The 144,179-nt window shown below is 45.8% G+C and overlaps 2 protein-coding genes and 1 non-coding gene across 3 annotated transcripts in view; 1 reads left to right on the top strand and 2 right to left on the bottom strand.

The window, feature by feature from the left end:
* Positions 1–44,084: 44,084 nt before the first annotated feature.
* On the bottom strand, positions 44,085–44,201 carry LOC140729867 (5S ribosomal RNA). Its single transcript, XR_012099410.1, has one exon. It is a non-coding gene; the product is annotated as a 5S ribosomal RNA (ribosomal RNA).
* Positions 44,202–49,828: 5,627 nt separating this feature from the next.
* On the top strand, positions 49,829–138,379 carry ttc33 (tetratricopeptide repeat domain 33). Its single transcript, XM_073047987.1, has 5 exons — positions 49,829–49,957; positions 52,669–52,887; positions 91,873–91,954; positions 99,744–99,875; positions 137,690–138,379. The coding sequence occupies exons 2-5, from the start codon at positions 52,670–52,672 to the stop codon at positions 137,999–138,001; spliced, it is 744 nt and encodes a 247-aa protein (XP_072904088.1). The 5' UTR covers positions 49,829–49,957; position 52,669; the 3' UTR covers positions 138,002–138,379.
* A 3,815-nt stretch (positions 138,380–142,194) lies between these two features.
* Positions 142,195–144,179, bottom strand: part of LOC140728900 (prostaglandin E2 receptor EP4 subtype-like) — a 19,736-nt gene continuing 17,751 nt past the window's right edge. The window contains exon 2 of the mRNA XM_073047986.1: positions 142,195–143,168. Within this exon, the coding sequence (XP_072904087.1) occupies positions 142,707–143,168 (462 nt within the window). The 3' untranslated portion in view covers positions 142,195–142,706. The remainder of the gene's footprint in view (positions 143,169–144,179) is intronic.

Here is a 144,179-nt window from a genome sequence, read left to right as displayed (position 1 = left end):
TATTCCATCTGCCACTTCTCTGCCCACTCTCCTGGTCTGTCCAAGTCCTCCTGTAGACTCCCTGCTTCCTCAACATGACCTGCCTCTCAACCTATCACAATCAGAATCAGGTTTATCGTCGTGAAATTTGTTAATTTAGCAGCAGCAGTTCATTGCAATACATAATCTAGAAGAAGAAAAATAAATAAACAAGTAAATCAATTTCAGTATACGTATATTGAATAGATTAAAATTGTGCAGAAAAAGAAATACTGTATATTAAAAAAGAGTGAGGTAGTGTCCAAGGGTTCAATGTCCATTTAGGAATTGGATGGCGGAGGGGAAGAAGCTGTTCCTGAATCACTGAGTGTGTGCCTTCAGGCTTCTGTACCTCCTACCTGATGGTAACAATGAGAAAAAGGCATGCCCTGGGTGCTGGAGGTCCTTAATAATAGATGCTGCCTTTCTGAGACACTGTTACCTGAAGATGTTCTGGGTATTTTATAGGCTAGTACCCAAGATGGAGCTGACTAGATTTACAGCCCTCTGCAGCTTTCGGTCCTGTTCAGTAGCCCCTCCATGTCAGACAGTGATGCAGCCTGTCAGAATGCTCTCCATGGTACAGATATAGAAGTTTTTGAGTGTATTTGTTGACATACCAAATCTCTTCAAACTCCTAATAAAGGATAGTCACTGTCTTGCCTTCTTTACCACTGCATCGATATGTTGGGACCAGGTTAGATCCTCAGAGACCTTGACATCCAGGAACTTAAAGCTGCTCACTCTCTCCACTTCTGATCTCTCTATGAGGATTGGTATGTGTTCCTTCATCTTACCCTTCCTGAAGTCCACAATCAGCTCTTTCGTTTTACTGACGTTGAGTGCCAGGTTGTTGCTGCAGCACCATTCCACTAGTTGGTATATCTCACTTCTGTACGCCCTCTCGTCACCACCTGACATTCTCCCAACAATGGTTGGATCATCAGCAAATTTATAGATGGTATCTGAGCTATGCCTAGCCACACAGTCAGGGGTATAGAGAGAGTAGAGCAGTGGGCTAAGCACACACCCCTGAGGTGCACCAGTGATGATCATCAGCAAGGAGGATATGTTATCACCAATCCGCACAGATTGTCGTCTTCCAGTTAGGAAGTTGAGGATCCAGTTGCAGAGGGAGGTACAGAGGCCCAGGTTCTGTAACTTCTCAATCAGGATTGTGGGAATGATGGTGTTAAATGCTGATCTACAGTTGATGAACAGCATCCTGACGTAGGTGCTTGTGTTGTCCAGGTGGTCTAAAGCCGTGTGGAGAGCCATTGAGATTGTGTCTGCCGTTGACCTATTGTGGCGTTAGGCAAATTGCAATGGGTCCAGGTCCTTGCTGAGGCAGGAGTTCAGTCTCGTCATGACCAACCTCTCAAAGCATTTCATCACTGTCGATGTGAGTGCTACTGGGCGATAGTCATTAAGGCAGCTCACGTTATTCTTCTTAGGCACTGGTATGATTGTTGCCTTTGTGAAGCAAGTGGGAACTTCTGCCTGTAGCAGTGAGAGGTTGAAAATGTCCTTGAATACACCCACCAGTTGGTTGGCACAGGTTTTCAGAGCCATACCAGGTACTCCATCTGGACCTTCTGCCTTGTGAGGTTCACCTTCTTTAAAGACAGCCTAACATCAGCCTCTGAGACAGAGATCACAGGGTCACTGGGTGCTGCAGGGATCTTCACAGCTGTGGTAATATTCTCCCTTTTAAAGCGGGTATAGAAGACATTGAGTTCATCTTTTAGTGAAGCAGATCTTTGTATCATCTGCTAACTTGGTCACAAAGCCATCAATTCCATCATCCAAATCATTGACATATAATGTATAAAGAAACAGTCCCAGCACCGACCCCTGTAGAACACCTCTGGTCACTGGCAGCCAACCCAAAAATGCCCTCTTTATTTCCACGCTTTGTCTCCTGCCAATCAGCCAATCTTCTATCCATTCTAGTACCTTTCCTGTGGTACCATGGGATCTTATCTTGTTCAGCAGCCTCATGTGCGGTACCTTGTCAAAGGCCTTCTGAAACTCCAAATAAACAACATCCACTGACTCTCCTTTGTCTATCCTGCCTGTTATTTCCTCAAAGAATTCCAACAGATTTCTCAGGCAAGATTTTTCCTTGAAGAAACCATGCTGACTTTGTCCTGTTTTATCATGTGCCTCCAAGTACTCTGAGACCTCATCCTTAATAATCCAACATCTTCCCAGCCACTGAGGTCAGACTGACTGGCCTATAATATCCTTTCTTCTGCCTCTTTTCCTTCTTGAAGTGTGGAATTACATTTACAATTTACAAGAATCAATATCAGAATCTTGGGAAATTTCATCTTTCCTTTCCTAATGGCTTTTTACTTTCTGTTGGTACTTAAAAGCTTCCCAATCCTCTACCTTCCCACTAATTTGAGCTGTATGATATGCCCTCTCTTTGGTTTTTATGCTGTCTTTGACTTCTTGTTAGCTATGGTTATATCATTCTCTCTTTAGAATACTTCTTCATTTTTGGGATGTATCTGACCTGCACCTTTCAAATTGCTCCCAGAAACTCCAGCCATTGCTGTTCTACCGTCACCCCTGCTAGTGTCCCCTTCCAGTCAACTTTGGCCATCTCCTCCCTCAGGCCTCTGTACATCACTATTGTTGTTTGTCCTTCGGAGTCGAAGACAACCATGACTTCTGTCAGGTGGAGGGTTTGTGACTGTGGGTCCGGAGGTGACTGGTGAGGCCAATCCGGGCCCTGAAAGCTCGCCCACATGTGGGACACATGAGGGTAGGTGCTGCAATGGAAGTGGAGGTAGCTCGAGTCTTGCGCGTGGCGCATTTCCTCTGAGCCTCTGCAGTGCGTCTGATTTCTGCTGCATACGCTCCTTTAGTGGTCCTGCTCCACCAGGTTGGGCGGTCTAGAGCAAGCGATTCCCAGCTACTGGGATTGATGTTGAGGTCTTTGAGGGACACTTTGAGGCAGTCTTTGAAACGTTTCTTCTGCACTCCAACTGAGCGCTTGCCCTGGCTCAGCTCTCCATACAGCAGCTGTTTTGGTAGTCGACTGTCAGACATCCTGACGACATGGCCAGCCCATCTGGCTTGGGCTTTCTGTAGAAGGGTGTAGACACTGTGGGTGCTAGCCTGCTCTAGGACCTCCGTGTCTGGGACTTTGTCCTGCCATCGTACGTGGAGAGGTCTGCGGAGGCAGCTCAAGTGGAAGTGGTTGAGCTGTTTAGCGTGTCTGCTGTAGACAGTCCAGGTCTCGCTGGCATAGAGGAGGGTGGTGAGAACCACTGCTTGGTAGACCTTCAGCTTGGTGGTAAGGCTGAGTCCTCTCCACTCCCATACATTCTAACAGAGTCTCCCAAAGGCGGCACTGGCTTTGGCAATTCTGTTGCTGATCTCTGCATCTATGTTCACCGCTCGTGATAGAGTACTGCCCAGATAAGTAAAGCTGTCGACTGCCAGTAGCCTCTGCCCCTTTACTGTGATGTGTGGTTCCTGGTAGGGCTTTCCGGGTGCGGTCTGGTACATAACTTCAGTCTTTTTGGTGCTGATTGTAAGTCCGAAGTTGTCACAGGCTCGTGAGAAGCAGTCCATTTTTCGCTGCATCTTCTGCTCTGTGCTGGAGTTGAGGGCGCAATCATCAGCGAATAAGAGGTCTCTGATGACGGTCTCCTTCACCTTTGTACAGACTGTAGACGCCGGAGGTTGAATAGCCCACTGCCAGTCCTGTATCTGATGTGTATACCATCCTGACAATCGCAGAAGGCATCATTCAGCATAGCAGAGAAGACCATGCTAAAGAGTGTAGGGGCGAGAACGTATCCTTGCTTCACACCGTTCGTCACTGGGAAGGCTTCTGACTCATCACCATCATCCAGAACTTTCACCATCATGCCATCGTGGAACTGCCGAACAATCGTGATGAACCTGCTAGGGCAGCCAAACTTCTCCATTATCTTTCATAAGCCATCTCTGCTGACCGTATCAAATGCCTTGGTCAGATCGACGAAGGTCATAAAGAGGTCGCTGTGCTGCTCTTGACATTTTTCCTGGAGTTGGCGTGCAGCAAATATCATGTCGACAGTTCCACGCTCTGCACGGAAGCCACACTGGCTTTCTGGGAGGAGACCTTGCTCAAGGTGTTGGAGAAGACAATTAAGCAGGATGCGAGCCAAGATCTTCCCAGCTATGGACAGGAGGGAGATGCCTCGGTGATTGTCACAAGACCGGCGGTTGCCTTTCCTCTTGTAGATGTGGACTATACTGGCATCTTTCAACTGTTGCGGGACCTTTCCTTCGTTCCACATAGACTGGAAGAGCTCAGTCAGCTTCTGCATCATGAATGGGCCTTCTGCTTTGTAGACTTCAGCAGGGATTGCATCTGATCCTGGTGCTTTGCTACAAGAAAGTTGCCTGATGGCTTTTCTGACTTCTTCTTCTGTGGGGAGGTTGTCAAGGTCCAGGTTGATCTCCACCCGAGGTAGGCGAGCAATGGCCTCATCATTGATTTCGGCAGGGCGGTTGAGGACCTGGTTGAAGTGTTCAGCCCATCTCTCCAAAATCTGCTTTTTCTCTGTCAGCAGCCGAGTCCCATCTGCACTGAGGAGGGGGGAGGAGCCAGAGGACTGAGGTTCATACATAGCCTTCAAAGCATCGTAGAAACGCTTGGTGTCATGACTGTCTGCGTAGCCCTGGATCTCATCGGCCTTATTGCTGAACCAGACATCCTGCATCTCACGAAGTTTCTTCTGCACTTTCCGTCTTGCACTGGCGAAGGCATCTATCTTTGCTTGTGATGTGGGATCGTTCTGGTGCGCTCTGAACAGTTGGTGTTTCTCTGACAACAGTGCCTGTATCTCCTCATCGCTCTCATCGAACCAGTCTTGATGTCTACGGATTGCTGGTCCGAGGTATTCGAGAGCGGTCGAGTATACTGCATCTCTGAAAGCCGTCCACTGCTCTTCAATGCTGGTGTGGTCATCCTGGGGTGTGTCAAGCAGCCTGCTATCTAGGTCTTCACGAAATTCTTCTGCAACTACGCTGCTCTTCAGCTTGGAGACATTGAGCCTCTTTGCAGTCTTCTGACCTTGGGGTCTTCTCACAGGCAGGATGCGAAGTTTAAACTTGGACACTACGAGTCGATGATCCGTCCGGCAGTCGGCACCACACATGGCCTTTGTCATTCTCACGTCTTGCCAGTCCCTCTTTCTGGTGATGACATAGTCCATCAGATGCCAGTGCCTAGAGCGTGGATGCATCCAAGATGTCTTGTTACAGGTAGGGAGGTGGAATAGGGTGTTGGTGATGACAAGGTCATGTGTAGCACATGTCTTGAGGAGCAGCAGGCCATTGCTGTTACACTTGCCAATACCATGTCTTCCAAGAATCCCTTCCCAGGTCTGGTAATCTGTCCCCACTCTGGCGTTAAAGTCCTCGAGGACAATAAGCTTCTCTGACTGTGGGACTGCTGCTATGAGGGCGTCAAGTTCTTCATAGAACTTATCTGTGATGTCATCTGGGTTGGTCATCGTTGGGGCATATGCGCTGATCAGCGTTGCACTCCTCTTATTGCCAAGTGGGAGCCGAAGCATCATCAGGCGATCGTTGATGCCCTCTGGAAGCTTGGCAAGTTTACGAGCGAGGTGGGATCGGATGTCAAATCCAACGCCAGCCTCTCGTCGTTCAGTGCTGCTGCGACCGCTCCAGAAGAAGGTGTACTCACCACCATGTTCTGTAAGCTGGCCCTTGTCTGCATTGAGTGCTACAATGTCCATGTTATAGCGGGCTAGTTCTTTGGCGACCAGTGCTGTTCTTCTTTCTGGCCTGACAGCCTTGGTGATGTCAAGCAGAGTTCGCACGTTCCACGTGCTAAAGTTGAGCACCTTCCCTTTCGTCTTCTTTGTAGTTCGACCGCTGAGTGGGATCCCCGCCAGCCGCGGTGTGCTGGCCAGGGTAAGATGAAGCAGGCTATGTTTGAGGCACCTTTTCTAGCCCCTTCCTCCATGGAGGTGAGCAGAGCGATTGCTAAAGAGGACTGCTCAGACACCCAGGGGGCTGCCGAGCTCCACTGCTGCTTCATTCCAGCGGAGAACGACCCAATTCCCTGGGCCGCCTGTTTGCAGGTTTGTGACTACAGCTTCCAGTGTATTCACACCTGCTGCTTCACCACTCGCCCATCGCCACAGGACTTGAAGTTTTTTAGCAGAAACACCAGCCATTGCTGTTCTACCATCACCCCTGCTAGTGTCCCTACCATCACCCCTGCTAGTGCCCCTACCATCACCCCGCTAGTGCCCCTACCATCACCCCTGCTAGTGCCCCTACCATCACCCCGCTAGTGCCCCTACCATCACCCCTGCTAGTGCCTCTACCATCACCCCTGCTAGTGCCCCTACCATCACCCCGCTAGTGCCCCTACCATCACCCCTGCTAGTGCCCCTACCATCACCCCTGCTAGTGTCCCCTTCCAGTCAACTTTGGCCATCTCCTCCCTCAGGCCTCTGCACACCACTATAGTACTGATACATCTGTCTTTATCCTCTCCTTCTGACACTGGTCCTTGTTCCATGCCGACTCTGCCCAACCCTGTCACCCTTTTCGAGGTGTCCGGTAATTACATCCATCATTTCACACTCCAGCGTTTCCGCCATCACTGATGGTGGTTGGTGGTCCCGGTTCTTCTCTCTCTCTCCTTTCTTCGACAGTTACCTCCATCCATGAACACCTAAACTTACAGATTGCTGATAATACAGAGACAGGTGGAGGGGCAGGGAGTTTGCAGGAGGACTTGGACAGGTTGGGAGGATGGGTAAAGAAGTGGTAGATGGAATGCAGTGTTGGGATGTGGACGGTCATGGTAGAAGGAATAAAAGCGTAAACTATTTTCTAAATGGGGAGAAAATTCAAAATCAGAGATGCAAAGGGTCTTGGGAATCCTCGTGCAGAATTCCCTAAAGGTTAACTTGCAGGTGAAGTTGGTGGTGAGATGGCAAAAGCGATGTTAGCATTCATTTCGGGAGGACTAGAATATAAAAGCAAGGATGTGACGCTGAGGGTTTATAAGGCATGGGTCAGATGCCACTTGGGGTATTGTGCACAGTTCGGGGCCCATTATCTAAGAGAAGATGTGCTGACATTGGAGAGAGTCCAGAGAATATTCACGAGAATGATTCTGAGAATGAAAGGGTTAACATATATTACCATGCAGAGGAAAATAATACTTAATAAATAATACTGAAAACACGAGCTGTGGTGTGAGCCCGTACTGTAGGTTGTGGAATTGTCAAGAGGGGCCGGATGGACCCAAACGCAGGACGCAGGCACTGAAGTACTTGGGGGAGGGCAGGATGGGGATGCCATGGCACTTAAGGGTAGCTGGGGTTCAGGCAGATAGAGTTCAGGCAGGGGGAGCAGAGCGGCTCCCGAAGTCCAGGCAGGCAGAGTGGAGCAGCCCCCGGGGTTCGGGTTCAGGCAGACAGACAAGTCCCCGGGGTTCAGGCAGGCGGGTAGACAGGTCCCCAGGTTCAGGCAGACAGACAGGTCCCCGGGTTCAGGCAGGCGGGTAGACAGGTCCCCGTGGTTCAGGTGGGTAGACAGGTCCCCGGGGTTCAGGCAGGCGGGCAGGTCTAGGTGGCGATAGGCTAGCGGAGAGCCCTCCCTGGGCGGGCTGCATGTATCCCGGGTAGGGGCGCCTCCCAGGCGGAAACACCGGAGGCCTGGGCACGACGTGGACCCCTAGGAGGGTGCGGGCACTATCCCAGAGTTCGGGCGGAAGAGAAAGAGGGGGCAGAACCCCCGCTGGGCCACGGCCCATCAGCCGGAACCACCCGACGGAGGCAAGGGATAGGAACAGGCAGAACCACTGCCGGGTCACGGCCCATCGGCCGGAACCACCCGACGGAGGCAAGGGACAGGAACAGGCAGAACCACTGCCGGGCCACGGCCCATCGGCCGGAACCACCCGACGGAGGCAAGGGATAGGAACAGGCAGAACCACTGCCGGGTCACGGCCCATCGGCCGGAACCACCCGACGGAGGCAAGGGATAGGAACAGGCAGAACCACTGCCGGGCCACGGCCCATCGGCCGGAACCACCCGACGGAGGCAAGGGATAGGAACAGGCAGAACCACTGCCGGGCCACGGCCCATCGGCCGGAACCACCCGACGGAGGCAAGGGATAGGAACAGGCAGAACCACTGCCGGGCCACGGCCCATCGGCCGGAACCACCCGACGGAGGCAAGGGATAGGAACAGGCAGAACCACTGCCGGGCCACGGCCCATCGGCCGGAACCACCCGACGGAGGCAAGGGATAGGAACAGGCAGAACCACTGCCGGGTCACGGCCCATCGGCCGGAACCGCCCGACGGAGGCAAGGGATAGGAACAGGCAGAACCCCCGCCGGGCCGAGGCAGGTCTGCCAGACGTGCCCGACAGGGGCAAGGGGTAGGAACGGGCATAGGTCCAGGTCGACCAACACAACAGCCATGACAACGGGAAAATTCGGAAACGGCCGGCAGACAGTGCGACTGCGCGAAACACAAAACCGAGCGGAGAAGCAGGACCAGCGCATGGGAAGAAAGGTGGGGGAACGGACCAACCTGGCAGTACTGGTACGGGCAGAGAAGCATGATGAAGAATAGGTCTGAGCCCGGGCGGGATAACAGAATGCAGAGACGAGTTTGGAGCCGGCGGAGAAACAGAACAAAACAACCAATCGCCTGGTCCCAGTCCCAAGGCCTCTTATAAACACCTGCAGCTCAATGAGTTACAGGTGTGTCTTCTTGAACCAGGAGAGTCCTAACTAGATCACGGGTGACGGGAGGGACAACAGCAGGACCCGGAGTCCGGAGCCCCCGGACCGGATCAAAACCCAGAACACAGTTCCGGATCGGACCCTGACAGGAATCAGTTCAGACTTGAGGTGCGTGAAGTTATCCACACTCTCTGAGGAGCCTCAAGGACTCCCACCACCCAGGCCGTGCTCTCTCCTCACTGCTGCCATCAGCAAGAAGGTACCCACAGCACCAGGTTCAGGAGCAGTTATTGCCCCTCAACCATCAGGAAGGAGATGCAGGAGCCACAGGACCCACAGCACCAGGTTCAGGAGCAGTTATTACCCCTCAACCATCAGGAAGGAGATGCAGGAGCCACAGGACCCACAGCACCAGGTTCAGGAGCAGTTATTACCCCTCAACCATCACGGAGGAGGTTCAGGAGCCTCAGGACCCACAGCACCAGGTTCAGGAGCAGTTATTGCCCCTCAACCATCACGGAGGAGGTTCAGGAGCCTCAGGACCCACAGCACCAGGTTCAGGAGCAGTTATTACCCCTCAACCATCAGCCTCCTGGACCAGAGGGGAAAACTTCACTCAACTTCATTACCATCACTGAACTGTTCCCAGAACCTAAGGATTCCCTTTCAAGGACTCTTCATCTCATGTTCTCGGTATTTATTGCTTAATAATATTCTATTTGCCGAGTTTGTTGTGTTTTGCACTCTGATTAAATGCCCAAGTTGGTGCGATCTTTTATCGATTTTATTATTGATTCTGTCAGGTCTTGGACTCATTCTATTTCTGGTGTTTCCACAACCGTTGGTCTCATCTTCCGGACCCTGTACCTTGTTACTTCATGCTCTTGTTATTTATTCCTAGTTTATTTATATTTGCATTTACACAGTTTGTTGTCTTCTATGTTCCTGCTCTTTCATTGATGCTGTTCACAGTTAGTATTCTATAGATTTGCTGAGCGTGCCCGCAGGAAAAGAATCTCAGGGTTATACATGTGAACTTTGATAATAAATTTACTCAGAACTCTGCGCTGGAGAGGGGCGGAGTTCCAGCGTTTACCCTCAGAGAAAGCATGAATCCGGCCGGCCCACCGCTCTGCGGGGATAGGCCGACACAACGTCGCCCCACCCTCTGCGCGTTACGTCACATGGATTGGTCACCGCCCACCGGCCGCTGAGCGATGGAAGCGTCACTTCCGGCGCAGGCGACGGACCGGCGGAAGATGGCGACGGAAAAGCAGAAGGCGGAGGGCGGGCGGGTGAAGATCGGACATTATCGGCTTGGCGACACACTGGGTGTCGGCACCTTCGGCAAGGTGAAGGGTGAGTGCGGCGCCAGAGGCGTTCGCGCGTTTCGGAACCTGCGGCACCGCTTCCGCAGCGCAGGCTGCGCCTCAACATCACAGCCCCTTCCCTCAGACACTGCCCCGCCTCCTCAGACTGTGTCCCCCCTCCTTCAGACTAGTCCTTGCCCCAATCGGTCAAGCTCCGTCCTCTCATGCTCGATCCCTCCCTGCAGATAAGGTCCCACCTCCCAAGCCAGGCAACGCCCTCTCGTACCCGATTCCCTCTCCTTCAGACCAATTCCTACCCCTCATACCAGGCCCACCACGTCAGACTAGATCCCTCTCCCTTAGTCAGGCACCACCCCCGCACACAAGATCTCCCTGCACATCCACCTCAGCCCCCTGTGCATAGCTGCCACATTCCTTTGCCTAAGCCCTACCCTCTCCCAACACCATATCTGGGCTCATTCCCCCTGCCCTCAGTGCAAAAACTTCCCTCCCTTATCTCAAACCACCATCATCCCCACAACTCTCCCGTCATACCAGATCGGCGCCATCTTCCCCTATTCCCTTCCCATGTCCTGTTACCCACAACCCACACCTCACCTAATTGCCCTCACAACAACCCTTGCCCATTTTCCTTCACCCCATCTCTCACCCCGACCTCAGAGCTAATCTTACACAGGCAGCCCATGCTCTCACAGAATCGTACCTCTTCCTTCTTAGAGACCCTGCCTCCGCACGCATCCTCGCCCTGTTGCACCCTCCACCAGTTCTGTGAGTGCGCCTCGCTCTCTTGCAGTGGGGATGCACGAGCTGACACAGCACAAGGTGGCGGTGAAGATCCTAAACCGCCAGAAGATCCGCAGCCTGGATGTTGTTGGCAAAATCCGACGTGAGATCCAGAACCTCAAACTCTTCAGACACCCACACATCATCAAACTGTAAGTTTTGGGGGTGTATCTGGGGTTGAAGACTGACTGGGAGAGGAGTATGGTTGTGGGGGGGGGGAAGATCAAGTGAAGTTTATTGTCATTTAACTACATACATGTATACCATCAAATGAGACAATTTCTGCAACCCAGGGTGTAAAACATAGTACACATAACTCAAAATAGCAGTAAAGTATGGACAAAATCTACAAATGAATTACACATAAGTAAACAAAGTAAAGTACATCAATTAAATATTGTCAAGTATGGAACAGATTAACCAGTGACACTTTGAATGTGATGTGGCAGGGAGTTCAGAGTCAAAATGGCCTGAGGGAAGGAAGCGTTTCCTATCCTGGCCATTATTGTTTTTATGCATGGGAGTCTCCTGTCCAAAGGTAGAAAATCAAAGAGAATGCTGGATGAATGGGTGGTTATTTGCAGTTGTCGGGGATATGAGAGGCTGGGGTTGTGCACAGCTCAGGAGAGGGCACATGTGGAGCTATAGTTTTATTTTGAGCTGTTTAACGTTTATTTTTAAGCCTGTTTTTTTGTTTTTTTTATTGTTTTTGTTTCAGCCTGCAGGATGTTGGTGTTCAAAGTCAATTTGTTATCAAAGTACATATATGTCACTATATACAACCCTGAGATTTATTTTCCTGTGGGCAGACTCAATAAACCTATAAGATAACATTTATAACAGTCAGTGTAAGACCACACCAACTTGACCATTTAACCAGTGTGCCAAAGACAACAAACTGTACAACTAAAAGAAGCAAAAGAATAATTAAGCAATAAATAATGAGGTCATGAGATGAAGAGTCCTTGAAAGTGAATCCATAGGCTGTGGGAACAGTTTGGTGATGAGGCAAGTGAAGTTATCCCTTTTGGTTTAGGAGCCTGATGGTTGAGGGCTAATAACTATTCCTGAACCTGGTGGTGTGAGTCCTGAGGCTCCTGAACCACCTTCCCAATGGCAGCAGTGAAAGATCTGGATGGTGTGGGTCCCTGATGGTGGATACTGCTTTCCTGTGACAACTTTCATGCAGATGTGCTTAACGGTTGAGAGAGCATTCTCGTGATGGACTGGTCTGTATCCGCTACTATTTGTAGGATTTTTCTTTCAAGGGCATCGGTGTTTCCATACCAGGCTGTGATGCACCAGTCAGGATACTGTCTTGTGCATCTATAGAAGTTTTAGATGTCATGCTGAATCTTCGCAAACTCTTAACGAAGTAGAGGCACTGCCATGCTTTCTTTATAATTGCTCTTGCTGGGCTCGGCACAGGTCCTCTGACCCTCTGATGAGGATTGGCTCATAGACCTCTGGTCTCCTTCCACTGAAGTCTGTAATCAGATCCTTGGACTTGCTGACATTGGGTAAGAGATGGTTGTTATGACACCACTCAGCCAGATTTTTACTCTCCTTCCTGTATGCTGAGTCATCACCACCATTGACTCTGCCAATAACAATATTGCTGCTGTGCTTAGACACAAAGTCAAAAGTGTAAAGTGAGTCAAGCAGAAGGCTCAGAACACAGCTTTGTGGTGTACTTCTACTGATGGAGATCGTGGAGATGTTGTTGCCAATCCGAGCTGACTTGTCGAGCCCGTGGGCGGTGGGCGTCGCTGAGCCCGTAGGTCATTCGTGTGACTGTGGGTGGCAACAGTGCTCGGTGATGAGTGGTTTGGGTGAGTTGGACATACCTGGCGATTACAAGGTTACTGAGGAGGTTTCAGCAGCTCTGCTGATTCAGGAGGTGTCTGGGAGTTCTGTGTGTATCGAGCCTCTGTAGCTAGTGAAGTGGATGGTTTGGATGTGAGATGCTGCTGGCAATATGACTGAAGGTTTTGGGAGAATGATTCCCTCACTCCCTGGAACAGCTTGTATGTCTGACAAGGAGCTTGTCAGCACGTGGTATGTGAGGAGGCTGTCGGCTGTCTCCTCCCACCCAGCCCACAGTGTAATCTCTGTCAATCGTTGGGGGTGAGACATGTTCACTCACCTGTTCACCATTCACCTTCCAGGTATCAAGTGATCAGTACTCCAACGGACATATTCATGGTGATGGAATATGTGTCAGGTGGAGAGCTCTTCGATTACATCTGTAAGAACGGCAAGGTGAGATTAGCCTGTGAGTGTAAGAGGAGCTGGGTTTGAGGGGTAGAAGTGGCTGGGGGGGGGGGGGGCGGACACGGCCGAGGGTCTCCGCTTGCGAGGGGGCAGACGCGGCCAGCGGTCTCTGCTCGGGGGCAGACACGACTGAGGGATCTCCGCTCGGGAGGGGGCAGATGCGGCCGAGGGTCTCCGCCCAGGGTGCAGATGCGGCCGAGGTATCTCTGCTCGGGGGGGGGGGGGGGGTGGCGGGTGCAGACAGACGTGGCTGAATGACACAGCAGATGGGGTCTGGAAGCTGTTTGTTCCCTGGGCCAAGCAGCTGCTTTTTAGACTGTAAGACCCTTAAGATACAGGAGCAGAATTAGGCCATGTGGTCCATCAAGCCTGCTCAATCATGGCTGATCCATTTTTCCTCAGTGTTCCCCCGTTTGTCTTCGTGCCCTGACCAATCAAGAATCTTTCAACCTTTGCCTTAAATATGCATAAAGATTTAGACTCCACAGCTGCCTGTGGCAGAGAATTTCACAGATTCACCACTCTGTAGCTAAAGAAATTCCTCCTCATCTCCGTTCTAAAAGGACACCCCTCTTTTCTGAAGTCGTGTCCTCTGTTCTTAGACTCTCAAACAAAGGAAATATCTTCTCCACGTCCACTCTATCACTCTTTTACCATTTGATAGTTTTCAATGAGGTCACCCTTCATTCTTCTGAATTCCAGTGAATACAGACTCAATGCCATCAAACGCTCATAATAAGGTGTTCAAACCTGGAATAATTTTCGTGAATCTCCTTTAAACTCTCACCAGTTTTTGCACATCCTTTCTAAGATAAGGAACCTAAGCTGACAGTACTGGTGAGGCCTCACCACTGCTTTATAAGGTGTCAATGTTACATCCTTGCTTCTGTATTCCAGTCCTCTCGAAATGAGTGCTGACATTGCGTTTGCCTTCCTCATCCTGTACAAGAACTCCCAAGTTCCTTTGCACCTCAGTTTTTTTTTGTATTTAGAAAATAATCAACCCTCTCATTTCTTCTACCAAAGTGCATGACCGTACACTTCCCAACACTGTATTCCATCTGCCATTTCTTTGCCCATTCTCTTAATCTAAGTCATTCTGTAGCCTCTCTGTTTCCTCAAAACTACCTGCTCTTCCACCTATCATCATATTGTCTACAAACTTTGCAACAAAGCCATCAATTTGGAGCAAGAAGGCTGCAAGTGATTGGCTGATTTTTTGGAGTGAAGAGAGTGTTTTACTACTCGGGGTAAAAGAGAGGTGAGACTGCGCAGGCGCGTGACGTCAGCCAGTAGAGCATGAAAGGTTTAAAAAGAAGACTGCCCTATCCAGTGGACAGCGTTGGAGCGGGCAACGGAGTGAGGGGCTTTGGCTTAACGGGCTTAGGTGGTAACGGGACAAGGCGAGGTAGGTTTAACTGTGTTAATTGCAGAAAGGAAGTAGTATATGTGTGAGGCCAGTTTTCTGTGTTCGGTAGTCAGATGTGGGAGATCCTGGAGTCTCCCAGCCTCCCAGAGAACCACATCTGCACCCAGTGTGTCAAACTGCAGCTCCTGAGGGACTGGAGATGCAGCTCGATGACCTTCACCTGGTCAAGGAGAGCGAGGAGGTGATAGAAAGGTGGTCACACCAGCGCCATGGGAGACAGACAAGTGAGTCACAGTTAGGAGGGGGAAGGGGAAGAGTTAGGTACTAGAGAGTACCCCTGTGGCTATACCCCTTGACAATAAGTACTCCTGTTTGAGTACTGTTGGGGGGACAGCCTACCTGTGGGAAGCAACAGTTGCCATGCCTCTGACACAGAGTCTGGCCCTGTGGCTTGGAACGGTAAGGAAAGGAAGAGGAAGCCAGCAGTGATAGGGGACTCTATAGTTCATGGGTCAGACAGGCGATTCTGTGGACGCAGGAAAGAAACAAGGATGGTAGTTTGCCTCCCTGGTCCCAGTGTCGGGATGTTTTGGATCGCGTCCAAGATATCCTGCGGTGGGAGGGAGAACAGCCAGAGGTCGTGGTACATATTGGTACCAATGACATGGGTAGGAAAAGGGAAGAGGTCCTGAAAAAAGGCTACAGGGAGTTAGGAAGAAAGTTGAGAAGCAGGACCGCAAAGGTAGTAATCTCAGGATTACTGCCTGTGCCACGCGACAGTGAGTATAGGAATAGAATGAGGTGAGGGATAAATGCGTGGCTGAGGGATTGGAGCAGTGGGCAGGAATGCAAGTTTCTGGATCATTGGGATCTCTTTTGGGGCAGGTGTGACCTGGACAAAAAGGATGAGTTGCACTTGAATCCCAAGGGGACCAATATCCTGGTGGGGAGGTTTGCTAAGGCTACTGGGGAGAGTTTAAACTAGAATTGTTGGGGGGTGGCAACTGAATTGAAGTGACTGGGGAAGAGGAGGTTGGCTCACAAATAGAGAAAGCTTGTAGACAGTGCAAGAGGGAGGATAGGCAGGTGTTAGAGAAGGGACGCACTCAGACTGAAGGGTTGAGATGTGTCTGTTTTAACTCGAGTATTGTAAACAAGGCGGATGAGTTTAGAGCGTGGATCAGTACTTGGAGTTATGATGTTGTGGCCATTATAGAGACTGTGATGGCTCAGGGACAGGAATGGTTATTTCAAGTGCCAGGTTTTAGATGTTTCAGAAAGGACAGGGAGGGAGGCAAAAAAGGTGGGGGCATAGCATTGTTGATCAGGGATAGTGTCACAGCTGCAGAAAAGGTGGATGCCATGGAGGGATTGTCTATGGAGTCTCTGTGGGTGGAGGTTAGGAACAGGAAGGGGTCAATAACTTTACTGGGTGTTTTTTATAGGCTGCCCAATAGTAACAGGGATATCAAGGATAAGATAGGGAAACAGATCCTGGAAAGGTGTAATAATAACAGAGTTGTCGTGATGGGAGATTTTAATTTCCCAAATATTGATTGGCATCTCCCTAGAGCAAAGGGTTTAGATGGTGTGGAGTTTGTTTGATGTGTTCAGGAAGGTTTCTTGTCGGAATATGTAGATAAGCCTACAAGAGGAGAGGCTGTACTTGATTTGGTATTGGGAAATGAACCTGGTCAGGTGTCAGATCTCTCAGTGGGAGAGCATTTTGGAGATAGTGATCATAATTCTGTCTCCTTTACAATAGCACTGGAGAGAGATAGGAACAGATAAGTTAGGCATTTAATTGGAGTAAAGGGAATTATGAGGCTATCAGGCAGGAAATTGGAGGTTTAAATTGGAAACAGATGTTCTGAGGGAAAATTACGGAAGAAATGTGGCAAATATTCAGGGGATATTTATGTGGAGTTCTGTATAGGTACGTTCCAATGAGACAGAGGAGTTATGGTAGGGTACAGGAACCGTGGTGTACAAATGCTGTAACAAGTCTAGTCAAGAAGAAAAGAAAAGCTTACAAAAGGTTCAGAGAGCTAGGTAATGTTAGAGATCTAGAAGATTATAAGGCTAATAGGAAAGGAGTTTAAGAAGGAAATTAGGAGAGCCAGAAGGGGCCATGAGAAGGCCTTGGCGGGCAGGATTAAGGAAAACCCCAAAGCATTCTACAAGTATGTGAAGAGCAAGAGAATAAGACGTGAAAGAATTGGACCTATCAAGTGTGTCAGTGGGAGAGTATGTATGGAACCAGAGGAAATAGCAGAGTTACTTAATGAATACTTCAGTATTCACTATGGAAAAGAAACATTGTGATTGTAGTGATGACTTGCAGCAGACTGCAAAGCTTGGGTATGTAGATATTAAGAAAGGATGTGCTGGAACTTTTGGAAAGCATGAAGTTGGATAAGTTGCCGGGACCAGATGAGATGTACCCCAGGCTACTGTGGGAGGCTGGGGAGGAGATTGCTGAGCCTCTGGCAATAATCTTTGCATCATCAATGGGATGGGAGAGGTTCCAGAGGACTGGAGGGTTGCAGATGTTGTTCCTTTATTCAAGAAAGGGAGTAGAGATAGCCCAGGAAATTATAGACCAGTGAGTCTTCCCTCAGTGGTTGGTAAGTTGATGGCGAAGATCCTGAGAGGCAGGATTTATGAACATTTGGAGAGCTATAATATGATTAGGAGTAGTCAGCATGGCTTTGTCAAGGGCAGGTGAAGTGGTTCAGTTTGGTAGGTCAAATATGATGGCAGAATATAGTATTAATGATAAGACTCTTGGCAGTGTGGAGAATCAGAGGGATCTTGGAGTCCAAGTCCATTGGACACTCAAAGCAGCTGCTCAGGTTGACTCTGTGGTTAAGAAGACGTACGGTGTATTGGCCTTCATCAATCGTGGAATTGAATTTAGTAGCTGAGAGGTAATGTTGCAGCTATATAGGACCCTGGTCAGGCCCCACCTGGAGTACTGTGCTCGGTTCTGGTCACCTCACTACAGGAAGGATGTGGAAGCCATAGAAAGGGTGCAGAGGAGATTTACAAGGATGTTGCCTGGATTGGGGAGCATGCTTTATGAGAATAGGTTGAGTGAACTCGGCCTTTTCTCCTTGGAGCGACGGAGGATGAGAGATGACCTGATAGAGGTGTATAAGATGCTGAGAGGCATTGATCGTGTGGATAGACAGAGGCTTCTTCCCAGGGCTGAAATGGACACAAGAGGACACAGGTTTAAGATGCTGGGGAGTAGGTACAGAGAAGATGTTGGGGATAAGTTTTTTACTCAGAGAGTGGTGACTGCGTGGAATGGGCTGTCAGCAACGGTGTTGGAGGTGGGTACAATAGGGCCTTTTAAGAGATTTTTTAGATAAGTACATGGAGCTTAGAAAAATAGAGGGCTATAGGTAAGCCTAGTAATTTCTACGGTAGGGACACGTTTGGCACAACTTTGTGGGCTGAAGGGCCTGTATTGTGCTGTAGGTTTTCTATATTTCTAATTCCATCATCCAAATCATTGCCATATAATGCTAAAAGAATCGGTCCCAACACAGAACCCTGTGGAACACTACGAGTTACCAGCAGCTAGCCAGAAAAGGCTCTCCCTTTCTTTGCCTCCTGTTAATCAACCTCTGCTTTATCCATGCTAGGATCTTTCCTGTAATACCATGGACCTGTAACTTGTCAAACAACCTCATGTGGGGCACCTTTTCAGAGGCCTTCTGAAAATCTAAGTACACAATTTCAAGCAATTCTCCTTTGTCTATCCTGCTTGTTATTTCTTCAATGAATTCCAACAGATTTGTCAGGCAAGATTTTCCCATGAAGAAACCATGCTGACTACGGCCTATTTTATCATGTGCCTCCAAGTACCTCGAAACCACATCCTTAACAATCAACTCCAACATTTTCCCAACCACTGAGGTCAGACTAATTGGCCTATAATTTCCTTTCTTTTGCCTCTCTCTCTTCTTGAAGAGTGGAGTGACATTTACAATTTTCCATTCTTCCAGAACCATTCCAGAATCTGGTGATTCTTGAAAGATCATTACTAATACCTCCAAATCTTCTGCCCCCTCTTTCAGAACCCTGGGGTATAATCCATCTGGTCCAGGTGACTAATCTACCTTCAAACCTTTCAGTTTCCCAAGAACCTTGTCTCTAGTTATGGTAACTTCAGAGAAATCATGACCCCTGACACTTGGAACTTCCGTTATACTGCTCATGTCTTTCACAGTGAAGACTGATGCAAAATACTTATTCAGTTCATCCGTCTTTTCCTTGTGTCCAGTATTACCTCTTCCCGCATCGTTTTCCAGTGATCCAATATCCACTCTGGCCTCTTGTTTTCTACCTGAAGAAACTTTGGGTATTGGCTAGCATACTTTCAAATTCAGTCTTTACCTTCTTAATGACTTTTTTAGTTGCCTTCAGTTGGTTTTTAAAAGCTTCTCAATCCTCTAACTTCCCACAATTTTTTTCCCCAATCTACCTGCATGTTGAAATCCCCCATGACTATTGTAATATTGCCCTTTTGGCATGCATTTTCTATCTCGTGTTGTAATATGTAGACCACATCTTTACTACTGTTTATGGGTCTGCATACATCTCCCATCAGGGTCTTTTTACCCTTGCAGTTCCTTAGCTCTATCCACAATGATTCAACACCTTCCAACCCTATGTCATCTCTTCCTAATAACTTGATTTCATTTTTCCTGGCAGAGCCACACCACACCCCCTGCCTTCCTGCCTGTCCTTGCAATACAATGTGTATCCTTGGACATTTAAGACCTAGCTGTAATCTTCTTTCAGCCATGATTCAGTGATATCAACAACATCATACATGCCAATCTGTAACTGTGCTACAAGTTCATCTACCTTGTTCCATATACTGCACATGTTCAAATATAACATCTTCAGTCCTGTGTTCACCCTTTTTGATTTTGTCCACTCTTTACATTTGAATTCATCCCGTTGACTGCAGTGTTGCCCTATCATCAGCCTCTTCTTGCTAGAGATCTCACTACACATTGCTTTTGTTTGTAAACTGGACTTCAACTCTGCCCAAATCAGCAGACCCCAAATGGGGTTAGGGTTTGAATCCCAAAGAGAGACAGAGAGTGGAGTTCCATGGTAGCTTAGCAATTAGTGCAGTGCTTTTACAGCTCAGGGCATTGGAATTTGCAGTTCAATTCTGACGTTCTCTGTAAGAAAGTTTGTATGTTATCCCTGTAAGCACATGGGTTTCCTCAGAGTGCTCCAGCTTCCTCCCACAGTCCAAATTTGTACCGGTTAGTGGGTTAATTGGTCTCTAACTTATCCTGCGATTAGATAATTCTTAGTAAAAGTTTTTCCAAGTATGTTAAAAATAAACAAGAAGTGAGAGTAGATATGGGACTGCTAGAAAGTGAAGCGGAATAGGGGGCCGGATCTGTGCTGTATCTCTAAATAAGGAAATAGATTTAAAAATCGGCATGTTGCAACTCAGGTCAAGGCTCACAGTGCTAGATGTGGAAGGTAGAGATTGTGATGAGTTAGCAGTATTGAACGTAAGAGAGTTTGGACTCAGGCTGCTAGATCGCAGACGTGCTCACATCCTCGCACTGATCTGCACCTCGAGCTGGAACTGGCAGCAGTGGACAGGTGTTGTGGTTTCAGCGGCAGCTGATAACCAGGGGCTCCTTGTGCATCTTCCACTCGCCCCTCCGCGGGATAGCAGCCTGACCTCGCTGTCCGCGGTGACCATGTCTATGGGGGAGCAATTCCCCCTCCCCATCCCTCATCATCTGTGGGACTCCCAGTAATATCCCCCTTTGTTTGAGGGGTGCCCCTATCCATTACTGTCTGTGGCACTCCCTGGTGATATCATTCACCATCTTTGTGATACCTGTTACCCCCACCCCACTCATCTCTCACTGTTTATGGGCAAAATGACATATTTCACTGTCTATGGGACTCCCTGGTGATGACATAGATTTACAGAGTAATACAGCGCAGAAACAGGCCCTTCAGCCGAACTGCTCCATGCTGACCACCGCATCTCACTGCTAGTCCCAGATACCTGTAACCCTCCAAGCCCTCCCCTCCCCTCCATGTACCTGTCCAAATGCCTTTTCGATATTGTAACTGTTGAATGGCAGCTCATTCCAGGTACTCATTCCCCTCTGTGTAAAGAAGTGCCCTCTCAGGTCTCCTTTAGATCTCTCCTGTCAGCATGAATCAGTGCCCTCTGGTTTTGTACTCCCCAACCCTTGGGAAAAGACTGACTGTTCACCTTCTCCATAGTCCTCATGATTTTATAAACTAATGTGAGGTTACCCCTCGTTCTCCAGTGCTCCAAGGAATAAAGATCTAGTGTGGCCAACGTCTCCTTGGAACTCAGGCCCTCTAGTCTAGGCAGCATCCTCATAAATCGCTTTTACATCCTCTCTGGCTTGAAAATTACTTTTCTATATGTACTTAGTAATAAGTTTACTTTGAGCTTTAGGGTACTCAGCAGAGAAACAGGCCATTTGGCCCATCTGGTACCAGCTGACCATGGCATTTCCCTGCTAGTCCCAGTTACCCATGTTCGGCCCGTAACCCTCCAAGCTCCTCTCCTGCACATGCCTCTTTTTGTAGTTGTAGCCACCTTAACCACATCCTCTGGCAGCTCATTGGAGGAGCTCACTACCCTCTGAATGATGAAGCAATCGCTCAGGTCTCTTTCACATCTCTCCTCTCTTATACCCACATCCTTTGCCTCGCCATCTGTGTGACTGAGCTGAGATGCTGGTTCCGGGTGTTGAGGGGGGTGGGATTAGGGCGAAATGGGGGCTGAGGGTGGGGCCGCTTGCTGACACTACCGGTGTGGTGCCACCCACAGCTGGACGAAAAGGAGAGCCGACGCCTCTTCCAGCAGATCATTTCAGCGGTGGACTACTGCCACCGGCACATGGTGGTACACCGGGACCTGAAGCCGGAGAACGTACTGCTGGATGCACAGATGAACGCCAAAATTGCTGACTTTGGTAAGGGCCCCTTCGTGACCTGTGCTTATGTGCCCTCTGCACTTTGGGTGTTTACTCACTGGAATTTAGAAGAATGTTGATCATTGAAACCTAGAGAGTGTGGACATAGCGTTTAGCAGAATGCTTTACAGCATGGTGGCGTAATGGTTAGCATGCCTTACAGCACCAGCAATTGTGATCAGGGTTCAATTCCCACTGCTGTCTGTAAGGACTCTGTATGCTTTCCTTGTAATGTGTGGGTTTCCTCCCACGATCCCAAGGTGTACGGGTTAGGGTTAGTAGGTTGTAGGTATGCTATGTATGGACACCTGCAGGCTGCGCCCAGTGTTGACTGTTAACGCAAACAGTGGATTTCACTGTATATTTGATGTTCTAATGACAAATAAAGATCATCTTTAATCTTTGCTAATGCTGGGAGAGTCTAGGACCAGAGGACATAGTCTCTGAATACAATGGCATCCCTTTAGAACAGAGATGAGGAGGAATTTCTTTAGCCTGAAGGTGGTAAATCTGTGGAATACATTGCCACGGGAGCCTTTAAAAGCCAAGTCATTGAGTATATTTAAAGCTGAGGTTAGTAAGGGTGTCAGATGTTACAGTGAGAACGCAGGAGAATGGGGTTGAGATGGTCTCTCTCCTCCTCACCAGCACACCCACAGGAATTGTGTTATGGTCTGTTCCCCCACTCCCCCCTCGCCCACACACCCACAGGGCTCCTGTGTTATGGTCTGTTTCCCCCCCTCACCCACACACCCACCCACAGGGCTCATGTGTTATGGTCTCTCTCCCCCCTTCACCTGGGCCATGCCCTCGGTGACATACACTCATTGGGACTCAGGAACAGGTTCTACTCCTCCATCATCTGATTTCTGAACAGCCCATGAACACTACCACGTTATTTCTTTTTATTTTACACTATATTTTATTTTGTAATTTATAATAATTTTGTCTTTGTACTGTACTACTGCTGTAAAACAGAATTGCGTTCAGCTTCAGTCACCACATTATAGGAAGGATGTGAAAGCTTTAGAGAGGGTGCAGAGAATTACCAGGATTCTGCCTGGACTAAAGAGCGTGGCTTATGAGGATAACTTGAGTGAGCTGGGGCTTTTCTGTTTAGAACGAAGGAGAATGAATGGTGACTTGATAGAGGCAGAGAGAGAATGGACAGCCAAAGATTTTTCCCGGAGCGAAAACACAGGAGGCATAATTTAAAAGTGATTGGAGGAAAACATGGGGGAGGGTGTTGGGGTGGTTTTTCTTTTATCACTGAGTGTAGCGGGTGCGTGGAATGCCTTGCCTGGGAAGGTTGCAAAGGCATACATTAGGGACACTTAAGAACCTTTCAGATGGATGATAGAAAAATGCAGGGATATGTAGGAGTTAGATCAGCGGTTCCCAACCTTTTGTATGCCATGGGCTCTTACCATTAACCGAGGGGGGCAGTGGACCCTAGGTTGAGGAACCCTGGGTTAGATTGATCTCAGAGAGTACGTTAAAAGGTAGGAACAACATCATGGGCTGAAGGGCCTGTACCGTATGACTGTAAATGACTCGGGAATAGCCTCTTACCCTCCACCATCAAATATCTACAGTTGTAAGAAAAAGTTTGTGAACCCTTTGCACTTACCTGGTTTTCTGTGTTCATTACTCATAACGTGTGATCTTCATCTAAGATCAATAAATTTCATGACGTCAGTGGTAGTAATTCTAATTCCATTCCTTTCTCTGGTCTCTTACCTCTCTCTTTTTATCTGCCTATCACCTTCCCTGGATCCTCCCCTCCTTACCTTTCTCCAATCGTCCGCTCTGCTCTCCGATCAGATTCCTTCCTTTCCAGCCCTTTACCTGTTTAACCTATCACCTAGCTATCCTCCTTCCCTCCTCCCCTACTCTCAGTGATAAAAGAAAAACTACCCCTAACATCCCCCCCAACCTTTCCTCCAATCATTTTTAAGTTAATGCTCCTCCATTTCTGCTGTGGGAAAAAGTCTTTTTATTCTGGTGTTTTCCCCCTTCCTTTCCAGTCCTGGGGAAAAGTATAGGCCTGAAGAGTTGACTGATTGTTCATTTCCATAGATGCTGCCTGACCTGCTGAGATCCTCCAGCTTTTTGTGTGTTGCTCTGGATTTCAGAATCTCTTGTAGTTAATTTTTAGTCAAAGCCAGGGTTTATTTCATTGATGTGTGCAATATGAGGTATTTCAGCAATACAGTGCAAAGACATTACATTAGACCATAAGACCACAAAATATAGGAGCAGAATTAGGCCATTTGGCCCATCGAGTCTGCTCCACCATTTCATCATGGCTGATCTATTTTTCCTCTCTGCCCCAATCTCCTGTTTTTTCCCTGTATCCGTTCATGCCCTGACTAATCAAGAATTTATCAACCTCTGCCTTAAATATACCCAATGACTTAGCTTCCATAGCCACCTGGGGCAATAAGTTCCACAGATTCACCACTCTCTGGCTAAAAAATTCCTCCTCAGCTCTGTTTTAAAAGGATACCCCTTTAGTCTGAGGCAGTGTCCTCTGGTCTTGGGTTCCCCCACTGTAGGAATCTTCCTCACCACATCTACTCTGCTGAGTCCTTTCAATATACCATGAGACCAGTAGACGTAGGATCTTCAATGAGGTCACCCTTTATTCTTCCGAATACCAGTGAGTACAGACCCAGAGCCATCAAATGCTCTTCATCTGACAAGCCATTCAATCCCAGAACCATTTTTGTGAACCCTCCAATGTCAACACATCCTTTCTAAGATAAGGGGCCCAAAACTGTTAACAATACTCCCAAGTGAGGCCTCAGCAGTGCTTTATAAATCCTCAACATTATACCCTTGCTTTTATATTCTAGTCCTCTTGAAATGAATGCAAACATTGCATTGGCTGTCCTTGCCACCAACTCAACCTGCAAACTAACCTTTAGGGAATCCTGCACAAGGACTCCAAAGTCCCTTTGCACCTCAAAGTTTTGAATTTTCTCTCCATTTAGAAAATAGACTACCCTTTTTTTGCTATCAAAGTGCTTTGCTCATTATCTTAATCTGTCTCAGTCCTTCTGTAGCCTCTCTACTTCCTCAAAACTACCTGCCCCTCCACCTATCTTTGTATCGTCTGCGAACCTTTTCAGACGATACAATGTGAAAAGATTCTGACTCAACACAGACTCCTGTGGAACACCACTAATCCCCGGCAGCCAACCAGAAAAGGCTTCCTTTGTTCCTACTCCTTGCTTCCTGCCAATCAATTTCTTGTAATACCGTGGCTCTTAACTTGTTAAGAAGCCTCGTGTTGCTGCTGAAAATCCAAGTACACGACATCCACCGAGTCTCCTTTGTCTATCCTGCTTGTTATTTCTTCAAAGAATTCCCACAGATTTGTCAGGTAAGATTTTACCTTGAGGAAACCATGCTGACTACGGCCTATTTTATCCCCAAAGTCACATACTTAACAATCGACTCCAACATCTTCCCACCTCTGAGGTCCTACTAACTGCCCTATAATTTTCTTTCTTCTGCCTCTTTCCCATCTTGAAGAGATGAATGACATTTGCAATGATCCATTTCTCCGGAACCATGTCAGAAGCTCCGAAGCATGCGGGCTCTCACGACCAGACTATGTAACAGTTTCTTCCCCCAAGCTATCAGACTCCTCAATACCCAGAGCCTGGACTGACACCTTGCCCTACTGTCCTGTTTATTATTTATTGTAATGCCTGCACTGTTTTTGTGCACCTTATGCAGTCCATTGTAGGTCTGTAGTCTAGTGTAGCTTTCTTTTTTTTTAATTACGTAGATCAGTCTAGTTTTTTGTACTGTGTCATGTAACACCATGGTCCTGAAAAACGTTGTCTCATTTTTACTATGCACTGTACCAGCAGTCATGGTCGAAATGACAATAAAAGTTGACTTGACTTGCGAATCAATTGATTCTTAAAAGATCATTAGTAATGCCTTCATAATCTCTTCAGCTACCTCTTTTAGAACCCTGGGGTGTAGACCATCTGGTCCAGATGCCTTATCCACCTTCAGCCTTCTCCCTAGTAATGTCAACTTTACACACTTCTGCCCCCTAATACTTTCGAACTTCTGGCATAACTTGAAGACTGGTGTAAAATACTTATTCACTTCATCCGCCATTTCCTTGTCCCCCATTACTACCTCTCCAGCATCACTTTCCAGCAGTCCAATATCCACTCTTGCCTCTCTTTTACATTTTGTGTATCTGAAGAAACTTTTGGTATCCTCTTTAATGTTATTGACTAGCTTACTTTCGTATTCCATCTTCACCTTAATGACTTTTTTAGTTGCCTTCTGTTGGCTTTTAAAAGCTTCCCAATCCTCTAACTTCCCACTAATTTTTGCTCTATTATATGCCCTCTCTTTGGCTTTTATGTTGGCTTTGACTTCTCTTGTTAGCCACAGTTGTGTCATCTTTCCTTTAGACTACTTCCTTTGTCTTTGGGTTGTGTATATCCTGTGCCTTCCAAATTGATTCCAGAAATTCCAGCCATTGTTGCTGTGCCGTCATCCCTGCCAGTGTTATTTTCCAATCAGTTATGCCTAACTCCTCTCTCATGCCTCTAATTCCATTCACTGATCCATTTGACTTTAGTTTCTTCTTCTCATAATTACAATAAATTACAAAAATACATAAATAGTACAGCAAAAGGGAGTGACTCGGTGCTGTTGATGGTTTCATGGACCACTTGGAAACCTGATGGTGGAGTATTGCTAAAACTGTAAGGCTCTTGTATCTGCTCCCTGATGGTAGTATTGAGAAGAGGAATAGGTGATAATAGTCTTTAGTGATGGTTACCACCTTCTTGAGGCAGCCCCTTTAGAAGGTGTCCTTGATGCCAGGGAGGCTGGTGCCCATAATGGTGCTGGCTGAGTTCACAACCCTCTGCAGCTTCTTGTAATCCTGTACTTTGGATCCTCCAACACATTTGGGTGCTAGGATTTTCCTCACCACAGCTGTCAATGTGGCTGAGTTGGTAAATAGGTCCCAGAACTGATCCAGTGGAAAGAGAGCCTCTGACTGGGATCTGGCATTATTGGTATGCCCAGTGTTTATGGGCCATTCCTGATTTCCCATCAGAAAGCAGAGGGGCCCTTCTTTGTACCATTACAGGCCTTGTGGTACTGTTCAAAGGCAATTCCAGGATTTAGGAGTGACAGTGTATTTCTAAGTCAGCACTCTGAGTGAGGCACATAGAACGCAGCAAAGGAAGAGTATATGGAAGGAAGCAAGGAGGCAGGGAATGTGGTGTGGGAATGGTGCAGGTACCAGGAATGTGGTGTGGGAAACACACAAAATGCTGGAGGAACTCAGCAGGCCAGGCAGCATCCATGGAAAGAAGTACAGTCCACGTTTCGGGCCAGAACCCTTCGGCTTGGGAATGAGGAGTGGGAATGGTATCAGAGATGGGAATGTGGTGTGGTAACAGTGCAGGGGATGGGAATGTGATATAAGAATGGTGTAGGAACGGTGCAGGGATGGAAATGGGACGCAGGAATAGTGCTGGGGATTGGAATGGTGTGGGAATGGCACAGGCACTGGGGATGTGCAGAACGATACAGGGGATGGGAAGGTGGTGTGGGAACAGTGCAGGGACTAGGAATGTGGTGTAGGAACAGAGCTGGAACTGTTAGTGTGCTATAGGAATGGAGCGGGGAGCTGGAGTGGTGCTGGGCAGGGAATGTGCCCTCTACCTCTATCTGTGATAATCTGAATGTAACTCCATTCCCTTCCATTACCAGGCCTCTCAAACATGATGTCTGACGGAGAATTCCTGAGAACCAGCTGTGGCTCACCCAACTATGCTGCGCCCGAGGTCATATCCGGAAGGTATGCCGCTTTGAAAGCTGTAAGGTGTTTCCATGTCAGCTGTATGCTCTCCCCGTTACCGAGTGGGTTTCCTCCCACATTCTAAAGATGTACAGTATGGGTTAGGGTTAGTAAGTTGTGGGCATGCTGTGTTAACGTTGGAAGTATGACATCAGCATTCCTCAGACTGTGTTGGTTCTTGACACTAATGTCACGTTTCACCGTGTGTTTTGGTGTTTCATAGAACATAGAATAGTGCAGCACAGTACAGGCCCTTCAGCCCACAATGTTTTCCCAACGTGCAGAGGATGTTTCCAATAGTTGGGGAGTCTAGTCCAGAGGACACAACCCCACAACAGAAGGATATCCCTTTAGAATCAGAATCAGGTTTAATGTCACTGGCATATGTCGTGAAATTTGTTAACTTTGCGGCAGCAGTACAATGTAATACATAATTGAGAAAAAAAATGCTGAATTTCAGTAAGTATACAGTGCTGAGAAAAAGTATTCACTCCCCTTGGAAATTTTCATGTTTTATTGTTTTACAACATGGAATCACATTGGATTTAATTTGGCTTTTTTTGACACTGATCAACAGAAAAAGACCCTTTCATATCAAAGTGAAATCAGATCTCTACAAAGTGATCTAAATTAATTACAAATGTAAAACACAAAATAGTTAATTGCATAAGTATTCACCCCTTTTAATATGACACACCAAATCATCGCTGATGCAGCCAGTTGATTGTAAAAGTCACATAAATGGAGAGGCTACCTGTGTGCAGTCAAGCTGTTTCAATTGATTGTAGTAAACTCACACCTGTATCTGGAAAGTCAGTATCCTGGCAAAAACTACATCACAAAGACAAAAGAACACCAAGTTACTCTGTGAAAAGTTTGTTCAAAAGCACAAGTCAGGAGCTAGATACAAGAAAATTACCGTCACTGAATATCCTTCGGAGTACAGTTAAGTCAGTCATCAAGAAATGGAAAGAATATGGCACAGCTGTAAATCTGCCTAGAGCAGTCTGTTTTAAGACCATAAGATACAGGAGCAGAAGTGGGCCATTCAGCCCATTGAGTCTGCTCTGCTATTCAATCATGGGTTGATCCAGTTCTTCTGGTCATCTCCACTTCCCTGCCTTCACCCCATACCCTTTGATGCCCTGGCTGATCAAGAACCTATCTATCTCTGCCTTAAATACACCCAATGACTTGGCCTCCACGGCCGCTTGTGACAACAAATTCCACAGATTTACCACCCTCTGCCTAAAGTAATTTCTCCGTATCTCTGTTCTAAATGGATATCCTTCAATCCTGAAGTCGTATCCTGTTGTCCTGGACTCCCCTACCATGGGAAATAACTTTGCCATATCAAATCTGTTCAGGCCTTTTAACATTGCGAATGTTTCTATGAGATCCCCCCTCATTCTCCTGAACTCGAGGGAATACAGCCCAAGAGCTGCCAGATGTTCCTCATATGGTAACCTTTTCATTCTTGTGAACCTTCTGTGAACCTTCTCCAATGTCAGTATATGCTTTCTAAAATAAGGAGCCCAAAACTGCACACAATACTCCAAATGTGGTCTCACGAGTGCCTTATAGAGCCTCAATGTCAAATCCCTGCTCTTATATTCTATACCTATAGAAATTAATACCAACATTGCATTCGCCTTCTGCATCACCGACTCAACCTGGAGGTCCTCAAAACCTGAATGATGCAAGAAGGGAGGCCACCAAGAGACCTATGACAACTCTAAGTGTTACAAGCTTCAGTGGCTGTGATGGAAGAGTTTGCACATACAACAGTTGCCTGCGTGCTTCCCCAGTCACAGCTTTATGGGAGAGTGGCAAAGAGAAAGAAACTCACATGAAATCTCAGCTGGAGTTACTAGAATGCATGTGGGAGACTCTGAATTCAGCTGGAAGAGGGTTCTACAATCTGATGAAACAAAATTGAGCTTTTTGGCCATCAGACTAAACGCTATGTTTGACATTAGCCAAATACTGTACATCATGGGGATGCTTCACTGCAGCAGGCCCTGGAAGGCTTGTGAAGGTAGAGGGTAAAATGAATGTAGCAAAATACAGGGAAATCCTGGAGGAAAACCTGATGCAGTCTGAAAGAGAACTGTGTCTTGGCAGAAGATTTGTTTTCCAGCAAGACAATGACCCCAAGCATAAAGCAGGAATGCTTAAATACAACAAAGTTAATGTCCCGGAGTGGCCAAGTCAGAGTCCAGACCTCAATCCAATTGAGAATTTGTAGCTGGACTTGAAAAGGGCCATTTACTCACGATCCCCATGCAATCTGATAAGTGTTTGAGCAGCTTTATAAAGAAGAGTGGGGAAAGTGTCCAGATATGCAGCGCTGATAGAGACTACTCCAAACAGACTAAAGGCTGTAATTGCTGCCAAGGGTGCATCTACTAAATACTGACTTGAAAAGGGTGAGTAATTATGCAATTAATTATTTTGTGTTCAATCCTCTCTGATTCAATGTTGTAAAGCAATAAATCATGAAAACTTCCAGGGGGAGGGGAGATACTTTTTATAGGCTCTCTATATGTACATTAAATACATAAGTTAAGAAAGGTGGTGCAGAAATAGAAATTTTAAATAAAGTAGTGAGGTAGTGTTCACGGGTTCAATGTCCATTTAGAAATCGGATGGCAGAGGGGAAGAAACTGAACCTGAATCACTGAGTGTGTGCCTTCACTGTTACCTGATGGTAACAGTGAGAAGAGGGCATGTCTTGGGTGGAGGAGGAATTTCTTTATCCTGAGGATAGTGAACCTGTAGAATTCGTTGCTGCAGACAGCTGTGGAGGCCAAATCATTGAGTACATTTGAAGTGGAAGTTGATAGGTGCTTGATTAGTCAGTTTAAGGTGAGAGGGTAGGAGAATTGGATTAAGAAGGATAATAAATCAGCCATGATGGAATGGCAGAACAGATGAGATGGGCCGAATGGCCTAATTCCTCTCCTATGTCTTATGGTTTTCTAATGATCTCGGCAGTTCAAGCTAGGATGTGCATCTGGATAGGACGCTTCCTGTAAAGATTGGTGAGGGTCAAAGTGGATATGGTGTATTTCCTTAGCTCCAGAGCTGATAGAAGTCTCTGAAACCATGAGAGGCATTGTCAGGGGTAGATGGTCAGAATGTTTCTCTCAGAGTAGAAATGTCTAATACTAGAGGTGGGAGGGAGTAACTTTAAAGGAGGTATGGGCTAATGATTCTCCTCCTGTCTTATGGTTCCTGCATTTGCGGATTGGCTGGGATTGTTCCTGGTGGGTGGGTTAGTGGGTCTTGGCGCTGGCTCCCTGCTGTGGTGTGTTGCTTCCTGTCAGGCTGTACGCTGGTAGAGGTGGTCATGTGGATGTGAGGGGTGTGTGGTTTGCTGGGTCTCAGCGCCAGCTCCCCTGTGATCTGAGTATGGTGTGTTGCCTCCCGTCAGGCTGTACGCCGGTCCAGAGGTGGATATATGGAGTTGCGGGGTAATACTCTACGCCCTACTGTGCGGCACCCTGCCATTTGACGATGACCATGTTCCCATGCTCTTCAAGAAGATCTGTGACGGCATCTTCTACACACCGCAGTACCTGAACCCTTCCGTCATCAGCCTCCTGAAGCACATGCTACAGGTCGACCCCATGAAGAGGACCACCATCAAGGACATCCGGTGAGTAGAAGCGGCCAAGAGGATCACGGCAACATCTGTCCCTGGCATTCCTCTGGCACGGCTGGCTTAGAGCACCTGCTTTCCTTCTCCCTGATCAGAGTAACGCAGAATAGAATCTCTGACAAAGGTGGTGAAATTTGTTGTTTTACAAACAGTTAAGTGCAGTACATAAAAATTACTATAGGCTACAAGTTGCATCACTGTCTGGTTCGGAGGCGCAAATGTACAGGATCACAAGAGGCTGCAGACAGTTGTAGAGCCAGCCAGCTGCATCATGGACACATCCCTCCCCACCATTGGCATCTTCAAGAGCCAGTGCCTCAGGAAGGTGGCATCCATCATGAGGGACCCTCACAACCCGGGAGATGCCCTCTCCTCATTACCACCACCAGGGTGGAGCCTGACGACCCACCCTCAGCGTTCTTCCCCTCCGCTATCAGGTTTCTGATTGCTTCATGAATCAAATTTGTTGTTCCTTTTTTTTGCACTGTGTATTTGTTTTGTTCTTTAGGATCAAAATCAAGTTTAATATCACCAACATTCAGTATGTTGTAAAATTTAAAGAGCAAACACGAGGAAATCTGCAGATGTTGGAAATTCAAACAACACACACAAAATGCTGGTGGAACACAGCAGGCCAGGCAGCACCTGAAGGGAAGCCCCTTTGTTTAAAAAAGAAAGACATCTCCTTCGTCCTGGAATGAAAAGCCTCATCCTGAGAGCAGATGCGCTCTCAAAACAAAGAAACAAAAGAAAGAAACAAAGGGGCTTCCCTTCTTCCGCCATCAACTCTGCTGTCAAACGCATCTCTTCCATTTCCCGCACATCTGCCCTCACCCCATCTGCCCGCCACCCCACTTGGGATAGGGTTCCCCTTGTCCTCACCTACCACCCCACCAGCCTCCAGGTCCAACGTATAATTCTCCGTAACTTCTGCCACCTCCAACGGGATCCCACTACCAAGCACATCTTTCCCTCCCACCCCCTCTGCTTTCCGCAGGGATTGCTCCCTACGCGGCTCCCTTGTCCATTCGTCCCCCCCATCCCTTCCCTCCGATCTCCCTTCTGGCACTTATCCTTGTAAGCGGAACAAGTGCTACACCTGCCCTTACACTTCCTCCCTCACCACCATTCAGGGCCTCAGACAGTCCTTCCAGGTGAGGCGACACTTCACCTGTGAGTCGGCTGGTGTGGTATACTGTGTCCGGTGCTCCCAGTACAGCCTTTTATGTATTGGTGAGACCCGACGCAGACTGGGAGACCATTTCGCTGAACACCTATGCTCGGTCCGCCAGAGAAAGCAGGATCTCCCAGTGGCCACACATTTTAATTCCACGTCCCATTCCCATTCTGATATGTCTATCCATGGCCTCCTCTACTGTCAAGATGAAGCCACACTCAGGTTGGAGGAACAACACCTTATATACCGGCTGGGTAGCCTCCAACCTGATGGCATGAACATTGACTTCTCTAACTTGCGTTAATGTCCCTCCTCCCCTTCTTACCCCATCCCTGACATATTTAGTTGTTTGTTTTTTTTCCTCTCTCTCTCTCTCTCTCTCTCTCTGCCCATCACTCTGCCTGTTCTCCATCTCCCTCTGGTGCTCCCCTCCACCTTTCTTTCTCCCGAGGCCTCCCGTCCCATGATCCTTTCCCTTCTCCAGCTCTGTATCACTTTTGCCAATCACCTTTCCAGCTCTTAGCTTCATCCCACCCTCTCTGGTCTTCTCCTATCATTTTGCATTCCCCCCCTCCCCCACTACTTTCAAATCTCTTACTATCTTTCCTTTCAGTTAGTCCTGACGAAGGGTCTCGGCCCGAAATGTCGACAGTGCTTCTCCTTATAGATGCTGCCTGGCCTGCTGTGTTCCACCAGCATTTTGTGTGTGTTGTTGTAAAATTTGTTGTTTTTCAGCAGCAGTACATTGCAATAGGTGATGATAAAAACTAGAAATTACAATTTGTGTACGTCTGTGGACCCCAGGTCGGGAATTTATAGTTAATTATGTATTTAATTTTATTTAAGTATGTACAGAACATGTTTATATTAAAGATTAAATAAGTATTGCAAACGGAGAGCAATAAATATAGTAAGCACATGAGATTCTGCAGATGCTGCAAATCCAAAGCAACGCGCACAAAAAATAACAGTGAGGTCAGTTCATGGGTTCATTGTTCATTCAGAAATCTGATGGCAGAAGAGAATCATTGAGCATGAATCTTCTGGTTCCTATACCTCCTCCCTGACAGTAGTAATAAGAAGAGGATATGTCCTAGATGGTGAGGGTCCTTAATAATGGATGCTGCCTTTCTGAGGCACCACCTTCTGAAGCTGTCCTCAATGGTGGGGTCTAGCGACCATAAGACATGCGAGCTTGTACTCCTTCCCCTGTCCCCACTTTCTTATCCTGGCTTTGCCCTCTTCCTTTCCAGTCCTGATGAAGGGCTTCGGCCCGAATTGTTGAATGTTATTCCCCTCCATAGATGCTGCCTGACCTGCTGAGTTCCTCCATCATTTTGTGTGCGTAAAGCGAATCTGTATCCCTTCCAGGGAACACGAGTGGTTTAAGGTGGACCTTCCCAAGTACCTGTTCCCGGAGGACCCAGCATATAGCAGCAGTATGATCGATGATGAGGCACTGCGTGAGGTGTGCGAGAAGTTTGAGTGTGCAGAGGAGGAGGTGCTGAACTGTCTGTACAGCCGGAACCATCAGGATCCTCTGGCCGTCGCCTACCACCTCATTATTGACAACCGGCGCATCATGAGCGAGGCCCGCGACTTCTACCTGGCCTCCAGCCCGCCTGATGGCGCCTCCTTTCTGGACGAGCAGCAGTGCACGGCTCGGGTCCACCCTGAACGCATGCCCTTTCTGGTGGCGGAGGCCGGACCCAGGCCCCGGCATACCCTGGACGAGCTGAACCCCCAGAGGGCCAAGCACCCTGGGGTTCGCCGTGCCAAGTGGCATCTGGGCATCCGCAGCCAGAGCCGGCCCAATGACATCATGGCCGAGGTGTGCCGTGCCATGAAGCAGCTCGGGTACCAGTGGAAGGTGAGGGGGGAGTGGAGAGGAGAGGGGATGGAGGTGCAGTGGGTGAAAGGAAGGAGGGGTTGAGGTGTGCCAGGCTACGATGCCACCAATGACATGGGAAGACAGGATGAGGAGGTCCTGAAGAGAGATTTTAGGGAGCTAGGCAGAAAGCTGAGAAACAGTACCTCTAGGGTAGTGATCTCTGGATTGTTGCCTGTGCCACGCACCAGTGAGTGTAAAAATAGGGTGATTTGGCAGGTGTGGCTGAGGGTGCAACGGGCATGAGTTTAGATTTATGGATCATTGTGATCTCTTCTGGGGGAGGTACGACCTGTACAAAGGGGACGGGTTACACCTGAACCCAAAGGGGGACCAATATCTTTATGGCCAAGTTGGCTACAGTTGTTTGGGTACCTTTAACATAACTTGGCAGGGTTTGGAACCGGAGTGATAGTCATGAAGGTAAGGTAGTTGGTTTACAAACAGAGACAATGTGTAGTGAAACTCCTACCAAGGAGAGGCTGATGAGAGGGCAACATTGCAGTCAACAGGACGAGTTGCAATGTAGAAGGCGGACAAAATCAAAAAAGGTGAATACAGGACTAATGGTATTATATTTGAATGCATGTAGAATATGGAATAAGGTCAATGAACTTGTAGCACACAGTTACAGATTGTCAAGTATGATGTTGCAGGCATCACTGAATCATGGCTGAAGGAAGATTATAGCTGGGAACCAAATGTACAAGGATGCACATTGTATCAAAAGGATAGGTAGGAGGACAAAGAAGTGGCATGGCTCTGTGGCTAAAAAATTTAAGTTATTAGAAAGGGATGTCATAGGGTCAGAAGATGTTGAATCATTTTAGATAGAGCTAAGGAACTGCAAAGGTAAAAAGACCCTGATGGGAGTTATGTACAGACTCCCAACCAGTAGTAAAGATGTTACAATAGTAATGGGGAATTTCAGTATACAGGTGGATTGAGAAAATCAGGTTGGTGCTGGTTTCCAAGAGGGGGAATTTCTAGACAGTCAATGAGGTGGCTTTATAGAGCAGCTCATGGTTGAGCTCACTAGGGGATCAGCTATTCTGGATTGGGTGTCATGCAATGAACCAAAATTGATTAGGGAGCTTAAGGTAGAAGAAACCCTGGAGCAAAGTGATCAAATTCACCCTAAAATCTGAGCAAGAGAAGCTAAGGTCAGATGTATCAATATTACAGTGGAGTAAAGGGGATTACAGAGGCATGAGGGAGGAATTGGCCACAATTGATTGGAAAAGAGCACTGGCAGGGTTCATCTCAGAGCAGCAACGGCTGGAATCTCTGGAAGCAATTCAGAAGACACAAAATATAAGGAAGAAGTATTCTATAGGTAGGATGACACAAACGTGTTTAACAAGAGAAGTCAAAGCCAACATAAAAAAGCCAAAGAGAGGGCATATAATAGAGCAAAAATTAGTGCGAAGTTAGAGGATTGAGAAGCTTTTAAAAGCCAACAGAAGGCATCTAAAAAAGTCATTAAGTAGGTAAAGATCGAATTTGAAAGTATGCTAGCCAATAATATTAAAGAGGATACCCAAAGTTTCTTCAGGTAGAAAACAAGAGGCCAGAGTGGATATTGGACCACTGGAAAACTATGCTGGAAGAGGTAGTAATGGAGGACAAGGAAATGGCAGATGAACTGAATAAATAGTTTGCACTGTGGAAGACACTAGCAATATGGTGAAAGTTCCAGGTGTAAATTGTGTTAAGCTACCATAACTAGACAAAAGGTTCTTTAGAAACTCAAAAGGTCTGAAGGTAGATAAGTCACCTGTAGCAGATGGTGTACACCCTAGGGTTCTGAAAGAGGTGCCTGAAGAGATTGTGGAGGTATTAGTAATGATCTTTCAAGAATCACTAGATTCTGGAAAGGTTCTGGAAGACTGGATAATTCCAAATGTCACTCCACTCTTCAAGAAGGGAGAGAGGCAGAAAAAAGGAAATTATAGGCCAGTTAGTCTGACCTCAGTGTTTGGGAAGATGTTAGAGTCGATTGTTCAGGATGTGTTTTTGGGGTACATGAAGGCACATGTTAAAATAGGCCATAGTCAGTATGGTTTCTGCAAGGGAAAATCTTGCTTAACAAACCTGTTGGAATTCTTTGAAGAAATAACAAGCTGGATAGACAAAGGAAAATTGTTTGATTGTGTGTACTTAGATTTTCAAAAGGCCTTTGACAAAGTGCCACACATGAGGCTGCTTAACAAGTTATGAGCCCATGGTATTACAGGAAAGATTCTAGCATGGATAAAGCAGTGGCTGATTGGTAGGAGGCAAAGAGTGGGAATAAAGGGAGCCTTTTCTGGTTGGCTGTTAGTGACTAGTGGTGTTCCACAAGGGTCTGTGTTGGAACCGATTCTTTTTATGTTGTATGTCAATGATTTGGATGCTGGAATTGATGGTTTTGTTGGAAAGTTTGCAGACAATACTAAGATAGGCAGAGGAAGAGGCAGTTCTGAGGAAATATGGAGGCTACAGAAGGACTGAGAGTGATTAGGAGAACGGGCAAAGAAATGGAGGATGGAATACAGTGTTGGAAAGTGTCGGGACATTTGCCTCGATAGAAGAAATGAAAGGGTTGACCACTTTCTAAAATTGAAAGAAAATACAAAAATCTGAGGCACAAAGGGATTTGGGAGTCCTTGTGCAGCATTCCCTAAAGGTTTTTTGCAAGTTGAGTCTGGTGAGGAAAGCAGATGCAATGTTAGCATTCATTTCAAGAGGACTAGAATAAGGATATAATGTTGAGACTTTGTAAAGCATTGATGAGGCCTCACTTGGAGTATTGTGAGCAGTTTTGAGCCCTTTATCTTAGAAAGAATGTGCTGAAACCAGAGAGGGTTCAAAGGAGGTTCACGAAAACGATTCCAGGATTAAACTGCCTATATGAAGAGTGTTTGATGGCTCCGGGCCTCTATTCACTGGAATTTAGAAGAATGAGGGATGACCTGATTGAAACCAGAAAGACCTTGACAGAGTGGGTGTGGAAAGGATTTTTCCTTTCGTGGGAGTGTCTAAGACCAGAGGACATCCTCAAAATAGAGGGTGGTCCTTTGGAACGGAGATGAGGAGGAAATTCTTTAGTCAAAGAGTGATGAATCTGTGCAATTTGTTGCCAAGGGCAGCTGAGGAAGCCAAATCTTTATGTATATTTAAGGGAGAGGTTGATAGCTTTGTGATTGATCAGGGCATGAAAGGATACAGGAGTGGGGGGAAAGGCAGGAGTTTGGAGCTTTGGGAAAATGGATCTGTCATGATGAAATGGAATAGCAGACTTGATGAGCTAAATGGCCTAATTCTGATCCTGTATCTTACGGTCATGATGCAGCTCGGATACAGATTTATAAAGCATTGGTCAGACCCGCACTTGGAGTATTATGAGCAGATTTGGGCCCCTTATCAAAGGAAAGATGTACTGGCAATAGAAAAGGACTAGAGGAGGTTCGGGAGAGGGATTCCAGGAATAAAAGGGGTTAACACATGAGCAGTAGAGGGATTCCCTTCAGAACAGATGAGGAATTTCTTTTGTCAGAGGGTGGTGATTCTATGGAATTCATTGCCACAGATGGTTGTGGAGGCCAAGTCATTAGGTATAGTTAAAGTGGAGGTTGACAGATTCTTGGTTAATCAGGGTGTCAAAGGTTACAGGAAGAAGGCAATAAAATGGGGTTGAGAGGGCTAATGTATCAGCCATGATGGAATGGCAGAGCAGATTCGATGGGCTGAATGGCCTAATTTTGCTCCTCTGTCTTATACCAGTGGAAGTGGAAGGTGAGGGGGCCGGGGGATGGGGAGGTGGTTCGGGGTTTCTGAGAGCTGCGGTGGGGGGAGGTACTGGAGGGATGAGGGATTGGGATGTGGTTGGGGGAGGATAGAGTTAGGGACAGGGGAGTGAGCTGATGTGCTGGTTGATTGAGAGATGATGGGAAGGATGAGGGACAAAGAGTTGGAGGAGTAGGGGGGAGGTAGAAAGGGATGTGGTGAGTGATTTGGGGTGGCTGAGAGGGCAGGCGGGGGGAAGGTAGCATGGTGTGGGTAGAAGTGTGGAACAGTACAGGAACGAGGTGGTTTAAGACACAGAAAGACTCTGTCCCTTGCTCCTATGACTTAAATAGATGAGGGAATAATGAGGCTGGTCAGAGTGTGGCGATTCACCAGGATCTGGGCACGGACTGTTTCACGAGAGACTTGATTGACAGTGTGTTTTGGAGCAGTGGTGCAGGTTGAGGGCAAACCTGAATCAGAATTAAGTTTAATATTGTGAAATCTTGTTTTGCAGTGCAGTACGTAATAATAAAAACTAAAATAAGTAGTGTATATAAATAAGAGAGGGGAATAAAACAGAGCCAGTCTTCATGGGCAACACGAGTGAATCTGCAGATGCTGGAAATAAATAAAAACACAAAATGCTGGCAGAACTCAGCAGGCCAGACAGCATCTATGGGAGGAGGTAGTGACGACGTTTCGGGCCGAAACCCTTCATCAGGAGGGTCACTACCTCCTCCCAGCATTTTGTGTTTTTATCCCGTCTTCATGGGTTCATTGTCCTTTCAGAGTTCTGATGGTGGACGAGGAGGGGAAAAAGCTGTTCTTGAAATGTTGAGTGTGTGTCTTCAGACTCCCGTACCACCTCGATGGTAGCATTGAGAAGAAGGCATGTCGTGGGTGATGGAGGTCCTTAATAATCAATACCATGTTTTTGATGCATCACCTTTTGAAGGTGCCCTTGATGCTGGGGTGGTGAGTGATGGAGGTGTACAAAATAATGAGGGGGCTTCATAGGGCAGAGGGAAGGAGATTTTCCTTCAATTGCAGAGATGCCAGCATCTAGGGGACATTGCTTTTGAATTGGGGAATTGGAGTGGGGGTTAACTTTTGAGGAGATCTGAGGAAGTACTTCTCCCCTTGAGGGGCAATTGGAATCTAGAACCCACTGGCCCAGACCCTCACAATGTCCATAATCATTCAAGTGAACTCTCGAACCGCCTAGGGGAGGGGAGGCTGTGGACCAACTACAGAGGATTGGGATTGAGTACTTGATGATCAGCAGAGATAGGTGGGTTGAAGGGAGCCCCCTCTGTGAGTTTGATGGAACTATGTGTTTTAATCTAACGTTCTTTCGGAAGTCAGAAAGAGGCACAAAACATGATGGTTTTATTAGGAGTTGATAGAACAAAGAGAAATTGAGCGGAACAGTGATAGTGGTTGAGGAGTGAAACTAAAAATGGTGGCTAGCATAAAACAGTAATTTGTAGATCCAGAGATAAGAAAAAAATCTACTCAAATCTGTAGGTAAGAGACAGCAATTAGAAAGTACTCAATACAGAACAAAGAAGCTTCCAGAGCTTTCCAGAATTATATTTTGTATAGTCATTATAGGCATATCTAATACATATTATTAGATATGTGTAATATGCATGCAGATAATTAATTGTTAAACTGCAGAGAAAGTAACAATTAAACAGCCTAATCTAAGGATTAAACAGTTGGATCCAACAGCTTTCCCTTACTTTTCTTTCCCTTCCTGTCCCTCTTCCTACTTCCTGCATCACTCCACACTCTCCTACCTCTATCTACATTATTATTCCCATGTTTTTTCGCATCTTTCCTCTCTGCTGTGAACTGGCTCATGCCCCCTCCCACTACCCCCGTCCCCTGTCCCTTACCTTCTCCTCCCCTCCCTCCGCCTCTCCTCCTCCTTCCCCGCCCACCCTCACCCTCCCTGCCCCTCTTCCTCTCACACTCACTCATCCTCTTCTTCCTCCCTCCCCCACCCCTTCCTCACTTCCATCTTCCTACCCCTCTACTTGACTCTCTCCCAATTCCCTCTCCCCTCTCCACCTGACCCGGTTCCCTCCTCCCCCTCACTCCCTCTCCCTCCTCCCCCTCCCACCCCTCTCTCCCCAACCCCAGGTAGTGAACCCTTATTACTTGCGAGTTCGTAGGGAGAACTCCATGACGGGAACCTACTCCAAGATGAGTCTCCAACTGTACCAGGTGGACAATCGGACGTACTTGGTGGACTTCCGCAGTATTGATGGTGAGTTCACCCCTCGTTGCTCCCTTTCCCTCTCTCCCAGCCCCCAAGATGCTGATTGAGTAAGACCCACCCCTTGGTAACAGAACATAGTACACTACAGGCCCTTTGACCCACAATGTTATAATGTACTCCACCATCAATCTAACCCTTCCATCCCATATTTTGCTTTGTGCCAATGTAAGAGGTTCTTCAATATCCTTCATGTAGCTACCTCTACCACCACTCTTGGTAATGCACCAGGATGAGGCAAGGGTAAGGGATGAGGAGCGGAGCAATGTGGCGAGGGTGGAGGGGTACGGCCCAGTGCCCTACCTTTACCATAATGATGTTTACTCTCACTTGCAGCAGACGAGGCGATCGAACCGCGGTCTGGCCAATCGACCCCCCACCGCTCGGAATCCATCAGCAGCCAGCAACACTCCAGCTTGAGGAGTGATTCGGACACAGAGTCGATGGGCAAGTGCGCAGACCCAGCCACATTCTCACTGGGAGAAATCGGCACCTCCATCGAGCTGAACCACAGGGCTGGCAGCCATGTCATCGAGTTCTTCGAGATGTGCGCCAACCTGATCAAACTACTGGCCCGATAATGGATGCTCGCCTCCTCTTCCATGTGCACGGCGCCACGGAAAATCAGTTAAATGCCGCGAAACATCTTGCTCAGAACCTTTAGCTCCCTTTGTGCCAGGCGCTCAAGGGTGCTGTGAACCAGGAGAGAGTCCCTGTAACTAGTACTCTTTCCTTCTCTCTGTGTGCCGTGCCCTAGCCCTCTCTGCCACCTGCCTGTGCGTCTGTAGTAGTGGCTGTTGTGAAATTAATTGCTTCGCTGATAAGTCTCTCATTACAGCCAAGGCAGTGTGTGTGTTGGGTTGGACCCCAGTCAGTGTTTGTACTCCCTCCTTCCTGACTGTGGTGACCAGCATCTAGACACTGATGTGAATCTATTGTCATATCTACTTACGCTGGCAACTGGACGGGAAACTCTTGGTGTAAGGGCCAGTGCTGGGTGAGGATAGTCGTATAATAGTCTTAGAGAACTACAGCACAGAACAGGCCCTTTGGCCTATCTAGTCTGTGTGGTTCTGCCTACTCCCTTGATCTGTACCTGGACCGTAACCCTCCCATCCATGTACTAATCCAAACTTCTCTTCAGTGCTGCCTTCGAACTTGCATCCATCACTTCTACTGGCAGACAATACTTCCAAGTGTGGCCTAACTAATGTCTTATCAAGCTTCAGCATATCTCCTTGTGGGCACTGTGGGTCTAGGGAGAGTAAATCCCAGTCTGGGAACACTGACAAGCTGATTCTTGTTACAAAGCCATCAACATGCTAAATGTGTCTCACCCTGCGAGTGTGTGATGGGATAGTGTAGAGGGAGCTTCACTCTGTGTCTGACCCCGGGAGTGTGTGATGGGACAGTGTAGAGGGAGCTTCATTCTGTGTCTGACCCCGGGAGTGTGTGATGGACAGTGTAGAGGGAGCTTCACTCTGTGTCTGACCCCGGGAGTGTGTGATGGGACAGTGTAGAGGGAGCTTCATTCTGTGTCTGACCCCGGGAGTGTGTGATGGGACAGTGTAGAGGGAGCTTCACTATGTGTCTGACCCCGGGAGTGTGTGATGGGCCAGTGCAGAGAGAGCTTCACTCTGTGTCTGACCCTGGGAGTGTGTGATGGGCCAGTGCAGAGGGAGCTTCACTCTGTGTCTGACCCTGGGAGTGTGTGATGGGCCAGTGCAGAGGGAGCTTCACTCTGTGTCTGACCCTGGGAGTGTGTGAAGGGCCAGTGCAGAGGGAGCTTCACTCTGTGTCTGACCCTGGGAGTGTGTGATGGGCCAGTGCAGAGGGAGCTTCACTCTGTGTCTGACCCTGGGAGTGTGTGATGGGCCAGTGCAGAGGGAGCTTCACTCTGTGTCTGACCCCCCCCCCACCTTTTTTATATATACAAAATTTCTTTATTACAAATTTGGTGCTATATATACAAAACAGTGACGAACACAACTACTTCACTACAAGTAGACAATAGACGTTAAATCAAAATGTTTCTATCTATATCTATGATGGCAATTACACCCCGCAGAGCCCAATGGTCCCAGAGCGCCTATAAGGTCGCCTATAAGGAAATATTGTTCCTTTTCAATATTTACCCGGGCACGAACATACCCCTTAAACATTGCCAGGCAGTCTGCCCGGGGAGATCCTCCCGCCACCCGTTTCCAAGTCCCATGGATGGCTGTTTTCGCCAGCCCCAGGAGCAAGTTGGCAAGGACATCCTCATCCCTCCATGCCCCCCCCTCCTTACTGGACGACCATATATAAATAGGGTGGGGCTAAAATGCAACCAGAAGGCGAGAAGCAGTCCACACAAATACGCAAAAAGGGGCTGCAGCCTCGCACACCCTATGTACATGTGTTACACGGTCTCCTTTAGCCCACAGAAGGTGGCATGCGGGTGGGAGATCTGTGAGCAACCTAAAGAATTTATTACAAGGCACCACCCTATGCAGCAGCCTCCATCACAGATCCCCAAGGTGCAAGCGAAGAACCCCCTCATAAAGGGACTTCCCACTGGAGACCTCCCTCACCTCCAGGTGGAAAGACCTACCACCACGACGTTTGGGGACGGTGGACAAGGGCAAGGAAGTAGAGGGTGTGGAGCAGCAGCCCATATAGATACCTCCTACCTGCATCCCTGAATGGGATTGTGGGTGTCGAGGAGAGACGGCTCAAGTTGTGTGGACTCGGCTCTCGGAGAAGATTGCAGGGCCTGGGCCCAACAAGCATCTCAGCCTGAGTCGGTCCACACGCCTGAGCTGCACTGACAACCGTTGAGGTAGGGCAAGGGTCGGCCAGGACTCCGCTCTCTGCCAGAGGAGGGGACTCCCGGCCTGAGGCAACCATGTTCCAGACTCTCAGTAGGTCCTGATGGAAGCTGGGCAGACTCTGCAAAGCAGCATGGCTGACACCCACCAATGGTAGCCACATGTCTTTGTGAAGACAGCAACCCCTCCAGAGGAAGAAAGTCGCCAACATGTGCCACCTGGGAGGGTGCTCGGCGTACAGGAATCTCTGCAGAGTCCTGAGGTGGAGAGCCGCCAGTTGCGTTCGAATGCACACCTGTGGCTGTCCGCCCTCTCCCACTGGGAGACTCAAGGCCACTGAGGAGACCCAGTGTTTCCTGTTGCCTCAGAAGAAGTCCACTAACTTCCTCTGCATTCTTGCAACAGAAGGGGCAGGAGGGGTCAAGGTGACCATCCGGTACCACAACATGCAGGCCACCAGCTGGTTTATGACCACCACCCTGCCTCGATAGGAAAGCACCCTGGGAAGGCCTGACCAGCGCCCCAGCCGGGCCATGACTTTCGTCTCCAGGTCCTGCCAGTTCGCCAGCCAGGTCTCCCCAGAAGGACTAAGGTAGACTCCCAGATAGAGAAGACATCTGGTGCTCCACTCAAAAGCTCTCATCTCCTCCGGCAGGGAGACCACCTGCCACTGACCCACTAAGAGTCCGGAACATTTCGCCCAGTTGATCCTAGTGGAGGATGCCAGCAAGAAAACTTTTTGGCACTCGAGCATCCTTCACAGGTCACTGGGATCTGTCACCATGAGGAGTACGACGTCAGTGTAGGCCGAGATGACGACCTCCATGTCCGGTTCACGCAGAACCAGACCCCCCGTCAGCCTTTGCCGAAGAATGCTCAGGAATGGCTCGACACAGATTACATACAATTTACCAGACATAGGGCACCCCGAAGAAGAAAGACATCTCCGAGTGGAGTCATCAGGACGCTGTCATGACAGTGTTTTTTAGCAGACTTTCTTATTTTTACGAGGTTGAGTTGCTATCTCGACACTCAACTGGTTGGATTCGAACTCGAGAGCCTTCGCTCCGAAGTCCAGCGCTGATGCCACTACGCCACCAGCCTGCTGCACCTGGTATTCCCAGGTGGTCTCCCATCCAAGTACTAACCTGGCCTTAGCCTGCTTAGCTTCCGAGATCAGATGAGATCAGGCATTTTCAGGCTAGTATAGCCTGACCCCGGGAGTGTGTGATGGGACAGTGTAGAGGGAGCTTCACTCTGTGTCTGACTCTGGGAGTGTGTGATGTGGGACAGTGTAGAGGGAACTTCACTCTGTGTCTGACCCCGGGAGTGTGTGATGGGACAAAGTGGAGGGAGCTTCACTCTGTGTCTGACTCCGGGAGTGTGTGATGGGACAGTGTAGAGGGAGCTTCACTCTGTGTCTGTCTGAATGACGTTGGGAGTGTGTGATGGGACAGTGTAGAGCAGGGGTTCCCAACCTTTTTTGTGCCATGGAGCCATATCATTAACTGAGAATTCCCTGGACACAGGTTGGGAACCCCTGCTCTGAACAATTCCTGTCCAAATTTCTTTTAAATATTGTGAATGTACTGTCCATGTATCGAGCCCTTTTTCTGGCAGCTCATTCCGTATCCCCACTGTAGAGAACATTTGTCCTCAAGGCTCCCTTTAAATCTTTTCTCTCTCACCTTAAACCTGTGCACCGTCCCCACAAAAATACACCCCCTCTTCCCACCAAAGAAAGCGAATGCACAGCTGTGGCTCCCTGCACCTCTTCTCGGCTCCACACTGGAAAATCAGGAATGGCTGACTCCGACTAATCTTCCCAGTCAACCTCTGTGCTGCCTCTGTCCGGGCAGTGTGTGATGGGACAGCGTAGATGAATCTTCACGTGAATCGAAATCCGGTTTAATATCACTGGCATATGTCTGAAATTATGTTGACTTGTGACAGCAGTACAGTGCAATACACAATATTTTAAAAACTATTAATAAATATATATAAATATTTAAATTAAGTCGTGCATAAAGAGAAGGAAAAGATAGTGAGGTAGTCTTCATGGGCCTTTCAGAAATCTGATGGTGGAGGGGAAGAAGCTGTTCCTCAGACACTGTGTGTGTGTCTTCAGGCTCCTGTTCCGTCTCCTTGATGGTAACATGGAGAAGAGGGCATGTCTTGGGTGATGGGAGCCCTTAATGATGGATGTCATCTTTCTGAGGTACATACCCTCAACTCGCTAATCCTAATCTGTACGTGTTTGGAGTGCAGGAGGAAGCCAGAGAACAGCCATGCACACTGGGAGAACGTACAAACTGCTAACAGACAGCGGGGCAATTGAAACCCAATTTTACAGCTGGCACTTTAAATTGTTATGCTACTCTGCCGTTAAATTTCTATCATGTTAATGAGGGTGCAGTGAAGCTCAGTCTGCTCCATCAACTTGCTAATGTGTGAGCACAGGAAATGGCCATGGTGAAGAGGCTGAGAGTAGTTTGTCCCCATGCTGCTAACTTAGGAGAGAAGCAGGAATACGTTGAGGAAGGTGATCAATCTCCCGTGTTTGGAGGCTGCTGATCACTGATGATAGGGAGAACATACACTTTCTGCTGGAATTGTGAGTGGGAAAATCATAAACAGAAATCTCCGAGACTTGGATGCAATCCAGGGTATTTTCGGATCTCTAGCTGTTTTGTTTTTGGAAGTATTAGGAATTTGTCCCGGTGTGAGCCAGCCCTACCAAAGGGAAGGGAACATTGCCACTGAGTGCACTGAATCAGCAAACCCTTTTTGTATTCTGCATACGTCTAATTTTGTAGTTTTTACTTTATAGGCATTGTCTACACTGATCTGTAATTCAGTACTGAATATAGTAATGTCTCTTGCCACATCACGGCTTTCATAAAGGATTAAATCAATAAATGCAAATAATTTTGTAAAAAAATAAATGGTGATTTTGCAATCAATCCAACTGACAGTGCAATGTCCTCATTTCCAGTGTCTTGCAATTGATCTAATGAGATCACTGTTCAGAGACAAACAGACACACACAATTTAGCACAGATTAGACTGAATGAAGCACAGCACCTTCCTATTACATACTTGCAGGTCGGGGACAGAGTGAAGCTCCATCTATGCCGTCCCATCACACACTCCTGGAGTCAGACACAGGGTTTAACTCCCTTTACACTGTCCCAACATACAGTCCTGGGGTAGGACAGAATGAACATCTTGTCATGCCAGGACAGGGATAACAAATTATGAATAATGCAAAGCCCTTCAGGTCATGTCAAATACACCTGGAGCAGGGACAATGTGGACTAGATGCAGAGTAAAGTTCACCGTGTAACTAATATTAGACTGTTTCCTACCTCAGTAGCTGTTTTGCCAGCTGGCCAGTGCCATTGGGTTGTAGGTATTTATCAAGAGTTAGAATACAGGCAGGATAGACAAAGGAGAGTCAGTGGGTGGTGTTAATTTGGATTTTCAGAAGGCCTTTGACAAGGTGCCACAAATGCGGCTGCTTAACAAGCTCCAAGTCCGTGGTATTACAGGAAAGATTCTAACATGGATGGAAGATTGGCTGACTGGAAGGAGACAAAGAGCCGGAGTAAAGGGGAACTTTTCTGGTTGGCTGCCAGTGACTAGTGTTCCGCAGGGGTTGGTGTTGGGACTGCTTTTTGTGTTGTATGTCAATGATTTCGATTATGGAATTGATGGCTTTATGGCCAAGTTTGCTGATGGTTCAAAGATAGGTGGAGACACAGTTAGTGTTGAGGAAATAGGAAGTCTGCAGAAAGACTTGGATGGGAGAATGGGCAAAGAAGTGGCAGATGGAATACAGTGTAGGGACGTGTGTGGTCATGCATTTTTGATCGAAGGAATAAAAACAGATTATTTTCTAAGGAAGAAACTTAATAAATTGGAGTTTTGAAGTTAAAAGTAAATTTATTATGGAAGTACATATATGTCACCATATACAACATTGAGATTGATTCATTTCCTTGTGAGCAATTCACAGTAAATACAAGAAACACAATACAATCAATGAACGATCACACCCAACCTAACAGGATAGACAAACAACCACTGCAACAAAAAAAAATGAACCATGCAAATAAAAGAAGAAAAAAAATAAATTGAATTGACTTTATTTCTTACATCCTTCACAGACATGAGGAGTAAAAGTCTTTACATTACGTCTCCATCTAAATATGCAATGTGCAATCAGTAATTTATAGAACAGTAAATGTAACATAGAAGTACATTCAAATCAGTGTGTTAATCAGTCTGATGGCCTGGTGGAAGAAGCTGTCCCGGAGCCTTTTGGTCCTGGCTTTTATGCTGCGGTACTGTTTCCCAGATGGTAGCAGCTGGAATAGATTGTGATTGGGGTGACTTGGGTCCCCAATGATCCTTCTGGCCCTTTATCTAATCTATAAGTATTGAGATCATGAGATGATTGAAATGAGTCCATTGGTTGTGGGAACAGTACAGTGATGGGGTGAGTGAAATTATCCCATCTGGTTCAAGAGCCTGATGGTTGAGGGGTAATAACTATTCCTGAAGCTGATGGTGCAGGTATTGAGGCTCCTGTATCTTCTTCCTGATGGCGGCAATGAGAAGAGAGCATGACGTGGGTGGTGGGGGTCCTTGCTGATGGAAGGGAATCATGATTGATGATGCAAAGGGAGTTGGGAGTTCCCGTGCAGGATTTCCTAAAGGTTAATTTGCAGGTTGAGTTGGTGGTGAGAAAGGCAAATGTAATGTTAGCATTCATTTTACGAGGACTAGAATACAAAAGCAAGGATGTCATGTTGAGGCTTTATGAAACATTTGTCATCAATTTGCTCTAACTATCTCTCTATTTTGAGGCCTTCTGTTGGTCAGGGTTGACCATGTCTAACAGTAAAACAGTACACAAACCAGGGCTGTTCGCTATGGAGACAAGCTGTTGCCTTGTGGCAGCCTCCCGCTCTCCAGGCAGCTGATTCGAAAGGAACAACGAGACCGATACAGTTTGGCACCAGCGGTGTCGCAGGAGTTGCTAGTCAGTGTTGAACTCAACATAGGATTGCCTTAGGGACTCCAGCTCTGTGTTTAGGGTTGAGTGGGTTAAGCCACAAGGCAGTGGAGGTTTGAGATCAGGCTTTCCCTTCTCCTTCCTGTACTGCCAACCATGGCTGATGAGCCCCTTCTGCCCAAATTTATCTATATTGTAACAGTAATCTTTATTAATGCTGTTGCAAAACAAATGTCATGCATATGTCAGTGATAATAAACCTCATTCTGAAAACGCTGGAGGAACTCCGAGGGTCAGGCAGTGCCTATGAGGGAAGTGGATAGTTGATATTCCTGCCTCCATAGTGCTGCCACTTGCTGAGTCCCTCCAGCTTTTTGTGTGTGTTGCCTCACGCACACTCAGTGTAAAGGAGGCCACATTGCAGGAACCTCGTGCAGTTGAGTCTGGTGGAGATGCAGGTGAAGCTCTGCCTCACCTACAAGGGCTGTTTGAGACCCTGAGATTTGGCAAACAGCTCCCAGCATGGTCAAGCTTGTATAATCCTCGTAACTGCCTGGGATCTGATAAACCTCATTCTAGAGTTGCCCCACATGAGTCCATCTACAGACTGCTGAGATAACACTCTCAAAACCATGTCCTACAGATCATGTGTCAGTCATGGGTTCAATTCCTGGCACTGTCTGTAAGGAGTTTGTACGTTCTCTTCATGATCGCGTGGGTTTCCTCCCACAATGCAGAGACATGCGGATTAGTAGGTCAATTGGTCACGTGTAATCAGGCAGTGTAGGCTGGTTGGATAGTGGAACTGCACTCCGAAGCACCGAGCTGTAATAGTGTCACACTATCTGCTGCACTACCGTGCAGTATCTTTACATTAAATAATATAAAATTGTCTTAAGCCACAGGGTCTAGGTGCACGGTCAGGAGAAATAGAGAATCTGAGCAAATTACCCAGAGGGTGGTGGAGACAGACACCTTCATGACGAATGGTGAACAGCTGAATCCCGTGCTGGTCACTGGGATAGTATAGATAGGTCACGTAGTTGTGATGGGCTGAAGGGCCATTTCTGTGCTGGATTGGTTTGTTGTTGTGTGTACTGAGGTGCAGTAAGAAGTTTTGATTAGCACGCCATCCATACAGATAATTTCATCACATCAGCGTAGCCGAGTGGTTAGATTAATACTTTATCGCACCAGGACTGGGGTTCAATTCGCACCATGGTACGGTCTGTAAGGAGTTTGTGCGTTCTCCCCTTGTAATGCACGGTTCCTCTGGTTTCCCCCCACAGTCCGAAGCCGTGCGGTATGTCAGTTAATTGGTCGCATGGCAGCGCGGTCTACCGTGATGTATCTCTAAATAAGAGTTGATACGGTGGTGAGTGGGGACTATATCCTCAACATTGACTTTAGACCCCATGACGGTTCACAGGAACATGGTAAATGTGGGCAAGGAAAGCTCACGATTCCCTGTCCCTGTTCTTCCTCAACTGGTGAGTCGGTGCCTCTCTCTGCTGAACTAGCACAGAGCAGCAATGGTTCCGGGTACTGTGGGACCTCCGGCGTCCATGAAGATCAGTGAATGCCTGAATTGGCTGAGCCCGGAATGACAGTGAGGGCTGGAGGAGGAGGGGTTCGGATGGGAGAAAGAGCGGGGAGAAGTAATGAGGAGGGTGGGAGGGGTGTTAAAAGAATGAGGGAGTCACTAAACTGGCCATTGTACCATAGTGAAGGAGATGCCCCCTCTGAATCGCAGGCAGCCGGCAATCTGCGATGGGGGGCGCATGCGCAGTTATGGAGTCTCCAGGCTCACGTTGAGGCGCCTGCGCAGTGGCTGACTAAGGAGGCCAGGTCCGGATTCCGACGCAGGCGTACTGGGGCCGCGATCCCGAGAGCGAGCGTGAGGCCTCGGGCCTGACGGAGGGGGTCCGAGCGGAGAGGACAGGGACCGGCAGGTTGGTGCGGGGCCGGGGTGAGGGACCGGCAGGTCGGTGTGGGGCCGGGGTGAGGGACCAGCAGGTTAATGTGGGCCGGGGTGAGGGGGGTGAGGGACCGGCAGGTTAATGTGGGCCGGGGTGAGGGGGGTGAGGGACCGGCAGGTTAATGTGGGCCGGGGTGAGGGGGGTGAGGGACCGGCAGGTTAATGTGGGCCGGGGTGAGGGGGGTGAGGGACCGGCAGGTTAATGTGGGCCGGGGTGAGGGGGGTGAGGGACCGGCAGGTTGGTGCGGGGCCGGGGTGAGGGACCGGCAGGTTGGTGCGGGGCCGGGGTGAGGGACCGGCAGGTTAATGTGGGCCGGGGTGAGGGGGGTGAGGGACCGGCAGGTTGGTGCGGGGCCGGGGTGAGGGGGGTGAGGGACCGGCAGGTTGGTGCGGGGCCGGGGTGAGGGACCAGCAGGTTAATGTGGGCCGGGGTGAGGGGGGTGAGGGACCGGCAGGTTGGTGCGGGGCCGGGGTGAGGGACCAGCAGGTTAATGTGGGCCGGGGTGAGGGGGGTGAGGGACCGGCAGGTTGGTGCGGGGCCGGGGTGAGGGACTGGCAGGTTGGTGCGGGGTCGGGGTGAGGGACCGGCAGGTTAATGTGGGGCGGGGAGAGGGACCAGGAGGTTAATGTGGGCCGGGGTGAGGGGGGTGAGGGACCGGCAGGTTGGTGCGGGGCCGGGGTGAGGGACTGGCAGGTTGGTGCGGGGCCGGGGTGAGGGACCGGCAGGTTGGTGCGGGGCCGGGGTGAGGGACCGGCAGGTTGGTGCGGGGTCGGGGTGAGGGACCGGCAGGTTAATGTGGGGGGGGGGGAGGTGAGGGACCGGCAGGTTGGTGCGGGGCCGGGGTGAGGGACCGGCAGGTTAATGTGGGGGGGGGGGGGGGTGAGGGACCGGCAGGTTGGTGCGGGGCCGGGGTGAGGGACCGGCAGGTTAATGTGGGCCAGGGTGTGAAGGTGCGAGGGACCGGCAGGTTAATGTGGGGCGGGGTGAGGGACCAGGAGGTTAATGTAGGGAGGTGTGAAGGCGCAAGGGACCGGCAGGTTAATGTGGGGTGGGGTGAGGGACCAGGAGGTTAATGTAGGGAGGTGTGAAGGTGTGAGGGACCGGGAGGTTAGTGTGGGGCGGGGGAGAGGGACCAGGAGGTTAATGTAGGGAGGTGTGAAGGTGCGAGGGACCGGCAGGTTAATGTGAGGGGGGAGAGGGACCAGGAGGTTAATGTAGGGAGGTGTGAAGGTGCGAGGGACCGGCAGGTTAATGTGGGGCGGGGCGAGGGGGGGGGGAGAGGGACCAGGAGGTTGGTGAGGGGGAGAGGGTAATGGGAGAGATGTTGTTGGGGTGGGGGGTGAAGGCGTAGGGTGAAGGGTGGGGAGAGTAGAGGCGGGGATAGGGCTGGGGAGATGGAATGGAGGGGATCAGGAGAGGTCAAAGAGGTGGGAGGGAATGGTAGGGAAGGGAACTAATCGTTCCTATCAACTATCCTCTGCTCCTGCCAGCCACAACACTGATTTGCACAGGAAAATAGCAAGAGCAATTCGGCCCCTCCAGCTTGTCCCACCTTTCAACGACTGATTTATGGTGCTTCTAGCCCTCCTCTGCCAGTTCCTGCTGACCCTCTAGCCCTTGATCCTCCAGACATTCCTCTATCCCCACCTGAATGCTGTACAGATGTATCATGGAGAGCAGTCCGACTGGTTGCATCATCGTCTGGGGGGGGGGAGGGGGGCACTGCCCAGGAGCAGAAAAAGCTCCAGAAAGTTGTCAGCTCAGCTAGTTCCATAATGGGCACTTGCCTCACAAGTATTGGAGATGTCTTCAAAAGGTCATGCCTCAGAAAGGTGGCATCCATCATTCAGGACCCCCAGCACCCAGGGCATGCCCTCTTCTCATTGCTGTGCCATCAGGGAGAGGTACAGGAGCCTGAAGACACACACTCAATAATTCAGGAACATCTTTCCCTCTGCCATCAGATTTGTGAATGGACAATGAACCCATGAATACTACCTAACCATTTCCCCTTGCTTTTGCACTGCTTATTTATTTCTTTGCATGTATTTATTGTAATTTATAGTTTTTATGTATTGCAATGTACTGCTGCCACAAAACAACAAATTTCACAACATATGCCAGTGATGTTAAACCTGATTCAGATTTTAAAAATTTATCCAGTGACCTAAAACAAAATTTATATTAAAAATCTAGGGTGCCTAAGACTTTTGCACAGTGCTGTGTTTATTACCTGATTACCTGGGCTATATACTACATGCATTTTGATTTGTATTTATTAACTTGTGGTAATATTATATTTTATGTGCTGTGTGTGATATATGTCTTGTTGGCACATTGGGGTCCGGAGGGGTGTTTTGTTTGGTTGTAGATATGTACAGTCAGATGACAATAAACTTGAACTTATTTTGTGTTATTTATTCTTTTTGTGCCACATCAGATCCAGAGTAACACATATATAATTTTCCTTTATACTTGTGACATTAAACAATCTTGAATCTATTCCCACCTTAAGTTATATCTGGTCTCTACCACCCTCTGTTAAAAGGTCAGGGATGGCTCTGGCTCCTGTTCGGATTTCCATGTTTGTCCGTGTGCTGATTGTCCCTAGGGTTCTGGAATGATTCAGATGTCCATTCTGAATGACCCTTTGGCTTTGTCTGTCTCCCCCTCTCCCACCGCAGGATGACTTCCTTTGGCTGGAAGAGGAAGGTTGGCGAGAAGGTGTCGAAGGCGGCCTCCCAGGTCTTCGAGGCGGCTGCGGAGGAGGATGGTGAATTGGTGGACGCTGACGTGGATTGGTTGCACGCTGCAAAGCGTCGGCGGGAGACACTGTTGGAGGACTGTGCTGTGAAGAGCAAGAGACTAAAGGATGAGGGGGCCTTTCTGTCGGAGAACGGCAGGTGAGCTGGGTTTGGGCAGGATGCTGTCTGAGAGTATGGAAGAGCCCTGATTGGTGAGGGTGCCCTGACTAGATGGGATTGAATATTGAAAGGCTTATATAGAGCGGATGTGGAGAGGATGTTTTCTATAGTGGGGGACTTGAAGACCTGAGGGCGCAGCCTCAGAATAGAAGGATGTCCCTTTTAGAAAGTCAAAAGTTCAAAGCAAATTTTATTATCAGAGTATATGTATGTTCCCATATACAACTCTGAGACAACACGAGTGAATCTGCAGATGCTGGAAATAAATAAAAATTTCAAAAAAACACAAAATGCTGGCAGAACTCAGCAGGCCAGACAGCATCTATGGGAGGAGATAGTGACAACATTTCGGGCCGAAACCCTTCATCAGGAGTGATGGGGGTAAGGTTGGAATTGGGGCAAGGGGTGGTGAAGTCGAGATGGTTAATGTCCCGACAGCATTAATGTCCCCACTCTGAGATTCATTTTCCTGCAGGTGTACTCAGCAAATCTATAGAATAGCAACTATGACAAGGTCGATGAAAGATCAACCAGAGTGCAGAAGACAATTATGCAAATGCAAATGTAAATAGTAAAAAAACAGGATATCATAAAGTATCAAGAGTCCTTAAAGTGAGATCAGACTGTTACGTTCCCCGTAACTGGGTGACTTACCAGCAAAGATAGAGAGGTCCGCTGAAGTCTGATGCTACTATTTTCAAACGTTTTTATTTATAAAGGGGCACAAACGTATGGTTAATACAAAACATTCAGATCATATACGTCGTCAATACTCAATTTAAAGCACAGGTATAGTAATAATCAATCAGAAATAAGCTCTATCGTTGTCTAGGGGATAATACTGAGTCCAATGGAAATATAAAAGTCACTCATAAATCTGCAGGCTTTTCCGTTTGAGAACCGCTGGCATTTCACGTGTTGGAGAGAGAGATTGGTGAGAGAAAGGAACACTTGCCTGTTGTCTTTGCGAAGCAAATCCCTGTTGTTAGTTATAACGGTTTTTCCTTTGGTTTCAGCCACAGACTTCCGATCCGGAATCTAATGCACGTGGCTACCTTCAAAATGGCTTCCCGCTCCGACGGGAAGCGCTATCGTGTCTTCTTAGTGTGTCTCCTTGGTGCGTCTGAGGGGCCGACTCGGTAGCCCACCTTTTATCGGGACTTGCAGGGTTGTAGCTGTCAATCAGGGTGGGGTGAGGCAATCTCTCCTCATCTCCCAGCCCACGTTGCCCTGAGGGTTTGCACGTAACCCAGTCCCCATTCCACAAAGGTGTCTCCAAGAGACAATGGCCATTTCCGTGGCTTTTGTCTGGCTGAGAGGCCAGACCACATTCCAAAACCTGGAGGCCTCTCCCTCACTCTCCTGAGTCCAATTCAGCACATCGCTCTCTCTCTCTTGGGTCATTGACCTCCCCCCCCCCCTTCACTAGGCTCTTGCGATTCTCACAAAGGAGGGGGCTGGGGTCATAACACCTCCCCTCTTAAAAGTTTTTTTTACCAGCGGTTAAAAACAAGTTGGTACAGAGTCTTACAGGATTTTTGAATCTAACACACTACACAAGCTTTTCTTTTCACAGAGTACTACTGTTATACATTCAAGTCAGTATCTAAACAGGTAACAATTACAGTGTCCCTTTCTTTAGTATCTTAACATCGCGTACCGTACTAAAGTCTTGTAGCATCAGACTTCAGCTCAATAACCACCTATTTATTTATTTTCTTCAGCAACAAAACTAAGGAGGTGTGATCTTAGCTTAGGTGCATCTACAAAAGTTTATGCAAATACTAATCGTTTCGGTCATGTTACTTCACCGGCAGGTCTCCAAAGGGGTTGTCTTTATTATTCACAGGCTTTGGTGCAAACCCGTACAACCGGCGTTGCTGTTTAAAAATGGCATTTCTATTACCGTAGATTTCGCACTACAGAGCGCACCTGATTAAAAGCCGCTGGCTCTAATTTTAGAAAGAAAATCAATTTTGTACTTGTACAAGCCGCACCGGATTTTAGGCCGCACCGGATTTTCGGCCGCAGATGTCCCACGTTGTAATATGAGATATTTACACAGAAAGATATTACACGTGAGGATTTTTTAACTTTTAATTAAATCCATATGGTAACATAAACAAATACGTATTGCAAATGCTTTTTTTCGAACCGTGCCTGTAACGCGGCTACTTTTAAATATACGTTGCGTATACTTTTTTACTGAACAACATTCCAATATCTCCTAACGACTGGTAAAAAATATATATACTGCAGCCTACCAGGAAAAGTTATTGATCGCCTTTAACTTAAAAGCAGCGTTCGCTCAGATCTAATGCCGCTCGCCCCCACCTTCCCGTTTATCGCAAACCGGTATTTCCCACAAGACGCGGCGAAACCGGGTGTGACGTCATAGCATCCCGCGATGTAGTACAGAAAACAAATATAGTTAAAACACTTCTAACTTTAACTAGAAATTACTAACAAATGAATTACTAAGCGAAAATATTATAAACTAAATAACTGCCATCAAGGCAGCACAATGCTTTTCTTCGAGTGTTTTCCATGTTGATGAGGGTGAGTACAAATGACTGATTTACAATAATTTAATTGTGAAAGTGCGCTTGATTTATCGTACAATTTCATTGGACCTCTGTGAACTACTCATCAATTTTATTGGTCTACTGTTACGAGGCAAAATGTTTTTGGCGGCATGAAAAAAAATCATGCATTAGCCGCACCGTAGTAAAGGCCGCAGTGTTCAAAGCTGTTCAAAATGTGGGAAAAAAGTAGCGGCTTATAATCCGAAATCTACGGTAACCATCGCCTCTTTTCCGGTGAGTCCCCCCGTGGGGAACTTGAGTAATTTGGCGAGGTACTCTCCCGCCTTTCCTTTCCACAAGGGTTATTCTCTTAACTCCGTGTCCCCAACCTAGTCCATCATGGGACTTTCCACCCAATTCTTTAATGCTACACAGGTAGTTAACCCTTTTGTCAAGACCATGCAGGCTGATGTGTTTCAGTTCGAACCTTTTCCTCCGGCCGCATTTAAATTTCGGCTTCCTCACAGCGCTTTCTTGAATAACAATAGCGTGTGGGGCACCTTTACATTCCAAATCAACCTGTAATCGATGCGCAGGCATCAATCTAGACTTTAATTTTTTTTCATTCGATTTGGGAACTACAGATTTACCGTTCTCCTCCACAACAACAGTTATCTCCCCATTCGTAAACTCCACATTAACTCTGAACACTCCCTTCAGCACAACCATCGGGGAACTCACACTTCCCAAGGTTAACCCTTTCTTCCCCGAACCAAGTCTATCTGATCCAAAAGGACGGCCGTCTCGTCCAGCTGAGTCAAGTACCTCAGCCTTTTTCTGAGCTCCGTGACTAGGTTCAGGACCACGTGCATCCCCATCTTGGACACACTCAAACGGGGCATTGGCCTCTTCCAGGCTTTCAATACCCGTACCCTTTTCAAATTCTAAATTCCCTGATCCTCCTAGTTACTCTCTGGGCAACTCACTTCCGGAGTAAACTCAACCCCGCGGGCTGAAACAACCTCATCTGCCAACCCAGCAGACTTCTTCAAGGTAATGGCATCCTTTTCATCTAGGACTACCCTCATTTCATTATCGGGAACACCTTTAGAATTTTCAACTTCTTCAAACAGTTCTGCCAAACCAGACCGATCATCCATGTCCAACCCTGGACCTTTTAACAGCTTTATCTGTTTCTCATCTTTATTTCCTACCTCTAGGACCGTTTTCTTCGCTAAGGGAAGATCTACCTTCTCTCCCTTACCCCCTTTTACGTTACTATTCCTCGTTTTACCACCCTCAAAACCCTCGTGGCACAGGGTTGGTAAAGACGTCTGGGCCAAATCAAAACTGGCCAATTTTAAACTGCTCTCATTCTCAGCGGCCGCTCTCGACAGGCTGCGAGTGACCGCGCATGCGGGATAGCTCGGGGACTCTATGGGCGGGGCCTCAACACGCACCGGTCGGCGGGTCATAGTCATGGCCGACCAAACTTTTCCTCCTGCTAAATCGTTTCCAAGGAGGACATCCACGTCAGTTCTCGGGAATTCTGATGGCACCCCCATTTCAACTGATCCATACACCAGCTCACAATCCAAAATGACCCTACGTAAAGACACCCTTTCTGTCCATTTTCCTATTCCTCTCAGGGCTACCTCGCCCGTCGGAGGTCCGAATTGTAATACGTTACGGCTAATTAATGTTAGCTCCGCCCCCGTGTCTCTCCAAATCCGTACGGGAATTGGTGGGTCCCCCTTCCTCACAGACACGGTTCCGTGTGACAGATAAATCTCCGACCCCTTGCGCTCTCTGCTTACCTGGGACCCTCTTGCCGATTTTCTGATTACCACTGCAAACCCGATAGGGACCGCTGCTTTCCCTCTCTCTGGCTCCTTTCTCAGAGCAAAGCATTTTGATGCAATATGTCCCACCTTTCCACAATTAAAACAGGTTAAACCAAGAAATCTCCAGCTTTCTTGCCTTTCCCCCTCAACCTTACCACTAGCTCCCGGCGGGACCTCTGCCTCACTTGGCGGACTTCCTCGATCGTTCCCACGGTCTCTCTGGGAACTTTTTGGCGAGGAAAACTTTGTCTTGTGGGTTAGGGCATATTCATCTGCGAACCTAGCAATTTCTGAGATGGACTGATTCGTCCTCTCATTTAAATACATCCGGATCTCTTCCGGAACACAACCTTTAAATTCCTCAATCAAAAATAACTCCCTGAGACGCCCATAATTCTCGGCCACCTTTTCCGCGGTGCACCAACGGTCCAAGAGCACACCCTTCTCATGGGCTAGCTCGGTATACGTTTGATTCCACCCTTTCCTTAAATTTCTGAACCTTTGTCTATACGCTTCAGGTACTAACTCATAACCCCGGAGAATGGCCTCCTTTACTTGGTCATAATTCCCTTCCCCTTCCGGGGGCAACGCTGCATATGCCCGCTGTGCTTTCCCTCGTAACACACTTTGTAACAACGCCACCCACTGCTCTCTGGGCCACTTCTGATTCACTGCCACCTTTTCAAAAAGCAAGAAATAACTATCAACATCCGTCTCCTCGAACGGGGGGACCAACCTCAACACCCGACTAACATCAAACCCCTCCTCTCTCTCTACCCCTTGAGCTCTTCGCTCTTGCCTTCGCCTGTCCAGCTCCAATTCATGGCTCCATTGTTTCTCTTTCTCCTCATACTCTCTTTGCTTTTCCGCTCGGTCCTTCTCTTTCTCGGCCCGTTCCTTTTCCTTCTCAGCTGCTTCCAGCTGCTTTAACTGGAGCTCATGAACCCGTTTCACCTCTAATTCCTTTAGTTTGAACACCTGCTCCCTTTCTCTCTCAGCCCGTTCCTTTTCCTTCTCGGCTGCTTCTAGCTGCTTTACTTTAAATTCATGTTCCAACCTTACTTTCTCCAACTCTAACTGATCTGTCCCACTCACTAATATCTTTTCGGAGATATTTTCCAACTCCTCAGCTGCAAGCACCTTCTTCCCAATATAATACTGAGCTATGACCCTTCGCACTTCCCGCTTTTTCATTGATGACCTCACCTCTGTGAGGTCTAACCCCTTCGCCAGATTTACCAAGTCTAATTTGGTAGCCTTCTCTAGCGCCCCCGGAGTCGGGTTTCTCATAAATTCATCCACGTCCATCTTTGCTGGTTTTCTGTCTGGCTACCTGCGTACCCAGATTCAAGTTTGGACTTACAGCCCGATTCACTGACCCTCCCCTTTGGTTTCAAGATGAGTACCCCACTTGTGACGTTCCCCGTAACTGGGTGACTTACCAGCAAAGATAGAGAGGTCCGCTGAAGTCTGATGCTACTATTTTCAAACGTTTTTATTTATAAAGGGGCACAAACGTATGGTTAATACAAAACATTCAGATCATATACGTCGTCAATACTCAATTTAAAGCACAGGTATAGTAATAATCAATCAGAAATAAGCTCTATCGTTGTCTAGGGGATAATACTGAGTCCAATGGAAATATAAAAGTCACTCATAAATCTGCAGGCTTTTCCGTTTGAGAACCGCTGGCATTTCACGTGTTGGAGAGAGAGATTGGTGAGAGAAAGGAACACCTGCCCGTTGTCTTTGAGAAGCAAATCCCTGTTGTTAGTTAAAACGGTTTTTCCTTTGGTTTCAGCCACAGACTCCTGATCCGGAATCTAACGCACGTGGCTTCCTTCAAAATGGCTTCCCGCTCCGACGGGAAGCGCTATCGTGTCTTCTTAGTGTGTCTCCTTGGTGCGTCTGAGGGGCCGACTCGGCAGCCCACCTTTTATCGGGACTTGCAGGGTTGTAGCTGTCAATCAGGGTGGGGTGAGGCAATCTCTCCTCATCTCCCAGCCCACGTTGCCCTGAGGGTTTGCACGTAACCCAGTCCCCATTCCACAAAGGTGTCTCCAAGAGACAATGGCCATTTCCGTGGCTTTTGTCTGGCTGAGAGGCCAAACCACATTCCAAAACCTGGAGGCCTCTCCCTCACTCTCCTGAGTCCAATTCAGCACATTGCTCTCTCTCTCTTGGGTCATTGACCCCCCCCCCTTCACTAGGCTCTTGCGATTCTCACAAAGGAGGGGGCTGGGGTCATAACAATACAAACACAGAAAGCCTACACACAATACAGACCCTTCGGCCCACAAAGATGTGCCGAACATGTCTCTACCTTAGAAATTACTAGACTTCCCCATAGCCCTCTATTTTTCTAAGCTCCATGTACCTGTCCAAGAGTCTCTTAAAAGACCCTATCGTATCTGCCTCCACCACTGTTGCCAGCAGCCCATTCCATGCACCCACCACTCTCTGAGTAAAAACTTACCCCTGACATCTCCTCTGTACCTACACCCCATCACCTTAAACCTGTGTCCTCTTGTGACAACCATTTCAGCCCTGGGAAAAAGCCTCTGACTATCCACACGATCAATGCCTCTCATCATCTTATACACCTCTATCAGGTCACCTCTCATCCTCCGTTGCTCCAAGAAGAAAAGGCCGAGTTCACTCAACCTATTCTAAAAAAGCATGCTCCCCAATCCAGGCAACATCCTTGTAAATCTCCTCTGCACCCTTTCTATGGTTTCCATATCCTTCCTGTAGTGAGGATAATTGGTTGTGGGAACATCTCAACGGATGGGCAAGTGAGTATAGTTAACCCCTTTGTTCAAGAGCAGAGCTGAGGTGGAGTTTCTTTAGCCAGAGGCTGATGAATCTGTAGAGGCCAAGTCATTGGGTATATTTAAAGTGAAAGTTGATAGACTCTTGATTAGTCAATGGCAAAGGCAGGAGGAGAGTGAGGTTGAGAGGGATAATAAATCAGGTGTGGTGGAGAAGGCTGAATGGCTTAATTCCATTCCTTTGTCTTGTGGTCTTATTCAAGAGGTCATGGTCCATACGGCACAGAAACAGGTGTAAGTGGTCTGTACGGATCAAGATATCCCATCCAAACTAGTCTCCTTTTGTTGGCCTGGTAGCAAAGTGGTTAGCATAACACTGTTACAGCACCAGTATCCCAGGCTCAATCCCTGTCGCCATCTGTAAGGAGTTCCGGCATTGTCCCTGTGACTGAAGATGCACCGTTTATGGTTAGTGAGTTGTGGACGTGCTATGCTGGTGATGGAAGCATGGTGACATTTATGGACTGCCCCGAGCATATCCTCAGACTGTGTTGGTCATTGACACTTTATAAGTTGCCACTCATCCTCAGGTGCTTTAGTTTCTTTCCAAGGTGTATGTGTTAATAGGTTAATTGGCCACATGAATGTAATTAGGCTGGACCAGAAGGGCTGTATCTCTAACTGTTTAGAGCGGAGAATGACCTTCTGCCCAACGAGCCACACCACCCAGCAACTCGCCTATCACAGGACAACTTACAATGACCAATCGACCCTCCAACCAGTATGTCTTTGGTCTGTGGGAGGAACCTGGAGCACCCAGAGGAAACCCACACGCTCACGGGAAAGTGTGCAAACATTTGAATTGAGCTGTAATAACATCACACTAGCAGTTGCATTACTGTGCGTTATCTCTACATAAAATAATATAAAATTGTCTAAAGCCATAGGGTTTAGGTGCGCGGTCAGGAGAAATTGAGAATCTGAGCAGCATTACCACCCAGAGGGTGGTGGAGACAGACACCTTCATGATGAATGGTGAACAGTTGAATGCTGTGCTGGTCACTGGGATAGTATAGATAGGTCACGTAGTTGTGATGGGTTGCAGGGCCATTTCTGTGCTGGATTGGTAGATTGGTTTGTTGTGTGTACTGAGGTGCAGTGAGAAGCTTTGATTTGCGCGCCATCCATATAGATTATTTCATCACATCAGCATAGCCGAGTGGTTAGATTAACACTTTACCGCACCAGGACTGGGTTCAATTTGCGCCGCGGTCTGTAAGGAGTTTGTGCGTTCCCTCTGTGGAACATGTGGGTTTCCTACAGGTGCTGCAGTTTCCTCCCACATTGCAAAGATGTATGGGTTAGTAGGTTAATTGGTTGCATTGGTGTAATTGGGTGAGAAAGGTCTCTTACTGTGCCGTATCTGTAAATTAAAATCAGTACACTGAGGTAGTACAAGGGGAACCAATAACAGCATGCAGGATAATGTGTTATAGTTACAGAGAAAGTGCAGTGCAGGCAGACAATAAAGTGTAACAAGGTACGTGAGGTGAGAAGTCCATTTTATTAGGGGACTGTTCAGTAGACATAACAGAGGATTGAGGCTGTCTTTGGACCTGGTGGTTGGTGTTTTCAGGCTTTTGTATCTCTGCCCGATGGTTGAAGAGAGAAAGTCCAGGAATTATGTTGTGGTTTATCGTGCCTTACAAATGACCAGGAGACGCAAAAGATTCTTCAAGAAGGGTTAAACTTTAATTTGCAAATCAAAGCTGAGACAGTCATTGAGCTAGTCGCTGATTGTCTACCGAGGATCCTCGGACACAGCAGCTTTTTAAAGCAATCTCCTGGACCAGTTGCTATAGTTGCATATCACACATACTATCTTGTCCCTATTGTTTCTACCTATTGACTTATTCATGTTCTAGTCTACATCTCTTAGCTACCTCTCATTAACACACCATTGTCTCCTACATTCTTAAGATTTCAAATAGCAAGTTCAAACTACATAATCTACATCAAGGCTGACTACATAGCTTTGGTTACACAGCAAACAAGTTCAAAGCAAAACATCTCTTAGCTACCTCTCATTACCACACCATTGTCGTCTACATTCAATTGGATACATGCATAGCACATAGCAAACTTCAAAGCTGACTACCTCTCTTAGCTACCTCTCATTAGCATATATTACCACACCATTGTCTTCTACATTCCTAGCATTTCACATAGTTTTGGTTACACAGCAAATAATACAAGTTTTATACTCCATAATATTTTATACTCCAATAGTGTGTTCTGTAATTATGCTGGCTGCTTTACCAAGGTAATGAGTGTAGACAGAGTCCATGAAGGGGAGGCTGGTTTCTGTGATGTGCTGAGCTGTGTCCACAACTCTCTGTAGTTTCTTGCAGAGCAGTTATCATACCAAGCCATGAACATGTAAGTAGTGGGCATGCTATGTTGGGACCGGAAGCTCGGCATCACGTGCAGGCTGTCCACAGCTCATCCTGGGATTGTGTTGGTTGTTGATGGAAAAGGTGCATTTCACTGTATGTTTCGATTTACATGTGGCAAATAGACTTCTAACCAAAACCAGGATGAGGTAGGATATTACTCCCATCCTAGCTGCACTGCATTGCCTTCCTATAATCTTTTATAATTGATTTTAACATTCTCTTACTTGTTTTTAAAGCTTAAAATGGTCTGGAACCGGAGTACATCACAGAATCACTTTAGTTTTATAATCCTGCTTGAGCTCTCGGGTCTTTTCAGGGAGAAAGTTTAAATTTAAGAGACTGACGGAAGAAGACTCTTGAGCTCAAGCAGCATTATTAAAGATATTGGCGGGTCAGCAGGTCACTCCTAAACTGTGGAACTCAAAACAATAAGGGATGCAGACTCAGTTGACACTTTGAAAGTCTAGCTCAGAACTTATTTAACTGGTAACATCTTTTTTATCTTTTCAGAATCTATAGTTAGGGGGTCAGACAGGTGATTCTGTGGATGCAGGAAAGAAACTCAGTTGGTAGTTTGCGTCCCAGGTGCCAGGGTCCGGGATGTTTCAGATCGCATCCAAGATGTCCTGTAGTGGAAGGGAGAACAGCCAGAGGTCGTGGTACGTATTGGTACCAATGACATAGGTAGGAAAAGGGAAGAGGTCCTGAAAAAAGACTACAGCGAGTTAGGAAGGAAATTGAGAAGTAGGACTGCAAAGGTAGTAATCTCGGGATTACTGCCTGTGCCACATGACAGTGAGAATAGGAATAGAGTGAGGTGGAGGATAAATGTGTGGCTGAGGGATTGGAGCAGGGGGCAGGGATTCAGATTTCTGGATCATTGGGACCTATTTTAGGGCAGGTGTAACCTGTACATAAAGGACAAGTTGCAGTTGAATCCCAGGGGGACCAATATCCTGGCAAGGAGATTTCCTAACGCCACTGGGGAGTGTTTAAACTAGAACTATTGGGGGGTGGGAACCGAAATGAAGAGACTGGGGAAGAGGAGGTTGGCTCACAAATAGAGAAAGCTTGTAGAAGGTGTGAGAGGGACGATAGGCAGGTGATAGAGAAGGGACGCGCTCAGACCGAAGGTTTGAGATCTGTCTGTTTTAACGCAAAGAGTGTTGTGAACAAAGCGGATGAGCTTAGAGCGTGGATCAGTACTTGGAGATACGACGTGGCCATTACAGAGACTTGGATGGCTCAGAGACAGGAATGGTTACTTCAAGTGCCGGGTTTTAGATGTTTCAGAAAGGACAGGGAGGGAGGCAAAGAGGTGGGGGGCGTAGCACTGTTGATCAGAGATAGTGTCACAGCTGCAGAAAAGGTGGACGTCATGGAGGGATTGTCTATGGAGTCTCTGCGGGTGGAGTTTAGGAACAGGAAGGGGTCAATAACTTTACTGGGTGTTTTTTATAGGCTGCTCAATAGTAACAGGGATATTGAGGAGCAGATAGGGAAACAGATCCTGGAAAGGTGTAATAATAAGAGTTGTTGTGATGGCAGATTTTAATTTCCCAAATATTGATTGGCTTCTCAAGGGGTTTAGATGGTGTGGAGTTTGTTCAGTGTGTGCAGGAAGGTTTCTTGACACAGTATGTAGATAAGCCTACAAGAGGAGAGGCTGGACTTGATTTGGTATTAGGAAAGGAACCTGGTCAGGTGTCAGATCTCTCAGTGGGAGAGCATTTTGGAGATAGTGATCACAATTCTATCTCCTTTACAATAGCATTGGAGAGAGATAGGAACAGACAAGTTAGAAAAGTGTTCACTTGGAGTAAAAGGAATTACGTGGTTATCAGGCAGGAAATTGGAAGCTTAAATTGGAAACAGATATTCTCAGGGAAAAGTATGGAAGAAATGTGGCAAATGTTCAGGGGATATTTATGTGGAGTTCTGCATAGGTATGTTCCAATGAGACAGGGAAGATATGGTAGGGTACAGGAACCGTGGAGTACAAAGGTTGTAATAAATCTAGTCAAGAAGAAAAGAAAAGCTTACAAAAGGTTCAGAGAGCTAGGTAATGTTAGAGATCTAGAAGATTATAAGGCTACTAGGAAGGAGCTTAAGAAGGAAATTAGGAGAGCCAGAAGGGGCCATGAGAAGGCCTTGGCGGGCAGGATGAAGGAAAACCCCAAGGCATTCTACAAATATGTGAAGAGCAAGAGGATAAGACGTGAAAGAATAGTGTTACGAACCCCGTAACTGGGTATCATACCAGCAAAGATAGGAGTATCCGTTGGAGTCTGGTGATACTATTTTTAACAGTATTTATTAGTAAAAATGCACAAAAATATTATCAATGCAAATATACAGATAATATATGTCATCAATACTAAACCTAAAAGTGCGGGTATAATAATAATCAATAAGAAATAAGCTCTATCGTTGTCTAGGGGATAATGAATTGTCCGATGGAAATATAAAGTTCAGTTCAGTTCATGCAGGCTGCAATAGTTGTTGGTCGCTGTTGCAATTGTTGGAGAGAGAGAGAGAGAGAGAGAAAGCAGTAACAGCTATTGACTTGCCGACTTTCCTTTTACGATCTTGATCCGTCGATGCGTTGTTGTTGTGGCCATTCACGTATGACCCCTCCGTCCTTTAGCTAGACCGTTCTTCCATGGCGGACTCGTCACCCAGGCAAAGGTGGACACACACACAAGCCCCCACCGGTCTCGTAGCATCTCTCCTGGTGTGTCTGAGGGGTGTTTCCCCAGACCCTACTTTTATCCCCACTTACGGGATCTCAGGTGTCAATCAGGTTGGGATGATGCAACCCATCAACCAGACCACTCTGGTTGCCCCCGAGGGGTTTCAATGAATAGAACAGTACTCAATACACAATTCCTTCTCTAAGAGACAATAGCAGTAATCAGTGGTTCCGTTCCGCTTTTGTAAGGAGGAGACATTCCACTTTTGTGTATCTCTGCGTTGTCTCTCTCTCATTTCCTTGGTATCAGACCCGAAATAGTAGCGATTTTGCGATTCTCAAAAGGGGGGGGGGACTTTGCACCCTTCTGCCCATCAGAGTTGCTCCTCATTCGTAACAATAGGACCTATCAAGTGAGACAGTGGGAAAGTATGTATGGAACCGGAAGAAATAGCAGAGGTACTTAATGAATACTTCACTTCAGTATTCGCTATAGAAAAGGATCATGGTGATTGTAGTGATGACTTGTAGCAGACTGAAAAGCTTGAGCATGTAGATATTAAGGAAGAGGATGTGCTGGAGCTTTTGGAAAGCATCAAGTTGGATAAGTTGCCGGGACCGGATGAGATGTACCCCAGGCTACTGTGGGAGGCGAGGGAGGAGATTGCTGAGCCTCTGGCGATGATTTGTGCACCATCAATTGGGACGAGAGAGGTTCCGGAGAATTGGAGGGTTGCGGATGTTGTTCCTTTATTCAAGAAAGGGAGTAGAGATAGCCCAGGAAATTATAGACCAGTGAGTCTTACCACAGTGGTTGGTAAGTTGATGGAGAGGATCCTGAGAGGCAGGATTTATGAACATTTGGAGAGGTATAATATGATTAGGAATAGTCAGCATGGCTTTGTCAAGGGCAGGTCGTGCCTTACGAGTCTGATTGAATTTTTTGAGGATGTGACTAAACACATTGATGAAGGAAGAACAGTATGTGTAGTGTATATGGATTTCAGCAAGGCATTTGATAAGGTACCCCATGCAAGACTTATTGAGAAAGTAAGGAGGCATGGGATCCAAGGGGATGTTGCTTTGTGGATCCAGAACTGGCTTACCCACAGAAGGCAAAGAGTGGTTGTAGGGTCATATTCTGCATGGAGGTCGGTTAGCAGTGGAGTGCCTCAGGGATCAGTTCTGGGACCCTTATTCTTTGTGATTTTTATAACTGAGCTGGATGAGGAAGTGGAGGGATGGGCTAGTAAGTTTGCTGATGACACAAAGGTTGGAGGTGTTGTGGATAGTGTGGAGGGCTGTCAGAGGTTACAATGGGACATTGATAGGATGCAAAACTGGGCTGAGAAGTGGCAGATGGAGTTCAACCCAGATAAGTGTGAAATGGTTCATTTTGGTAGGTTAAATATGATGGCAGAATATAGTATTAATTGTAAGACTCTTGGCAGTGTGCAGGATCAGAGAGCTCTTGGGGTCTGAGTCCATAGGATGCTCAAAGCAACGGCGCAGGTTGCCTCTGTGATTAAGAAGGTGTATGGTGTATTGGCCTTCATCAGTTGTGGAATTGAATTTAGGAGCCGAGAGGTAATGTTGCAGCTATGTAGGACCCTGGTCAGACCCCACTTAGAGTACTGTGCTCAGTTCTGGTTGCCTTCCTACAGGAAGGATGTGGAAGCCATAGAAAGGGTGCAGTGGAGATTTACAAGGATGTTTCCTGGATTGGAGACCATGTCTTATGAAAACAAGTTGAGTGAACTCGACCTTTTCTCCTTGGAGCGACGGAGGATGAGAGGTGACCTGATAGAGGTGTATAAGATGATGAGAGGCATTGATCGTGTGGATAGTCAGAGGCTTTTTCCCAGGGCTGAAATGGTTGCCACAAGAGGACACCGGTTTAAGGTGCTGGGGAGTAGGTACAGTGGAGATGTCAGGGGTAAGTCTTTTACTCAGAGAGTGGTGAGTGCGTGGAATGGGCTGCTGGCAATGGTGGTGGAGGCGGATATGATAAGGTCTTTTAAGAGACTTTTGGATAGGTTCATGGAGCTTAGAAAAATGGAGGGCTATAGGTAAGCCTAGTAATTCTAAGGTAGAGACATGTTCAGCACAAATTTGTGGGCTGAAGGGCCTGTACTGTGCTGTAGGTTTTCTATGTTTCAGAATCACTTTATTGCCAGTCTGTAAAACATACTAGAATTGATTTTGGTTCAGTTTTAAGCATAAAACACAGGACAATACCATTACAGACAACACAATAGCAACCAACAATTTACGAAAGAATTGAGCAATCAACAACTAGCAGAACACAATGTCAATAATGAACTTAAACTAAATGTGAACTTATAAACAGACTCAGTAATTATTAACAGGACAAGGAGAACAGAAAAGGCCATTTGATGATGTGCAGGGACAGTTGGGCTATTACATTGGATCGCTACAGGAAAGAAGCTTCGGAGATGATGTGTAGTCCTGGTGCTGATGGACTTGTAGCATTTCCCTGATGCCAATTTGGGAATAGGTGACTGCTAGTTATGCAGGAGTCAGCAGTAAATTTTTCAGCTCTTTTTTTGCTCTGGCGATAAACAGGTCTTCTAATGTCAGTAGCTGACAGCTAATGATCTTCTCTGCTGAGTGGATCACTCACTGCAACCTGGACTTGGAGAGGGAGGAGGCAACGGGAAACCATATGGTGATAGAGGTGGTCACAACACTCAATGATGGCTGAGTAGAGATTCATCAGGGTAAGCCCTGAGATCTGTAGTTTCCTCAGTTGGCATAGGAAGAACAATTTCTGCTGGGCTTTCCTAGTGATAAGCGTAATGTGCTTGTCTCATTTAAATTGGTAATGGTAGACTGACTTGACCAGATACAGCCTGACCAGTAATTTCTAATGGCGTGGCAGATAGTATTGTTGGCAGAAGTCAATCCTCATTTCCACTGTCCTGATAGTATTAATCTCCGAGTTGTTACAAGCACACCATGCTGCCAGGTGGTCTGCCGCTCTTTGAAAGCATGTCTCATTATTATTAGAGAGGAGACCAACTATAGTCGATCATCCGCAATCTTTAGGATTTTAATGGATTTGTCTGTGGGTACAGTTGTTTGTATAAAGTGAGAACAGGAGAGGTGAAAGAACTCAGCCATGGGGAGCGCCAGTGCTTATAGACATTACATTGGATTGGACAAGTAGGAGCCCAGCCTTACATTCTGCTTCCTTCCTGTCAGGAAGTTCGTAATCCACTGACAGATACTGCAGGGTAGAGCTAGCTGGGTTACCTTGCTTTGGAGCAACTCTGGAACAGTAATGTTGAAGATGGAGCTAAAATCCACAAACAAGATCCTCACATAGGTTTTGGGGGAGTCCAGATGTTGAAAAAATGTAATGTAGACACATCCTCAACTGAGCAATTTGCTCTACAAGCATGCCAGTGGGTCAAGAAGAGGATCAGTAATGGACTTAAGGTAGGCCAACATCAGATGTTCAAAGATTTTTATAACTACTGAAGTCAAGAGCGACTGCCTATAATCATTGTCCAATGAACTTGTCTTCCTTGGGAGCTGGAATGACCATAGCAATTTTAAAGCAGATCGGAATCCTACATAATTGGAGGGAGGTGTTAAGTACGGCAGTGAAAACAGCTGCCTAGGAGTACAGGTGAGACACCAACAGGTCCTGCAGCTTTAGGTGGGTTGGAAGGAGGGGGCTGGGCTGAAGAAGGTGCATGTGCTGGAATGAAGGGGGGATAGTGACATTGGAGTGCTTGTGAAAGGGAGGTTTGTTTGTGGGGCTCAGCACTTCAGGATCAGAGGAATTGAGAAGCAGTAGATGTTGATTGCCCTCATTAATCTGGCAATAAAACTGAGCTGATTGGCCAAGGTAGGGGAGGAGGAGATTTGTGGGCACTTCTGTTTGAAGTTGAACTCCAGACAGCACTGCTATTTGTCTCTCTCTAGCCAATCCTCGTAAGTGTCTTTTTACCACTTTCAGAACTTATTAAACTGGCATTTTGCAGAGCTATATTCCATTTCTGCTTCCAGACCTGTAGGCAGGATCTTTTGCAGATCTGAGAGTCGTCAACTCCTTGGTGAACCATGGCTGGTCATTGTTGTACCTCTCAGTGATCTTTTCAGGAAGACATACTTTTATTTATTCCCTCCTCTATTGATGCTGCTCTCACCTCCATTTCCCGAATATTCACGCTCAGCCCATCTTCCTGTTGCCTGAACAATGATAGTTCCTTTTGTCCTTGCCTACTACCCCATCAACCTCCAATCAAACACGTTATGCTGCTCAACTTCTGCCATCTTCAAAGGGATGCTACCACTAAGTATATCCTTTATTTCCCTATTCCCCCCCCCACCCGTTTTCCGCAGGGTTTTCTCTCTCTGCGATTCCCTTGTCCATTCATCCCTCCCCACTAATCTCCTGGCACTTAATCTTGCAAGTGGCCTAAGTGCTACATCTGCCCATACACCACCTTCCCCACATCCATTTAGGGCCCCAACCAGTGCTTCTGATGTGGCCTCCTCAGCATTGGTGAGACTCATTGCCTCCGCACTATCTATCAAAAGTGGAACTTCCCAGGGGCCAAACGTACTAATTCTGATTCCCGTTCCTGTTCCAACATGTTAGTCCATGGACTCATCTTGGCACAAGAAGAGGCCACTCTCAGGGTAGAGGAGCAACATCTTAGTCTGGATAACTTCCAACCTGATGGCATGAATATCTGTTTCTCCTTCTGGTGAACATTGTTTGCATAAAAATGCACTATAAGTTGTTATTGTTCTCCTGGTCTCTGCTGCTTTGTGCTATGCATTCTATCATATGCGGGTGTTCCAGCAGAGGGAGTGTGTGCTCCGTGAAGCAGAATGCACCCAGAGGAAGGGCAGTGAATGAAGAGTGCCCCACAAGTCTTTCTGTAGATATCCTTCCCTTCAGCTCAAATTTGTCCCAGCTGTCTATGCAGCAACAAATGCTTGAAATTTTGCCGTATGCTTTGGAACATGGAACATAGAACAGTACAGCACAGGAACAGGCCCTTCAGCCCACAATGTTGTGCTGAACCAATTACATTAGTAATCAAATAGCCAGCTAATCTCTTCTGTCTACACCAGGGGTCACCGACCTTTTTTGCACTGTGGACCGGTTTAATATTGACAATATTCTTGCGGACTGGCCGGTGGGGGGGGGGGCGTTGTGGGTGTTAATATCAACCGGAATATAGGTGGTAAGTCAACTATAAGTCACTTATAAATGACTAATACACTCAATTTTGTTTCCGAAAGGGTTTATCTAATGAATTTAATATTAAACACTCAGCGCATATTTTCCTCGTATGAACATATAAAATCATTGCAACACACCAGTGAGAGGACAAGGTAAGGGCCGGAGGTCTGCGTACCAGGGCCGCGGCAGGCGCAGTCCAGAGAGAGGGACTGACTGAGCACGGAGTGTGACAGGGCGGGTGCCCGCCCCCCTCCCCCTTAGGTAGGTAGGATCTATCGGCCGACAAGTTTGGCTCGAGGGATGACTTTCAGTAGATCGCAGCGAGGTAGCTGCCCTGCTACTTACGAAACCCTGAGCCCGAATTAGGTCGTCTGCGAAAATTTTAGTACCAGGTTCCCCACGAATATTTGGTGTGCTAAACAGGTTTAGAGGTGGTGCCCATCTGTCCGTGCTCCAGGCCGGTAGCAACGGCACTTCTCGCCGGCCGTGCAAGGCGGCCGGTTACCCAAGGCCAACCAGTGATCCGCGGCGCGAGGATCAACTGATGACTTACTGATGTCCTACACAAGGACACCCAACTGATGACTTACTGATGTCCTACACAAGGACACCCAACTGATGACTTCACGTGTGTAATGACCACGTGTGTAATGACCTCGCGTGCATTCGGGTTCAACAGTGGGTGTGACAGGGAATGAGGAAAGTTGCAGCTGACTCGTATCGTTTCATATCGACAAATCATATCATTTCCTCGCGGCCTGGTACTGGTCCCTGGCCCAGTGGTTGGGGACCACCGGCCTACACAATTTCCATATCCTTCTATTTTCCACATCTAAACATTTAAAAGTCTCTAATGTGTCTGCCTCTACCACCCAGGCAGAGTATTCTAGGCACTCACCACTCTGTGCAAAAACAAAAAAAGACCCCCCCCCCCCCACCTTTACATCTCCATAGGACTGCAAGATATAGGAGGCCATTCAGCCCATTGAGTCTATTTGTCATTCCATCGTGGCTGATTTATTATCTCTCTTAACCTCATTCACCTGCATTCTCCTCGTCACCTTTGATGTCCTGACAAATCAACAACACGTCAACCTCTGCTTTAAATATATTCAGTGACCTGGCCTCCACAGCCGTCTGTGCAATGAATTCTGCAGATTCACCACCCTCTGACTGAAGAAATTCCTCCTCAACTGCAGGGGTTCCCAACCTGGCGTCCACAGAACCCCCTTGGTTAATGGTAAGGGTCCATGGCATAAGAAAGGTTTGGAGCCCCTGCTCTAGAGGCTGTACCCTCTTGTCTTGGACTCGTGCAATACAGGTAACATCCTTGCCACACACTATCTAGGCCTTTCAATATTCAATAACCATATAACCATATAACCATATAACAATCACAGCACGGAAACAGGCCATTCCGGCCCTCCTAGTCCGTGCCGAACTCTTAATCTCACCTAGTCCCACCTACCCGCACTCAGCCCATAACCCTCCACTCCTTTCCTATCCATATACCTATCCAATTTTACCTTAAATGACACAACTGATCTGGCCTCTACTACTTCTACAGGAAGCTCATTCCACACAGCTATCACTCTCTGAGTAAAGAAATACCCCCTCGTGTTTCCCTTAAACTTTTGCCCCCTAACTCTCAAATCATGTCCTCTCGTTTGAATAGATTTTAATGAGGTTCTCACCCCCCCACCCCCCATTCTTCTAAACTCCTGCAAGTACGTCCAGAGCCATCAAGTGGTCCTTGTATGTTAACCCTCAGCATCACATCCCTGCTCTTGTATTCTGGCCGTCTCAAACTGAATGCTAACATTGCATCTGCTTCCTTACTGACTCAACCTGCAGGTTAACCTTTAGGAAATCCTACACAAGGACGCCCAAGTCTCTTTGCACCTCAAATAATCTACACTTTCATTTCTTCGACCAAAGCGCATGACCATACACTTCCCTACACTATATTCTATCTGCCACTTCTTTGCCCATTCTCCCATCGAAGTCCTTTTGCAAACTTCCTGCTTCCTCAACATTATCTTTGTATTGTCTGCAAGCTGGGCCACAAAACCATCAATTCCATCATCCAAATCATTGACATACAATGTAAATAGAAGCGGTCCTAATAACGACCTTTGCAGAGCACCACTAGTTACTGGAAGCCAAGAAATGGCTCCCTTTATTCCCACTCTTTGCCTCTTGCCAGTCAGCCAATATTCTTTCCAAGCTAGAAGATCTCCTTTGAAATTACGCCCTCTGGTAATGCTGCTGGGGTGATGGTTGGTGCAGATACAAGTTAGGTCAAGTCACTTTTTATTGTCATTTCGACCATGACTCTTGGTACAGTACACAGTAAAAACGAGACGTTTTTCAGGACCATGGTGTTACATGTAAAAAATACGATAGAGGTATTTAAAAGACTCAGGAATGTGTAGAGAATGAAGTGATATGAACATTGTGAAGGCAGAAGGAATTCATTTTGTTACACATTTAATTTCTAGTTTATTATCGGTGACCTGCATTGTGAAATTTGTTGATTTGTGGCATGATAGTGTAATACCTAAATATTATAAATGACAAAAATATACAAGTAATAGAGAAGTGGAGCAGAGAGGTACCATTCATGGCAGAGGGCAAGAAGCTCTTCCTAAAATGTTGAATGTGTGTCTTTAGGCTTCTGTGCCACCACTGTGATGGTAACAATGGGAAGAGGGTGGCATCGCCTTTTGAAGGTGTCAGTGGTGGGGAAGGTTGTACCCATGATGGATCTGACTTAGTTTACACTCCTCTGCGGCTTCTTGCGATCCTGTACATTGGCTCCACCATAGCAGACGGTGGTGCAACCAGTCAGTATACTCCACACGGTACATCTGTAGTAATTTGTAAGAGTCTTTGGTGACATCAAATCTTCTCAAAATGCTAATAAATTAGACCCACTGGTCTGCCTTTTTCATGACTGTATCAATCTGTTGGGCCCAGGATAGATCTACAGAGGTACTATTGTTCAGGAATTTGAAACTGCTCACCCTTTCCTCTGCTGATCCATTGATGAGGTTTGGTGTGTGTTCCCTGAACTTACCCTTCCTAAAGTTCACAATCAATTCCTTGGTCTTATTGATATTGAGTGCAAGGTTGTTGTTGAGCCACCACTCAACAAGCTGATCTGTCTCCCTCCTGTACACCTCGTCACCATCTGAGATTCTGCCACAACAATGGTGTCATTGGTGAATTTATAGCTTCAGGTCCCATGTACATTTATCATCAAGGTATGTATGCATTTTACAACTCTTAAGATCCATCTTCTCCAGACAAAGGAAACCATGAAAGCCGTTCAGAGAAAACATCAACCCCACCCCATGCACAAAAAAAACAACAAATCACACAAATGTCAATAACAAAATCACCCCCCGCACACAAAAACAATTGAAACCCCCGGTTTCCTCGGCTGCTTAAGTCTAGGGAGGCCAACCTCTGGTCCTGCCAAACTTGTAAAATTGAGGTGCGCTTCCACCCCAAACCCCTGTTTGTGTGGATGCTGTGTACTTCCTACCCTGTTATAAATTGTGATGGTAGGAGATCAAAGGGCCAGGATGGGCACTGCCTGTGGGAATAGGGTTAATAAGTTATTAGTGTTTGTTTACTATGATGAATATTCTGGTAATGGATGTGTAATATTAGTATTAGAGAAGACCGTGGATAATCACAGTCATACCTCCTGCTGTGTAATCTCTGCCCCCTCCTGTTGTAATGGCTTTTAGTGTGGAATAATTAAAAATTCAAAAGTTCAAAGTAAATTTTATTATCAAAGTACATATATCTTGGGGGTGTTTATAGGGAAATAAAGATGTACAAGAGAATTTATGAGAAACTATACGTGAGCAAATACACAGAACAAGACACGTGCTATTAAAAAATAATATTGAGTTGTAAAGAGTCATTGAAAGTGAGTCTGTAGGTAATGGAGTGAGTTCAGAGTAGTGGTGAATGAAGTTACCCACACTGGTTCAAGAGCCTGATGGTTGAGCGATAATAGCTGCTCCTGCACCTGGTGGTGTGGGACCTGAGGCTCCTGTATCTCTCTTCTGATGGCAGTAGTGAGAAGGCTGCATGTCCTGGGTGGTGAGAGTCTTTGATGACGGATGCTGCTTTCTTGTGGCAGCGCTCCTTGTAGATGCATTCAGTGATGGGCAGAGCTTTGCCTCTGCTGCACTAGGACCTATCCATCACTTTCTGTAGGCTTTTCTATTCCTGGGGCAATGGCTGCTGACAGCAGCTCATCAGAGTCCTCTTTCCTGGGTCGAAGGTTGATTGGCCCTGTAGTTTCCACTCACACTGCACAACTTCATAAGTCTTTTAAGCCAAGATCCTTCCTCTCCCAGGCCAGCTCCTGTGGTCATTTCTGAAACTGGGTTTTTTACGTGGTGGGGTTACTAGCCCCATGCCCAACTCGCCTCGTTTCGCAGCTGGGCTTGGGGCTGTCCGCGACGGAGTTGGCTGGTGCAGATTAGGGAACCTCAGTGATGCAATATCATTTGTCATCAGAATTCCTTGTCTTATTTATGTAAAGTATTTTAGTACATTCAGCCAAACGACAGTCTAAACTTGTTACTCAGACCCCTGACACAGGAGCTGCTCAAAGTGTAAGCTGTCCACAGTCTCTGTGTTGTTTACTGGGGAAACTGTGAAAGCTTTGTTGGCTGCAGAGCTAGTTTGGATTATCTGAAAGTCTGTGTAATATAAATTGAAGCCTGTTGACTCAGCTTCTAATTCAGTTATCACCTCTGCATCTGGTTCCTTGAGGTTGTCATGGCATCAAAGACTCTCACCACCCAGGACATGCAGCCTTCTCGCTATTGCCATCGGAAGAGAGATACAGGAGCCTCAGGTCCCACACCACCAGGTGCAGGTGTGGGGAGGGGGAATAATCTTCTGCTACCTATTAAATTCTCCCAGTGGCATGCATCTCAAATAGCTTCGAACAAACAAGTCCAACTCCTGATCTTCTTGCGTGGCTTGGCTACTAATCCACGTGGAACCATTTCTATTGGTAGGAGAAGGGGCAAAGGTGGGCTACCGGTCCTTGAAAATTGTTGCTTTGGGTAGTTGGGGCTAGTCAGCCATGATTGGCAGCTCATCTAAGAGAAGGAAAACTCTGATCTCAAACCTTCGCTGCCTTAAGGCTATATCACTCATGGGGAGAGTTTTGGGAGTAAACCCTGAGAGAGAGAGAGAGGGGGAGAGAGAGAGAGAGAGAGAGAGAGAGAGAGAGAGAATAAAAGAATTGTATTTAGCCCGACTCATGATCAGATATTTATTGCCAGTTTTAGTTTCAGGCAATTAAGTCCTTCCTCTCTGTCAATAAGACAGAAGATGGTTATCAACTTCAGGAGAACCATCTGTTTACATTGATGGCACAGTGGTGGAAACTGCGAACACTTTCAACCTCCTGGGAGAGCACTTCTGACATGATCTCTAATGGCTCCAAAGCATATTCTACACAATCAGGAGAGCTCACCAACACCTCTACTTTCTGAAGAGGCTGGAGAGAGCCGGATCGTGCACATCTGTAGGTGCATCATTCTACAGCTGCGCAGTAGAGAGCATCTCAACAAGGTGCATCACTGCTTGGTATGGAAACTGCGCTGTAGTGGACAGGTGAGCTCTACGAACAGTAGTCAAAACTGCCCATCGTATCACTGGCACCAGCCTACCTGCCAGCATGGATATACAGTGGGATTCAGAAGTTTGGGCACCCCTGGTCAAAATTCCTGTTACTGTGAATAGCTAAGTGAGTAAAAGATGACCTGATTTCCAAAAGGCATAAAGTTAAAGATGACACATTTCTTTAATATTTTAAGCAAGATTACTTTTTAATTTCCATCTTTTACAGTTTCAAAATAACAAAAAAGGAAAAGAGCTCGAAGCAAAAGTTTGGGCAGCCTGCATGGTCAGTACTTAGTAACACCCCCTTTGGCAAGTACCACAACTTGTAAACACTTTCTGTCGCCAGCTAAGAGTCTTTCAATTCTTGTTTGGGGGATTTTCGCCCATTCTTCCTTGCAAAAGGCTTCTGGTTCTGTGAGATTGTTGGGCCGTCTTGCACTGCTCTTTTGAGCTCTATCCACAGATTTTCGATAATGTTTAGGTCGGGGGACTGTGAGGGCCATGGCAAAACCTTCAGTTTGCGCCTCTTGAGGTGGTCCATTGTGGATTTTGAGGTGTGTTTGGGATCATTATCCTGTTGTAGAAGCCATCCTCTTTTCACCTTCAGCTTTTTTACAGATGGTCTGATGTTTGCTTCCAGAATTTGCTGGTATTTAATTGAATTCATTCTTCCCTCTACCAGTGAAATGTTCCCTGTGCCACTGGCTACAATACAAGCCCAAAGCATGATCGATCCACACCCGTGCTTAACAGTTGGAGAGGTGTTCTTTTCATGAAATTGTGCACCCTTTTTTCTTCAAACGTACCTTTACTCATTGTGGCCAAAAAGTTCTATTTTAACTTTGTCAGTCCACAGGATTTGTTTCCAAAATGCATCAGGCTTGTTTAGATGTTAATTTGCAAACTTCTGAAACTGAATTTTGTGGTGAGGACGCAGGAAAGGTTTTCTTCTGTTGACTCTTAAATGAAGGTCATATTTGTGCAGGTGTCGCTGCACAGTAGAACAGTGCACCACCACTCCAGAGTCTGCTAAATCTTCCTGAAGGTCTTTTGCAGTCAAATAGGGGTTTTGATTTGCCTTTATAGCAATCCTACGAGCTGTTCTCTCGGAAAGTTTTCTTGGTCTTCCGGGCCATTTCTTAATTACATTATGAACTGAGGAAACAGCTACCTGAAAATGCTTTGCTATCTTCTTATAGCCGCCTTCTGCTTTGTGGGCATCATTTATTTTAATTTTCAGAGTGCTAGGCAGCTGATTAGAGGAGCCCATGGCTGTTGATTGTTGGGACAAAGTTTGAGGAGTCAGGGTATTTATAAAGCTTTGAAATTTGCATCACCTGGCCTTTCCTAGTGATAACTGTCAACAAGCCATAGCCCTAACAAGCTAATTAAGGTCTGAGACCTTGGTAAAAGTTATCTGAGAGCTCAAATCTCTTCGGGTGCCCAAACTTTTGCATGGTGCTCCTTTCCTTTTTTCCCCCACTCTAAAATTGTACTAAACAAAAATAATACACTAATCTTGCTTAAAATGTGGAAAAGAATGTGTCGTCTTTAACTTTATGACTCTTGGAGATCAGGTCATCTTTTACTCACTTAACTATTCACAGTAACAGAAATTTTGACCAGGGGTGCCCAAACTTTTGCATGCCACTGTATATACAGAAAGGTGCTGGAAAAAGGCCAGTAGTGTCATGAAGGGCCCACCCTGTTCATAGACTGTTTGTCCCACTCCCATCAAAGAGGAGGCTATGTAGCATCCATGCCCGGCCGTCAGATTCAGAAGTAGTTCCTTCCCAAGCAGTAAGGCTGATCAACACCTCCATCCACCAACTCCACTGCTCACCTTATGTACAGACACTCCTGTGCTTAGCATCACTTTATGGACATACAATCAATGTACATAAGCTGTCTTATGTATTTATAATTATTGTGTTTTTTATTATTTGCTCTATAACTTGTGCTTTTTTTGCTGCATTGGATCTGGAGTAACAATTATTTCGTTCCCTTTACACTCGTGTTTTGTCCACGTGCACATTAAATACACTCTGCAATGTGTTGTTTTTGCCTCAACAACCAACACAATTTAAGGACGTTCCGGGGGCAGCCCACAAGCGTCGCCATGCTTCTGGCGCCATCGTAGCAGCTTACTAGCCCCAACCTGTATGTCTTTGGAATGTGGAAGGAAGCGAGCGCCCGGAGGAAGCTTACTTGGGTATGGGGAGAACGTACCAACTGCTTACTGACAGCGCTGGGAAATTAATCCAGGTGGCTGCCACTGTAATAACGTTATGCTGACCTCCATGCTACCGGCTGCCCAGAAGAGCTGTGCAGTGTGGCATGGGACCCCTGCCCTGGACTGGATGATGAGGAGAGTGAAATCCATGTGGATTTCAGTTGGATAAAACCTCTGTGAGATTCTGAAGTGAATCAGTTTGATGGGGCTGGATCTAAGGGACAGGATGTCAATCCTGAACAAGCTCTGGCCTTGCCCTGGTCCCTGACTGGACTACATTAGGTAATGGGATGACTGGAGGAAAGGTTTCCCGCATTCAGACGATTGACTAATAGCAACATCTGTTTTAGGATTGTGTGGTTTGGCCCAATAATGAATATTGTGTTTAGAAATAAGACTGGTTCTAATATGTTTAAGTTTATTGTATTATTTACTTTGATCTTTGACATCTGTAAACAGGACCAAAACGGAGTCATCTCACCAGAGCTAGAAGACGAGAGTCAGTCTATATGACGTAATAGAATTTGGCCATTCGGTCCATCGAATCTGCTGCACCATTCCATCATGACTGATTTATTATCCCTTTCGACCCCATTCTCCTGCCTTCTCCCCATAATCTTTGATGCTTTAATCAAGAACTTAACAACATCCCCTTTAAATGTACCTGATGGTTTGGCCTCCAAAGCCATTCATGGCAATGAATTTCACAGATTCACCACCCTTTTGCTAAAGAAATCCTTTCTTATCTCCATTCTAAATGGACTTCCCTCTATTTTGAGGCTGTGCCTTCCCCCCAATCCTGGTCCTAGATTGCCCACTATAGGAGACATCCTCTCTGTGTCCACTCTATCTAGGGCTCTGCCATCATTCTTCTAAACTGCAGTGAATACTGGCCCAGGGTCATCTGTAATCTTTAAGAGGTACTCTGTGATGGCTTTTTGCTCTCTGTGGGTACAGGATTAGGTGTGGTGGCGAAGGATGTTTTCAGTTCCCTTGTCCAGTTTGCAGACTGTTGTGGTCCTCTGGCGGCTTGCTACGCCCCCAGTGACAGGTCATTTGGACGTGGTCTAGCTGACCCTGCGGCTTTTGGCTCATGTAACACACTCAAAATGCTGGGGGCTCTTGGCAGGTCAGGTAGCATCTGACAAGGAATAAACAGGTGACGTTTCAGGCTGTGACACTTCATCAGGACTGGAAATGAAGGGGGAAGAAGCCAGAATAAGAAGGGAAGGTATACAACAGGGCAGTGACATGTTTGTCTAAAGTTCAAAGTAAATTTATTATCAAAGTACATACAGGGCACTATATACAACATTAAGATTCCTTTCCTGTGGGCATACTCAATAAATTCAAAATAGAATAACAGCCATAATAGAACCAATGAAAGACCACCCCAACTTGGGTGTTTGACCAGTGTGCAAAACAAACAAACTGTGCAAATATGAAAAAAGAAATAATAATAAATGAGCAATAGACATTGAGAACATGAGATGAAAAGTCCTTGAAACTGAGTCCATAGGTTGTGGGAACGTTTCAGTGATGGGCAAAGTGAATATGAGTGCAGTTATACCCTTTGAATCAAGAGCCTGATAGTTGAGGGTAATAAGCTCCTGAACCTGGTGGTGTGGGTCCTGAGGCTCCTGTACCTCCTTCCTGATGCAGCAGAGGGAGAAGAGAGCATGTCTGGGTTGTGGGGTTTTTGATAATGGACGCTGCTTTTCTGGGACAACATGTTTGTGTTTAATGTGCTCATTACCTCTTCTGCTTTTTATACCTCTCCATGGATGATACCTGACCTACTGAGTTCCTCCATCATTTTGTGTCTGTTGTTCCATATTTCCAGCACCTGCAGAATCTCTTGTGTTTGTGATTTACCTCTTGGCTCAAGATAGTGGTGTGGAGCGAATCTGTTGCAGTTGTTGTCCCTGCGTGCATTGAGGCAGACTCTGTGCTGAAGTTAGAGTGGGTACTGGTAGGAACCTTAGATGTCCCAAAGCAATATACTAGTAATTAGTACTTCAGATACTCCTGTAGTGTATACTGTGGCCACTTTATTAGATACCCCCTGTACCTAATAAACTGGCCACTGAGTGTGTACTCGTGGCCTTCTGCTGCTGTAGCCCATCCACTGCAAGGTTCATGTGTATTCTGAGAAGCTCTTCTGCACACCACTTGTAGCGTGTGATTATTTGAGTTACTGTCACCTTCCTGTCAGTTTGTACCAGTCCAGCCATTCTCCCCATTAACAAGGCATTTATGCCCACAGAACTGCCGCTCACTGGATGGTTTTTGTTGGGTTTTTTTTGCACGGTTTCTCTGTAAACCACCTCGTTTGGCAGAAATAATCATTCCAAAGTCAAAGTCACTTAGATCACATTTCTTCCCCATTTTATGTTTGGTCTCATCAGGAGCTGAACCTCCTGACCATATCTGCATGCTCTTATGCATTGTGTTGCTGCCATATGATTGGCTGAATAGGTATTTGCAGAGTCAGGATGCTACTAAACTGGAGACGGCAGAAGAGATTTACAAGCATGTTGCCAGGACTCGAGCAACTGAGCTACAGAGAGTGGTTGTGCAGATTGGGGCTTACTTTGGAAAGTAAGCCAAAGAAGGGTGGCCTTAGCGAATTCTGTAAAAATAATGAGAGGCACAAATAGAGTGAATGAGCACAGTCTTGTCCCCGGGGTTGGAGAATCAAGGACCAGAGAGCACAGGTTTAGGGTGAGAGGGGAGAGATTAAATAGGAACTTGAGGGGGGAGCGTTATTACACAGATATTGAATATTTTTGTAATTAGTTTGTTATTGTCACATGTACCAAGGTACAGTGAAAAGCTTGACTTGTATACTGTTCATACAGACGCTATGCACAGTGTATTCAGCAGGCCTCCAAGAAGACCTCAGCCTTGTAGTGGGGTTTGGAGGCTCGCATGTCACAATGACCCAGAGAGCTATGTTGGCTGGAGTTGGGATCTTGTATGTGGGCTCTTGGTAGGGTCACCCATGCCAACAGTTAAAAGGTAAAGGTTAGATTAAGAGTGGTCCACTATTCCTCCAGGTTTGGGGATTCTGCTCAGGGCCAACAACCCTGATGGGTCAAAAAGCAATTGTTATGGAAACAGTAATGAAGAATCCTTCTATACAGAGAGATGGAGGATCTTTATCACTGCCCTAAATGCAGTGGTGTAACGGGCAGTGAGCATTCAGCTAGAACAAATAACACAATAACAATTGAGAATAAAGTGTAAAACCTACCAAAAATGCAGTGCAGGTAAACAATAATGTAAAAGATTGTAATGGAGTAGATTGTGAAGCCAGGAGTTAATCTTATCATACAAATGTCTGTTCAAGAGAATTTACATCACCACAGCAGTGGAAACTGTGGACAGTTTCAAACTCCTGGGATTGCACATCTCGCTCAATATCTCGTGCTCTCAGAACACATACACAATTGTGTGGATAGTCAGAGGCTTTTTCCCAGGGCTGAAATGGTTGCCACAAGAGCACACAGATTTAAGGTGCTGGGGAGTAGGTACAGAGGAGATGCCAGGGTAAGTTTTTTACTCAGAGAGTGGTGAGTGCGTGGAATGGGCTGCCGGCAACGGTGGTGGAGGCGGATACGATAGGGCTTTTAGGAGACTTTTAGACAGGTACATGGAGCTTAGTAAAATAGAGGGCTATAGGTAAGCCTAGTAATTTCTGAGGTAGGGACATATTTGGCACAACTTTGTGGCTGAAGGGCCTGTATTGTACTGTAGGTTTTCTATGTTTCTATCAGGAAAGCTCACCAATGCCTCTATTTTCTGAGGAAGCTCGAGAGAGAACTGCACTATGCACACCTGTACTCGCGCATTCTACAGTTGTTCATTAAAGAGCATCCTTACAATTTGCATTTCTGCTTGGTCTGAAAGCTGCACTGCAGTGGACAAGTGCCCAACACATCACCGGCACCATCAAGGACATATATACAGAAAGGTGCTAGAAAATGCCCGTGGCCCCGATGTGGCCATTTATACATTGGGGAGACCATCCGCAGACTGGGAGACCGTTTCGCCGAACACCGGCACTCAATCCTCCAGCAGTGGCGAGATCTCCCTGTGGCCACACACTTCAATTCCACAGACCACTCCCACTCCAATATGTCTGTCCATGGCCTCCTCTACCGTCAAGATGAGGCCACACGCAGGTTGATGGAGCAATACCTTATCTCCCGCCTAGGTAGCCTCCTACCTGCCGGCATGAACATTCAACTCACAGACCTCCGTTGATACCCCTGCCCCCCCCCCCCCTTACCCCATCCCTAACTATAATTTTAGTCTGGTTCCCTTTCTCTCTCTTTTCCCCCCTCACTACAATCTCCCCCCCAGCCCTACCTTTCTTTCTCTTCTATTTCCCATAATTCTCCACCTTCCCCCAGCCCATTTCCCTCCAGCCTATCACTTCCCAACTCTCTACTTCATCCCTCCCCCCACTTCTTATTCCCCCCTCGACCATCCCATGTTACTTCACTCCTGATGAAGGGTTTCGGCCCGAAACGTCGTCACTACCTCCTCCCATGGATGCTGTCTGACCTGCTGAGTTCTGCCAGCATTTTGTGTTTTTTTTAATTAGTTTTTTTAATACATTTTCTACATCGCTACAGATAAAAAAAAACCCAGATCGAAATGAAGAACATTAATACAGTGCAAAAATAAACATACAATAATAATATAATACAAAAGAAAATAATTGAGAAAGCACCCAAATTGAAGATATGTAAAATTAGTATCCTCCCCAAGCCCCGCAACAAAAAAGAACTCCAGACCAACCACAACACAATCTAGAGAGTATACATCAGGACATTCAAACCCCCAAAACTGTAAATACACTTAGCAACAGAAGATATTAATGCCTACTACCAACAAAAAAGGAGCTGAAAGCAAGGGACCGAAAAAAAAAAACCTTAGTTAAGAGGAAGGTTATGAAAATACTCAATAAAAGGTCCCCAGACCTTATGGAACTTTGTATCCGAATTAAGAACTGAATAATGAATTTTTTCAAGGTCTAAGCAGGACATAATATCATTAAGCCATTGAGCATGCGTGGGCGGGGCAACATCCCTCCATCTAAGGAGGATTAAACGTCTAGCCAGGAGAGAAGCAAAAGATAATATTCAACACTTAGTCGAACTCAGACGTATATCTGTCTCACCCAAAAAACCGAACAAAGCAATTAAAGGGTTAGGTTCTAGGTGGTGATTCAGAATACAAGATAACATTATGAAGACGTCTTTCCAAAATTTCTCCAAGCTCGGACAAAACCAGTACATATGAATGAGAGAGGCCTCGCCCCTTTTGCATTTATCACAGAGAGGACTAATGTTAGGGTAAAATCGAGATAGTTTAGATTTAGACATATGGGCTCTATGAACAATCTTAAACTGTAAAAGGCAATGGCGAGCACAAAGAGAGGTTGAATTAACCGATTTGAGAATCGAATCCCAAGTCTCATCAGATAAGGAGATATTTAAATCATGCTCCCAAGCCAATCTAATTTTATCCACAGGGGCACGCCGTAAAGATGCTAATTTATCACGAATAAATGATATTAAACCTTTACCTAGTGGATTAATAGAAATAAATAAATCCATAACATTTTTCTCAGGCATTTCAGGGAAGTTAGGAATTAAAGGATTAATAAAGTGTCTAATTTGGAGATATCTAAAAAAATGAGCATTGGGCAGATTGAACTTGGCAGAGAGCTGTTGAAAAGATGCGAAGCGATTATCAATAAAAAGATCTTCAAAATGTCTAATGCCCTTCCTATACCAATCATGGAATGCTGAATCATACGTAGTAGGTAAAAAAAGGTGATTATGTAAGATAGGGCTAGAAAAGGAAAAACCATGGAAACCATAAAACTTCCTAAACTGAGCCCATATACGCAAAGTGTGTCTAACAAGAGGATTAACAATTAATCTGGACAAACTACTAGGGAGTACAGAGCCAAGAAGTGCAGAGATAGATAAATCTTTAGTGGAACTCAACTCCATTGCCACCCAATTAGGGCACTTGGGTTGGCCATGGAAAAAAGACCAAAAGGTAGCACAACGTATATTGGCTGCCCAATAATATAAACAAAAGTTAGGTAAAGCCATGCCACCCTCTTTTTTAGATTTTTGGAGATAAACTTTATTAATTCTAGAGCGCTTATTCTTCCACAGATTTGACATTTAAAATAATAGAGTCTAAGGAATCAAAAAAAGATTTAGGAATAAAAATTGGGATTGATTGAAGTAAATATAAAAGTTTAGGGAGTTTAGGTCAACATTGATACGACCTACCAAAGACATAGATAGAGGTGACCATTGTAACAGACTCTGCTTTATAGTATATGAAAGATTGGCAAAATTTTCACGAAAGAGATCTTTAAACTTCCTTGTGACTGTAATCCCAAGATTAGTAAATTGATTATGAACTACTTTAAAAGGGAGATCACGAAATGTTAATTCTTGTGCTTCTTTATTAATTGGGAAAAGTTCGCTCTTATGTAAATTAAGTTTATAGCCAGAGAACTGGCTAAACTGATCAAGAAGTGAAAACATTGGAGGTAAGGATGTAGATGGATTTGAAAGAAAAAGTAATAAGTCATCAGCATAAAGAGAAACTCTATGCTCAACACCCCCTCTCCAAATCCCAGTCAATTCAGGACAATTTCGAAATGCTATCACCAAAGGTTCTATAGCCAAATCAAAGAGAAAGGGACTTAAAGGGCATCCCTGGTGGGTGCCACGTTTGAGGTTAAATAACTGGGATTTCTGAAAATTGGTCAAAACAGAGGCAGTAGGACACAAATACAGCAATTTGATCCAAGAGATAAAACTTTGACCGAAGTAAAATTTTTCTAAAACTGCAAAAAGGTAGTTCCATTCTATACGATCAAATGCTTTCTCCGCATCGAGGGAAATAACACATTCAGGAGTCCCAGTTGGAGGTGAATATAAAATGTTAAATAAACGCCGAATGTTAAAAAAAGGAAGACGGTTTTTAATAAAACCAGTTTGATCATCAGAAATAATAGAGGGGATAACAGTTTCTAATCTATAAGCCAAAACTTTGGCCAAGATTTTAACATCAACATTGAGCAAAGAAATCGGCCTATACGAGGAACACTCTGTTGGGTCTTTACCCTTTTTTAATAAAAGAATAATAGATGCCTCATTAAAAGAGGGTGGAAATTTACTGTAATTAAATGAGTCAGATAATACTGAGAATAAGTGAGGGGAAAGAAGTGAAGAGAATGATTTATAAAATTCTACGGGGAACCCATCAGGTCCAGGAGATTTCCCTGAAGACAATGCAGAAATTGCAAAAGATATTTCTTCTGATGAAATAGGCGCATTAAGTTTGGCTTTGAAATCAGATGAAAGCGAAGGAATATTCAGATTATTTAAAAAGTGATCAACAGAGATATTGTCATTCAAAGATTCAGAGGAATAAAGTCGAGAATAGAAATTTTTAAATGCGTCATTGATTTCTAAGTGATCCGATGTAAAGTCTCCATTCTCCTTCCGGATCTTTGTAATATGTTGTTTGGCTTTGGAACGTCTCAGCTGATTGGCTAGAAATTTACCAGATTTGTCACCATGAATATAGAAGCGACTCTTACTTTCAAGAAGTTGGCGTTCGACAGGTTGAGTAGACAGAAGATTAAATTTAGTTTGAAGTTCTACACGCTTCTTGTATAATTCAGGATTCTTAGTTTGAGCATACAGTTGATCCAATTCTTTAATCTGATTAATGAGGTCTAATCGATCTGCACAGGACTTTCTATTAAGATTTGCTGTATAGGAGGTTATTTGACCCCTCAAATATGCTTTCATGGCATCCCAGACAATCTGGGATGACATTTCAGATGATGTATTGGTGTTAAAATAAAAGGTTATCTGATCCTTAATAAATTTTAGAAAATCATCATCCGATAATAAAGTCGAGTCAAAACGCCAGTGTTTATTCCTCTGAGGGAGACCAGGAAAGTTTAAAGACAAAGTAATTGGGGCATGGTCAGAAATCAGTATACTCTGATAGTCACAAGAATAGACAAATGGAATAAATTGATTATCGAGTAAAAAGTAGTCAATTCTAGTAAAAGTATGGTGAACATGTGAAAAAAAAATAGTCTCTCTCAGTGGGATGAAAGAAACGCCATATATCAGAGATATCATAATTAGAGAGAAAAGAGTGAATAGCTAAGGCAGATTTAGTAAGTAGTCTAGTAACAGAGGACGATCGATCCAAATTAGGATCTAACCAACAATTGAAATCGCCACCCAGTATAAGAGAGTATGAGTTTAAATCTGGTAGCGAGGAGAAAAAACGTTCAAAAAAATTAACATCATCGAAATTGGGAGCATACAGTTTTGCTAGTACAACTTTAGTATTGTATAATTTACCAGAAACAATAATAAAATGGCCATTTGTATCAGATATCTTATTATGGAGTTCAAAAGGAATATTTGAATTAATAAGGATGGAGACCCCCCTAGCTTTGGCAGCAAAGGATGAATGAAAATGCTGACCCGCCCACTTTGACAGAAGCCGAGAATTATCAAAACTACGAATATGAGTTTCTTGAAGGAAAGCAGTGTCAGCTTTGAGTTGTTTAATATGCGAGAAGACCTTCCTTCTTTTAACAGGATGATTCAATCCCTTTACATTCCAGCTCACAAATTTAAGTGAATTAACCATTATCAATTGTTAGTGCATAGAAGGTAGCAGGCATATAAAAAATCAAGCAGTACAATAACAGTCTGGGAGCAAAAATGTAGACATAGATCCGTAGAATCAAAACAGAGACATGTCCTGAATAACAAAGGAAAACAAAAGAAACAGTGAGTAATGTTGGAACTGGAGAACCCACCCCCCTCGCAACCCAAAATTAGACGGCTACCTAAAAAAGCAGCTAGCTCTACCAAAAAAATTAACCCAAGTATGACTTCCAGTTCTGTGTCGTTAACAAAAGTTCCGTATAAATAATATAGCAAATAATAACTAATTTATGCACTAGAAAACAGAATTATAAATAGGAACAACTTCAACAGAAGTATAAAACTTAATACAAAGAAAATCAGAAGAAAACTAAAACTAACCTACCCGCGAAAAATTATAAAAGAGTAAAAGAAAAAAAAGGAAGGAGAAAAGGGGGAAATTATAAAATTCAAAGAGAGTCCTTATCAACCATTTATAGAAAAAAAAAGCAAAACTTAAACTATGAATCAACCAACAGGGAGGCCTTCAATAAAAACTCCAAACCTCCAAAACAAGTTAAAGACAATTGTAGTTCTCTATAGATAAGGTTATACAAAAATAAAATAGATTACCCAGGTAAAATCTAAAAGTTCGCAGGGAAACATTAAACTTAGATTACCTATTTAGAAAAAACGCACCAAGTCCAGGGAGAGATTGACTACAGCCCTTAGAGTTTCAATAGATAATGACTGAATTATTCAAGTAAAGTCTGAGTTCGGAAAAAATAGTTTTACTTCGAGAAGTACTTATCAACCATTTTAGAAGGTCAGGCCGGTTCCGAAGAAGACGAGGTGGCTGGGAGACTTCCAACAAACGCCTCAGCCTCCTTCACTGATTTAAACCACTTATAATCTCCAGTAGTAAGCGTAATTCAAAGATCGGCTGGGTTTCAGAGAGAGGGTCTGAATCCGCAATCAAAAAGCACTTTCATTACACCTTTAAACTCAGCACGCATCTTCAGAACCTGGGGGGCAAAATCCTCCACAAAACGAATGACCGTATTTTGAAAGGCAAAAGTACCTCTGCGGCGTGCCTCCATCATCAAACGGTTTTTCACCTGGTATTGATGAAAGCATAAAATAATCGGCTGTGGGTGGGAACCCAGAATTGCTCGAGGAACATAGATCCTGTGTGCCCTTTCAAGCTCAGGTGGAGTCGGAAAAAATCCTTTCCCGAAAATCTCACAGAGAAACTTGGAAAAAAATTCAACGGGAGAGCCCTTTTCGGTGGCCTCTGGCAAACCAAGAATTCGTAGATTGCAACGTCTGCTCCGATTTTCAAGATCCACCATTTTGGAAAAAAGTTTACTATTCTTCTTCTCTAGGTTGGAGCAGAGAGTTTCAAGATATTGAACACGGCGTTTTAAATCTTCAGAAGTTACGTCAATGCGAGATAAATGTTCAGCATGATCATCCACTCTAGCATTAATCTGATCCAGTTTGACATTCAACTGGTTGAAAGAGGTTCTCAATTCAGTTCTAAAATCCATTAAAGTATCTTGTCGATGTTGTTCCAGAACAGCGAGAATGTCAGCCAGCAAAGCCGTAGAAGTTTACTTTTTCCCGGTTTTAGTACTTTTGGTAGCCATTATAAGATAGATGTGTTCGCAGGCAGGTAGAAGAGAACTAATAAAATACCTAACTAAGGTTTAAAAAGGGAGACACATAGTGCAAAGGTAAGAAGAATAACGGAGCAAAAGTTCGGAGCGACTAAACAATCGCCATCTTACCGGAAGTGATGCATTTTGTGTTTTTCACAGTGGGATCGCTGTCCTTGAGCTTGGTGGTATGCACTTTCAAGCTGTTGTTGGTTCTGCCTGATGGGAGAGGGGAAGAGAGTGAATGTCCGGAGTGGGTGAGAGTTTTCTCACTGCCTTGCTTAAGCAGCCACCATAAGTGTAGACGGTCTAGGGAGGTGGGAGCTGGTGTCTGTGATGTGCTGAGCTGTGTCCACAACTCTGCAGTTTCTTGTGGTCATGGACAGAGCATTCAGTGTGTCGTTAAAAATTGGTAAGCATCTATGAGAACACTCTGAATTTCTTTAGCCTCCTGAGGAAGTAGTGGTGTAACTGTCCTTCTGGTCTGTAACACCAACAGGGTTGAACCAGGTCAGGCCACTGAGTAACCTGAAGCTCTGTTGATGTAGACAGGAGCAAGTGCACTGTTGCCTATCCTGATGTCTTTTGTTTAGTTGTCATGGCAACATGTCACTAAGCTCTATCTTCTTCCCGTACTCAAACTATCATAAATTGAGATACAAGCTAAATCTGCAAACCTATAGCTGGAGTTGGAGTGGAATCTGAGTGTACGGAGAGCAGAGTAGGGGGCTGAGCACGTAACCTTGTGGAGCACCAGAGTTTAGAATAATTATGGCAGAGGTGTTGCTGCCCCTCCTTACTGATTATTGTCTGTTAGTCAGAAAGTCAAGGATCCAGTTTCAGAGGGAGGTGTTAACTCCCAGGATCCAGAGTTTGATAAACTTGCATGGAGTACTGACGGCGGAGATGTAGTCATTAAGCAATAATCTGACACCGATGACTTGTGTGGAATGAGCTGCCAGAGGAAGTGATTGAAGCAGGTACATTAACAACAAGTACATGGATAGGAAAGGTTGGGAGGGATATGGGGCAAATATGGGCAAATGGGAGTAGTTCAGGGAGGCACCTTGGTCAGCATGGACCAGTTAAGCTGCAGGGTCTGTTTGCCTTGCCAGTGACCAACAGACTGGTGGTTTCTGCCACTGGACAAGTTCAAGAGCCCAGGCTGCTGTCAGTGTTTCACAACACAAACACTCTGGCTTTAGCTGATGCCAGTGTGATATTTTAATGTCTCCAGCTCGTGGAAGTGAAGGATATAGGTCATCTGCAATGATGGTGTCGAGACTAGCGCTTTAATTGGGTTTAAGTGAGGGAGAGTTGCGCAGCGTCAGCCTCACTCTCTCGTCCCAATTCCCATCTGGATCCAGTGACAAGACAAGAGTCGAGATGGCTGGAGATGGGACTAGGCGCAGCTGATGACCAGGATGTCTTCTGTGTCTAGTTGTGCTCTACACGTTCCACGACGCTTGCAGAGTCTGCCTTCCTGACCATTGGACCTTCCATTGGTCTCGTCCGCTCAATCCACCGGAGTCTGTCTTCACCTGCTGGGATAGGTATCTCCCTATCTCACCAGGGTTTGAGACCCATTGGCTACCCTCACCTGTTTTTGCCGGCTTGTTGAAGCCGTTGCCCGGAGTGTGGCTGCTGTCGCATGCAAACAGCTATGGGGAGCACAGTTGAGAGCTGAGTGCTGGGTGGGGACCAAAGTTGGACAGACTGCCTTGAAAAGGACGTGACATGTTCCCCCACCAGAGGTGCTACCCCTCCCTGATGCCCCATACATTAGTGCATAGATGTGTGGGGAATGAACTGCTGCAGATATTCATGTAACATGTACATTGAAACATCAAGACGTAAAGTGAAATACGTCATTCACATCAAAGAGCAACACAGAACAAGGATGTGCTGGGGGCAGCCTGAAAGTGTAACCATGCCTCTGATGCCAACATCACATGCCCACAACTTACTAACCCTAACCAGTACATCTTTGGAATGTGTGGGGAAAACTGGAGAACCCAGAGGAAACCCATGTGGTCATGGGAGAATGTACAAACTCCTTACAGACAGCGGTAGGAATTGAACCTGGTCGCTGGTGCTGTAACACGGTCATACCACCCTCTGCTATATTTCACTAATTGATAGTAATTTTATGTCTTTTCTACTGCAAAACCAACAAATTTCACCACACACAAAATGTTGGAGGGATTCAGCGGGTCAGGTCAGGTAAGGCAAGGCCTACAGGAGGAATGGAGACAGACTAGCCCCTATTGACATCAATGGATCTGGGGTTGAGAGGGTGAACAGCTTTAAGTTCCTCAGCATAAACATCTGAGGACCTCACATGGTCTCTACATACCTCTGTGTGGTGAAAAAGGCACAACAGCGCTTCTTTCACCTCAGACATTTTGAGGAAGTTCGGTGTGGGCCCCCAAATCCTAAGAACTTTCTGCAGGGGCACAATTGAGAGCATCCTGACTGGCTGCATCACTGCCTGGTATGGGAACTGGACTTCCCTTAATCGCTGAACTCTGCAGAGAGTGGTGCGGACAGCCCAGCACATCTGTAGATGTGAAGGTCCCACTACTCAAGACATTTACAAAGACAGGTGTGTGAAAAGGGCCCGAAGGATCATTGGGGACCCGAGTCACCCCAACCACAAACTGTTCCAACTGCTACCATCCAGGAAACGGTACCGCAGCATAAAAGTCAGGACCAACAGGCTCTGGGACAGCTTCTTCCACCAGGCTTTCAGACTCGTGCTGACACAACTGCATTTCTATGTTATATTGACTACCCTGTTGCACATACTATTTATTACAAATTACTATAAATTGCACATTGCACATTTAGACGTAAAGATTTTTACTTCTCATGTATATGAAGGTTGTAAGTAACAAAGGCAATTCAAAGGGATGGAGAAGAAAGTATCTGATAGAGGAGTGTGAAGCATAGGAGAAAGGGAAAAGGGACGTGCACCGGGAAGGTGAAGAGAAGGAAGGAGGAGGATGCAGAGTGGGAAACTGAAGAAGAAGAATTTCACAACATATGCTCTAATTCATAGATAATAGATCTGTTTCTGCAGAGTTTGTCCTGGACTGACTTGGTGTAAATTTCTCTCATCCCTGCACCATGCCCAATAAAGGTGAGATTTTCTATTTGCTGCAGGTACTGGGAGGCGATTGGTCGGTGGGATGAAGCTATTCAGCTGACACCGGACTGTGCTGCCCTCTACGAGATGAAGGCACAGGTACTGCATGACATTGGACTCCTGGTTTGAATTGGAAACTGGGACTATGTCTCTGGAAAGTCAGCACATTACAGTGTGATCTACCCTCAGAACCACCCCTCCCACAGTGTGACCCTCCCTCAGTACCACCCCTCCCACAGTGTGGCCCTCCCTCGGTACCACCCCTCCCACAGTGAGACCCTCCCTCATACCACTCCTCCCACAGTGAGACCCTCCCTCATACCACTCCTCCCACAGTGTGACCCTCCCTCAGTACCACCCCTCCCACAGTGTGGCCCTCCCTCAGTACCACCCCTCCCACAGTGTGGCCCTCCCTCATACCACTCCTCCCACAGTGTGGCCCTCCCTCAGTACCACCCCTCCCACAGTGTGGCCCTCCCTCATACCACTCCTCCCACAGTGTGACCCTCCCTCAGTACCACCCCTCCCACAGTGTGGCCCTCCCTCGGTACCACCCCTCCCACAGTGAGACCCTCCCTCATACCACTCCTCCCACAGAGACCCTCCCTCATACCACTCCTCCCACAGTGTGACCCTCCCTCATACCACTCCTCCCACAGTGAGACCCTCCCTCATACCGCTCCTCCCACAATGAGACCCTCCCTCATACCGCTCCTCCCACAGTGAGACCCTCCCTCATACCACTCCTCCCACAGTGTGACCCTCCCTCAGTACCACCCCTCCCACAGTGAGACCCTCCCTCGGTATCACTCCTCCCACAGTGTGACCCTCCCTCAGTACCACCCCTCCCACAGTGAGACCCTCCCTCGGTATCACTCCTCCCATAGTGTGACCCTCCCTCAGCATCACCCCTTCCTTCAGTGTGACCCTCCCTCGGTACCGCCCCTCCCACAGTGTGATCCCCCTTCAGTAATGGGGTGACTTGTCACCTTTGATTTATTGCTGCAGTTGGAGTGGATTCCTGTCTGACGATCTGAGCTCACATAACAGTGAGGCTAACTAGAAGAATTATGATTGTGATTTAAAACTTTTGGCCAAGTTAGTGCAGGCAATAAGGCCGAAACAATCAGTGATTACTGGAAACGTTTTGTTTTCTTTGTGAATGGCTGCAGTCTCAGTGTTGTGAGAAATTTAATTGACTTTAGATTCAGCTTTTAACCACAAGCTAATTACTGCTTCCTCTGTTCCACAAAGCTGGCAATGCGGGCCAGAGTACAGTGAAAAACTTTGTCTTGAACACCATCCATACAGATGATTTCATAGTGAATTGAGGGAAAAAGGTAGTGTAGCAGTCAGTGTAATGTTCCACAGCACCGGTGATCCTGGTTCAATTCCCACTACTGTCTGTAAGGAGTTTGTATATTCTCCCCATGACTGCGTTTCCTCCCACATTCCAAAGGTGTACGGGTTAGGGTTAGTGAGTAGTGCATATGCTTTGTGGGTGCCCGAAGCATGGCGACACTTGTGGGATGCCAGAACATATCCTTGGTCCTTGACGTCGATATTGGTTTATTAATTGTTACATGTACAGTGAACACCTTGTTTTACTGCATACTGTTCCTACACAGTGCACTGAGGTAGAACAAGGTAAACCAGCAGCAATGCAGAATAAAGTGTCCAAGCACGATAAGCACAATAAAGTGCAAGGTCACAACAGGGTTGTGAGGTCAGGATTCTGTCTTATAGTATTAGTGAATTGTTCAAGAGTCTGAAACAGGATAGAAGCTGTCCTCGAGCCTTGTGGATGCTTTCTCATAGGTGAGGGGATAAGAGAGAATGTCTCCGCTTTACTGAGGCAGTGACAAGTGTAGACAGAGGCCATGGAGGGGAGGTAGGTTTCTGTGAAGTTCTGAGTGTGACCACAACTCTGCCGTTTCTGGCCATCACGGGCAGAGCAGTTGCTGTGCCAAACTGCAATGATGAGGCTCGATATGTTTGACGTGATCACTTTGCACCTGTGGGCTTCAACAGCTCAGACCCCATGACTGACCATTGCTAAAACTGTAAAGGAGAAGGGTGCAGAGACCTCTGCTTCCTGACCAGGTGATGGAGGGGATGCCATGGGTAAGGCAGAGGACATCTCTTTAAAACAGAGATGAGAAATCTCTTTAGCCAGAGGGTGGTGAATCTATGGAATAAATTTCCACAGATGGCTGTGAAAGTAGAGGCTGATAAGTTCTTGATTAGTCAAAGTGTCAAAGGTTACAGGGAGAAGGCAAGAGAATGAGTTGAGAGGGATAATAAATCAGTCATGATGGGATGATGGAGAAGACTCGATTGGCAGAATGGACCGATTCTGCTCCTGTATCTCTGCTCTGATTCATGTTCTGTAACTCTGGTGAGATGGTTCACCCAGAGTGATGGTTGCAACCTGCGCTAGATACCAGCGGCTTCCTTCACGAGTGATCTGAACTGAGGGGCCTGTTTCCCTGCTCTGTAACTCATCTTCCAAGAAAAACAATGCTGTAAATATTGAGTGGGTCAGGAAGCATCTGGTAATTGTTTCATTGTTGCACCAAGACACAGTTAATAGCTTTTGTTGGCATGCCATTCAGACAGATGATTCCACACAACTGCATTAACGAGGTACAAGGGAGAAACAATAACAAAATGAGTGTCATGGTAGCGTAACAGTTGCCGTGACGCTATTACAGCTCGGGATCAAGATTTTGGATTTCATTCCTTGCGTTATCTGTAAGGAGTCTGTATGTCCTCCCTGCGGAATGTGTAGGTTTTCTCCAGATGTTCTGGTTTCCTTCCAGAGTCCAAAGAAGTACTGGATAGGATAATTGGTCATTGTAAATTGTTGCGTGATTAAGTGAGGGTAGTTGGGCACAGTTAGGCCTCAGGGCCAGAGGGCCTATTCCACGTTGTATCTGTAAATAAATCCAAGTTGTGTACTTGGATTTTCAGAAAGCATTTGACAAGGTGCCACACATGAAGCTTAACACAATCTACGAACCCATGGTATTGCAGGAAAGATACTAGCATGGATAAAGCAGTGGCTGATTGACGGGAGGCAAAGAGCGGGAATAAAGAGAACCTTTTCTGATTCACTGCCAGTGACTAGTGGTGGTCCACAAGGGTTGGTGTGGGACCGATTCTTTTTACGTTCTATGTCAATGATTTGGATGATGGAATTGTTGGCTTTGTGGCCAAGTTTGCGAACAATGTGAAAATAGGTGGAGGGGCAGATAGTGGTGGGGAAGCAGGGAGGCTGCAGATGAACTTAACCTGGGGTTCCCAACTTGTTTTTATATCATGGGCCAATACCATCAAGCAAGGGGTCCATGAACCCCAGGTTAGAAACTCACATTTGGAGAATGGAAGATGGAGTGCAGTGTCAGGAAGTGTATGGTCATGAATTTTGGTTGGAAGAATAAAAGCGTAGACTGTTTTCTAAATGGGGATAACATTAAAAAATCTGAGGTGCAAAGGAACTTGGGAGTCCTTGTACAGGATTCCCTAAAGGTTAACTTGCAGGTTGAGTCGGTGGTGAGGAAGGCAAACGCAATGTTAGCACTCATTTCAAGAAGACTAGAATATAAAAGCAAGCATGTAATGCTGAGACTTTATAAGGCACTGGTATGGCCTCACTTGGAGCATTGTGAGCAGCTTTGGGTCCCTAATTAAAGAAAGGATGTGCTGACATGATAGATGGTTCAAATGAGGTTCATGAAAATGATTCCGCAAATGAAAGGCTTATCGTATGAAGAATGTTGGGCTCTGGGCCTGTAGTCACTAGAATTCAAAAGAATGAGGTGGGGGGGGGGATCTTATTGAATGTTGAAAGGCCTAGATAGAGTGGACATGGAGAAGATGTTTCCCATAGTAGGGGAGTCTTAAGACCAGAGGATGCAGGCTCAGAATAAAGAGGTGTCCATTTAGAACAGAAATAAGGAGGGATTTCTATAGAAATTCTCTAGAATTCGGTGCACAGATGGCTGTGAAGGCCAGTTCATTGGATGCATTCAAGACTGAGGTTGAGGTGGCATGAAAGGTTACAGGGAGAAGGCAGGAGATTTGGCTGAGAGAGAAATGGTGAAATGCTGGAATGGTGGAGCAAACCTGATGGGCTGAATGGCCTAATTCTGCTCATATGTCTGAAGATCTTAAGGGCTTACGATGAGGTAGATTGAGAGATCAAGCGTTCTGATAACAATGGGCGGGGGCTTTGGGGTTCTAAAGTTTAACTCATTCATTCTTTGGGCACTTCTCTGTTTTTGTGGATGTTTGCAACGAAAAAGAATTTCAGGATGTATATTGTATACATTTCTCTAACATTAGATGTACCTACTGAAATGGTGACCTTGATCCTGGTGGTACTTGTTCTCATGTTTTTGTACCTTCTGTCTTATGGAAGGGCAAAGAAGGGAACGAGCAAGGTGGGAGGGGTGTTGGAATATGTTAGTTGCTATCCTGAGGTATTGGGAATTATAGACAGGGTCCATGGGGCGGAGGCTAGTTTCTCTGAGGACTGGGCTGTGTCCTCAACTCGCTGTAATTTGTTGTGGTCACTGATGGTAGTAATGAGAAGAGGGCATGTCGTAGATTTTGAGGGTCTTTAATATAATGGATGCTGCCACCTTGAGGCACTGCCTCTTGAAGGTGTCCTTGATGCTGGGGAGGCTCGTGCCCATGATGGAGCTGACCGAGTTTGCAACTTTCTGCAGCTTTTTTCAATTCTGCCGATACCAGGCAGTGATGCAACCAGTCAGAATGCTTGCCATGTATACATTTGTAATAATCTTTGATGACATACTAAATCTCCTCAATTCCCAATGAAGTATAGCTGCTGGCATGTGTTCATCAAAGGAAGGTGGATAGATCCTCCAGGAGAGGGCCATTGCTGTCACTTTTGAGGCTTGAATGTTACATGTAAGTTAGGAGCCCAGCCTGAGTGTTGTCTGGGTTAGGGTGTGTACAGCTTCATTGGCTGAGGAGTTACAAAGGGATCATCAGAAAACATCCCCACTTCTGGTTAAAATATGTAGTACAAAAAGAATGAAATAACAAAAAAAATAGTGAGGTAGTGTACACGAATTCCTTGTCCATTCAGAAACTGGAGGGGAAGAAGCTGTTCCTGAAACATTGTGTGTGTATCTTCAGGCTCCTGTACCTCTTCCCTGATGGTAGTAATAAAAAGAGGGCATGTCCTGGATGATGAGGACCTTTAAAGATGGATGCTGCCTTCTGGAGGTACTGCGTCTTGAAGATCTCCTCAATGGTAGGGAGGGTTTTGCTATCTGAGTCTATGTCTTGTGCGTTTGGTATTCCATACAAGGCAGTGATGCAACCAGTTAGAATGTTTTCCACTGTACTTCTACAGAAAGTTGTAAGAGTCTTTAGTGACATACCAGATCTTCTCAAACTCCTACCGAAGCAGAGCTGCTAATGTGCTTTTTCTGTGATTGCATCGAAGTGTTGGGCTGAGGAAAGATCTTTGTAGATGTTGAGGCTCAGAAGCTTGAAGCTGCTCCCCCTTTCCACTGCCTAACCATCAATGAGGACTGGTGTGAGTTCTTCTAACTTCCCTTTCTTAAAGTCCACAATTTATTGCTTGGTCTGACTGAAGTTGACTGAGAGATAGTTGTGATGTCACTCGACCAGCAGATCTATCTCACTCATAATGACCAAAGACTGTCTGATTTCAGAATGTTGGATAGGAGATAAATATTGTCATAGTCAAAGAGCACTACAGCACAAGAACAAGGCCTTTCTACCCATCTAGTTCATGGTGGCCCACGTTTCTTCCTAGTGCCATCGACCTGCAGCTGGACCAGAGCAGTCCATACTGCTTCGAGGAGCAGTGGGGAGGGGATTGACTGATCCTGAAGAACAGTGATCCTGAAGTCTGGAACAGCACAGTGCTACGCAGATTGCATACATGATTGATTACGGGTGTTGATGGAAGTTGCTGCTCTTGGCGCCTGGTTTCTTAATGAAATCTTCATGAGAAAACAGATGGTACAAATTATAGACTGATTTTATGTCTTGTTACTGTGTTGTTCTCATGTTATCACCAAAAGAAACACAAGCATTTCCAAGAGAAATTTCACAAAACTGCAAAAGAATTGTTGTAGCTCATGTTTCAAAATACATCAGCAATGTTCTATACAACAGCCTTCCATGGTGTGACTCTCCGCCACCACCACAACTCCCCCATGTGTGACTCTTCCTCAGCACCACCCGTCCCTCAGTGTGACCCTCCCTCAGTACCACCCCTCTAACAGTGTGACCCTCCCTCAGTAACACCCCTCCCACAGTGTGACCCTCCCTCAGTACCACCCCTCCAACAGCGTGATCCTTCCTGAGTACCACCCTCCCACAGTGTGACCCTCCCTCAGTACCACCCCTCCAACAGCGTGATCCTCCCTCAGTACCACCCCTCCAACAGTGTGACCCTCCCTCAGTACCGCACCCTCCCACAGTGTGACCCTCCCTCAGTACCACCCCTCCAACTGTGTGACCCTCCCTCAGTACCACCCCTCCCACAGTGTGACACTCCCTCGGTACCACCCCTCCCTCAGTACCACCCCTTCAACAGTGTGACCCTCCCTCAGTACCGCACCCTCTCGCAGTAAAATTGGGATGTTTTAGAGTGCCACAGGTTTTTGCTTTTTGTTCAATAATTCCTGTGATTTAGCGATTGCTGCTGCGGCTGGCATTCAGGATCAAGTTGTCCATGGTTGAACAGAGTGCATGGGTTATGATGCCAAACATGGTTATTGTAACTGCTGCCACAGGCTGGATTGTGTCCATATCCCTCTTGTATGTAATGTCTGTCACCTTTTCAGCTGTGAAACCACTAATTTGACATTTTAAGGGAGAAGGTAGGAGAAGATGTTGAGAGGGATAATAAATCGGTCATGATGGCATGCGGAGCAGGCTCGTTGGGCTAAATGGCCTAATTCTGCTGCTATGTCTAATGGAAATCGGCAGTTTGGCCCACCTAGTCTGTGCCAGCCAATATTCCCATCTAAGGTTGCGCCTCTGGCCCATGTTCAAACCTGTTGGAAAATCATCAAGGTCACTAGGGTGGCACCAGATGAAGGGCTGTTGTGGAAACATCAATCCTCAGCCCTTCGGATAAATAAACTGTTAGCCTATTGAATGTTGGTTGTCCGGTGTGTCTGACGATGACGGGAGATCTGTCTGGGAGAGTTTTTAAAGTGGAAAAGCCATTGCTTTGGAGAAGTTCTTCCCTCTCTACCTCGGAAGTTTAAGTACAAGTAGTCGTCACAAACTGAGGGCTTCCTTGGTTGCAATGGATGACCATGATGTCTGCTGTGCCTTGTCCTGCCCTTCACTCTCCACGGTGCATAACAGAACCATTTTCCTGGCTGTTGGATCTCACTGTAGATCTTCTCTGTCCAGTCCACCAGAGCTGACTGTGCATGCTAGGACAACCATGTCCCTATTACACTGAGGTATGAGGCTCGCTGGCTATTCTCACCTGGTTTCGACTGCCTGTCTAAGTGGTGGACCGAGGTGTGGCCACTATCGCATGCAAACAGCTACTTGGTCACAGACGTGAGAGTTGAGTGTCTGGTGGGGACCAAAGGTGTGTGAGCAATGGACATGCGAAACCCTTTTTACCAGAGGTGACACCCCATACATTCTGGCCTTAAGGGCAACTTGAATGAACTGGGATTTGCAGGGAAGATGCTGTGTGGTTGGCGTGGACTGGTTGGGCCTAAAGGCCTTTCTCTGTGCTGATGAGCCAGCTGCGTAACCCTAGCATGACATTCTTCCACAGCCTGCTCGTAGCACTGACCTGCCCATCACAGACTATGGACTAACCCTGGTTCTTCTCTCCATCCACCAGGTGCTGATGATCCTGAATGAGGTCTTCCAGGCAGTGCAGGCAGCAGAGACGGCTGTCCGCCTAAACCCTCAGTGGTGGGAAGCTTGGCAGACCCTGGGCCGGGCCCAACTCAGCCTCGGTGAGGTGGCTTTGGTAAGGACTGTGTACCTCAGATTGTGGGTGTGTAGCTGACAGTGTGGGGAGCTCAGGGTGATGGAGTCTCTGATTCGGGTTTCAGATTTTTTTTATCACATGTACATGGGAATGTGTTGCTTACATTAACAACCAACACAGTAGCGTAGAGTTTAGCAGGACACTATTACAGCTAATGGCATCAAAGTTTGGAGTTCATTTCCAGTGTCCTCTGTCAGAAAGTTTGTACGTTCTTGCCCTTGTCCGCATAGTTTCCTCTCATACTCCAAAGACATACCAGTTAGTTGTCATTATAAATTGTTCTGTGGTTAGGCAAAAGTTATATCATGGGGTTGATGGGCGGCAGGGCTTGGTGAGCCAGAAGGGGCAGTTCTGTGCTGTATCTCTAAATAAATATATAGAATAAAATAACTATGTGTTGGGGGGGGGCCCAAGTGTCACACATTCACAGCGTTCAGCAGAACAACACAAGCAGCAACAGAAGCAGAGCAAAACAAGACACATCAAAAACAAACCCCTGTCCCACACTCACACACTCAGACAGGCATCCAACCTCAAGGCAAGCCTCCTCTGGGCCCCCAGTCCTTGAGCTTGAACTATCAGTCTCACAAACATCGGATTCCCAACATCCAGTCCCTGACCCAGATTGGCAGACTTGACCTTCAGACCCCTGACCGCCAGCCTCGCCAACATTAGTTTTCGATCATCAGGCCTTCTCACTCTGGATTTGCAATGAAATATTTTACTTGCCCAGTTGACAGAGTAGTGTCATCGTCATAAGCCCATCACCCCCACTGGGGCATAGGCTGCTAACAGCAGCTCACCAAAGTCCTCTGTCCTGGGCCAGTCTTTCAAGTTGTCCCCAGCGTAGTCCATCTTCGAAGATCCTTCTTCTCCTAGGGGTGAGGTCGTTGGAGCTTCTGTTGAGGTTTCTGTAGCCCTGGGTTTTTACAGGATGGATTTGCTAGCCCCTTTTTCAGCCAAGCTTGGGACCATCCGTGACTATTTTATTATTAGGAGGTACACTGTATAACTGACAGCAACAAGCAGCAAAGATTGCCAGGCATTCTGAAGTAGTGCTGAGAATAACTGAGAGAGGTAGTAAAGTGGAAGTATGGGTATGGGACAGCATGGTGGCACAGTGGTTAATGTAACACTGTGCAGGACCAACGACCAGACGGAGGTTCACTTACCACCACTGTCTCTACATTCTCCTCTGGATTCCTCCCACATTCTAAAGACGTGGGTTCGGGTCAGTGAATTATGGACATGCTATGTTGGCTGCACTTTGTGGGCTATCCCAGCACTCTCCTCAGACTGCAGCGGTTGTTGATGCAAGTGATGCATATTGTTGTATGTTTCAGTGTACATGTGAGAAGATTTAAGAGTGCAGCTATTGACCTCAGTGACAGCAGGCAGTCTCAGATCACTGGAAGCGGGGTTTACATGCATGGATGATCCAGCTTGTCACTACGAATACAACTTAGACTCTGCTGCAGAGGGGATGGAGGTTGCTAGGCAAACGTGTTCAAGACTCTTTGCGCCTTTCAGCTGGAGCGTATTGGTTTATTATTGTCACGCGAACCATGATACAGTCAAAAATCTTTGCATACCGTTCAGACATTGAGGCCGTACAAAAAAAGCTGACTAGGGGATTTAGCATTACTCTTACAGAGAAGGTGCAGCGAAGGCAGATGGTAAGTTGCATGGGCCACAAGGTATATTAGGAGATGAAGAGTTCGTCTTTCAGTGTGTGAGCGGACTGTTCAAGTGTCTGATAACAGCGGGATAAAAGCTGTCCCTGAGCCTAGTGGTATGTGCTTTCAGGCTTCCCTATCTTCTGCCTGATAGGAGAGGGGACAAGAAAGATTGTCTGGAATGGGAGGGGGTCTTTGATTATGCCGGTTGCTTTCCTGAGGCAACAAGGTGTAGATAGTCCATAGAGGGAAGGATGGTTTGTGTGAGGGACTGGGCTGTGTCCACAACTCTGCACGTTTGAACATGAGATTCTGCAGATGCTGGAACTCCTGATCAACACACACAAAATGCTGGAGAAGCTCAGCAGGTCAGGTAGAAACTATGGAGAGGAATAAATTGTCAATGTTTCATGCCAAGACCTTTAATCAGGACTGGAAAGGAAGGGGGAAGATGCCAGAATAAGAAGGTGGGGTGAGGTGAAGGAGCACAAGTTAGAAGGTGACTAACTACGCTTATGACTGTGCGAAATAACAGATGGTATACTGCGTACAATTAAAGGAATTATATTTATGAATCTTAACTAAAGGGTTAGTAAAAAAACAAAACAAAAAGAAAATGGACCATTCTAGTTAAACAGACAAATGTACACAAGTTGGATCTTATCTTGAACTTCTTTGTCACTTTTGCACTGTGCTCTCGGTCAACTTGTAAGCACACACCATGTTCCAAATGTCGCTCGCAATCCATCTCGAACAGAGGGGTCTCCCACTGATTCGTATGCTATGACTGGTTCTCCCAGTGTCCCCAGCGTCATGTCTCTTCATCTTTTGAACAAAAGCCCAAGTCCAACCTTAGTGTCCCTCACCAGAGAAATCTCACCTTAATCTGACTATTCTAACTGGATGACATACATTCTCCTATCTCTTATCTTCAGCGGTAACCCAAACAAGCATGAAAACAGAACAGGCTGCTGTTACACAACTGCCAAAATGAAATACCTACAGCATAACAGTAAAAATATGAACTAGAGCATTACACTGATGCTCATTTTCTTGCAGGCATTCACAAAGATGCACAATAGAATCAAAAACCTCAGACAAGACGGACAAACAACCAGTGTGCAAAACATGACAAACTGCAAATAAAAATAAATAATAAATAAGCAGTAAGTAGCGAGAACATGAGATGAAGAGTCCTTGAAAGTAAGTCAATAGGTTGTGGAAACAGTTAAGTGATGGGGTAAGTGAAGTTATCTCCTCTGGTTCAAGAGCCTGATAGTTGAGGGGTAATAACTGTTTCAGAACTTGGAGGTGTGTGTCCTGAGGCTTCTATACCTACTTCTTGATGGCAGCAATGAGAGGAGAAGGTATGTGCTGCTTTCCTGCAATAGCATTCCATGTAGATAATTATATTTGTATTTATATTGATATCTGTGCTGATGTCTAATTGCAAAGAGAGAATCTGGTCCCCTTCCCTGAGACCACCTGTCATCCACCACTGTCAAAGATCCTCATCTCTGAGGCCATGCTCTTTTCTCGCTGCTGCCATCAGGTAAAAGGTACAAGTACCCCAGGACTCTCACCACCAGGTTCAAGAATAATTACCAACCTTCAAGCATCAGGCTGTTGAACAAAAGGTGATAACTACACTCATCCTATTTCTGGTGTTCCCATAACTGATGGTCTCAATTCGCACAGTAAAATTTATTATCAGAGTACATACATGTCACCATATAAACCCTGAGATTCTTTTTCTGCGGGCATACTTATCAAATCTATAGGACAGTAACTGAAATAGGATCAATGGACGACAAACTGCAAATGCAGATATAAATAAATAGCAATAAATAATGAGTCTGAAATAAACAAATAAGTGTCCTTAAATGAGTGTAGTTGCCCCCTTTTGTTCAAGAGGCTGATGGCTGAGGGGTAGTAACTGTTCTTGAACCTGATGGTGTGAGTCCCAAGGCTCCAGTATCTTCTACCTGGTGGCTGCAGCAAGAAAAGAGCATGGGTCAAATGGTTCTCACTTTAAGGATCCTTTATCTTGTTGAAAGAAAGGCAAGGAGATGGGAGTGCCAGAGGGACATGATGAGCAAGTGAGGAGAAGAGAAAGAGGCAAGAGCTGAGCCAGAATGGGAGTTGAAGAAGAGGGAGGTGAGGAAATTACTGAAGGCTGGAGAAAGCTACGTTCACGGCATCAAGTTAGAGACTACACAGATGGACAACGAAGTGTTATACCACCAACCTGAGCGTGGCCTCATCGTGGCAGTAGGGGCGGCCTTGGACAGACACACCAGAATGGGAATGTGAACCTCTTTGAACTTACCTGTTGAAGTAGAGCTGCTTTATTCATTATTATCATCATTCATGCGTTATTCATTAATTTGAGGCAAATCATAACTAGATGTATTTAAATGGATAATTCCTGTATTTCAAGTTTTATATGACATTTATCTGGCCCACTGTCTGCTCATTAATAAGCAATCCGGCCCAAAGAGGCAAAAAGGTTGCCGACCCCTGATGTAGAGTAAGCCTTTTACCCACTGGGACCCCTGGAAGGAGCACCTTCTCCTTCCCCGCTGGGATGTTGGGAGTTGGAGCTGTCTGCAGAAAGGGTTGGGGAGATGGTGTAGACAAGTGGTATGCCCAGATCAGGGAGGTAAGGCTGGTTTCACAATCAGAATTTATAAACTATGTTCGAGCTGTATTTTGCCACGCAGTCGTGGGTATAGAGAAAGTAAAGCAGTGGGCCAAGTACACATTCCTGAGGTGCGTCAGTGTTGATTGTCAGTGAGGAGGAGACGCTATTTCTGATCTACACAGACTGTGGGCCACCTGTGAGGGACGTACAGAGGCCTGGGTTTTGGAGCTTGTTGATTAGAATGAAGGTTATGACTGTTGAAAGCTGAGTCGTAATCAATAAAGAGCAGCCTGGCATAGGTATTGCTATTGACCAGGTGATCCAAGGCCAAGTGGAGAGGCAGTCAGATTGCATCCACACAGATTATTAACCTGTGATGTGCCAGATGACCTCCAGCTATTTGGATGATTTGGGCTGTGCTTTGTGGGGTTATCAGCACAGGAAGCTGTTCTGTTTTCCAAGTGCAGAGGAATTGTGTCCCCTGTCTTTATCCTAGATTTATTGTGTAGAGTTGATGGAAGGAAAGTGGTAAATTGTTTGTGGTGATTTGTGGTGACATTGACGCCCATGTCTCGGACCACTCAACTTTCATTCTCTACTCACTGCTGGAGTTCTAATCTTGTAAGTTCCCAGGGTGGGGAACAGCAGCCAGGGTTTCTGTTTCAAATCCAACAAGCCTTTCCAACCGAAGCAGCGATAAATGCGCACTACCTCCAGTCCTGTGTGTTTACAATGCAGAACACAGCACAGTACAGGCCCTTCAGCCTACCATGTTGTACCAACCTCTTAACCCACTCTAAGATCAATCTAACATGGTCCTACAGCCATAAGACATAGGAGCAGAATTTGGCTCTGCTCTGCCATTCTATCATGGCTGATTTATTTTCTCTCTCAATCCCAGTCTCCTCCTTTCTCCCTGCAACTTTTGATGTTCCCATCATCCTGCATGGGACCATAGCCCTCCAAACCCCTATTGATGTAGCTATCCAAACTTCTCTTAAGAGTTGAAATTGAGCTCGCACACACCATTTGTTCCATAGTCTCACAACCCTCTGAGTAAAGATGTTTTCCCTCATGTTCCCCTTAAACTTTTCACCTTTCACTGTTAACCCATAATCTCTAGTTGTAGTCCCACCTAACCTCGGAAAAAGCCTGTCTATACCCCTTATAATTTTGCACACCTCTATTAAATCTCCTCTCAATGCTACATTCCAAGGAATAAAGCCCTAACCTATTCAATCTTTCCTTATAACTCACGTCTTCCACTTCCAGCACCATTCTTGTAAATTTTCTCTGTTCTCTTTCAACCAGTCATGTGTCTCCAAAATAATATAATTTCCTCCAACAATACCAAATAAGGCAGTCAAAGGACTAGGTTTAAAATTTACTTTAAAAAGCACCGAAAAAGTTTGGAATACTTCCTTCCAGTATTTTTCAAGACTCGGACAAGTCCAAAGCATATAAATTAGTGAAGCTTCTCCATTGTTACATCTATCACAATAGGGAGATATATCAGAATAAAAACGAGATAGCTTATCTTTAGTCATGTGGGCCCTATGAACCACTTTAAATTGTAGAAGGGAACGACGGGCTCATAATGATGAGGTATTAACCAATTTATAAATTTCATTCCAAGTATCCTCAGAAATTGGAATCTGTAAATCTTGTTCCCAGAGATTTTTAATTTTGTCTAAAGGAATATTTCTTAGTCCCAACAACATACCATAAATATTAGATATAGATCCATTATGGAAGGGTTTCAAATTAAAAATTGTATCAAGTAAATTCTTATCTGGGCCTTAGGAAAAGTATGTACTTGAGAACGCAAAAAGTCTCTAATTTGTAAATATCGAAAGAAGTGGGTTTTGGGTAGGCTATACTTAGCTGACAGTTGTTCAAATGAAGAGACTATCTCCAACAAGCAACATTTAATACCCAATCTATTCCACTCTTTAAAAGCTACATCAGTCATAGAAGGTTTAAAAAATACAGTTAGAAAAAAATGGGACTTGAAAGTGAAAAGCTCAATAAACCAAAATATTTTCTAACTTGTACCCAAATCCTCAAAGTGTGTTTAACTACAAAATTATCAGTTAAATGACTTAAAGATGAAGGAATTGAGGATCTGAAAAGAGAAATGATAGAAAATTTATTGACAGACAGACATACTTTATTGATTCCGAGGGAAATTGGGTAACAGAGTTAGCTTCTAAAGAAACCCAAACCAGACAGTTCTTTCAATTAATATAATATAACCAAAACGTAAGATCCATATATTGACTGCCCAGTAATAAAACCTAAAATTGGGTAAGGCTAAACCTCCATTCTTTTTAGCTTTTTGAAGATGAACTTTATTTAATCGAGAAATTTTATTTTTTCATATACAAGAAGATATAATAGAATCCACAGAAACAAAAAAGGATTTAGGAATAAAAACAGGCCTGAAATAAATATAAAAATTTAGGCAAAATATTCATTTTAATAGAATTAATACAGCCAATCAATGATAAAGAGAGGGGTGACCAATTTGATAGTGTGCTTTCTTAACATAATTCAGAAGTATAAAAAAATTCCTTAATAAGGGATTTATAATTCCTAGTAATTGTTACGCCCAAATAAGTAAATTCATCTCTTACAATTTTAAAAGGAAAGTTAGTATAAACTAATACAAAATTATTCAAAGGAAAAAGTTCACTCTTATGAAAGTTAAGTTTATATCTTGAAAACTGACTAAAGCAGGAGAGTAAAGAAAGTACGGAAGGTACCATTGTCTACCACACTTTTCAGTGCCCTACCGTACAGAATCAGGTTTGTTATCCCCGGCATGTGTTGTGAAATTTGTTAACTTAGCAGCAGCAGTTCAATGCAATACCATAGAACCATAGAACATGACAGCACAGAAACAGGCCTTTTGGCCCTTCTTGGCTGTGCCAAACCATTTTTCTGCCTAGTTCCACTGACCTGCACCTGGCCCATATCTCCCCATACACCTCTCATCCATGTACCTGTCCCAAGTTTTTTTTTAAATGTTAAAGGTGAGCCAGCATTTATCACTTCATCTGGCAGCTCATTCCACACTCCCACCTCTCTCTGTGTGAAGAAGCCCACCCCCCAATGTTCCCTTTGAACTTTTCCCCCTTCACCCTTAACCCATGTCCTCTGGTTTTTTTCTCCCCTAGCCTTAGTGGTAAAAGCCTGCTTGCATTCACTCTATCTGTACCCATCATAATTTTATATACCTCTATCAAGTCTCCCCTCATTCTTCTACGCTCCAGGGAATAAAGTCGTAACCTATTCAACCTTTTTTCTGTAACTCAGTTTCTCAAGTCCTGGCAACTTCTTCGTAAACCTTCTCTGCACTCTTTCAACCTTATTAATATCCTTCCTGTAATTCAGTGACCAAAACTGCACACAATACTCCAAACTCGGCCTCACCAATGCCTTATACAATCTCACTATAACATTCCAACTCTTATACTCAATACTATGATTTATAAAGGGCAATGTACCAAAAGCTCTCTTTACTACCCTATCTACCTGTGACGCCACCTTTAGGGAATTTTGTATCTGTATTCCTAGATCCCTCTGTTCTACTGCACTCCTCAGTGTCCTACCATTTACCTTGTATGTTCTACCTTGGTTTTTCCTTCCAAAGTGCAATGCCTCACACTTGTCTGTATTAAACTTCATCTGCCATTTTTCCAGCTGGTCCAGATCCCTCTGCAAGCTTTGAAAACCTTCCTCAATGTCCGATCTCAGATCTTTGTATCATCAGCAAATTTGCTGATCCAATTTACCACATTATCATCCAGATCATTGATATAGATGACAAATAACAATGGACGCAGTACTGATCCCTATGACACAATCCATAATCTAGAAGAAGAAAAATAATAAGTAAATCAATTACAGTAAATGTATATTGAATATATTAAAAATCATGCATAAATAAATAAATATATTAAAAAGTGAGGTAGTGTTCAAGGGATCAATGTCCATTTAGGAATTGGATGGCAGAGGGGAAGAAACTGTTCCTGAATCACTGAGTGTGTGCCTTCAGGCTTCTGTATCTCCTACCTGACGTTAACAGTGAGAAAAGGGCATACCCTGGGTGCTGGAGGTCCTTAATAATGGACGCTGCCTTTTGGAGACACCGCTCCCTGAAGATGTCCTGGGTACTTTGTAGGCTAGTACCCAAGATGGAGCCGAATAAATTTACGACCCTCTGTAGCTTCTTTTGGTTCTGTGCAGTACCTCTCCACCTACCCCCATACCAGACAGTGATGCAGCCTGTCAGAATGCTGTGTATTCACTAGGTAAGACCTACCCTGGTTGGTCCTACTGAAGTGCAAAACTTCGCACTTCTCCGCATTAAATCACATCTTGCTATTTTTCAGTTGGTCCAGATCCCACCGCAAGCTTTGATTGTCTTCATCACTGTCCACTACATTCCCAGTCTTGGTGGCATCTGCAAATTTGGTGTTTCAGTTAACCACTTTATCATCCACATTGTTGATATAGATGACAAACATCTTTTAGATAAGGAGGCCAAACTGCTCACAAAAACTCTCCTGATATAACTCCTCATCTCTGTACTAGAGAAGCCCAAATGTGGGTCAGATGACTCTTTTGCAGAACATCTACACTCAGTACACAGCTGGCCCTGATCTCTCTGTGAGCTGATACATTAATTCACAATTCATTTGCACTTTAATCTCTTTGCTTGTGGTTTCTAACACTTGGTCCAGAGAAGAGCACAGCAGAGGAAGAGGCTCTTTGACCCAAACTGTACATCTGCCTGTATGCTGGTGCACAACTATATCAGCGCTGTCCGAATTCTGCTCACCAGACCTGGAATATCTAACAGTTAAGTGCCGTCCTTTTTACCTACCAGGGGAATTTTCCGGGGTGATTTTGGTAGTAGTGTACATTCCACCTCAGGCCAATGTCAGTCAGCCTTTAGATGATCTGAGGAATGGGATTAACATGCATGAAACAGCACAGCCTAATGCCTTCACCGTCCTTTTGGGAGATTTTAACCAGGCCAGTCTGAAAAAAATCACTAAGCAACTACCATCGACAGATCACCTGCAATACCAGAGGAAACAACACACTGGACCATTGCTACACCACCATCAAGAATGCCTACCGTGCTATTCCATACCCTCACTTCAGGAAGTCTGATCACCTGGCTGTACTTCTGCTCCCGGAGTATAGGCAGAGACTGAAGACTGCAACACCAGTAGTGAGAACAAGAAGGTATGGTCAAGGGAAGCACAGGAGTGCCTACAGGACTGCTTTGAATCGGTGGACTGGACTATATTCAGGGATTCATCTTCAAACATGGATGAGTATGCTGCAGTTATTACAGACTTTATTAAAACCTGTGTGGATGAGTTTGTGCCTACAAAGACTCGCAGTACATTCCCAAACCAAAAGCCATGGATGAACCAGGAGGTTCATCGTCTACTGAAGACTAGATCTGTAGCATTCAAGACTGGCGACCCAGGCCTTTACCAGAAAACCAGTTATGATTTGCAGAGGGCTATTTCAAGGGCGAAGAGACAAGTTTGAATGAGTTTGGAGGTGATAACAGATGCTTGGCAACTCTGATAGGATCTACAAGACATTATTTCCTACAAAGCAAAACCCAATAGCATAAATGGCAGCGGCACTTCACTACCAGATGAACTGAATGCCTTCTATGCACGCTTTGAAAGGGAGAACACAACTACAGCTGTGAAGATCCCTGCTGCACCTGGTGACCCTGTGATCTCTGTCTCAGAGGCTGATGTTAGGCTGTCTTTAAGGAGAGTGAACCCTCACAAAGCAGAAGGTCCAGATGGAGTACAGGGTAAGGCTCTGAAAACCTGTGCCAACCAACTAGTGTGAGTATTCAAGGACATTATCAACCTCTCACTGCTACGGGTGAAAATTCCCACTTGCTTCAAAAAGGCAACAATCATACCAGTGCCAAAGAAGAATAATGTGAGCTGCCTTAATGCCTATCCCCTGGTAGCACTCACATCGACAGTGGTGAAATGCTTTGAGAGGTTGGTTATGACTAGACTGAACTCCTGCCTCAGCAAGGACCTGGACCCATTGCAAATTGCCTATCACCACATTAGGTCAACGGCAGACGCAATCTCTGGCTCTCCGCACGGCTTTCGACTACACCCTATCCTCGTTATATGCATCTTCAGACAATGTGGTTTCACAGTTGTGCGTTGAACCTATTTCTACCCAACTTCTCCTTATATGTGTCCAAAACTCTCAGTTATGCGAGGCTTTGGGACGAGAAGCACCGCTTTCCTGTCAATACAAGTCACGTGCGCACGCCTCACAGTCTCAGTCCCGCCAATCTCACATTGGTTTTGGCAGTGTGTGGATGTGTGATCTTGCACTCTTAAAGTTTTGTTGTTATTATCTACGGTGCACTGACTTTGTGCTTGAAATATTTAACTATGCCTCCTAAGCGTCCTATGTCAAGTCCTGGGTCATTAGCCAAGCGGCAGAGAACAGCTTTAACACTTGAAAAAAGTTGGGAATTACAAACAGGGCTGCGTCAAGTGAAGATAACACAGCTCTGGGACACTACTTTGGCCTGGCTGAGTCCACAATCAGAAACATAAAGAAAAATGCTGAGAGAATATAAAGTGCAGTGATTGATTCATCACAAGTGTCTTCAAAGATTGTTACCAAAGTGCATAACCCGATTATGACAAAAATGGAGAAAATGCTGAATTTGTACATTGAGCATGAAACAAAGTAATAAACAACACTCAGTTCCGATCATCTTCATGTGAAAGCTTTGGAAATTTATGGTCGCCTTTGTTCAGGCTAGTGAGGAAGTGTCAAGTGATATTGTTAGCTTTAATGCAAGTAGGGGATGGTTTTCTAAGTTTGTTCATTGTCACAGGCTTCACAACTTAGCTGGGTGTTGTGAGCAGGCTAATGCTGACCACAAAGCTGCTGAACGCTACCCTGTGCAGTTGCAGGCTATGATAGCTGAGTCAGGCATCACACCAAAGCAGATGTTTAATGCAGACGAGACCAGGCTTTTTTGGAAGTGTATGCTGAAACACTCTTACATAAGTAAGGATGGAAAAACTATGTCAGGTTTCAAGGCAGCAGAGGATAGGTTGACTCTGCTTATGTGTTCCAATGTGTTAACTTTCTATGATTTATTACTTTGAATATTACCTTAAATTGATGGAATATAATACCAATGTTGCCTTGTGGTACTGCTTTTGTGTCGTATTGGTATGAAAATGTGAATAAATTACAGATAAAACATATTTAGGAAGTCCTCCAGAACGCATCCCTATTTTCTCCATTTAAATAATTATTCACATTATGTGTTTTCCATACTAAGCATCGACTGCGAGGAACGTATTCCCCGCATATAACGAGGATAGGGTGTACCCGGACAGCACATTCGCCTTTGTCAGGATGCTGTTCATCAACTATAGCTCTGTATTTAATACCATCATTCTCACAATCCGGATTGAGAAGTTGCAGAACCTGGGCCTCTGTACCTCCCTCTGCAACTGGATCCTCAACTTCCTAACTGGAAGACCACAATCTGGACTACAGTTGGGGACACATGCTGGTGATAATAAACCTCTCCTCGTCCTGTTCATGTGCCTTGAAAAATGGTTGCTCCTCTTAAACCCATAACCCCATCTGGGGCATGGGCTGCCAAAAGCAGCTCACCAGGATCCTGGCCAGACTCTCAAGTTGTAGTCCATCTTTCAAACATCTTCTAAATGAAGATCATTCCTCTCCCAGGGATGAGGTCTTTGAAGCTTCAGTGTATATTTGTGTAGCTCTGAAGTTTTACGGAATGGTGTTACTAGCCCCATGCTCAGTCCTCCTCCCTTTGCATCCAGGCTTGGGGCTGTCCATGGCAGAGATAAAAATGACCATAAGACATAATACTTAAGGTGAGGCCTCACCAGTGCCTGCTCTTGTATTCTAGACCTGTTGGAATGAATGCTAACATTGCATTTGCCTTTCTCACTACTGACTCAACCTGCAAGCTAACCTTTAGGGTGTTCTGCACAAGGATTCCCAAGTCCCTTTGCATCTCAGATATTTGGATTTTCTCCCCTTTTAGAAAATAGTCTGCACATTTATTTCTGCTACCAAAGCGCATGACCATGCATTTTCCAACATTGTATTTCATTTGCCACTCTCTTGCCAATTCTCTTAATCTGTCTAAATCCTTTGGCAGCCTGCCTATTTCCTCAACACTACCTGCCCCTCCACCAATCTTCACATCATCTGCAAACTTGGCAACAAAGCCATCTATTCCATAATCTAAATCATTGATATACAGCATAAAAAAAAGCATTCCCAACTCTGACCCCTGCAGAACACCACTAGCCACTGGCAGTCAACTAGAAAAGGATCCTTTTATTCCCACTCACTATTTCCTACCAATCAGCCAATGCTCTAACCATGCCAGTAACTTTCTTGTAATACCATGGGCTCTTAACTTGGTAAGCAACCTCATGTGTGGCACTTTGTCTAATGCTTTCTGAAAATACAAATATACAACATCCACTGCATCCTCTTTATCTATCCTACATGTGATCTCCTCAAAGAATTCCAACAGGTTCATCAGGCAAGATTTTTCCTTGAGGAAACCATGCTGACTTTGTCCTATCTTGTCCTGTGTCACTAAATAATCCATAACCTCATCCTTAACAATTAACTCCAACGTCATCCCAACCACTGAGGTAAGGCTAACTGGTCTGTAGTTTCCTTTTTGTTGCCTTCCTCCTTTCTTAAAGAGTAGAGTGATGTAAACTTACCCCTGACATCCCCTCAGTACCTACTTCTGAGCACCTTAAAACTGTGCCCCCTTGTCTTAGCCACTTCAGCCCTGGGAACAAGCCTCTGGCTATCCACACGATCAATGCCCCTCATTATCTTATACATTTCTATCAGGTCACCTCTCATTCTCTGTCGCTCCAAGAAGAAAAGGCCAAGTACACTCAATTTATTCTCATAAGGTACGCCCTCCAATTCAGGCAACATCCTCATAAATCTCTGCACTCTCTCTATAGTATCCATATCTTTCCTGTAGTGAGGTGACCAGGGCTGAACACAGTACTCCAAGTGGGGTCTGACCAAGGTCTTGTCTAGCTGTAATGTTATCTCATGCTCTTGAACTCAGTCCCATGGTCGATGAATGCCAACACACCATACGCCTTCTTAACACTGTCAACTTGCACAGCAGCTTTGAGTGTCTTATGGACACAGACCCCCAAGATCTCTCAGATCCTCCACACTGCCAAGAGTCTTGCTATTAACATTATATTCTGTCTTCAAATGGAACCTACCAAAATGAACCACCAGTGATCATTAATGGAGAATGTGTGGAGCAGGTTAAGACCTATAAGTATCTGGGAGTACAGTTGGACGAGAAGCTAGACTGGACTGCCAACACAGATGCCTTGTGCAGGAAGGCACAGAGTCGACTGTACTTCCTTAGAAGGTTGGCGTCATTCAATGTCTGCAGTGAGATGCTGATGATGTTCTATAGGTCAGTTGTTGAGAGCGCCCTCTTCTTTGTGGTGGCGTGTTGGGGAGGAAGCATTAAGAAGAAGGACGCCTCACGTCTTAATAAGCTGATAAGGAAGGCGGGCTCTGTCGTGGGCAAAGTACTGGAGAGTTTATCATCGGTAGCTGAGCGAAGGGCGCTGAGTAGGCTACGGTCAATTATGGAAAACCCTGAACATCCTCTACATAGCACCATCCAGAGACAGAGAAGCAGTTTCAGCGACAGGTTACTGTCGATGCAATGCTCCTCAGACAGGATGAAGAGGTCAATACTCCCCAATGCCATTAGGCTTTACAATTCAACTGCCAGGACTTAAGAACTTTTTTTAAAGCTATTATTAATGCTTTTTGAGTTAGTGATTTAGATGCATATCATATTATTACTGAGTTAAGTATTGTATGTAATGAGTTTTTGCTACAACAAGTGTATGGGACATTGGAAAAAATGTTGAATTTCCCCATGGGGATGAATAAAGTATCTATCTATCTATCTATCTATCTATCTATCTTATCTGGGTTGAAGTACATCTACCACTTCTCAGCCCAGTTCTGCATCCTATCAATGTTCTGCTGTAACCTCTGATATAGTTATCACATATATATTCAAACATAGTGAAATGTGTTGTTTGGTAACAACGAAGGATGTACTAGGCCAGCCTGCAAGTGACCCCACAGTTTCAACACTAACATAGCATGTCTGCCGTGCCCAGCAGAACAACATACAACCAACATACAATAAAACGGACACGTTAATAACAGCAAAATCAAATCCCTTCTTACCCTCCAACCCCTCCCCCAAACATGTCAGGGCACCTGACCACTAGACCTATCAACCTTGGGTCTCCAACCCCAGGACAGGCCACCTTTGAACACCAAGAGCTTCAGACCTCTGACCTCAGTGTGTGTTGTCAGACCACTTTTTTTTATTCTGTGTGTGTGTGGAGCTATGCCCTCAGATACAAATGTGTGAGAATTTGTCTGCTAGGTTGTGTCGGTATGTGGAGACAGGAATTGTTCTCTCACACAAACCCTTGGCGGGAAGAATCAATATCCTCTTGGCTGGATTCAGTCCCAAGGGTCACCACTAATGTATTTAAAAGGGACAGGATATTCCTGGACTTCTCTAGTGCCTTTAACACCATCCAGCCCAAGATCTTAAGGCACAAACTAACGGAGATTAATAAGCTGGTAAGGAAGGCGGGCTCTGTCGTGGGCAAAGTACTGGAGAGTATAACATCGGTAGCTGAGCAAAGGGCGCTGAGTAGGCTACGGTCAATTATGGAAAACCCTGAACATCCTCTACATAGCACCATCCAGAGACAGAGAAGCAGTTTCAGCGACAGGTTGCTATTGATGCAATGCTCCTCAGACAGGATGAAGAGGTCAATACTCCCCAATGCCATTAGGCTTTACAATTCAACCGCCAGGAGTAAGATATGTTAAAGTGCCGGGGTTGATTGTATTTAATGTATTTAAGTAAACTACTTAAGAACTTTTAAAAAGCTATTATTAATGCTTTTTGAGAGAGTGATTTAGAGGCATATCATATTTTTACTGAGTTAAGTATTGTATGTAATTAGTTTTGCTACAACAAGTGTATGGGACATTGGAAAAAAATGTTGAATTTCCCCATGGGGATGAATAAAGTATCTATCTATCTATCTATTCACAGAAGCATGTCTTCGTCACAATAACAACATTGAACCTTAACAGCACAGCACAGTACAGGCCTTCTGCCCACAATGTTGTGCTGACCTTTTAACCTACTCTGATCAATCTAATGCTTCCTTCCCATATGGTTCTCCATTTACCTCTATCATCTTTGTGATGATCCAAAAGCTTCTTAAATGTTTCTAATGTATCTGCCTTCACCACCATCCCTGGCAGGGTGTTCCACACACCCACTAATCTGTTTTAAAAAAAACCTACCTCTAACATCTCTCCATACTTCTCTCCAATCACCTTAAAATTCTGCCCCTCATATTAGCCATTTCTGGGAAAAAGTCTCTGGCTATCCACTTGAACTCTTATCATCTTATACACCTCTATCAAGTTGCCTCTCATCTTCCTTCACTCCAAAGAGAAAAGCCTTAGCTTACTCAACCTATTTTTGTAAGACGTCCTCTAAATCCTGGTAAGCCTCCTCTGCACTCACAAGATCACAAGACAAAGGAGCAGAAGTAGGCCATTCGGCCCAAAGAGTCTGCTCCGCCACTCCTCCATAAGCTTAACTATTCTCCTGTCTAGTTCCAATTTCAGGCTTTTTCCCCATATCCCTTGATACCCTGACTAATGAGATACCTATCAATCTCCTCCTTAAACACTCTCAATGATCGGGCCTCCACAGCTGTATGTGGCAACGAATTCCATAAATCCACGACCCTCTGGCTAAAAAAATTTCTCCTCATCTTTGTTTTAAATGGGTACCCTCTAATTCCAAGACTTGCCTCTTGTCCTGGACTCACCCACCAAAGTAAACAGCCTTTCCACGTCTACTCTATCTAACCCTTTCAACATTTGAAATGTTTCTATGAGATCCCTTCTCATTCTTCTATACTCTAATGAATATGGTCCAAGAGCTGACAAACGCTCCTCATATGTTAGCCCCTGCATTCTGCATTCCAGGAATCATCCTTGTAAGTCTTCTCTGAACTCTCTCCAGTACATCCGTTCTAAGATAGGGGGCCCAAAACTGCACACAGTATTCCAAATGAGGTCTCACTAGTGCCCCATAGAACCTCATCAACACCTCCTTACTCTTATACACTATTCCTCTTGAAATGAATGCCAACATAGCATTTGCCTTCCTTACTGCCGATCCAACCTGGTGGTTAACCTTTAGGGTATCCTGCATGAGGACCCCCAAGTCCCTTTGCACTTCCGATTTTTGAATTTTCTCCCTATCTAAATAATAATCTGCTCGATTATTTCTTCTTCCAAAATGTACAGCTGTACATTTCTCAACATTGTATCTCATCTGGCATTTCTTTGCCCACTCTCCAAAACTGACCCAAGTCTCTCTGCAACTTTTCTTCAACACTTCCTGCTCATCCACCTATCTTGGTGTCATCCGCAAACTTAGCCACAAAACTATTTAATCCATAATCTAAATCATCGATATACAGTGTTAAAAGAAGCGGCTCCAACACCGACCCCTGCGGAACACCGCTAGTAACTGGCAACCAACCAGAATAGGATCCCTTTATTCCCACCCTTTGCTTTCTGTCTATCAGCCAATGCTCCACCCATTCCAATATCCTTCCTGTAATTCCACGGGCTCTCATCTTACTAAGCATCTTACTCTCATCTTACTCTTATGCGGCACCTTATCGAAGGCCTTTTGAAAATCCAAATACACAACATCCACAGCCTCTCCCTTGTCAATCTTATTTGAGGTTACCTCAAAAAATTCCAATAGGTTGGTGAGGCAGGGTCTTCCCTTCATGAAAGCATACTGGCTTGGGCCTATGTCATGCACCTCGAAGTATTTCTTAACCTTGTCCTTGAGGATCGACTTCAATAACTTTCCAACTACTGATGTCAGACTAATAGGCCTGTAATTTTCTTTTTGCTGTCCCTCCTTTCTTAAACAGCAGAACTACATTTGTGACCTTCCAGTCCTCCGGAACCATGCCAGAGTCTATTGATTCCTGGAAGATCATTTCCAATGCCTCCGCAATCTCCAAAGCCACCTCCTTCAGAACCCATGGGTTCACTTCATCTAGTCCAGGAGACTTATCTATCCTTAGTCCATTTAGCTTCCCAAGCACTTTCTCTCTAGTAATCTTGACTGTACCTAATTCTATTCCCTGAGACCTCCGGCTATCAGGTATGTTGCTAATGTCTTCCACTATGAAGACTGATGCAAAATACTCATTTAGTTCCTCTGCCATCTCGTTGTTACCCATTATAATTTCTCCAGCATCATTTTCAATCGGTCCTATATCTATCCATGTCACTCTTTTACTCTTCATATGTTAAAAAAAAACTCTTAGTATCTTTTTTTTTACTCTCTCTAAAACTTCCATATCTTTCCCATCAGGCAACTTAAATAATTCAGATTGTTGAACAATGTTGTTGGAACAGCTGGGAGAAAGGTACATAGTCTGGATAATCCCCATATCACTAAATGCCAATAATAAACATTTTAAAAAATGAATTAAGTAGTGCAAAAAAGAACACAATAGTTGGGTAGTGTTCATTGGGTAATTGTCCATTCAAAAATCTGATGTTGGAGGGGTAGAAACTCTTTCTAAATTATAGAGTGTGCATCTTCAGGCTCCTGTACTCTCCTCCCTGGTGGTATTAATGAGAAGTGGGCATGTCCTGGTTGGTGATGTTCCTTCACAATAGATGAAGCCTTCTTGAGGTACCTTCTGAAGATGTCCTCAATGGTGGGGAGGTTTGTGTCCATAATGGAGCTGGCTGAGTTCACAACCCTCTGCAGCTTTTTCCGGTCTTGTGCATTGGCCCCTCTATTACCAGACCAGTGATGCAACCTGTCAGAGGGATGGAGAATGTATGAGGCCCAGCCTGGTCCTATCAGAGGTGTCCCACAAACAGTGGGTCAACCTGTCATAGTGGGGTGGAGAATTAGTGAGGCTCAGCCTGGTCCTATATGGATCAAACATATCTGTGGTATGCAAGGTGCCTCAGTGTGACCACTGAATGCAACAGAGAAGATGCTGGAGGAACTCGGTGGGTTAGGCAGCATCTGTGGGGGGAGGGGAATGGACAAGAAACATTTTGCCTTGGGACCCCTCATCAGGACTGAATTCAATCTGAAATTTTGTCTATTTTCCTCCCTCTGTAGATGCTGCCTAAACTGCTGAGTTTCTCCACCAGTTTGTCTGTTTTTCTAGGCTGCAGCACCTGCAGCCGGGCTTATTGTCATTTGCACAGGTACAGTGAAAAACTCACTCGCTGCAGCATCACAGGCACAGAGCATGAGACAGCATTCACAAGAAAAACATCAATTACACTTAAATTATGCACAATTTTACATGAAAGAGCAAAACAAAGTCCATTTTAGTGTGAAGTGCCACAGTGTTGCTAAACTGTAGTGGTTAGGGTTTGTAAGTTGGTTCAAGAATTGAATGTCGAAGGAAAGCATCTGTTTCTGAATCTGGTGGTATGGGACTTCAGGCTTCTGTATCTCCTGCCTGGTGAGAACTGATCATAGATGGGATGGCACAGATGGTAGGGGTCGTTGATGATGAATGTTGCCATCTTGCGGCAGTGCCTCCTGTAGCTACAACTGATGGTGGGGAGGGATGTGTGTGTGATGTATTGGGCTGAGTCCTCTAGTCTCTGCACCTTCTTGTGTTTCACCTGGGAAGTGTCTTTGAAGCAGGAAGCCACAGTGTGGTTTGAGGGTGTATCAGGATTCGGTTCTACCCTGAACACTCTTCTTTAGTTCAGCTGGCACTGAGCTGCAATCTAACTTCTGGTTTCGAAGATTCAAAGTACACTTATCATCAAAGTATGTGTACAGTATACAACCCTGAGATTCATCTTTCCATGAAACGAAGCCATGGAACCATTTTAAAGAGAAACATCAAACCCCCCCAATGAGCAAGTAAAGAACAAATGGCGCAAATGGCACGAAACAAGCGACAGTCATAGAATACAAAACACAGATCACAAAGACGTTGAAAGAGCCTTGCCATACTCAGTTCAGTTCAATCCATCGCCGTGACTCGCAGCAAGGGCACACCCTCCTTGTGTGCGTCATTGACGGGAATGACTGCAGTTACTCCAGGAGAGGCTGTAGTCTCAGCAGGGTGTTTAATTATCTGCCATTTATTTAATGTTTGAAGCCAGTAGGGTCATACTCTGGCAACGTAGTACAGTGGCAAGCGCAGACACACAGCTGTAACACATAAACACAGGGTAAGTCCTAGAACATTGACCTTTCATTCTCATGATTAGAGTGTCAACAGCTTCATTGAGTCAGCAATACTGCAGAGTAACAGGCCCCCCAGTACTATTGCATAACACACACACTCTCTCTCTCTCTCCTACATGGTGCAGTGTGCGTATGTAGTGCGATGGTGTTGTACACTGCATCTGCTGCCACACAATGATTATCAAAGTACAGTCGACGCCCCGTATCCGTGGGGGTTTGGTTCTGGGAACCCCACGGATACCAAAATTTGCAGATGCTCAATGGTGTAGTATTTGCATATAACCTATGCACATCCTCCTGTATACTTTAAATCATCTTTAGATTACTTATAATACCTAATACAATGTAAATGCTATGTAAATAGTTGTTATACTGTATTGTTTAGGGAACAATGACAAGAAAAAAAAGTCTGTACATGTTCAGTACAGACGCAGCCATCGTAGCTCGTCTGCGAACCCCGAGCAGCGAGAGTGGCGAAAAGCGAAAATAGCGTTCAGTGTTTGTACTGCAGCGAGCCTTTTTAGAGGCAGTGCGAACCCCGAGCAGCGAGAGTGGCGAAAAGTGAAAATAGCGTTCAGTGTTTGTACTGCAGCGAGCCTTTTTAGAGGCAGTGCGAACCCCGAGCAGCGAGAGTGGCGAAAAGCGAAAATAGTGTTCAGTGTTTGTTCTGCTGTCAGCAAAACAAACACTCAGCATCTCAGGTTCAAGCCGCCATAGCTTTGAACTGCGTGAGATTTTCGCTACGATTGACAGTGCTGCAATGATTGCAGAAAAGTATGACTTTAATTTTGAAAGGGCACGTAGGTTTAGGGCAGGTTTAGGATGGTTTGAGTACTTACAAAGAACTGTATGATAGAAAAATGAGTGAACCTTCCAGTGTGCTCGCTGTCTTTCTGATTCTGGTAAGTGAAACTACACTGTACATACATCATTTCTACTTTATATAGGCTGTGTATTTATCATATCATTCCTGCTTTTACTATATGTTAGTGTTATTTTAGGTTTTATGTGTTACTTGATATGATTTGGTAGGTTATTTTTTAGGTCTGGAAAAGCTCAGAAATGCTCTACTTTCAGATAGCAGGGGAAACCTGTACAATGGAAATTCTATGTAAATAGTTGTTACACTGTATTGTTTAGGGAATAAGAAGAAAGAGAACTTCCAGGTTTTTTATTGATCCCGATCCGCGGTTGGTTGAATCCACGGATGCGGAGCCCGTGGATATGGAGGGCTGACTGTAAATTTATTATCAAAATGCATGTATGTCATCATATACAATCCTGAGATTAATTTCCTTGCAGGCATACTCAGTAAGTCTATAATGGGTAACTATAACAGATTCAATGAAAGACTACACCAACTTGATCATTCAACCAGAGTGCAAAAGAGAATAAAGTGTGTGTGTGTGTGTGTGTCACACTGTGCATATCTGCGGAGTGGTGTTGCACTATGCACGTGTGTGGAGTAGTATCACTGTATATGTGTGTGTGTACGTGTTGACGGCGTTATACTATGTGTGGAGTTCTTTACACTGTGTACGTGTGGAGTTCATAACATTTTACGTGTGGAGTTTGTTACACTGTGTGTGTGTACATGGGAAGTTTGTTACACTGCGTTGTGTGTGTGTGTGTGCGCGCATGTTTTTGTACCCTTTGTTAATGAACCTTTGGCAGAGACAGTTTCTGACGTAACCTTGTGGCTGTTCAATACATTGGTCAGTCCACACTTGAGTACTGTGTACAGTTCTTGTCTCCACACTACAGGAAAGATGTGGTAGCATTACAAAGACTGCATAAAAGATCCACCTTAATGTTGCCTAGAACAGGGAACTACAGAAAGTGGCGGATCCATTGCAGACCCATCACAGCCAAAGGCTCCTCCCCACGACGTTGAGCTCTTCTATACAGAGCGTATACTGACTGGCTGCATCACAGCCTGATACGGAAACACCAATGCCCTTGAGTGGAAACTCTGACAAAAGGCCGTGGATTCAGCCCAGTATATCATGGGTAAAGCCCTCCCAACCATTGACACATCTACATGAAACACTGTCAGAGGAAAGCAGCATCCATCATCAGAGACTTCCACCACCCAGGCCATATTCTCTTCCCACTGCTGCCATCAGGGAGAAAGTACAGGAGCCTCAGGGCTGACACGCCTGGTTCAGGAGCTGTTAATAACCTGCAACCAATAGGCTCCTGAACCAGTGTGATAACTTCACTCACCACAACTCTAAACTAAACCTATGTAGTCACTTTCAAAGACTCTTTGTGATGAATATTCTCAGTATTGTTTATATTTGCGCAGTTTGTCTCTTGGTTATTTGCCAGTTGTTGTATGTTTATCTATTTTTTTCTTGTAAAATGCTATTTTTTTCTGTAAAATTCTGCTAGAAAATGAACATCAAAGTTGTATATGGTAATATATTTTCAACTGAAACTTGAACACTTTCGGAGCTGTACTGAGAAGCAGGGAATTTATGGGCTGGGTCTATCTATTCCCACTGGGACTGTTAAGAAACAATTCTCCCTCTGCGCGGACCAACCATTGCTCCGATCAGGAAATGTTACAGAGCCTGAAAGCTGCACGGCACTTTAAATATTCATATTTAGAATGATAATTGGAACCTCGCGTACTTTTGATTTTAGAGTCATACAAAAAAGTACAGCACAGAAACAGACCCTTCGGCCTATCAAGATGCTGGACCAGTTAAACTTACTCCCTTTGACCTGACCGGGGCCATAGCCCTCCACAGACCTGACTTCCGTGTACCTGTCCAAACTTCTCTTCCACATTGAAATTGTGGTGGTATGCACCACCTGCCCTGGCAGTTCGTTCCACACTCTCAGAAGCCTCAGTGAAGAAGTTTTCCCTAATCTTCCCCTTAAACCTTTCATCTTTCACTCTTTACCCATGACCTCTGGTTGTATTCCCACCCATCCTCAGTGGGGAAAAAAACCTGCTTGCATTTACCCAATCTATACCCCTCATAATTTTGTATATCAAATCTCCCTTCAATCTTATACGTTTCAAAGAAATAAAATTCATACTTTTTCAATCTATCCTTATAACTCAGGTCCTCCAGTCTCAGCAATACTCTTATAAATTTTCTTTGTGCTCTTTCAACCTTCTTTAGGTCTTACTGCCGTCTTATACAACTTAAACAGAACTTCCCATTTCCTGTACTCAATGCTTTGATTTATGGCCAATGTACCAAAAGCTTTCTTTACGATCCTATCTACCCGTGACACCTCTTCCAATGAATTATGGACCTGTATCCCCAGATTCCTTTGTTCTACTGCAGTCCTCAGTGCCAGACCACTCACCTTATAAGTCCTAACCTGGTTTGTCCTCCTGAAGTGCAACACCTCACACTTGTCTGCATTAAATTGCATCTGCCATTTTTTCGCTGGTCCAGATCCCGCAGCAAGCTTGGATAATCTTTCTCAATGTCCTCTACATCCCCAATCTTGCTGGTTCAGTAAACCACATTATCATCCAGATCATTGAAATAGATGACAAACAACAATGGATCCGGCACCGATCCCTGTGGCACTGCACTAGCCGCAGGCCACCAGTCAGAGAAGCAATAATCTATTACCATTCTCTAGCTTCTCTCTCAAAGCCAATGTCTAATCTAATTTACTACCTCATAGAAACATAGAAAACCTACAGCACAATACAGGCTCTTCGGCCCACAAAGCTGTGCCGAACATGTCCTTACCTTAGAAATTACCTAGGGTTATCCATGGCCCTCTATTTTTCTAAGTTCCACATACCTATCCAGGAGTCTCTTAAAAGACCCTATCGTATCCACCTCTACCGCCGTCGCTGGCAGCCCATTCCACACACCCACCATTCACTGCATAAAAAAACTTACCCCTGACATCCCCCTTATTACCTACTTCCAAGCACCTTAAAACTGTGTCCTCTTGTGTTAGCCATTTCAGCCCTGGGGAAAAGCCTCTGACTATCTATACAATCAATGCCTCTCATCATTTTATACACCTCTATCAGGTCACCTCTCATCCTCCATCGCTCCAAGGAGAAAAGGCCATTTTGAAACTATTTTCATAAAGCAAGCTCTCCAATCCAGACAACATCCTTGTAAATCTCCTCTGCACTCTCTCTCTAGTATCTGCCGCTCAATCATGGCTGATACTTTTTTTCCCCCTCCTCAGCCCCACTCCCCAGCCTTCTCCCCATAACCTTTGATGCCGTCTCCAATCAGGAATCGGGAACTATCAACTTCTGCCTCAAATATACTCACGGACTTGGCCTCCAGCAGTCTGTGGCAGAGCATTCCACAGATTCACTACTCTCTGGCTAACAAAATTCCTCTTTACCTCTGTTCTAAAGGGTAGCCCCTCAATTTTGAGACTGTGCCCTCTAGTTCTGGATACCCCCACCTGAGGAAACATCCTCTCCACATCCACCCTATCTAGTCCTTTCAACTTTCAGTAGGGTTCAATGAGATCCCTCCGCATTCTTCTAAATTCCAGTGAGTACAGGCCCAAAGCTGCCAAACCCCTTCATTCCCGGAATCATCCTCGTGAACCTTCTCGGGAGTTTCTCCAAAGATGAACATGAGAAATAGGAGCAGGAGTCGGCCATCTGGCCCGTCAAACCTGCTCCGCCATTCAATAAGATCATGGCTGATCTGGCCATGGACTCATCTCCACCTACCTTTTCCCCATAACCCTTAATTCCCCTACAATGCAAAAACCTATCCAACTTTGTCTTAAATATATTTACTGAGGTAGCCTCCACTACTTCATTGGGCAGAGAATTCCACAGATTCACCACTCCCTGGGAAAAGCAGTTCCTCCTCATCTCCGTCCTAAATCTACTCCCCAGAATCTTGAGGCTATGTCCTCTAGATCTAGTCTCACCTACCAGTGGAAACAACTTTCCTGCTTCTATCTTATCCACCCCTTTCATAATTTTATATGTTTCTATAAGATCTCCTCTCTCATTCTTCTGAATTCCAGTGAGTACAGTCCCAAGTGACTCAATCTCTCCTTATCACTGGAATCAGTTTAGAAAACCTCCTCTGCACTGACTTCAAGGCCTCCAAAGCTAGTATATCCTTCTTCAAGTAAGGAGAACAGAACTGCATGCAGTAATCCAGGTGTGGCCTCATCAGCACCCTGTACAGTTGCAGCATAACCTCTCTGCTCTTAAATTCAATCCCTCTACAATGAAGGCCTTATTGATAGCCTGCTGCACCTGCAAACCAACCTTTTGTGATTCATGCACAAGCACTCCCAAGTCCCTCTGCACAGCAGCCTGCTGCAATTTTTTTTTTACCATTTAAATAATAATCTGCTCTTTCATTTTTCCTTCCAAAGCATTTACCAACATTGTACTCCATCTGCCCAACCCTTGCCCACTCACTTAACCTATCTATATCTCTCTGCAGACTCTCTGTAGCTCCTGCACAATTTGCTTTTCCACTCAATTTAATATCATCAGCTACACTTGGTCCCCTCTTCCGGGTCATTAATGTATATCGTGAACAGTTGCGGGCCCAGCACTGACCTCTGCGGGACACTACTCGCCACTGATTGCCAACCAGAGTAACACTCATGTATCCCAACTCTTTCTATTAGTTAACTGCTAGTACATCACCCCCAACTCTATTCATCCTTACCTTATGGATATGGCACCTTATCGAACACCTGGAAATCCAAGTAAATAAAGTCCATCTGTTCCCCTGTATCCACTGCGCTTGTTATATCCTCAAAGAACTCCAGTAAGTTTGTCAAACAGGACCTGCCTTTGCTGAATCCATGCTGTGTCTGTCTGATGGATCCATTTCTTTCCAGATGCCTCGCTATTTCTTCTTTAATGATAGCTTCAAGCATTTTCCCAACTACAGATGTTAAACTAACTGACCTGTAGTTACATGCCTTTTGCCTACACCCTTCTTTGAACAGTGGCATGACATTCGCCTTCTTCAAATCTGCCGAGACCTGCCCAGAATCCAGAGAATTTTGGTAAATCATCACCAAAGCCGCTACTATAACCTCTGTCATTTCTTTCAGTTCCCAGGGATGCATTCCATCAGGACCAGGGGACTTGTCTATCTTCAGGCCCACAAGTTTGCTCAGCATTACCTCTTTAGTGAAAGCTATTGTATGGAGGTCCTCACCTGCAATTGCATCCATAACATTTCTCTTTGGCATGTTAGATGTGTCCTCCACTATGAAGACTAACACAAAATAGTCATTCAAAGCCTCGGTCATTTCCTCATTACCCAATATCAATTCCTCCTCCTTGGCCTCCAAGGGACCTACATTCACTTTAGCCACCCTTTTCCGCTTTATATAATTATTAAACACTTTTACTATCCATTTTTTTATATTTTGTGCTAGTTAATTTTCCTAATATAGCTTTCCTTTCTTTATTGCTTGCTTAGTGGTACTTCATTGTTTTTTAAAGTTTTTCCAATCTTCCAGTTTCCCACTACTCTTGGCAAATTTGTATGCACGAGCTTTTAGTTTAATACCTTCTCTTATTTACTCAGTTATCCAAGTCTGGCTCTCCCCACCCTGACTGTCCTTGCTTTTAACTGGAATATATTTTTGTTGAGCACCATGAAAAATCTGTTTGAAAGTCTTCTGTTCCACAACTGTCCCGCCATACAGCCTGTGTTCCTAGTCTACACTAGCCTATTCCTCCCTCATCCCATTGTGGTCTCTATTGTTTAGGCATAATACACTGGCTTTAGATCAAACTATTGCACTCTCCATTTGTATGAGAAATTCAATCATACTGTGATCCCTCTTTCCAAGAGGATCCCTAACTGCAAGATCACTAATTTTACCTGTCTCATTGCACAGGACCTGATCTAAGATAGCACGTTCCCTTGTAGGTTCAGTAACATGCTGTTCAAGAAAGCCTTCATGAATGCATTCTGTGAAGTCCTCCTCAAGACTGCCTCGACCACCTTGATTCACCCAATCTATGTACAAGTTAAAGTCCCCCCTGACAGCTGCTGTTCCATTCTGACAAGCCTCAGATAGTTCTCTGTTTATTGCCTGTGCCACTGGAATGTTGTTATTCAGTGGCCGATAGACAACTCCCACCCATCGGTGATTTATTTTCCTGTACTATTCCTAATCTCTACCCTGATGGATTCAACATTAATTAAGAGTGCTACCCCTCCTCCCTTACCTTCCAGCCTATCCTTCCATATTACCTGATGTCCTTGGGTATTTAATTCCCAATCCTCTCCACACAGCAGCAACACATCCTTTCTGAGATATGGGGCTCAGAACTGTTGACAATACTCAAGTGCAGCCTGACTAGTATCTCATAAAGGCTCAGCATTATATCTTTGCTTTTATATTCTAGTCCTCTTGAAATGAACGCCAACATTGCATTTGCCTTCTTTACCACAGACTCAACCGATAAATTGACATACTGGGAGTCTTGCACGAGGTCTGCCAAGTCCCTCTGCTCCTCTGATGTTTGAACCTTCTCCCCAATTAAATAATAGCTTGCACAATTGTTCCTTTTACCAAAATGCATTATTGTACTTTTCCCAACACTGTATTCCATCTGCCATTTTTTTGCCCATTCTACCAATTTGCCTAAATCCTGCTGCGATTGCATTGCTTCCTCAGCCCTACCTACCCCTCCACCAATCTTCATATCATCCACAAACTTTGCCACAAAGCCATCAATTCCATTACCTAAATCATTGACAAACAATGTGAAAAGTAGGTCCCAATACTGACCACTGAGTATTGGTGGAGGGGTAGTCACTGGTAGCCAACAAGAAGAAAGCCTTTAACTCCGAGTGGAGTCATTGGGACACCGTTGTGACGGCGTTTTTTTTTAGCAGTCTTTCTTGTTTTTGCGAGGCCGAGTTGCTAGCTTGACGCTCAACCCAGCACGGATGGAAATACCTCCAACGGGATCCCACTACCAAGCACGTCTTTCCCTCGCCCCCTTTCTGCTTTCCGCAGGGCTTGCTCCCTACGCGACTCCCTTGTCCATTCGTCCCCCCCATCCCTTCCCACCAATCTCCCTCCTGGCACTTATCCTTGTAAGTGGTACAAGTGCTACACCTACCCTTACACTTCCTCCCTTACCACCATTCAGGGTCCCAGACAGTCCTTCCAGGTGAGGCGACACTTCACCTGTGAATTGGCTGGTGTGGTATACTGCGTCGGGTGCTTTTATGTATTGGTGAGACCCGACACAGACTAGGAGACCATTTCGCTGAACACCTTTGCTCTGTTTGCCAGAGAAAGCAGGATCTCCCAGTGGCCACACATTTTAATTCCACATCTCATTCCCATTCTGATATGTCTATCCATGGCCTCCTCTACTATCAAGATGAAGCCACACTCAGTTTGGAGGAACAACACCTTATATACCGTTTGGGTAGCCTCCAACCTGATGGCATGAACATGGACTTCTCTAACTTCAGTTAATGCCCCTCCTCCCCTTCTTACCCCATCCCCTTCTTACCCCATCCCTGATTTATTTATTCCCCCCTTTTTTTTTCTTTTTTCTCTCTCTCTGCCCATTACTCTTTACCTGTTCTCCATCTCCCTTTGGTGCCCCCTCCCCTGTTCTTTCTCCCTAGGCCTCCTGTCCCATGGTCCTTTCCCTTCTCCAGCTCTGTATCCCTTTTGCCAATCACCTTTCCAGCTCTTAGCTTCACCCCACCCCCTCCGGTCTTCTCCTAACATTTCAGTTTTCCCCCTCCTCCTCCTCCTTTCAAATCTCTTACTATCTTTTATTTCAGTTAGTCCTGATGAAGGGTCTAGGCCTGAAATGTCAACAGTGCTTTTTCCTATAGATGCTGCCTGGCCTGCTGAGTTCCACCAGCATTTTGTGTGTGTTGCTCGGATAGAAAGCGTGCAAGGGAGCTGGCTGGATTCGAACTTGGGAGCTTTTGCTCCGAAGTCCAGCGCTAATGCCACTACACCACCAGCTGGCCAGCCAACAAGAAAAAGCCACTTTTATTCCCACTCATTGCCTCCTGCCTGTCAGCCATTCCTCTATCTATGTCTGTATCTTTCCTGTAACGTCATGCAATTTTATCTTGTTAAACAGCTTCATGTGGCACCTTATCAAATGTCTTCTGAAAATCGAAGTAAGTGACATCCACTGCCTCTCCTTTGTCCACCTTGCTTTTACTTCCTTGAAGAACTCTAACAGATATGTCAGGCAAGATTTCCCTTTATGGAAACCATTCTGACTTTGATTTAATTTAGTCTCCAAGTACCTTGAAACCTCAAGTAAACTCAAACACTTTCCCAACCACTAACGTTAGGCTAACTGGTTTATAATTTCTTTTCTTTTACCTTCCTCCCTTCTGTAAGACTGGACACTTGCAATTTTCCAGTCCTCTGGGACCATGCCAGAATCAAGTGATTCCTGAAAGATCATGACCAATGCATCCGTTATTTCTTCAGCAACCTCTCTCAGGACTCTGGGATGAAGTCCATCTGGCCCAGGTGACTTATCCACCTTAAGACCACTCAGTTTGCCTTGCTCATTTTCCTTTGTAATAGCAGTGGGACTCACTCCTGCTCCCTGACACTCACAGACCTCTGGCACACTGCTAGTGTCATCTACTGTGAAGACCGATGTACCCATTAAATTAATCTGCCATTTCTTTCTCCCCCATTACTATCTCACCAGCATCATTTTCCAGTGATCCAATTTGAACACTCACCTCCCTTTTACTCTTTATATAACTGAAAAAAACATTTGGTATCCTGCTTTATATTATGGGCTAGTCTGCCCTCATATTTCATCTTTTCCCTTCTTATAGCTTTTTTAGTTGGCTTTTGTTGGATTTTAAAAGCTTCCCAATCATCCAACTTCCTACTCACTTTTGGTAGCTTATTTGCCCTTTACTTGGATTTTATACAGTCCTTAACTTTCTTTGTCTGCCATGGCTGCCTACCCCTGCCATTTGAGAACTTCTTCCTCTGTAGGTCATATCTATCCTGCACCTTGTGAATATTCCCAGAAACTTCAGCCATCTCTGCTCTGCCGTCATCCCCACCAGTATCCCCCTCCAATCCACCTGGGCAAGCTCCTCTCTCATGTCTCTGTAATTCCCCTTAATCTATTGTGATACAGATATGTGTGTGTTATGCTTCTCCCTCTCAAATTGCAGTATGAATTCAATCATATTATGATCACTGCCTCCTATGGATTCCTTTAATTTAAGCTCCCTAAGAAGATCTGGGTTATTACACAACACCAAGATAGCCTTTCCCCGAATAGACTCAAGCACAAGCTGCTCTAAAGAGCCATCTCATAGGCATTCAGCAAATTCTTTCTTGCAATTCAACACCAACCTGATTTTCCCAATCCCCTTGCATATTGAACTCCCCATTACAATTGTGTTATTACCACCTTTTCCACCTCCCTTTGCAATCTCAACCCCACATCTTGGCTACTATATATGATTCCCATAATGGTTCTTTGACCCTTGCAATTTCTTAACTCCACCCACAAAGATTCAACATTCTCTGACCCTATGTCATCTCTTTCCAAAGATGTAATTCTATGTCTTACCAACAGAGCCACACCACTACCTCTGCCTTCCTGCCCTTTTGATATAAAGTATATCCTTTGATGTTAGGTTCCCAATTGTGGCCTTCTTTCAGCCACGACTCAGTGATTCCCACAATGTCATACTGACCAATTTGTAATTGCACCATGAGTTCATCCACCTTATTATGAATGCTGTGTGCATTCAAGTACAACATCTTCAGTCCTTCATTCATTGCCCTTTTGAATTTTGCCTCTGTGGTACAATTGAACTCTTTGCTTTGTCTGCATTTGTACCCAATCATTGGCTTGTCCTTCCTTACATTCATGTTACGTCCATCATCTACTTGTAAACCTGCTGGCCCATCCTCAGCTCTATCTTACTGGTTCCCATCGCCCTGCCATATTAGTTTAAACCACTCCCAATAGCTCTAGTAAATCTGCCTGCAAGAATATGGTCCCCCTTGGATTCAAGTGCAACCCCATCCCTTTTGTACAGGTCCCAGTTATCCAGAAATCTGAATCCCTCCCCCACTCCAATTCTTCAGCCATGCATTTATCTGCCAACTCATTCTATTCCTATCCTTGCTGTCACATGGCACAGGCAACAATCCCGAGATTATTACCCTTGAGGTCCTGCTTCTCAGCTTCCTTCCTAACTCCCTGTATTCTTTTTTTCAGGTCCTCCTCCCTTTTTCTATCTATATACCATGACTTGTTCCACAACAAGCCGAAGGTCATTGAGCTGCAGCTTCAGTTGCCTAACATGGTCTCTCAATGCACTTGACACAGATGTGTCCTTTGGGGAAGCTGGGAGTCTCCTGGAAATCCCACATCTGGCACTCAGAACAGAACACAGGCTCTGTAGACATACCCCCTTTTCTCTCGAGTTAAATAAGAAATGAACTTACCTACTTACCTTACCTCTGCTTGTTCTTGCTGAAGCCTTGTTGAGCCAAATTCTTACTACTCTGACTCAGACTACTCTGATGACAACTGCTTCCACGATGACTGCTCCACTAGGTAGTTACTTCTCTTTTATAGAGACTGGGTTCTTAAAACTCCTTGCTGATCTGCGCAGGAACTCTTCTATTTCGTCTGCACAGTACTCCAATCAACAACTCCTGCTGAAAAGCTTCCTGCTTTTTAAAGCTGTTTTTCTGGACTTGCACAGGAACACTTCTGTTGTGTCTGTGCAGTACTCCAATGAACGACTTCCATCGAAAATCTCTCTCATTCCCTAATAGCAGATCAAGTATTGCACACTCTCTCATTGGGACTTCTATGTACTGATTAAAGAGACTTTCCTGAACACATTTGACAAACTCTCTCCCATCCAGTCCTTTTACAGGATGTGAGTCCCAGTCAATATGTGGAAAGTTAAATTTACCTACAACCTTATGTTTCTTGCAATAGTCCAAGTTCAAAGTAACCTTATTACCAAAGTACATGTATGTTGCCATATACAACCTTGAATTTCATTTTCTTGTGCGTATACTCAACAAATCTGTAGAGTAAGAATCAGTGAAAGACCGCCAACTGGGATGTTCAACCAGAGTGCAGAAGACAACAAACTGCAAATTCAAAAAAAAAGAAACAATAATAATAAATAAATAAGCAATAAAAATGTTGAGGACATGACATGACAAATCCTTGAAAGTGAGGCTATAGGTTGTGACATTTCAATGATGGGGTGAGTGAAGTTATACCCTTTGGTTCAACAGCCTGACGGTTGAGGGGTAGTAACTGTTCCTGAACCAGGTGGTGTGGATCCTGAGGCTCTTGAACCTTCTTCCTGATGGCAACCGTGGGAAGAGAGCACGTCCTGGGTAGTGGAGGTCCCTGATGATGGATGCTGCTTTCCTGTGACAGTATTTCATGTAGATGTGCTCAGTGGTCAGGAAGGTTTTACCCATGATGTACTGGGCTGAATCCACTACATTTTATAAGATTTTCTGTTCAAGGGAAGTTGTGTTTCCATACCAGGCTGCGATGTAGCCAGTTGTATATGCTATCCAATGCAATGAGAACGGCACAGATCTGTGTATCAGTAAGACAAAACAACCACTTCACAAATGGATTGCCCAGCATAGGAGGGCTGACGTCTCAGTTGAACACTTGGCTGAATATCTACACCTACAGGACAAGGAACACTCCTTTGATGATAACAATGTGCACATTGTGGACAGGGAGGACAGGTGGTTTGATAGAGGGGTGAAAAAAGCCATCTTTGGAAAATCAGTCCCTGAACAGAGTGGGGTATGACACCACCTATCAGCTTGTCATATGAAGCGTGTCTGATGGCTCTGGGCCTGTATTCACTAGAATTCAGAAGAATGAGGAGTGACCTCATTGAAACCTATCCAATGGTGAAAGGCCTTGACAGAGTGAATGCGGAGAGGATGTTTCCTGTGGTGGGAGAGTCTAAGACAAGAGGACACAGCCTCAGAATAGAAGGGTGTCTTTTTAGAACAGAGAAGAGGAGGAATTTCTTTAGCCAGAGAGTGGTGAATCTGTGGAATTCTTGCTACAGGTAGCTGTGGAGGCCAAGTCTAAGTATATTTAAGGCAGAGGTTGAAAGTTTCTTGATTGGTCAGGGCATGAAGGAATATGGGGAGAAGGCAGGAGATTGGGGCTGAGAAGAAAAATTGATCAGCCATAATGAAATGGCAGAGCAGACTTGATGGCCTAATTCTGCTCCTATATCTTATGGTCTTTCCATCTCTGGCTCATGGATCTCTGGCTTCTGAAGACTACAATCACTTCCTTGGTCTTTATTGACATGGAGTAAGAGGTGGTTGTTATTACACCACTCAGCCAAACTTTCAATCTGTATGCTGGCTCATCACAACCTTTGAAATGGCCCACAACAGTGGTGTCATCAGCAGATTTGAATATGGTGTTGGAACTGTGCTTAGCCACACAGTCATAGGTGTAAAGTAGAGCAGGGGCTCAGCACACAACCCTGTGGTGCTCCTGTGTTGATAGAGATTGTGAAGGAGAGGCTTTTGTCAATCTGAACTGACTGGGCCCACGAATGAGGAAATCCAGGTTCCAATTGCACAAGGGGATATTGAGGCCCAGGTCTTGGAGTTTACTGATTAGTTTTGAGGGGATGATGGTATTGAATACTGAGCTATAATTGATTATGAGCATCCTGATTAATGCATCTTTGCAGTCCAGAAATTCAGGGGCTAGGGCCCATGGTGAAGTACTGTGTAGTGATTTGATCTGTAGGAGCAAGGTGCAGGACAGGCCTTTCACTACATCTTGGTATATGTGACAATAATAAACCCATACCAAAATGAAGCCTCTTATCCAGGAGCCTCTTGAACAATCTCTATCACATGTGCTTCCACCACTACTCCTGGAAGTGCATGCCAGGCAGTGTGTAAATTTTGCCCATCACATCTCATTTGAATTTGCCCCCTCTCACCTCTGGTATTAGACATTTCAACTCTGGGAAAAAGATCCTGTCTGTCTACTCTATCGATGCATTTCATAATCTTATAAACCTTTATCAGATCTCCTCAGCTTCCGCCACTTCAGGGAAAACAACTTTTGTTAAAGCACGTGCCCTTTAGTCCAGGCAGCATCCTGGTAAACCTCGTCTGTACCCTCTCCAAAGTCTCAACATCCTTTCTGTAGTGGGGCATCTAGCACTGGAGATGTTACTCCACATGTGACCTAACTAGTGTTTTAAAAATTTGGAATAACTTTCCAACGCTTGAATTCAAACCCTTGGCTAATAAAGGCGAGCATGTCATATGCCTTCTTTACCATTGATCAACTCTGTAGCCACTTTCTGAGAGCTATGGTACTTGGACCGCAACATCCCTCTGCACATCAACACTGTTAAAGGTCTTGGCATTAACAGTGTACTTTCTCACAAAGTGCAACACTTCACATTTGGCCAGGTTAAACTCCATTTGCAACTGATATATGCCACTGTATCCTCTGCCAGTCATCTACACTATCTACAACACCTCCAATCTTTGTATCTTCTGAAAACTTGCTAAACTTTTCTGGCTTCTTTATAATCTTCAAGGCCCCTGTTTCCTAAACCTTACACATGTTTCCTCTTGCTGCTTGACTAAATGTATCACCTCTCTCAACATCCAAGGTTCTTTTACCTTTCCCTGCTTGTCTTTCCTTCTGCCTGGAAAATACCTGTTCTCTACTCTTTGCAGTCAGTCTTTTAACAACCTCCACATGTCAGCTCTTGATTTTGAACACCTCCCAATGATCAGATACTATTTTCCCCTCTGGCAATCGCACCAATCCTGCATTCACCAGACTTAGTCTCACACAATTGGAAGTTAGCCCAATGTTGTTATAATACCTAACTCTAGATTCAACATTATCCTTTTCCATGGTTACTTCAAGGACTTTATTCCCCAGAACGTAGAAGATTGAGAGGAGATTTGGTAGAGGTATACAAAATTATGAGGGATACAGATGGGTAAATACAAGTAGGCATTTTCCACTGAGGTTGGGTGGGACTAAAGCTAGAGGTAATGGGTTAAGGGTGAAAGGTGAAAAGTTTAAGGGGAACATGACTCAGTTATGAGTGTGTGGAATGAGCCGCCAGCGTAAGTGGCTCATGCGAGTTGGATTTCAATATTTAAAAGAAGTTTGAATAGGTACATACATGAATGTTAGGGGTATGGAGGGCTATGGTCCCGGTGCAGGGTGATAGGAGTAGGCAGTTTTAATGGTTTGGCATGGACTGGATGGGCCAAATGGCCTGTTACTGTGCTGTACTTTTCTATGACTCTATAACATAAGGGGGAACTATGTCACTCAGAGGGTGGTGAGAATGTGGAACGAGCTGCCAGCGACAGAGGTGGGTGCAGATTTGATTTCAACATTTAAGAGAAATTTGGACAGGTACATGGATGGGTGGGGTGTGGAGGGTGTAGGTCAATGGAACCAGGCAGATTAATAGTTCGGCACAGACTGGATGGGTCTTAAGGCAGGTTTCTGTGCTGTAGTGTTTAGTGACTGGCTGACCGAATTGTGCTTACAAGGATTCATCCGCAGACACCCACTATTTGCTCATGTTCAGTCCTGAAATGAGAGATAGGAATCACCGCAAGCTGCTTTAACAAATATTTCTGGGTGCATTCCACCCAGTCTAGGTCTCGTATTGGGCTAAGGATAAGAGGATAGCTTCATACAGTTAAGTATGAATTTGGGACTGCCCTTGGTGTATTGTGTATAGTTTGGATCTCCCGAGCTAAGCTATGTGGAAACAAGACAGATGGCAGATACTGGAATCTGGAGCAACAGCAAACTGCTGGAGGAACTCAGTGCGTTGAACTGTCTCTGGAGGGGGAAATGGACAAGCAATGTTTTATAAGATGTACTTGTGACAGAGGGAGTATTGCAGAGATTAACCAGATTGGTTTCAGGAATAGAATAGTGTGAATCTACATCTGAAGGTCAAAAGAATGAGAGGAGATCTCACAGACACCTAACAAAATTCTCACAGGGCTTGACAGGTTGGATGCAGAGTGTTTCTCCTGCGTAAGACCACAGCTGTGAGGACGTAGATAAGAAATTTCTACATCCAGCAGAAGTGAATCTTTAGGATTCATGGCACAGTCACGTAGCGGTTAGCATAATGTTTTATAGTGCCATCGTCCCAGGTTCCGTGCCGCTGTTGTCTGGAAGGAGTTTGTGTGTCCTCCCTGTGATCGTGTGGGTTTACCTCAGGTACTCCAGTTTTCTCCCACACTTCAAAGACATACCAGTTAGAGTTAGTAAGTTGTGGGCACGCTATTTTGTAACCAGAAGCATTGCCACCCTTGCAGGCTGCCCTCGGCATATCCTCATTGACACAAACGATGCATTTCGCTGTGTGTTTCAATGTACATGTGACAAATAAGACCAATCTTAACCCCAGAGGGTGTGGAGATCAGTCACAAATGCATTTAGAACAGAGATACTCCTGATATTAGAGGAATTGAAGGATATGCAGGACCCTTAACAGCATGGATGTACGAAAGCAGCTGGGGCGCAAGTCAATAGGGTGTTAAAGAGGTGTTCAGCATGCTTAAACACAAAATGTTCTGCATATACTGGAGGAATTCAGCAGGTCGATCAGCATCAATGGAGAGGAATTTGGAGTTGATGTTTGAGCCAGGAGCCTTCATCAAGAGATCTAGAATTTTGTATGTTGTATGCCATTCTTGCCTTCGGTGGTCGGACGTTAGGTGGAAGTCCTGTTGCGTCTTATCAAGCTTTGGTTAGTCCACACTTGGAGAGGGTACAGAAGAGGTTTACCTGGATGCTGCTTGGATTAGAGAGCATGTGCTGGACAAACTTGGGTTGTTTTCACTGGAGCAGCAGAGGCTCAGAGGAGATCTGACACAGGATAATTAATTATTATAATCTTAGATATGGTAGGCAGTCAGAATCTTTATCCCAGGGAGGAAATGTTGAATACCAAAGGCATTCATTAAGCTGAGGGGAGGAAGTTTAATGGGACTGTGTCGGCAAAGTTCTGTTGGCACTTAATTCCTGTAATGCACTGCCTGGGATGATCGTGTTTGGAACAGATACCATAGAGGTGGGATGGTGGTAGGGAGAGATACCATAATGGTGGGATGTTGATAGAGAAAGGTACCATAGAGGTGAGGTGGTGGTGGAGATTGATACCATAGAGATGGGGTGTGGTGGAGATTGATACCGTAGAGGAGGAATGGTGGTAGAGAGAGGTACCATAGAGATAGGATGGTGGTAGAGAGAGGTACCATAGAGATGGGATGGTGGTGTTTGGGAGAGATACCATAGAGGTGGGATGGTGGTGGAAAGAGATACCATAGAGATGGGATGGTGGTGGAGATTGATACCATAGAGGTGGGATGGTGGTAAAGAGAGATACCATAGAGGTGGGATGGTGGTGGAAAGAGATACCATAGAGATGGGATGGTGGTGGAAAGAGATACCATAGAGATGGATGGTGGTGGAGATTGATACCATAGAGATGGGATGGTGGTGGAGATTGATACCATAGAGGTGGGATGGTGGTGGAGATTGATACCATAGAGGTGGGATGGTGGTGGAGATTGATACCATAGAGATGGGATGGTGGTGGAGATTGATACCATAGAGGTGGGATGGTGGTGGAGATTGATACCATAGAGGTATTCAATGGGCTGTTGGACACCTGAATATGCAGGGTATGGCAGGATATACTGTAGATCAAGTGGAGGCAGAATGGAATTAGCTTAGTTAAGTATTGTGTTGAGCTTGGACCTTGTGGGCCAAATGGACAGTTCTTGTGCTGTACCAGTATATTTTTAGCGTTCCAAGGGTATCAGGAACCTCTTGGGCATCCCCTCATCTTTAGTAGATCTGCTGCTCTTCCATAGGTTTGTGAGGTAGTGTATTTAGACCCCCCACCTCTCAGTGCTCAGTCTCACTTCAGCCTTTTCCTCCTTCCCTTTGTGTCTGCAGGCACTGAGGAGCTTCCAGCAGGCAGTGCACACCTTCCCGGCAGAGAGCTCGCTGTGGGAGCACGATCTAGGCTGGGCCGTGGAGCTACGGAGGAGGCAGCGAGAACTGAGCCAGGCTGCCCAGCAGAGACAGGCCCCCGCCGCTGACCTGCCTGACTACGACTTTGAGAGCGAGGAGCTGGTGGAGGCGTGCGCGGCTATTGCCGAGCGAGACAGGCAGCCCTGCCCGGCCGGCAGCCCCGTGTATGTGGAGGCGCCAGGGAGTGGGGCGGGCCTCGGCCTGCAAGCTCGAGGCTTTGTCCAGGCCCGGTAGTGGCAGCTACGGGGAGCAGGAACAGGACATCCCTCTCCGTGGGCAGTTTGCTGGACCCTGCTCCCTTGGGGCCCTGCCCCTAAAGGACTAGTTCCATTCCTCATTGCTTCGATGTTGGGACTATGTGCTGGCCTATTCTTCTCAACATGCATCCGGTTCAACGGGTCATCATCAGGCCAGCCCGGGAATTCCTGTCAAAGTCAGAGTGTTCAGGCGGAGAATGAAGCCCCTCAGTTTGTGGATGTTCTCCCAGGGTGGGAGATGGGGGTGTTGCTACTTCCCGAGGTTTTGTGTGCCCCCCTGGGAACCCTGGGCTGGTCGAGTGGCACATTGGTGTCTGCAGCTCATGCGTACAATAAAGCTTTGCCTGTCTGTGGACCTGGTGTGTGTCAGTCCTTTCCAGCTTGCCAGCCCTTTGAAGACCATAAGACACAGGAGCAGAATTAGGCCATTTGGCCCATCGAGTCTGCTCTGCCATTCTACCTTTGACACCCTGACTAATCAAGAACCTATCAATCTCTTCTTTAAATATACCCAATGACTTGGTCTCCACAGACTTCTGTAGTAATGAATTCCACAGATTCACCACCTTCTGCCTATTGAAATTCTTCCTCAGCTCTGTTCTAAAGGGATATCCTTGTATTGTGAGGCTGTGCTGTCTGATCCTAGAGTTCCCCACTTTAGGGAACATCCTCTCCACATCTAGTCAATCTAGGCCTTTCAATATTTGGTAGGTTTCAATGAGAGCCCCCCCCCCCCCAGCCATTGTTCTGAACTCCAGAATACAGGCTCAAAGCCGTCAGACGCTCTCATAGAATATTGCTGTCGTCCCTGGGATCATTGTCATAAACCAAGCTCTAGGAAAGTAAGAAGTAGCAGCCATGGAAGCTATACGGCCCTCCAGTTCTGGATTCTTCGATCAGAATAGTTTTTTTTTACAAAATGGTGTTTATTGCAAATTACAATTGTACAATACTGTAGCAACCACAGAGACAATAAGTGACTAACACCACCTGAACTTAAATATTCCCATCTCTAGGATGACTTTGCCTAAAGATTCCAGAACATCTCCAGTGTACCAGTGCACACCACTTGTTCCTTCTGCTGGGACACCCAGGTATGGACATACCCCGGACATGGCTGGGCAGTCAGCTCGCTGAACCCTCTGCCTGTTTCCAGGACCCATGGTTAACTGTCTTGGCCAGCCCCAAGAGCAAGTTTACTGGGACGTCCTCATGGCTGACCCTTTGTTACACTAATCTCATGTTCTCCAAGTAAGATTTTTCACCGTCTGACCTGAATATCCTCAACTACTGAGTCTTCACAACCCTCCGTGGTATGGGATTCCAAGCATCGCCATCCTTACCCAAATTCCCGTGGATGTGCCCAGGCCCAGAGGTGGTTTACGAGTTGATCCCAGGAATGAAAGGGTTAATGTATGAAGTATTTGATGGATCTGGGCCTGTACTTGCTAGAGTTTAGAAGAATGGGGTGGTGGGGGTCTCATTGAAACCCATCAAACATTGAAAAGCCTAGACAGAGTGGATGTGAAGAGGATGTTTCCTAAAGTGGGGGAGTCTAGAACTGGAGGATATAGTCTCAGAATAGAGGATGTCCATTTATAACAGAGATCCACGTGGTCATTTATCCACATCTGATCATCACCAACTCTTCACCCTTCAGGGGTGACCAGTTGCTTGTGATGTTATTGCTCTATCCCATTCCCACTCTGACCCCATCTCCTGCTCCTCCCTCAGTCGTAGGAGCTGCATCTCACCTTTTGACTGGGCAAAGTTACAGCCCTTGGGACTAGACATGGAATTTTGTGATTTCATCAAACATTTAACAGTACAGGCCCTCCTGCCCATGAAATAACCTCCTTCAATGTCAACCTAACGCTTTCTTCTGGTAAGATGGCGGTATGTGTGAATGCTGCGGCCGCTTGGGGGCTATCCAAAGGTGCTTTTTTCTTTATAAAATGTGATTTTTATGATCCAAAGACAATCCTACACCAAGAACATCCGGTACTGCAGGGCTCCATCAGTGAGCTGCTTGTTGATCAGAGTATCTGGACTGGTGTTGGCAGCAGGGCTTTCCAAGATGTCGAAGGGGCTGACCGAGGAGGAGCCAGTTTGGGTCCGGAGGAGCTGACCTGGCTGCAGTCCATGTTGCAGCCCGCTACTCAGAAACGTCGGATTTGGTGCAGTAAAACCGTGGGAAATTGCCTCGGACGTTACACTTGATATTGCAGGACACCGTTGGACAGTGATAATGTAAGTTGCCACGGGCCTGTTACCCTCGTCTGGCGGTGGGACAGGCAACATGGGAGCTGTGTGGCCTCAGCTGTAGTGAGAACTAGGCCTCAAGCCTTGGGCTAGCCGGCTGCTGCAGACCAGGTGAGAGACGTGGAAGTGTTACAGCATGGCATCCGCACTCGGCTGTGGGCCTGTCATTGCTGCCCCCTGTGTTTGAGCTGTGGAATCACGTTGCCGGGAGACTCTACCATCGATCGCTGGACATTGTCACTCAGGGTCCTGGACTATTTATGTTTTTGTAGAGTGAATTTGCTTCTTTGCTCGATATTTTGAATTACGCTATCTGCTATTTTTGAATGTTTGCTTGCTATTTTGAATGCTTTGCACTTTGGTCCCAGTTGTCTCTTTCAGTTGTATGGTTTGAAGGATAATTAGACTTGATTTGATTTTTGATTTTGATTTAATTTCATTCCTTCCCATATAGCCTTCCATTTATTTTCCATCTGTGTGCCTAACTATGTCTCTTAAATATCCTCAATATGTTTGTCTCTACCACCACCCCCGGCAATGCATTCCGTGCACCCGTCACTCTCTATGTAAAAAAAACTTCCCTCCAATCACCTTAAAATTATGTTCCCTCATATTAGCCACTTACACCCTGGAAAAATATTCTAGCTAAGTACTATGTCTTTGCCCCTATTTCATATACTTCTATTAAGTCACCTCTTATCCTCCTTCACTGCAAAGAGAAAAGCTCCAGCTCACTCAATCTATCCTCAGAGGATATGCTCACTAATCCAGGCAACATCCTGATCAGATCTCCTCTGCACTCTCTCCAAAGCTTCCACATCCTTCCTAATAAGACAACCAGATTTGAGTACAATACTCCAGGGTTTTATAGATTTGCCACAGCTCTTGAACTCAAGTCTCACAACTAATGAAGGCCAGCACACCATCCGCCTATCAACGTGTGCGGCAACTTTGAGAGATCCATGGACATGGACCCTGATCCCTCTGTTTATCTGCACTGCTGAGAGTCCTGTCATTAACCCTGTATACTGTCTTCAAGTTTGACTTTCCAAAGTGAATCACCACAATTTTGGATTGAACTCCATCCGCACTTGTCAGCCTAGTTCTGCGTCCTGTCAGTGCCCTGCTGTAACCTTCAACAACTTTATGCACTATCCACAACGCCACCTACCTTCATGTCATTTCTGTTTATGCCTGGTATTCCCAAGTGCTGGAAGGGATTCTATAGTCTGTCCAACCTCACACCTTTACTCCGTCATGAACAGACGCTGTTCCTACCCCAACTCCATCCCCCTTTCTGTGCAACCTATCTGTCTCAAGCCACTCCCAGCTCTGGTGTAAAACCACTGACATGAAATATCAATGAAGAATGGTCTGCTGACTGACCTGCTGGGAGTTTCCAGCATCTCTGTGAAGGGGGTGCCCACACTAAAGCCCTGGGTGCTACAGTAGTGTAACATGTAGCAATGTGCCACTACAGCTCAGGGCATCGGAGTTCAATTCTGACACCATCTTTTAGGAGTTTGTACATCCTCTGCATGACTGCATGGGTTTCCCCGGGCACTCTGGTTTCCTCCCACTGTCCAAAGATGTACCAGTTGGTAGGTTAATTAGTCGTTGTAAATTGTCCTATGATTAGGCTGGGATTAATCTGAGGATTGCTCGTGGCACAGCTCCAAGGGCCTGTTCTGCACTGTATCTAAATATATAAATAAAACACAGTATACGCTGAGGGATGGAATAGTGATCCATTCCCCCCCCCCCACACAACATACATCGAAGGGGGGAGGGGTGAACTGTGATCCAGTCACTCTCCTTCCTCCCCACCCTGCATACCAGAACAAACACGGAGAGGTTCAGTGCTTCCACCCCCCACCCAAGTGAATACACACACTGGGGGGGGGGAGGTTCAATCTATGGGTTGTCTTTAATGATTCAAAGAACCAACGTGACAGTTTTGAGCAGCGTTAACACAAGTGACCGTCGCAAATCCATCCTTCTCACAGAGAAGAGCTTTCTCACCCCCACCCCCACGGCATCAAAGGTAAACTCCCTACCGTGGGGTTGGGCAGGGGTGCATAAACCCCCCCACACCCTCCATCCCACTGTTCCAGACTACTCCGGCCAGACCCTCTCACAACCAAGAGAGCATTTACCTCGGGCTGCCTGCCACGCGTGGGGTTGGGTGGGGAGAGTAAAGGGAAATGAGGAAGGGAGGAAGGAAGAGGGGGGAGTAAGTTAGAGAGGGTGGGCAAAGGGAGATGGGAGGGGACAGAAAACCCCCAACAATGCCAGCTCTCTGCTCCTCTCTTTGCGCCTTCCCCAGGGGGCATAATCCCTGCTACTGTCCACAGGCACATTTCTGTCCACTCCTTTATCACTCAGACCCCCGGATACAGGCACTCTCCCTCCAGTCTGTGTTAGATGCACCTCTCCGCCAACTGTCCTGCCTGCTGAGCAGTGAAGATCACCCTCAGAGGGCTAACTCCCCCCAGGGGTTCCTTGTCTGAATGGTTTACTGGGGCATGGTGTGTCCTGGGCAGGGTTTGCCCCTCCCCAGTGCCACCCACAATCTCCGTCAGCGGTAGCAGGGTATGCGTGGTGTGGCCATTGCCCGGTTCCTTAAAGAGCTGGATGGACGCCTGACGGGAGGAGAAGTGACGGAAGTGGACCCTCCCAGGGGAATGCCGCCCCTCCAACCAGCAGAACAGGCACTTGAGCCTCTGTGCCAGCTTATTGAGCACGGCCTTGCGCAGGAGGATGTAGATCCAGGGGTCCAGGATTGGGTTGATGGAGGCGATGCGGATAGCCCGAAGGTCTGGGTTCAGTTCTGGGTCCTTCACCACTGGCGGCCGGTAGAGCTGGTTGATGAACACCCGCACCTAGAAGAGAGAGGAGCAGATGGTCAGAGAGTCCACAATCTGCAGAGGAGGGGGTGGCTCTGTGGTTAAGAAGGCATACGGTGCATTGGCCTTCATCAATTGTGGGATTGAGTTCAAGAGCCGAGAGGTAATGTTGCAGCTTTATAGGACCCTGGTCAGACCCCACTTGGAGTACTGTGCTCTGTTCTGGTCACCTCACTACAGGAAGGATGTGGAAGCCATAGAAAGGGTACAGAGGAGATTTACAAGGATGTTGCCTCGATTGGGGAGCATGCTTTATGAGAATAGGTTGAGTGAACTCTCCTTGGAGTGACAGAGGATGAGAGGTGACCTGATAGAGGTGTATAAGATGATGAGGGGCATTGATCGTGTGGATAGTCAGAGGCTTTTTCCCAGGGCTAAAATGGTTGCCACAAGAGGACATTGGTTTGAGGTGCTGGGGAGTAGGTACAGAGGAGATGTCAAGGGTAAGTTTTTTTTACTCAGAGAGTGGTGAGTGCGTGGAATGAGCTGCCGGCAACAGTGGTGGAGGCAGATACGATAGGGTCTCTTAAGAGACTCCTGGATAGGTACATGGAGCTCAGAAATGTAGAGGGTTATGGGTAACCGTAGGTAATTTCTAAGGTAGGGATATGTTTGGCACAGCTTTGTGGACCGAAAGGCCTGTATTGTGCTGTAGGTTTTCTATGTTTCTATGTAGTGACTGGGGATAAATGATAGGATAGGTCCTCTGAGATGCTGACCCCCAAGAACTTGATGTTACTCATCCTTTCCATTGCTGACTACCTCAAAGAGGACTTGTATGCTTTCTTCTGACTTCCCCTTCCTGAAGTCCACAATCAAATCCTTGCTCTTGCTGTGTGTGTTGACGTGACATCAAACATCCAGTGTACAGCCTAAAACGCCTAACCCAAACACCCAGACCCAACACCCAATAACCAAGGTGCAGCCCAAGCATTTAACATCCAGTGTAAGCACTCAGTTCCCAGCCTAAAATAGAGTCTCAAGAAC

This window comes from Hemitrygon akajei, chromosome 6, assembly GCF_048418815.1.
Source record: "Hemitrygon akajei chromosome 6, sHemAka1.3, whole genome shotgun sequence".
NCBI lineage: Eukaryota > Metazoa > Chordata > Chondrichthyes > Myliobatiformes > Dasyatidae > Hemitrygon > Hemitrygon akajei.
The sequence above is the reverse complement of the archived record's forward strand: the minus strand, read 5'-3'. Positions and strand labels throughout refer to the sequence as shown.

What these genes read in the sequence shown, in the direction of transcription:
- ttc33 (XM_073047987.1), top strand. Translation starts at nt 52,670, where the DNA reads ATGACTTCCTTTGGCTGGAAGAGGAAGGTTGGCGAGAAGGTGTCGAAG. An exon ending in TCTACGAGATGAAGGCACAG is followed by an intron (nt 91,955 to 99,743) that starts GTACTGCATGAC and finishes TCCATCCACCAG; the next exon opens with GTGCTGATGATCCTGAATGA. An exon ending in GCCTCGGTGAGGTGGCTTTG is followed by an intron (nt 99,876 to 137,689) that starts GTAAGGACTGTG and finishes TTGTGTCTGCAG; the next exon opens with GCACTGAGGAGCTTCCAGCA.